The sequence below is a fragment of the Coenobita brevimanus genome, chromosome 23, assembly GCF_032717465.1.
Source record: "Coenobita brevimanus isolate Jiangsu-jjx chromosome 23, ASM3271746v2, whole genome shotgun sequence".
NCBI classification, from domain to species: domain Eukaryota; kingdom Metazoa; phylum Arthropoda; class Malacostraca; order Decapoda; family Coenobitidae; genus Coenobita; species Coenobita brevimanus.
Genome location: NC_136976.1, coordinates 73,320,788 through 73,443,287, shown reverse-complemented (window position 1 = coordinate 73,443,287; position 122,500 = coordinate 73,320,788). Strand labels below are relative to the sequence as shown.

The 122,500-nt window shown below is 41.2% G+C and overlaps 2 protein-coding genes across 2 annotated transcripts; both read left to right on the top strand.

The window, feature by feature from the left end:
* The first annotated feature begins 44,156 nt into the window (after positions 1-44,156).
* On the top strand, positions 44,157-73,796 carry LOC145393043 (protein anon-37Cs-like). The gene is made up of 16 exons (XM_080267381.1): positions 44,157-44,438; positions 46,584-46,694; positions 48,211-48,273; positions 48,607-48,861; positions 66,046-66,199; positions 66,454-66,499; positions 67,504-67,658; positions 68,669-68,791; positions 69,271-69,412; positions 69,744-69,816; positions 70,068-70,202; positions 70,467-70,688; positions 71,196-71,312; positions 71,847-72,034; positions 72,760-72,889; positions 73,238-73,796. The coding sequence occupies exons 1-16, from the start codon at positions 44,157-44,159 to the stop codon at positions 73,358-73,360; spliced, it is 2,319 nt and encodes a 772-aa protein (XP_080123507.1). The 3' UTR covers positions 73,361-73,796.
* Positions 73,797-84,584: 10,788 nt separating this feature from the next.
* LOC145392798 (protein FAN-like) lies at positions 84,585-109,237 on the top strand. The gene is made up of 21 exons (XM_080267085.1): positions 84,585-84,601; positions 85,791-85,932; positions 86,430-86,540; positions 87,003-87,095; positions 87,343-87,456; positions 90,890-91,075; positions 93,013-93,084; positions 93,781-93,840; positions 95,567-95,709; positions 96,634-96,796; positions 97,150-97,304; positions 98,131-98,309; positions 99,038-99,169; positions 100,532-100,756; positions 101,598-101,779; positions 102,299-102,393; positions 103,507-103,607; positions 104,191-104,418; positions 105,401-105,551; positions 106,500-106,609; positions 109,033-109,237. Exons 1-21 carry the CDS (start codon positions 84,585-84,587, stop codon positions 109,125-109,127), a joined length of 2,754 nt encoding a protein of 917 aa, XP_080123211.1. The 3' UTR covers positions 109,128-109,237.
* The last annotated feature ends 13,263 nt before the right edge of the window (positions 109,238-122,500 follow it).

The following is a 122,500-nucleotide window of genomic DNA, read 5'->3' as shown; positions in this document are numbered from 1 at the left end:
AGAAAAAAAAATCACATACACTTTCTGATAATTTTCTGATATTTTCCTACCTGCCATTATCAATTAGAGATCAGTTAAGCTAGATTTAATTAGCTTGAACTAGGGTAATTAGGCAAAGGTGATTATTACTAGATAATGATTATGATTAGGTGAGCTATGTAAGATTAGTAAGAGTCAAAAAATTAGCATAACTCAAATTTTTGGATAAGTTGTGGGCCATTTTCAAAGATTTTTTAATGTGGATTCCTAGACCCCTTTTATTAGCGATTATAGAAGCGTCCTAACACCTTTTCCTAAGCGAATTATTTTGCTTATTACACCTTACTCCTCTATTCTGCGTTATATAAATCCTTCAAACATCGCCATACTCTGCACAAATAGCCTAACGCACAAAAAGATATTAACCAGCCATACGTAAATATAAATCGATAAGGTGATATTAGCATGATTTAAGTGTAACACGTAAGAGAACAGCAAAGTGTAGTAAGCAAAATAAATCGCCTAGGAAAAGGTGTTAGGGAGCTTTCTTACCCGGCGAGAATATGGAACTGAGTGACTTATCGAGGACAGTAATATGGGTAAAAAAGGAAGCTTCTTAACCTCTCTAACTAATCTATTCATTCTAGAAAAACTTAAATAACATTGTATACAAATCAGGGTGTGATGGACATAATGAGTCGCTAACAGGAAGGGGTTGCGAAGTTCCCTAAGCCACCCCTCTCAAGAAGCGAGGTCAGGCCAGAGGTAGGTGGATAAAAAAAAGAGATAGATGAGGCGATACAGGGACAGAGAGATAGATAGACAGTGATATGGAGACGTAGTTGGACACACACACACACACACACACACACACACACACACACACACACACACACACACACACACACACACACACACACACACACACACACACACACACACACACACACACACACACACACACACACACACACACAAACTCAATAATAACAACGACAAGCAAGCAAAAAAAAAAAAAAACAGGAATGAAAGAAGACAAAATAACAAGCAATAAAGAAAACACACACACACACACACACACACACACACACACACACACACACACACACACACACACACACACACACACACACACACACACAAACAAATACCTCCCTTGCACAAAAGGTAGCCCACCCACTCCTGAACTTTCTCTCTCTCTCTCTGTCTCTCTCTCTCTCTCTGGCGTGGTGAATGGCTTAAAGGTGAAAGGTCCTAGTGGAGGGCGACGGGGCCAGTTGTTGCCGGGATACGATGCTCCCCTCTCCCCTCTCCCCTCTCCCCTGCACTGTGTCATGGTGCCAGGCGAGTGGGGGGAACGGGGAGGGGTGGAATGGCACTCCCCCACCTGCCCCTCCCTCTCCCGGTCCTTCCTCGCCTCCCCAGTCTCACTCCCCCTCCGTATAGCAGTTCCCATTCTTACCTCCTTCCCCCCCTCCCTCCCCTGTCGCTGTCTAGTCTCTCAGTGTCTCTCTCTCTCTCTCTCTCACTCTCTCTCTCTCTACCTTAGACCCCTCAGCTTGCGTCCTCCTCCCCTCCTTTCTCTCCTCTTCATTCCTTCCCCTCTTCCCTTCCTCTTCCAAGTTTTCGCCACGTCATTTCTCCCCATAACCTCTCCCCTCACTCCCTACCCCGCCCTCCCCACCCTTTCCCACATGCCATCTCCTCCCCTACCCATTTTCTCCCTCTTGCCCTGTTCCCATATCCACCTCACACTTCCCACCCACCCATCCCTCCCTCACACTCCTCCCTTCCACCCTACCGCACCATTAACCTAATTCCCTCCCCCCACCCATCCCACCCCTTCCAATCCAACCCCACCCTCCCTCTCCCCTCCACCTCTCCCCACGCACCTAGTCCACTCTTCCTATTCACCCCACCACTGCCACCCCACCCTACCCCTTCCAGCCTACCCTCCCAACCCTGCTACCCACACCAGTATTCCCACCCCCACCCCACCCCTCTCACTTACTCTATCACCAACCCTACCTCATCCATCCCACCCCACCCTACCCCTCCTACCCATCCCATCTCACCCACCCTACTTCATCCTTCCCACCCCACCCCATCTCACCCACCCTACCCCATCCTTCCCACCCCATCCCACCCCTCCCACGCACCCCATTCACCCACTCTACCCCGTCCTTCCCACCCCACCCCACCCATTCCACACACCCCATCCCACCCGCCTTACCTCTCCCACTTAACCCAATCCACTCTGTTCCATTATTCTTATTTACTTATTTATTTATTGATGTGTGTATTTTAGATTCCGTAACTCCTCATTCTAAGCGATTCATTTAGCCTGCTGTACCTTCACGTCCTCAGGCTCCTATGACCCACTCTCCGCCAAAGAAAAGCGCTTGGTGTCAGCTGCAGTGGAATAACAGAGTTGTCCGCACCATGAGGGGGTTAATGATACAATACTAACAACAACAACTACTACTACTACTACTACTACTACTACTACTACTACTACTACTACTACTACTACTACTGCTACTTCTGCTACTACTACTACTACTACTACTACTACCACCACTACTACTACCACGCATTTATTATTCATGTAAGAAAGACTTATAACTCAAGCTAATATGGTGTAATATGCAAGATAAATAGTAGCGAAGAAGTGCTACCAAGTCACCTATGCCAAAAACAACATAGCATTTAGCCCCACGTCTCTCTCTCTCTCTCTCTCTCTCTCTCTCTCTCTCTAGCTGGTTTAGTCTCCCCCCGCCCCCTTTTTTTTTCTCGTTTTTTATTTCCTTACCTTTGAGTTTCGCTCTCTCTCTCTCTCTCTCTCTCTCTCTCTCTCTCTCTCTCACACACACACACACACACACACACACACACACACACACACACACACACACACACACACACACACACACACACACCTGGCACCAACGCACCAACCTAACTATCCCTCTCTACCTACCACATCCAACACTTTCACTTTTACCATTCTATATACATCATCATCATCATCATCATCGTTACCACCATCATCGTCATTGCCACCATCATCGTCATTATCATCATCATCATCATCATCATTACTACCACCACCACCTCCACCACCATCATCATCATCATCAACTCATTCTCCAACACGAGCTAATTAGGATCCGGAAACAGGAAAAAAAATATTATAAACCACAAAACCAGAACATTCATCACACTGTCAGAGAGAGAGAGAGAGAGAGAGACTAACACCTATACCAGACACCTCAAATCACCACCAAAATTTAATCAGCCCTTCCTTGTCCCATGACACACATATCCACAAAATATCATTGAAATCCAACCAGAACTTTTTTAGATATCTTGTGGACAAAAATGAAAACTGACAGACAAATAGGAGTGAATACATAACCCCCTCCAGGCCATTTGACGGGGTTAATTAAAAAAAAGAAGCATCTATTTACTAATTAATTGCCCCTGAAACTCTCATTATCTTTTCTCCACTTCTCATAAGAGTAATTAATATGATAATGAGCAAGATTTTAGTGGTGTGACTTGGGCAATTGTCTCTATGTCTTTTCAGTATGTTTTTTATGCATGATGTAACTTGTATGTTATTGTTATTGTTATTATTATTATAATTATTATTATTTATTATTATTATTATTATTATTATTATTATCATTACCATATGTGTGTGAGGAGGTCTGTATGTGTGAATGTGTGTGTGTGTGTGTGTGTGTGTGTGTGTGGACATTAAGAAATGCAGGGGTTTAAAAAGAGTATTTTGTAAATGATAAATTATGCTAACAGTAAAAATAAACATATGAATAAGAAAGAAATATATATACATACATATCTATATATATATATATATATATATATATATATATATATATATATATATATATATATATCTATCTATCTATCTATCTATCTATCTATCTATCTATCTATATATATAATATAAATGAATAAACAAATACTTGTAATACTCTCTCTCTCTCTCTCTCTCTCTCTCTCTCTCTCTCTCTCTCTCTCGCCATATAAACATCCTTTCATTCTCACTCTCCTCGCCTACACACACACTCTTCATACCCACACCCTCACTGCTCACTCTTAATGCTTCCACGCCCCCACCAAACGTATTCCTCCACTAACCACTACCCTCCCCACCTCTCCACATCATATTCTCCACCAACACCCAACATCTAGACTGTCACCACCACACCATCACCACCACACACCCCACCACACCACACTCATCCCACCACCACCACCACCACGCACTCCACCACACCACCACCATCCATACCCACCCACCACCATCATCGCTCTACACACTCCCACCCCACCTCTAAATCTTGTTCTCCACCACTACCACACCCACCCCACCACCACTCCATACTCACCCCAACCTTCCACACCACAACCACCTCCACCCGTGAACCAGTCCACACCATTCCCACCTCCTCCCTACCTCTCCACCCCACACCTCCACACCACCACCCCACACACCACACGCCACCACAATCACCTCCACTCCACACCATAACTACCTTCTCCTTCATCCACTTTCACTCTTTTTGTAAGTAAGAATTCAAGGTACTGTTTATACATCGTGTGTGTGTGTGTGTGTGTGTGTGTGTGTGTGTGTGTGTTTAAGTTCCCTTGTGCATGTGTGTGTTCCAACACGTATGAACGTACCCCAGATGTACGAGAATATTTATGTATACCTTTTGTGCTTGCCTGTGTGTGTGTGTGTGTGTGTGTGTGTGTGTGTGTGTGTGTGTGTGTGTGTGTGTGCATATCCCCACACATGTATCCTTGATGTCAGTGTGCGTGTGTGTATATCAACTTTCTTATTCCCAATTTACATACGAGCGGGCGTGGCCAAGTGTGTGTGTGTGTGTGTGTGTGTGTGTGTGTGTGTGTGTGTGTGTGTGTGTGTGTACGTAGATGAATGAGAGGGCGTTTGATACGTGCATACCCCTGAATGAAGGATAGTTTTACTAAGTGCACGACCAGGAAGGGTGTTAGGGGGTGTTAGAGGGGTGTTAGGAGGTGTTACGTGGTGTTAGGAGGGTTTTAGATGGTGTTAGAAGATTGTTAGTTGGTGTTCGGGGGTGCTAGAGAGGTGTTAGGTGGTGTTAGAGATGGTTAGGTGGTGTTAGGGGGTGTTAGGTGGTGTTAGAAGGATGTTAGGTGATGTTAGGTGGTGTCAGAGGGTTGTTAAATGGTGTTAGGGGATGTTAGGTGGTGTTAGGGGGTGTTAGGTGGTGTTAGGGGGTGTTAGGTGGTGTTAGATGGTTGTTAGGGGGTGTTAGTTGGGGTTAGGGGGTTGTTACGGGGTGTTAGAGGGTTGTTAGGTGATGTTAGGTGGTGTTAGAGGGTTGTTAGGTGGTTTTAGAGGGGTGTTAGGTGGTGTTAGAGAGGTGTTAGCTGGTGTTAGGGGGTGTTATGTGGTGTTAGAGGGTTGTTAGGGGATGTTGGGTGGTGTTAGAGGGTTGTTAGGGGTGTTAGGTGGTGTTAGAGAGTTGTTAGGTGGTGTTAGGTGGTGTTAGAGGGTTGTTAGGGGTGTTAGGTGGTGTTAGAGGGTTGTTAGGGGGGTGTTAGAGATTTGTTAGGTGGTGTCCGGTGGTGTTAGGGGGTGCTAGAGGGTTGTTAGGTGGTGTTAGGGGGTTAGGTGGTGTCAGGTGGTGTCAGGTGTTGTCAGGGGGTGTTAGGTGGTGTTAGGGGGTGTTAGAGGGTGTTAGGTGGTGTTAGGTGGTGTTAGGAGGTGTTAGGTGGTTTTAGGAGGTGTTAGGGTGTAGGGTAGGGTGTTTTGCCTATGAGATAAATGTCATCACTACATGTATATTATGCGTAGTGTGCGTGTGTGTGTGTGTGTGTGAGAGAGAGAGAGAGAGAGAGAGAGAGAGAGAGAGAGAGAGAGAGAGAAGTAAACACATTCAGATATATAGATAGTTAGATAGACAGATAGACAATGAGACAGATAGACAGGTAGATGGGCAGACAGATACAGATAGACAGATAGACAGACAGATAGACTCTTTTAAATGTTTTACGCCTCTGTAATAATCTTTCTAAATTATTTCTTTTATAAATCGTTCCTCTCCCTCAATTATTTATCTTGTAATTAGTGTTCTCTCATTACTTATTATCCCTTGCTAATGAAAGTAATTATCACCTTTCAGTTAATTACCTCTCTCTCTCTCTCTCTCTCTCTCTCTCTCGTTCTCTCTCTTTCTCTCTCTCTCTCTCTCTCTCTCTCTCTCTCTTCATTCCCTGCTCATTTCATCCCTTCTTCCTTCCTTCTTTCTTTACTTTCTTTTCCTTCATTCATTCATTCATTTTCCTTCGCCTCCTTTCTTCCATACATGTCTCTCTTTCTCCTTCCCTCCCTCTTTCCTTATCTCTCCATCTCTTCTTTCCTCCATCTTTCCTCCCTCTCCTCTTTCCTCTCTCGGGTCTTCCTCCCTCTCTTCATCTTTCCTTCCTTCCTTATTTCCTCTCAAGCCTCTTCCTCCACTCTTCTCAACCTTCCTCCCTCCCTCCATGTTCTTCCCTCTCCTTCGTCACCATCATCACCTCCATCATCATCACCATCACTATCATCACCACCACCATCACCATCATCATCATCATCATCATCATCATGAAAACAAAAAATCATTTCATTTTTTCATGTCCACTGCTCTCTCTGGCTATCTCACACTGTAATTATCTTTGTCTGTCTGTCTATGCAATTATCTGTCTATTTATCTATCTATCTGTCTATGTCTTTCTATCTATATCTATATCCATATCTATCTAATCTGTCTATATATTTCTATCTATTGAGCTGCCAGTGTCTGTCTGCTGTCTATCTGTTTAATTTGTCTGCCTATATCTATTTATCTGTCGCTCCGTCTGTGTTTGTCTGCCTGTTTGTTTCTGTCTGTGTCTATCTATCTATATTTATCTGTTCAACAAAATTCATCTATCCATCTATCTATCGCTCAGTCTTCATCTCTCCACACTGCATAATCATCGCAACTGCACACTAGAAATGATGTATATTAAAACTTTCCACCTCTCTATCCATCCATCCATTCATCTACCCACCCACCTACCTATCTCTCTATTCATCCATCTATCTATCTACTTATCCATCCATCTATCCATCCATCGTAACTACACGCTAGAAGTATATTATAACTTTCACCGTCTGGCCTTCTACGTTAATCAGTAAGGTCTTCATGGTAGGTGGGTATGACTGACTAAGAATTGAGAGTAAGTAGAGGCTAGAGAGGCGTGTTTTGTCATAATTTCTTCCTGGTCTGAGGCTTAGATCTGATAAAGAGGTTTAGATTGTCTTAAAGTGCAATTTGACCGGTTTGGGGAATCGAGTGGAGAGAGGCGGAAACTGGATGATGTGAGGGATAGATAGATAATGATGTAGATAGATACATGGACTGATTGACTAGTAGGCTTAGATATGCAAATGTGGAGAGAGAGAGAGAGAGAGAGAGAGAGAGAGAGAGAGAGAGAGAGAGAGAGAGAGAGAGAAGTACCTCACACATACTCACTCTTCCACTCCATCTTTCCACTCTCAAAACTTCACTATAATTTCAGGGATCCGGTTTTCCTGTCTGTATTTCAGGAACTACACTGAAAGGTTAGAAAGTACAGAGAGGCCTGATTGTGTGGCAGGGTGAGGAGGGGAAGACCGAGGATGGGATGGGGAGAATGATGAAAGGGCGCGCTGGTGGTGTTGAGAATTGTGTTTAATGAGATAGGGTGTGTGTGTGTGTGTGGGGATGTTGTGTGTGGGTGTGGGTGTGTGTGTTATGTGTGTGTGTGTGTGGGTGTGTGTGTTATGTGTGTGTGTGTGTGTGGGTGTGTGTGTTATGTGTGTGTGGGTGTGTGTGTTATGTGTGTGTGTGTGTGTGTGTGTGTGTGTGTGTGTGCGCTCAATTCATACCAAAACACCTCGAAACTATACTCCAATTTTTTTTTTCTATCAGAGTTTTATTTTAATTTTGGTAAAGGAACAAAATTAAGTAAGACGGAGAGAGTTAATAAAATCCAGAAGAGAGCTATCTTTTTTTTTTCTTTATTATTCAGTCTACCTCTATTGTGATTCACGGTGATTCATATTTCACTCTCTATGTCTTTCTGTTTATCTATCTGTCTCTTTATCTATCTATTTTTATATCTTCCTGCCAGTCACCTTATCTCTCTCTATGTATTCTTCCATCTAGCTTTCTTTATCTACCGATCTAATGTCTGACGCATCATCCTGAGAGGGGTGACCTAGCCAAAAGGACCACCAGGCTTTAATCTCCCTCCTCAGTAACGACCCTGCTTCCCACGCCTCACAGTTTCTTAAAAATAATGATAAAAGGTAAATACATCTACTTCTGACGTCACTAAATAAAGATAATACAGTATCTTTTTGTGTATTGTCCCTCCATAATTAACCTGTCATTAAGGTCTAACTACTTCCGGTGATTAAGTGTTCTTGATTGATCGAAAACGTGATGTGTAAATAAATATACATACATACATACATAAATTTATACATTCATACATACAAACATACATAAATTCATACATACCCGGTACGTACATACATGCACACATACATTCATACATACATACATGCATATATACGTTCATACATACAAACACATTAATTCATACATACATACATATACATACACACATTCATTCATACATACAAACAGACAAATTCATACATACATACGTACATGCATACATACATTTATACATATACATAAATTCATACATACTGTACATACAGGCATACATAAATATATAAGGAAAAAAATCTGTAATATAATAAAAAAAAAACTATACATTGAAAAGCAGAAAAATATCCAAAGGCCTTTGTAAATTAACATAAGATTTACAGCGTAAGTATAAAAAAAAGAAAAAGAAAACAGAAAACAACGAGAAAACGGAAAAGAAAATGACAAAGCAAAGGAAAAGGAAAAAATAAAATTAAGAAAAACAAAAAGAAAAAAATGAAAAAGGAAAAGAAAAGGACAAAGACAAAAAGAAAAGATAAAGAAAAAACAAAAGCAAAAAGAAAAAGGAAAATGCCAAAAAAAAATCAAAGATCTTCAAAACTCAACTTTCCAAAAAAAAAAAGATATATAAATAAAAAAGTACTTACCCAAGATCGTGTGATGTCCTGTAAGCATCGTGCAATCCAGAAGGAGTTCTAGTGGGTTGATGAGAGTCCTTAACACCTCTTCTTTAGCGAATTATTAGACTCTGAATCCACTAACTTATTTTCAGTCTTATCACCAAAGCAGCGTGTTAAGCTTAGGGAATATCACAGGAAAATTCACCTGTTCCGGAAAGGTTAATGAGGGCAATCTCTAACTCCTTCAGGTGGGCAAGTCGGGTCTCTCGTGAGCTTAAGAAAATCGTCCGGAGATTAAGAACGTAATCTAAGAAACACAAGACACTGAAGAAGATTTCGCTCAGGGAAAATAGTACTTGTAAATCTTTAATGGCCTGTGATTTTCTTATTAATGCTAAGTGCGAAAGTAATTATGCAGGTGCTGGGTTCACGACTGGTGTACATTGCGTCTTGAGGAAGTTGGTGTACAGCGTAAGACATTGCCACATCACTTTTTCTGTCTCTCTCGCTCTCTCTCTCACACACACACACACACACACACACACACACACACACACCACACCATCCACATACACTTCCCCATCATCCTCTATCATCATTCCTTTTTTCACTCACCACAAGTCATCACAAACCCAACCACTCATCACTACGGGTGTAAGACTACTAATTGCATCCTTTCGGTAACCTAAGGAAGTATTCACGAAAGTTCTCAGACAAAGTTTACGTTAAGTCGCCTTAGAAGGAAAATGTCAGATTCGTTTTCGTTGTTTCGCTGTGCTTCTTTTGTCGTTTTTCTATCCAGTCTCGTTTGGTTGGAAAGTGTTTGGTTGTTGTATTAGTGTGAGCGAAATGTAATCGTATACGCAAACATTCCTATACACAGTTATGTATTAAGAGAGTTTATGAATATGTCCGTTGAATCACTCTCGTTCAGATGGTTCGCTGTCTCGAGAAAGTGAACCATTGAATTCACGTCTGCCCAGGATGCTTCTTAGGTGTAATTAAGTTCGTAGTTTTTTGACGCTAGAAAGGTTACGTCCGAGGTTATTTTATTCATTGATTCTTTTATTTATTTATTTATTTATTTTTGATGTTATCAAGTTATATATGCATTTTTTTTTTTTTTTTTTTACGCTAAGGAGAAACGTCTACGTTGCTTCAGGAAACTACGTCCGCATAGTCTCTCTCTCTCTCTCTTTCTTTTTTTTTTTTTTTTGTTAGAAAGGTACGTCCCAGTTATATATATTTTCATTTTATTTAATTATATATTGGACGTTTGGAAGCTACGTCCCCCTCCCCCTTTTTTTACAATACGAATCTAGGACCGCATTTTTTTTTTTTTTTACAAGCGACGTCCGAAATTTTTGACGCTAAGAAGCTGCCAAACACTTCTTCTTTTCGACTTCAATTCCCCCATTAACTTTATACCATTAATGCTTTATATTATTAATGCCATATATAAGAGACTCCTGCTGACTTGGCGGTAGAGATACAGGGCAGGAAATGTGATAAAGTGAACTGAGGCACAGAAACTCAATCATCTTCCCACAGTCGGACGAAAACATTGCGGAAAAAACGAACCCAACTGAAACACCCATTGGTAAAGATAGGGTTTTTCACTGCATTTCGCCAGGTGTCAAATTTATTCGGACGGAACTGGGAAGATGGCTGATTCTTTGACCATACAGGCTTGAGCAAAAGCTTTCGGACGGTTTTCTGCCCGTCTTGTGTCCAGCCAGCCTTATTTCTCACTCCTCTTAAAACGACATCTTTCCTCCTCTTACTTTTTTGTTGTTGCTTGCTTCAAATTGCTGACTCGCAAAAGTAATTCACGCAACGCTTTTCATTGCCACAGCGAACGGAGAAGTGTCGTAGAATTTTTGATCATGACTGTAGGCTATATTTCTTTATTATTTCTTTATTAGATTATTTTTTTTACTTTAGACATTATTTTATTATTTTCTACTTTATTTCCTAATTTGTTTTTTTTTTATGTACTGATTTATTATTTTTTATTTTTATTTGAGAGAGAGAGAGAGAGAGAGAGAGAGAGAGAGAGAGAGAGAGAGAGAGAGAGAGAGAGAGAGAGAGAGAGAGAGAGCGAATGTTTCTTATAAATTTCTACAAGTCTCTGTGGAGGTTGGATGTAGTCATGCAAGGAGGATAGTAATACCACACTTCATACATCGGTGGTCTGAAGTGGCTCGATAAGGCAACAGATAAATGAAATACTAATGTTGATGAGAGAGAGGGGGGGGAGAGAGAGAGAAGGGGGGGGAAGATAACACAGAGATGGCTATTATACGAAAGATGTTGAGAGAGAGAGAGAGAGAGAGAGAGAGAGAGAGAGAGAGAGAGAGAGAGTGTGTGTTAGCATGACTCAAAGTACAGGAGGTAAAGGAGAAAGATAACGGTATGTAAGTCTCGAGAGAGAGAGAGAGAGAGAGAGAGAGAGAGAGAGAGAGAGAGAGAGGGAGAGAAAGGGAGGGAGTGTTAGCATGACTCAGAGTACAGGAGGTAAAGGAGAAAGATAACGGTATGTAAGTCGAGAGAGAGAGAGAGAGAGAGAGAGAGAGAGAGAGAGAGAGAGTGAGAGTGAGATAACGGAAAGATTGGACTCAGTGACTCGCACAGTAAGTGGCCTTGGAATCTTCCTATGGCCTCTTCCCTCGAAGTGATTGTTTCTGTTAAGTGATTTATTCTCTTAAGTGATTTATTCTGTTAAGTGATTTATTCCGTTCCCTTCACTTTAATATTCTCTTTGGTGTTTTACTTTTTACCAGCCACGATAGCCAAACTGGTACTGTATTAAATGTGTGTGTGTGTGTGTGTGTGTGTGTGTGTGTGTGTGTGTGTGTGTGTGTGTGTGTGTGTTAGCACGATACCTTCGCAACCGCTCAAGTTATCATCACAAAATTTTACAGGTGTGTAGTAGGGAACAAAATGGATCACGAGTTCGAAATTGATGAAAGTAGGTCAAGGTCAAGGTCATATTCCGAGCAGCACTAGATATGTATCGGCTCGCGGCTGGTGTGATTCCGCTCTTGGGGGGGGGTCCTCTATTTTTTTTTTTTAGTTTAATTCATTTCATTTTTTATTATTGGAAATTCTTATCGATGTCAAAATGATATTAATGACATACGAGAGAATAGCAACAAAAAGAGATGTTACAAAGGGTCATATGGTTATTTACGAGTTATTTATGTGGTTAATTATTAGGGGATGAATGGAAATAAATGAACAGAGAGAGAGAGAGAGAGAGAGAGATAACGGCGATGCTTGGCTTAGTGATTATACGAAAGATAATTATTTAGTCAGTTACTGAAGAACAAATATAAATAAATGAATATAGATAGATAAATAAATAGATAGATGAATAGATAAAAAAACAGATTAATAAAGGGAGAAGTAGAAGATATGAAGTAATACATAGAATAACCAACTTAATAACCAGTTTATATGGTAATTAGAGTCACGAGAATAATAAATATGTTTTCGGGGTGAGAATGACACAGGAAAATCTGAAGCAAGGAAGGAAAGTCAAATTTAGGCGAATTATTTTTTTTCAAGGAAGAAGGAACCAAAGGCCAGACTGTTCTCTTCAAGAAAAAATAATATTTGGTATGTTTTTTTTTGGGGGGAGTGAGTGAGCTCGGTATATGTAGTGATGCTTTTTAATATGTGGTAAGCATATACTGGCTATACCCTCACTTAAAATGAGAATATATTGACTGTATAATACCTTGAAACGTTTTGGGTATATTAGGAAACGTTTCTAGAGGTATAATAATTCAATAAACAAAACGTTTCTTAGCCTACAGAGGGAAAATGTTGACTTTATTAACCTCTGTCTTAAAAACGTTTGGGATATATATATTGTTAAACCGTTTCCAAGAGATATAAAATAAACTGCTTGTTAACTGTGGGGATATGAGAAGTGAATAAATGAGTCGATGATTTAAAACACACTGTGTGGGGGGAAAATGTGGTAATGGTAGTAGTAGTAGTGATGGTGGTGGTGGTGGTGGTGGTGGTGGTGGTGATAGTCATGGTAGCTGCAGCACATAACCGAACATCTTACATCAGACCAGTGCAGAAGAGTTGAAATGGCGCAGGAGGCAGGGGCATCGAATTGGCTGACAACCCTGCCTTTCAAGGCAAAACGCTTCCGCCTCAACAAACAAGAATTTATTAACGCCATAGCCTTGAGATATGGGTGGCCAATAGAGAACCAGCCTCAACACTGTGCCTGTGACACTGCCTTTGATGCACGCCATGCAATGCTTTGCAAGATGGGAGGCTTTGTGTGCATTCGACATGACGTAGGCGACCTCGCTTCCAATGTGCTACAGGAAATAAACCATGATGTCACCTTAAAGCCAGCTCTGCTTCCTCTAGGCGATGAGCACTTCACCCACACAACAGCAAACACATCAAATGATGCAAGAGTGGATGTCAGTGTTCAGGGTTTCTGGACACGTGGGCAAAAGGCTGTCTTCGATTAGGATATTTGATCCTATGATAGCATGTTATCTTGAACTGTCGCTCGAGGCTGCACACAAGAGGAATGAACAAGATAAAAACAGAAACTATCAAGAAAGGATCCAACACGTGGACCACGGTCGATTCACTCCCCTTGTGTCCACATCAGGTGGGATGGGTCCAGAGGAGGAGAGGCTCTACTCCAGACTGGCAGAGGTTCTTTCTGAGAAGAAGCACCAACCCCGGAGTTCTGTTAGGGCCTGGTTGAAGTGTTAATCTCCTTCGTAAGGTCTGCACTGCTATGCCTCAAGGACACAAAATCATCAGCCCTCAGGCCTCTCTCTGGTCGGTATGGATTACGAAGCTACTGTGGTCGAGAGTCGCATAGACCAGCCACTCCAATAATGTCTTTATTAGCACTGTAATGTTAATGAATAAAAATAAAGTAATAAAAGTAGTAGAAGATGGTTAGTCTCCACAGCCGTTGGCGTGCTTGGGGCCAATAGATTAGAGCCAACCTTCACATTACAACTCCAAATGGTGATCTGTATCATGAAGGTTGGATTTGATCTTCACAATATAATTTCCAAATGAATGGAGGTAATCTTTGAAAAAAAAAAAAAATAGTAGTAGTAGTAACAGTAGTAGTAGTAATAGTAGCAGTAGTAGTAGTAATAGTAGCAGTAGTAGTAGTAGTAGTAGCAGTAGTCGTCGTAGATGTGGCCCGAGGTTCATCTGATATGTGAACCCTGTGGACTGCTGGCTTAAGTTCTTACAATGAAACATCCTCCTTTTGGGGGAACAGGGAAGTAGTTGAAGGATGTTTGCATACCCAGACAGTTCCGCCGCCCAGTTATATCATCGCCAACGCGTGAAGGCATCCCTCTCCAGTTTCTTTTTTTTGTATATATGTGAATTTATCTGTTCATTTAATTATTTGTACATGAAAAGAACCAATAAAATGAAAAAATAAAAGAAAAATGAAAAAAATAACTTCTCATAGTGAAATGATGATTGTTAAAGATAATGAGATGATGCACAAGATGATACATAATTAGCGAGCTTTAATTAACCTACCTGTATATTACCCTACCTGTCTAATCGCCTTCTTAACCACGCTAATGAATGACAGAGTTAGTCTGTAATTAAGCAATTGTTAATAACCTAATTTGGAGCGAGAGATTTTGCGTTTGGGAGATATTTATATTTTTTTACTGAGTTAATGTAGTTCTTAATAGTTTATGTCTTGTCTGTATGTTTGTTTTATCTGTTTATCTTCATCTTCTTATTCATCTTCATCTTCATCTTCATCATCATCTCCATATTCAACAGCATCTTCATCTTCATCATCATCTTGTTCATCACCATCTTCTTCTTCTCCTCCTCCTCCTCCTCCTCCTCCTCGTCCTTCAACATCATTATCATCACCCCATATCCTAGTAGTGTATAAGAGAAAAACTTGCTCCTACACCCTTTCTTATCCCTCAACCCCTGAACTACACCTACACATTACATTAAAGATACACCCAGCTTGGCGATTCACCCTTATTATTAGTGGCAGAGAGTAAGACGTATTTTTTTTTATGTATATGAAGGTCATGTTTTTATTCTTGATTTTCTTTTTTCTTTTTTTTTTCTTTTTTTGTGCCGGTGGTGTCATGTGGGGATATAAGATTTTTTTTGTTTTTTTGTTTTGTTAGTTGGTTGTTTTTGTGGTTCTTAAGAAGGAAGGTTAGTAAGAATGGAATGTTGTAGATAGATAGATGGTAGATAGATAGATGGATGGATGGATGGATGGAGAGATTGATAAATAGATACAGACAGACAGATAGACAGATATATATTTACACAGATACACAGCAAGAGCGATAGACAGGGAGATAAATAGATACACAGATAGATGGATATACAATAGATAGACTGACAGAAAGACAGACAGGCAAACAGACAGACAGATCCAAACACAGATTCCACCTCTGCGACCTCGAATCTCTTAAAATAAAAAATACACTATATACACAATAACCAAAATAATTCACTCTGTCTCACTCTGTTTCGTTCATGCTTAAATTTTCACAAGTTAACGTCAATAAACTCAGCCTTTCTACCATAAATCACTCTATTATCTTGATCATTTTTTTCCTACCTTGCACTAGGAAATTATATAAACTCTGCATAACCATCAGTCCTTCACCCAACCACACCCACACACACCCACACACACCCCTACCTCATACACACACTCCATCACACACCCAACCACAGACTCCCACCACACACTCCAGCACACCCACCCACCACATACCCTACCACAAACACCCCACCACACCCCCCCACCACCCATTTACCACACCCCACCACATCCCACCACACCCGAAACATGCAGAGACACATTCATCATTTTTCTCTAACCATCAATCTCTCTCTCACAATCAGGAATACAAAATAGATTCAATAAATATACATACACTAACTTTTATACACCCTCTTTCCTGTATTCCTCATCCTTACTTAAAATGATACATAAAATAATACAAAGAGAGAGACACGCAACCTCTCTGTAACCATCACCCTCTCTTGTAACAATCTACAATACAAAACACACACACACACACACACACACACACACACACACACACACACACACACACACACACACACATTTTAAATACTTTCACACACGATCTGGTACATACACAGACACATATAAAGTGATACACACACACACACACACACACACACACACACACACACACACACACACACACACACACACACACACACACACACACACACACACACACACACACACACACACACACACACACACACACACACACACACACACACACACACATTTTAAATACTTTCACACACGATCTGGTACATACACAGACACATATATAGTGATACACACACACACACACACACACACACACACACACACACACACACACACACACACACACATTTTAAATACTTTCACACACGATCTGGTACATACACAGACACATATATAGTGATACACACACACACACACACACACACACACACACACACACACACACACACACACACACACACATTTTAAATACTTTCACACACGATCTGGTACATACACAGTCACATATATAGTGATACACACACACACACACACATACACACACACACACACATTTTAAATACTTTCACACACGATCTGGTACATACACAGACACATATATAGTGATACACACACACACACACACACACACACACACACACACACACATCAATCTCTCTTACCCCAAATCATACAAGATCAACTCAATTTCTACCTCCCCCAGCCACTCTTCAGACCGAGGACGTCTAGCAGATCTTCTTCTTCTTCTTCTTCTTCCTCTTCTTCTTCTTCCTCTTCTTCCTCTGTCATTATTGTGTTATTATCATTAATATATTATTATTGTAGTAGTAGTAATAGTTGTTGTTGTCGTTGTTGTTACTAGTAGTAGTGCCGTTGCAGAAGCAGTAACAGTAGTAGTAGTAGTAGTAGTAGTAGTAATAGTAGAAGAGTAGTGGTGGTGGTGGTGGTGGGGTTGTAGTAATAGTAGTAGTAGTAGTAGTAGTGGTAACAGCAGCAGCAGTAGTACTAGTAGTAGTAGTAGTAGTAGGAATATCAGCAACAGTAGCAGTGGTAGCAGTAGTTACATCCCAGGTTCATCTGGAATGTGAACCCAGTGGACTGCAGGCTGAAGGTGCCCTCTTCCTACGGTCCACCATCCTCCTTTTGGGAAACAGGGAGGGAACTGAGGCTCGTCTGTATAGCCCGGCAGTGGAGCCACCCAGGTATATCGGTGCCACCACGTGAAGGCGTCCCTCACCGCCACCCCTCCTCAGAAAAGTTGCAGAAGCAGTAAATCTTTGGAATAAATAAAGGTTATATGCTTTAATGGTCGCTTCTTCCCTCCTAATTTATTCCAGAAAACGATAGGCTGTTTTATTTATTTAGGTGAGAGTATACCCAAAGCTCCCTGACACCTTTTCCTAAGCGACTTATTTTGCTTAATACACCTCATTGTCCTATGCTGTGTTATATATAAATCCTTCTAACAATGCCATGCGCTGCATAAATAACGTAGAAAAGAATATTAACCAGCCATATCCAAAAATAAATCGCTAAGGAAAAGGTGCTAGGGAGACTTTTGAGGATATCTGCTGCAAAAAAACCTAAGACTATGATATCTACTTCTATAAGACGAAGATAACAATAGCAAAACAAGAAGAGGAGGGGGGGGAGAAGGGGGGAGAATGGGGAGAAGATGGGAGAGGAGAAGGGGAAGGAAAAGGGGAAGAAGGGAAGGAGGGAGGAAGGGAAGGGAGAAGCTTTAAGGTGAGGAAGGTGAGTCGATTAAAGCGAAACAGGAGGCGGGAAGGTGAACGTGAGAAGATGAAAGAGGAGGAAGAAAGAGGTAAGACTTGGAGGGAAGGCGAGGTGTAGTGAGAAACAGAGACTTGAAGAAGGAGGAGGAGGAGGAGTGAGGAGGATGGTAAGATTGAGAGAAGACGAGGTGAAGTGATGAAGAGAGAAGTGAAGGAGAAGGAGGGAGTTGAGGTTATGTCATTCTCTTTTGCTGTGGCCTTTATATTCCTATCACATAAAAAAAAAAATCACATACCTTCCATCGCTATAGACAAAAGGGAATGGTCGCCTTACTTTTGCTCATAGCTGTACATATAAACATTCTTAATCACAACTGCACACACAGGATGGTTCATAAATACTGCAGCATCAAGAACTCTCCTGGCGATATATCATGTGTTGAGGAAGCGGTTGTGTCTGCTGGTGTGGGTAAGGCAGTGGGGGTAGGGGATGAATAAATGATGCACGATAGACAGGATCACACAATCACACCTCCTATACCTACCTACCACCCTCCACTACCCCACTTACCTACATACCCACCTCCCCCACCTACCTACCTACATACCCTTACCTACCTGCCTACTTACTCCTGTCGACCCACCTACCGACCTACCTTCCTGCCTAAACCCTCTATCGACCTCCACGTCAACCTCCTCCACATGCATACCTACCTACCTACAAATCCATCTACCGACCCACCACTCGCCTAAACCAGTAGGAATAATTTATGTTCACAAATAAATTCTTCACCCTTACTGAAATCAGATTGGCTAACTCACGCTTCAGAGAGAGAGAGAGAGAGAGAGAGAGAGAGAGAGAGAGAGAGAGAGAGAGAGAGAGAGAGAGAGAGAGAGAGAGAGAGAGAGAGAGAGAAACAAACTCGGCCTCCTTTCCCAACGTAGCAAGCCTCTGTCACTCTCAGGCTGTATCACTCTGTACCACACTCCCACATCACTCTCCTTGCCTGTATCATCGCTCTGTTAAGCACCTGACGCTTCCCTCGCTTGTATCACCTTCGTCATTAGTGATACGCTGTTTTACGAAGACAAGAATTAGTCTCCCAAGGGCCCGTCTCGACCTAGCTGAAGAGAATATTTGTAAACCTTAAGTGACATAGCAGCGTCTTGCAAGAATCTTATGGCCTCTTAAAGTCACATAACTTATTCGAGGGCAGAGGCAAAGTAGGAATATTTTGACTTTTTACTTTTTTAAATTTTACCTCGTTTATTGTGGAGTTGGATTCTGTTTATTTTTCAGGGTGTGGTGTTTGTGTTGCGTGTGTCACTGTACCTTTCTGATGTGCATGCCTGTTTTGCGCACCTGTGAATTCTTTAGGAGGACCTGGTGTTTTGGGGGAATCAAAGATCAGTGTGTATTATGATGATGATTATTACTACTGCTCCTGCTACTACTACTTCTACTACTGCTACTACCACCACTACTACTACTACTGGCAAGAATAAAGTATAAAGAGGCGTCATCACGAGAGAGATATATTGCAAGCCTCCTCCCTCCTCATCTCTGCCTGCGAAAATTCTGTCACCACTACCGACACTGCCTTTACAATTTTCCTTCCCTTCTAAGTGGGATCTCTTCTCCTTGGAAAACTCTTATAACCACATGCTAAGATTGTATCAGCAACTTTCTTTCCTTCCTCCCTTCCTCTTCCTTTCTCCCTCCCTTCCTTCCTTCCTTCCTTCCATCTTTTCTTCATTCCTTCCGTCTCTGCTTGATTTTCTGCCTGGGAAAATATTATAACTACATGCTAAGACTGTATAAGCAACCTTCTTTCCTTCCTTCCATTCTTCTTTTCTTCCTTTTTTCTTTCTTCCATTCTTCCTTCCTTTCCTTCCTTCCTTCCCTTTCTGCTTGATTTTCTCTTTACTGCTTAGGAAAATGAGTTACTGCTTGTAATGTGCTTGCAACCTACTTCTCAGGATTTCTACTACATGAAAATAACATAACCGCATACTATACTCCTTTTACTCTAACTTGGCATAAATTTGTCACCTCTCCATCTTTGGTGCTGAGTCGTAGCGATGGATTAGCACCAGAAAATGGCACTAGTCACGAAGAAGTGCTATGGGTAGGATGTAAAACTATGGCACTGTCCCTGAGCTACATGAAAAAGGCTGCAAAAGAACGAAAATTTGAGCCAAGTTTAAGAGAAAGGGATAAATACTGATAAGGAGATATGGTACTGATAAGGGGGTGTGATAAGAGCCTGGCCTGGGGTACACAAACAATCTTACGACCAATTCCCTGTCGTAAGTCGGGTTTTGAACTGCAGGAAGGGAAAGGAGGCTGTCAAATCTTCGTAAGTAAATCTTAGTTACAAGACGAAAATGACTGCAAGATATAGTTATTTTTCCTGCAGGATGATGAGGGAGAGGAGTGTTAAAAAAAATATATATATATATCTTCAAGGTGTAATTATTTCCTGTAGGATTATTAGGGAAAGGAGTGAAGAAAAGTAGCATCCCTTGTGTAGTTCTTCCTGTGAAAAGCATACCTAAGTTTACGACTTGGCATAAATTGTAAATATCGCAGAGAATATCACCTCGAAATATTTGTGGTTGGCGCCTCGTCCCCCTGCTATGCATGATGTCTGCGAGAATTTTAGAATTATATTGCCGGATACTGACACCATTGTACACCGTGTCCCTCCCCCAACCCCCCACTCACCTCTTTTCCCCCCCCCCCTTTGCTCACCTACTCTTTCTCTCCCCCCCCTCTCAGCTCACCCTCTCTTTCTCCTTGGTAGCTTCTCTGTTGGTTGCGAGGATTGTAACTGGTACCGAAGTTGTGCTTGTGTGTGTGTGTGTGTGTGTGTGTGTGTGTGTGTGTGTGTGTGTGTGTGTGTGTGTGTGTGTGTGTCTCTCTCTCTCTCTCTCTCTCTCACACACACACACACACACACACACACACTGTCTGATAGGTATGTTTAATGTTAGCGAGAATACTAATACTGCATACTGAAACTACTGAGCAGGCAGCCCATCCTTCAAGTTAACACAATCTTCCTCTCTGCTGTTCGTCAGAAATGTTAAGCACATTAAATATACACCTACCTCTCCTCCTCTCTTCCTTTTTTTTATATATAGGAATTTCTACCGTTAAAAAAAGAGAAATAAAAAAAAAGGAAATTCTTGTACCTTTTGCTCTCTCTCTCTCTCTCTCTCTCTCTCTTCTTAATGGCGTCTCAACATTTTTTTTTCCCAGAAATAATAACACACTAATAATATGCGTGCTATGTTAATGGAAAAACTATAATTCTGATTTTGATTTTGAGATTATGCCTTTCACCTACCATCCCTCTCTGTTTACATAGCCCTCCATAGCCTGCTAAAATTTATAACCACACACAGAAACAAATCAATCATTCTGTATAAATAGAGGTAAAAGTCTCGATTCTGATTCTAATATTCTGCTTCCTGCTTCTTACCCCTCTGCTTGTGAGAAATATAATCCATACTAAGACTGTCCTTGCTTGAATCTCGTCTGTTTGCGAGAATGATCATCTTGCTAAAATCTCAACTGCTTGAAATAATGATAAATTTGCTAGAATTCCTAACTGCTTGCAAGAATGAGCAATTAATGAGAATATTGTTTGCAAGAATGGCAGTATTGTTTTATAGTGGTGAAGCAACATTTTTTTTTTTCTCAGCACTGATCTTTTGCAATAGACACAAGACCATCGTGAGGTTTGTGTGATTCCGCTGTTAACACACACACACACACACACACACACACACACACACACACACACACACACACACACACACACACACACACACACACACACACTCTAACACTTCAGTTACAAACACAACTTCAGAATGTTTCAAAATTCACCCTTCAGTAATATAATTATTCTCTTTGTGTTTGTATAATACTAGCTTTTAAACAAGTCACAATACGATGAAATCAAGACACTCCACTACTTGCTTTATTCTCTCTCTCTCTCTCTCTCTCTCTCTCTCTCTCTCTCTCTCTCTCATGTATACACGTGCACTCGCTCACATTTTCACACATAAACAAAGTCTGACGACCTTCCAGTTGTGTACAAATAGCAATAAATTTACACACACACACACACACACACACACACACACACACACACACACACACACACAGAAATATTTACCTACACACATATATAGAATAAGCTGCTCACATTCTCTTAAATCTGTACGGACACCACACACACACACACACACACACACACACACACACACACACACATCTAATAGGACACGTGGAGGGCACCAAAGTGGTTTACTGATTCGTGTCTCTGTCTCTGTCTCCGCCTGTCTGTCTGTCTGTCTGTCTCTACCTACCTACCTACCTACCTACCAACCTACCTACTCAATTACTCATCCACCTTTCTCTCTCCCTGTCTTTTCTCTTTCCTATTCCCTCTCTCTCACCACCTACCCACCACTTCCCTCCCCCTATACCAACCTACCAACCTACCTTCCTCTCTTGATCTACCTACCTTTCTTCCTCTTTCTGCTCTTCTCGTTCCCTTTCTACGTATCTCTCTTTCTTTTTCTACCCTCTTCTTTCCCTCTCTACCTACCTCTCTTTCTCCCTCTCAATCTACCTACCTACCTTCCTCTTTCTACCCTTCTCGTTCCCCTTCTACGTACCTCTTTCTTTTTCTACCCTTCTCTTTCCCTCTGTACCTACGTCTCTCTTTCTCTCTCTACCTACCTCTCTCTCTCCCTCTCTACGTACTCCTTGCTCTTTCTCTTTCTACCCTCCTCTCTACCCACCTCTCTCTTTCTCGACGTCTCTCTCTCTTTGCCTCTGTCCTCGTCACTACCCTGATGCGAGACGGGCAAAGCGACAGGCACTCCCATAACTCTTCCACTGTTGCCTAACACACGTGCCGCATTTAAATAATAAGCATTTCTCCCTTCCCTCGCCTCCCTCTGCTCAAGTGGGTTCGAACAGAGGGCCCTGTAGTTGCCAGCCTAAAGATTAATCGTCCCCTACCCTCCTCCACGCAAGAAAATCGTCCCTTCATCCTCCCCTTTTGAGCCAGCAGAGTGTTTGTTCAGCATTTATTTATGTCAGTCTACCCAGCAACTAGGCCAGGACGAGTAGGGTTCAGAGATACACTGGTTTGTCATTGAAGTATTTGTAGCGGTGTGGTGTGGGTGGGGGTGCTCGGCTGGGATGGGTATGTAGAGTCTCAAGAGAAGGGGAAAGTGCGTGGGAGTGGGGAAGGGTGGGTAAAAGAGTGTGTGTGTGTGTGGGGAGGGGGTGTTTGGATGGGAGCAGGAGGTGCAGGCGTGGATGGCTTGGTGGGGGAGTGGAGGGTGAGCGCGAAGGTGGATGAGTGGGTGGATGGGCTGTGAATGGGGATACGTAGGTGGGTGGGGAGGTGCATGGGAAGGGGATGTGTGGATGGGTCGATGAACACAATGATCTATGAGGTTAGAGACTGGTGGAGGGATGGACTGGAGTGGATGATGTAAGTTGTAGATTGGGAAGGTAAAATCAAAAGGAGGAACAGATGGCCATGTCAGTAGGGGGTCCAGATAGGTGAGTTGGTAGAGGGCTCGAGAATGAGAGGAGGTTGGTAGGGGGGCAGGGAAAGTGGAGGTTGGTAGGAGGGTAGAAGGAATGTGGAGGTTGGTAGGGGGGTAGGGGGAATGTGGAGGTTGGTAGGGGCTAGGAAATTGTGGAGGTTGATAGGGGGTAGGGGGAAAGTGGATGTTGGTAAGAGGTAGAGGAAAGTGGAGGTTGGTAGGGGGGATAGGGAACTGTGGAGGTTGATAGGGGGGTAGGGGAATGTGGATGATGGTAGGGGGGTAAGGGAAAGTATGTTGGTAAGGGGTAGGGGAATGTGGGTGTTGGTTGGGGGGTAGGAGAATGTGTGGAAAGATGGGTAGGGGTCTTGTTTGTTTGAAGGAGTGGGAAGTTGGTGGATGAATGGTAGGGAGGATGGATGGGAGGATAGGGAATGAGTTGGTGCATGGGTGAATAAGGAATGAGATAATGCATGGGAAGGAGAGGGATGGGTGGGTTGGACATAGGGAAGGAATGAAGGGATGGGTGGGTTGGACATAGGGAAGGAATGAGGGGATGGGTGGGCGATATGGCGAGGGGATAGAAGTGTGGGTGGATGTGTGAGGGTGGGTCGGATGGAGATGGAGGGAGGATGGGTGGATAGATGGATAGGGTTGGCAAGGGGATAAAAAGAGAGGGAAGGTAGGTGGGTAAGTGGGTGGATAGGGAATAAGTGGATTGATAGGAGGGTGGGTAGGTGAATAGAATGGGGGAATGGATAGGTAAATGGATAGTACACTTGTATAGATGAGCTGATAGTAAATTAGACACTGAGGAGAGGTGTAAGGGGAAAAAAGTGGATTGGTAGAGAGAGAGAGAAATGGAGGAGACGAGTGAATAGTAAGGGAGAGGTAGGTGGACAGGGAGGGGATGAGTGGATGGTTAGGTTTTTTGGGGGGATCGGGGATAGGAGGGGGGAGGGGGGAGGATGATCCGGGTAAAGAGAGGGAGAGCTTAGGTTAATGTCTGGTTAGGGGACTTGGATTGGGGGTTGGGGAGTGTGGATGAGGAAAGAGGGGTACGAAAGAGAGGGGTAAGGGGGGTGAGGGTGAGGGGAAAGGGGTAGGGGTATCAGGGTAGGGAGTCAGAGGGGTAGAGATGAGGGGTAGGGGTATGAGGAGAGGGGAGTAGGGAGTCAGTAGGGTTGAGGGGAGGAAAGGGGTGAGGGTGAGGGGAAAGAGGGTGGGCGAAAAAAAGGGATGGTTTAGGAGTGAGGCAGGTCAGGAACCCGCACAAGCAAACCAATCATCCTCTCGGTCTAACCTTGCCATCCTGTCCTGGCCCCTCGCACGACATTCCCTGGCATGCGGCGATGGGAGAGGGGAAAATCCAAGAACGCACAGACAGTCAGAAATGGGATGGGAGAGAATTCAGAAAATGACTAATGGGGAGTGGGATGAGGTGGGATGGAATGTGGGCAGATGGGATGCTGACTGGGACGGAAAAAAATAAGAAAATGCATAGATAGACAAGGAGAGGATGGGATGTGACGAGATGGAATGGAATGGGAGAGGAGAGATTAGGAAATGGATAGAGAGGGACGGAATGAGGCGAAGGATGGAACATGACAAAATGGGATGGGGAATGAGGAGAAGGGGGGGGGGGTAAATCTTGCAGCCACCAAACACTATTATCCAGTTTAACAGAGGTCATTCACACCGGATGACCAGTATATGACCTCCAATGACCTCTCCACCACCAGGTCTCTCTCCTAAATAAATACGAGGGGGGGGGGGTTGTCCATAGCGCTGCTCCTTCACTCTGTCAGGCACTTGTCTCGTGTCTTGCGGGGACGGCTCCGTCAGAAATAGCAGTGTCTGTCCTGCATCACTTTCTTCATTTCCGATTCCCACCTCCACACCCACACCAGCAGACTGAGCCGACTGAGTTAATCTAATGCCTGCCAACAACACACGATTTTATTCTGCTCAGGGATGAATCTCTCTCTCTCTCTCTCTCTCTCTCTCTCTCTCTCTTTTGCTATATATGGATTAGTTTTTTTTTTTTTTAGGATTGACAAGGTTTTTCAAATTCCAGTCACGCAACTCCTTGAGGACATTCGTAAGTTGGAGGATTCTACTTGCAAAATTTCCACTGCCTCCTGGGATTAAGGTGTATGGCTGTAGATAGATAGACAGGTAGATAGATAGATAGACAGGTAGATAGATAGATAGACAGATAGATAGATGGGCAGGTACCTAGACAGACACACAGAGAACACCTTCCTCCACGAGAGAAGGAAAATTCTAAGATAATTTAGCAGACGAGAGTGAGAAGCTAATATACAGATGGTCATTGATGCGGCTGAAGATAGACAGATAGACAGATATAGATAGACAGATTGATAGACAGGTAGATATACTTAGACAGAGAGATATGGAGGAATTGAATGATAGATAGACACATATAAATAGACTGATACAGACAGACGGATATAAATGGACTGATAGACAGACAGGTATAGAGAAATAGACATAGACAGACAGACAGACACAGAAAAATAAGAAGACAGGAATAGGGGCAGCGACAGGCTCCTACACACATGGCCACTGAAGCTGTTAAAGATAAAAAGACAGATAACAGATAGATAGACAGATAGATAACACCTATCGGTAGCTCAGTTGGTAGAGAGGTGGCCCGCAGTCTTACCGGACCCAGGTTCAAATCCCCGCTGGGGCAGGGAACAGTTTAAGGATTTGAATGTAATAAAAACAAGCTTTACTGATCTACCAGAAGACCCGCCGATATGTCGTAAAAATACCCCCGCTAATACCAATACACCAGTCCTGTATGAGACAGCCCTAGCATGTATTCAATATGGTCGGTGGGTGTTAGCGCCGAAGTGGTGACATGTAGAGGTGTATAGTATGAAGGAGGACTACTGGGCCTTGGAAGCAGATTGTGAAGCCTATGCCCAGAGTCGGACACATGAAAAAAAAAAGAAAAAAAAAGATGAGAGGAATCCCACAAAGACAAAATTAGGAAAGAGGGCACTGCAAGACTCCAAGACACGTGTAGTCACCGTCTCGTGGGTCTTGCAGGTGTGACTCGTGTGATTTGTGGGTCTTAGTGTGTCTGCCAGATTTTGTTGCACCTCAGACAAGTGACAATCTCGAAAAAGGCCAGGCTGAGAGAGAGAGAGAGAGAGAGAGAGAGAGAGAGAGAGAGAGAGAGAGAGAGAGAGAGAGAGAGAGAGAGAGAGAGAGAGAGAGAGAGAGAGAGAGAGAGAGTTTTTATCGTGGGTCAGTACACCTTCGGGGTCTTTGTCCTTGTCTGTCTGTGTCTGGATTTTGCTTTATTTTCACAGGTAAATAGAAATCTAGTTAGCTAGCTGTCTATCTGTTTAGCTAATAAGATAGCTAATTATCACCCTATCTATCTGTCTGTTTATATATCCCTCTATCTATCTATCTATCTATCTGTCTTTGTTTGACTTAATATTTACCAGTATATTTGATATATATATATAAACATTTCTCAATTTGTGGCGACAGGTGCACGGAGGTGGAATGACAGAAAATTCATTTAGTAAACACACACACACACACACACACACACACACACACACACACACACACGAATGTTTATACTGTACGGATGATGGGTTTGATCTATAAATTTTGCTCCAGTTACATAATTTGTCGTGTCTCATAATTACCAGAGTCAATTCTCGTGCAATGATGTCCACACCTCTTGCAATGATGTCCAAACCTCTTGCAATGATGTCCAACCTCTTGCAATGATGTCCACACCTCTTGCAGAAAAGTAGCTCTTCAGATTCTAATGAGCTGATGTTCCTCTAATGTGTCAAACAGTTTCATCTCGCTGATTTGACCAGCTGGGAGGCGCAGGAGATGGAGGCTGGGCATGAGGAGAAGGGAGAGAATTAGAATAAGCCTCGTTCTTAGGATCATATTACAAGTGGTTTTTGCAGACCTTAGCACTTCTTCCTCAGCGATTTATTCCACAGTATGCACCTCAGTACCTCTTGTATATTGCTGATACAGTCTACGTCGAAAAATAAGCAAAATGAATAACATGTGGGAAATGCTGAGTTGCACCAAGGAAAATAAATCGCTAAGGAAAAGGAACTAGGAATCTAACAATGCCATCCTAACATTCATACACAGCCGTTGGAAAATCACATGATCGTCTGAAAGTCAAATTAGGCTTTATAATTTCTCTTTAGTTCAAAGTTAAGATGGTAACTGCTTCCCGCGCCTCCCCCCACCTCACACCCCCCTCCCTTACCCCTCACCCCTTACCTCCTCCCTTACACCCCCACCCCGCCTACCCCCTCCCATACACCCTTCCCCCATCCATCCCCTTCCTTTGCTTCGACGGGCAAGTTTCTCTCTCCGTACATGGATTCGTATTCATGTGTACAGTTCAACGTACACAAGTTCGCAGGTGTACATAGGCCACCTTTCTCTCTCTCTCTCTCTCTCTCTCTCTCTCAAGCACACTCATCATATCGCATATTTTAATAATTTCATATATCTACACCTGCCCCCCAAAAAAAAAGGAAATCAATTAATAGCCTTCATGCTTTTAACCAAACTCAAATGATTCCATAAAGTCATCATGTTTTTCCCCTAATTTTTTTCCTCCCGAGATTTGCAATTATGATTTTAACAGGAAGAGGAAATTGTTAATAATGTTAGAATGAAGTAAGAGAAGAAGCGAATTAGGAGTGCTTCTGAAAATGCTCTGAACTGAAAGGAAAATTTTTGTTAGGTAATGTGAAGTGTAAGTGATGGTGGTGGTGGTGGTGGTGGTGGTGGTGGTGGTGTAGAGGTAGCGATGTGTGTAGCGACTGATGGTGGTGGTGATGATGGTGATGGTGGTAGTGGTGATGGACACGAGGTAGTAAAGATCACAGTGGTTGTAGTGGTGATAGTGGTGGTGATGGTAATACGGAGCAGAGAAGGATGGTGATAGTAGTAGTTGTGGTAGAGGATGATGATAGCAGTGGTGGTGGTGGTGGTAGTGAAGAGCAGAGCAGTGTTAGTGATGATGATGGTGATAGTTCTTTTTGGTGCTTAATTTACGTAGTTCAACCCCCATCCCCCCTACAAAAAAATGCTACTGCTCCACATCCGTTCTGTAGCACTTCTTCGTGACTTGCATCATATTCTAGTGCTAATGTTCCACCACAACTCGGCATTCAAGATGAAGAGCTGGGAGTTATGAGCCACGATAGAATGAAAAGACTATTGGACTGGTGATGAGGGTGGTGAGAAGCATTAATGATGATAGTCACGAAGAAGAGCACATAGAAGGTTTGCTTTCATCTATCGGAACTGGGCCACTTCCTCAGCCTCAATACTACGACCTGGTTGCTTGAAATTCGACGAGCGTCAGGTATGAGGTGGGAGTGAGTCTCCATGGTTACTAGTCAAATCAGCCACCATCGACTGAGCTAAAATGAGTTACGGAATCTTTTCAGGTTAGAACAAAGGAAAGGAGATCTAGATGGTGATGATTATGATGAGGATGATGACAAGGAGAAGAAGGATTATAATGATGATGTTGATGATGATGATGATGATGTTGATGATGATGGTGATGATGATGTTCAGGAGGAGGAGGAGGATTGTGATGAGGACTAGGAGAACGAGGAGAAAGTGGTATCAGAGTTATTTGCAAGAATGTGGAGACTAAGTTACAAGTAGTTAGGTTGAGAGAAATACCAAATTTATTCATGATTATAAGTAGTGAGGATGATGACAATAGTACCAGAGTAATTCGCGAGTGTGGAGACTGTCGGTTGAAGTTGTTAGACTTATGAAAGTGATACCAGAATTATTCACGGTGTATAATTATCCGCTTAAGTTGATGATAGTAGTATACAGTATAATTTGTGACAGCGTGTAGGTAGTTAGGCGTACCAGAATTGTTCGCGACAGACTGGAAGTAGTTAAGGTGATGACAGTGGGAGGAAAATTACTCGCGCAGGTGTGTAATTGGCCCTTTTAAATCGTCAGGTAGCGGTGAAGGGAAAATCATCCGATCTGGAGACCTTTAAAGGTTACGAGGCGATCTAAGAAAACTACCGCCCTACCATCCTCCTCCTCCTCCTCCTCCCCGTCCTCGTTCTCCCTCTCCCCCCCACCTCGTCCCCACTCGCTTCCTTCACTGCCAAACCAACACCTCCACACATCACCACAACAACGCCAATAACTGTGCTCCCTTGCTACTACGCACATCTTAAGGCCAATGACTTAGTTCAGACGTGAGGTGTGTCTCGTAGGCCAGGTGAAATCGCCATAGTCAAAATTAATACAATCGCCCTTTTTTTTACGCTCACTTGGCCCTGAGTTTCGCTATTGTGTGGCTTATTTCACGTAGCTCTGCGGCAGAAAATGTTACGGCTCCACATCCTTTTAAAACACTTCTTCGTGACTAGCATAATATTCTAGTGCTAGTCTATTGTTACATTTCAGTATTCAGGATGGAGGGATGGCAACTTTAAGCCAAGTTAGAGTAAAAGGAGTATAGCATGCAGAAGGGGTCACTAATTTATATATATTACGAGAGTTTCCCTTAAAAATAGAAAATTCATTTGTCCATAGAAGTATATTTATTTATGCTGATACGTATGATAGTCAAATTTGCTGTCTCTTCTAAAATTAGCAACTGTACCAAAATAAATCGCTAAGGAAGAGGTGTTAGGGAGCTTCCTTACCCGGGGAGACTGCGAGCCCTAGAGTTATCCAGAGTTAATGAGAGAATCCATCGGCTGTTGGTGGAGGGATAACAGGTCTTTGGGTCAAGAGATGTAAGTTGCATTTTTTATATATTTAATTTGTTTTTCCCTCCTCTGTTCACCTGCCCCCCCCCAAAAAAAAAAAAAAATGCATTGTGGGAGTGGAAAGCAGACTCGTCATGCCCTAAAATTAAGTGTGCATTTTTTTTCGTTTTTTTTTTTCTTCATATATTTTTTCCTTGTCCAGTCCTCGAGTTATGGATTCAAATCACTGTCCCGCACAGCACCAGACCTTCATCCCTGCTATAGTTGTTTCGCCTTAAGTTGGCCCAGATTGTCCTCCTTTTGCGGCCTATTTTGTGTAGCTAAGAGACACCATAAGATAATGCTACGGTCATGCCTCCTGTCCACCCGCACTTCTTCTTGACAAGCATCATATTTTGGTGTTAATATATTTTTGTCACTCACTTTTCACAATGGAGAGATTACAGTTTTAGGCCAAGTTAGAGTAAGTAGAGTATAGTGCTCCAAGCCATCAGTCATGCATATTTTATTGAAACGAAACTCTCTTCACTTTAACGTGGCCTAAAATTGTCACTTATTCGTTTTCAGCGCTGACTTGTAACAACAGATTAACACAAGGATGCGATGCTAGTCACGAAGAAGTGGTATGGAAATGGCGTAGACAGTGTTCCACAACTGAGCTACTTGAAATAAGCTGGGTCAGGGAATACGAAAAGAACTACAGTAAAAAATAAATAAATAATTAAATAAAAATATCATTCACTTAGTAGTTTTAACCTCAGTCTGATCTGAAACTAAACCCGGTGGACTGCAGGCCTAAGCTACCCTTCTTTCACAGTCCATCAATCTCTATTTGACCGAAGAGGAGGCAGGTGAGGGACGTTTGTATAACCGGGCAGCTCCACCGCCCGTTTATATCGGTGCCACCAAGCGAAGGCTACGTTCTCATGCAACTGAGGAATATCATCGTTTATCTAAAAATACTCCAGTCTTAATCCATTAACTTCAAGAAATTATTAGGAGTAACTAGGAGTGCATAACAAGTACAGATATCACGAGGACAATTGGCCCTTGACGAAGATATCTGTTGGAGAAAGAAAAAGGCTAATATCGAACCAACGTGTAAGAGAAAAGGATAGAAAAGATGAAGGCTCTCCCCCACCCACCACACCACCCGATGAACCCGGCAGGAAAAAAGCAGAAAAAACACCACGACTGTCCCGAAATAACAAACATGGAAATTTTATAGGAAAGGCGTAACGGGAAAAAAACTACTCATTAAGTAATCTGATTTCTAAAGATCTGGAGAGAGAGAGAGAGAGAGAGAGAGAGAGAGAGAGAGAGAGAGAGAGCACACACAATAACCTCAAAAACCAAGAGGAAAAAAATAAAACCGGAGCGAAAACGAAATGAAACCTCCATTGACTAAATCTAATAATGCTCAGATGAACGTAAACTAAAGAAATTGAACTTGAACATTTGAACATTTTGAACATACTGTACGAATATTTCTGAACATTTTTTTTTTCCTGCAGTGTGTTGTAGCTTTGGCAACTGCGACCCGTTTTCTTTGCAATATTATTTTTCAGGGGGGGGCTCGGAAATAGCGCAGATAAACATAAATAACCAGAATTCGGCGTAAAACAGGGGAGGAGAGAGAGAGAGAGAGAGAGAGAGAGAGAGGCGAGGGAATGAGGAAGAAAGCAAGAGGGAAGAGAGGCGGTGGGACGGAAGAAAATAGGAATGCGGGAGAGAGAGAGAGAGAGAGAGAGAGAGAAACAAGCTACTCTCCCCCTTCTTCCGCTACCACAAAATGAATCAAAACAAAACATTATCAACGAACAAACAAATCAATCAATCAATCAATCAATCAATAAAGGCTATTATAATTTCCCTCAAGTAACCATGGATTTCTATTCCTAGGATAAACAAGGAGGTGAAAATGTAAGGAAGGAAGTATAGAGGAATTTTTACCCAGTTCCTGCTATGAAAAAAAAAGAAAAAAAAAAAAAGAGACATTTGAAGGATAGACTATCACGGTTCTCTCTCTCTCTCTCTCTCTCTCTCTCTCTCTCTCTCACTCTCTCTCTCTCTCTCTCTCTCACGCTCGGATATGCAAAACGTCCCTCAGCTCCCTGCCTATCCCTCGAAGGACGGATGGTGGACTGCAGGATGAGGGTATCTTCAGCCTGCAGTCTACCGGGTTCCCAATCACTTAACCCTTTGACCAAAACAACATCAAAGTGACGAAAATTTTGAGATAGCAAAAAAAAATAAAAAATAAAAAAATAAAAAATAAATATAAATGAATAAATAAAATAAATGAAATAAGTAAATAAATGAAATAAATGAATAGTGAAATAAAATAGATAAATAAAAATCCCGGTAAATGAAATAAATGAATAAACAAAGTCAATAAATAAATAAAATGAATAGAATAAAAAGGTGAATACATTAATAGCTGAAATAAATAAAGAAATAAATAAAACCAAGCAATCTTATAAAAATCCTTCACATATAACTTAGGCTTGAGAATCTTTGTGAATATGGACTCAAAAATTTCCCCTTTCGCTTGTTAGTACTGTAAATAGACTAAAGCTTAATAATGAGAAATATTTAAGCTTAAGTCTTTTTATGAATATCAAAAACCAACGTGTCTTTCTCATCATGTAAAAAAATGCTTAGTTATGAGAGAATATTAAGTTTAAGTCCGTTTGTGAATACGCGAGAGCCACGTGTCTCTTGTTCGTAATGTATAAAAATGCTTAGTAATGAGAAATATTTTGTCTTAAGTCTGTTTATGAATATCTAGGAGACACGTGTAGCCTTGCCGCAACCTCCTACCCCCCCTTTCAGCTGTCAAGATTTAGCTCCACTCATAAGCGCGCGCGCGCACACACACACACACACACACACACACACACACACACACACACACACACACACACACACACACACACACACACACACACACAAAATAAATTAAGTTCCCTCCCTCCCTCTCTCTCTCTCTCTCTCTCTAATTAAAGCTAGCTCTTCTATACACACCTGGTAGCACCTGACATAAATTCTTTAAATTCATTCATTAATTTATTCTTTCATCCTTGGAGGGATTATATTTTTCTTTTGTAATACGTTTATCTATGCAGAGGTAGTAGTAGTAGTAGTAGTAGTAGTAGTGTTGGTGGTGGTGGTGGTGCTGGTGGTTGTGGTGATGGTGATAGTAATAATAATAATAATAATAATAATAATAATAATAATAATAATAATAATAATAATAATAATAATGATAATTCTAGTAGTAGTAGTAGTAGTAGTAGTAAAAACAACAACAATAGCAGCCAGGAGTCCATCTGGTTCACGTTCACATCGACCAAAATCCACAACAGAAGAAGTAATGCAGGGACGTCAGCTCAACCCCTTCATTGCGAAAGGACGGCGTGGGCAGAATAAAATGACCTGCGTTTACGTCACGAGCAATGTCGATCGAATGCGCCGTGTTTATAAAATGTATTAAAATATTCCTGTTACCACGCCGAGATCAATTTTTAGATCAAGAACGGCTGGTCTGAATTTTGCTAGTGTTGTGGTAAGAAGTTGTTGATAATAATAATAATAATAATAATAATAATAATAATAATAATAAGAGTGATGGAATTATGACGAGAGAGAGAGAGAGAGAGAGAGAGAGAGAGAGAGAGAGAGAGAGTTGTGTGTGTGTGTGCGCGTCTAGGGGTATGCAGCCACACACTTCCTCCATTTCCCTTACGTAAACACACGTGAGTAATGCAAGGCCTTATGTAACCTAGCATCCTTATCCAATCAATCCCAGTCATAACCATCCTCCGGTATCTTAATCTAGTCTATCTTGACCTGGTATAACCTAACTTGGCTTGATAGGAGCTAACTCAACTCCATTTGACCTTATCTAACCTAATACAACCTCATCTAACTTGACAACCTGACGCAATCTGACCTCACCTACTCCAACCAGTCCTGACCTCATCTCGCCAAATACAGCTCAGCCCAACCTAACCTAACCTAACCTAACACGTATGATATTTGTTTGTGTGGGAGGGAAGGAGGGGGAAACTGCGCTGTGGATCGAAGCTGTTTGAAATACGCGGAATTTTCATGCTAAATACGAGAGAGAGAGAGAGAGAGAGAGAGAGAGAGAGAGAGAGAGAGAGAGAGAGAGAGAGAGAGAGAGAGAGAAATGAGAGCGTGGGAGGGAGAGAAGATAGGAGAGAGAAGGGGTAGGGAGGGAGAGAGGAAGGAGCAAAATATTAATCCAGCGAGGGAGGAAGGAAGGGAGAGATTGGGGGACAAGCAAGATAGGTAGGTAGGGAGAGAGGGAGGGAGAAGGTAGATAGGTAGGAAGGGAGGACGTTAGGAGGGAGAGAAAGAGATGATAAGGTAGGGAGGGAGGAAAGAAGTGATGGAGAGGAAAAGTAGGGAGGAAGGGAGGGGGGGAGAGAAGATGATAGGGAGGGAGGGAGAGAAGGAGAGGATAGGGGGGGAGGGAGGGAGAGAAAGAAAGGATAGGGAGGGAGGGAGGGAGAGAAAGAGAGGATAGGGAGGGAGGGAGGGAGAGAAGGAGAGGAGAGGGAGGGAGAGAACAGGATAGGGAGGGAGGTAGGGAGGGAGGGACAGACAGGAGCTAGGTAATTCTCTAGTGGGCGACATGCAGTAAGCCAATCCACGTCTCCTCGCTGTGTGTGTGTGTGTGTGTGTGTGTGTGTGTGTGTGTGTGTGTGTGTGTGTGTGAGAGAGAGAGAGAGAGAGAGAGAGAGAGAGAGAGAGAGAGAGAGAGAGAGAGAGAGAAAGCAAAGTGCCTTGTACTCGTTAAATTGCTCTGATTGTGTATGTATGTGTATGTGTGTGTGTGTAAGAGAGAGAGAGAGAGAGAGAGAGAAGCAAAGTGCCTTGTACTCGTTAAATTGCTCTGATTGTGTATGTATGTGTATGTGTGTGTGTGAGAGAAAGAGAGAGAGAGCGAGAGAGAGCAACCCTTGTATCGAGCGTGGGCCAGCAGCCAGTCCTGACCTACACCAACAATCCTGGAGTTGAGCCAGACGAGTGTGAGAGCGCGCGATAGAGAGAGAGGCAGAGAGAGAGAGAGGGAGGCCCCCACTAATATCCCAGGACGTAGTATGGCATAATCGTCCTTCCTGCAAGATGTAAGAAAGCTGTAAACACAAGCTCACTCGCCTTCCTCTTGGCCTAGGTCAGGGCCTCGGCAGTCACGGCGAATGATTTGTATTATCAGCTCATGACGTATTTTTGGTCCTTCTTGTATCAGGGCGGTATTGTTTACACTCTTGTGATGCTGGGGGGGGGGTTGCTTGATTTACCTAGAGGATTTCCCCAAGCTGGAAAATCGTCTGGGGATTTTTATTCATGGTTTGGATACTGATGATGTGTTGAGTATTTGGTTGTCTCTGGGTGATTTATTTCCTAAGGGTTTGCAGGCTGGAAGGGCTAAACACATTAAATCCCTCCACTAACCGACGATTTTTGCCTCAGCTATAGGAAACCGTCTATAGAGAGCAAGGACAAGAAATATAAATCCCTTTGTCCCGTGCATAAACACACAAAACTTCACCGTGTTTCCTTTACCATAAAAAAAAAAAAAAAATTCCTTCTTTATTAGGTCATAAGGTGTTTGTTCATCCCTACAGAATTAGCGGCGAATATGAAGCGAGTTGAGGTAGGTCGGTGGCGTGGTGTTACGTAGGTGCATGAGAGAGCATTTACAGATTCTCTCCCCACTCCTCCCCCCTCTCTCCCACCTCCCCTCCCCACCCCCATGCCTCCCACTCCACCCCTCTCCCTCCCTCATCGTCCTTGCTCCTCTTTCCCCCCTCCCCAGGTGTCCTCGCGTTTCCTCCCCCTTCCCTCGTCTCCCTCTCCCTTCTCCCTTCCCTCGCGCCACGCCAACCTCCCCCTCCCCCTCTCAAGTGTTCTCCCTCCGGCTGTTCTCTCTCCTCCCCACTCCCCCTCTTTACCCTTGCCCTCCCCTCTCCTCTCCCTCTTCTTCCTGGCTCCACTATCCACTCTCCACCTTCCACGCACCTCAACACTCACCTCTTCCTCCCATCCCTCTCCCCTTCCCCTCTCCCCTCTTCTCTCTCTCTCTCTCTCTACCTACCTACCTACCTTCCCACTCTGTCACCCCTTCACTACCTCTCTTCCCCTCCCCTCTCGTTCTCCCATTCCCTCTTCTCCCCTCTCCCACTCTCACTTCCTCTCGCCCTCCCACTCTCCCCTCCGGCTCTTCCTCTTCCTCCCTCGCCCTCCTTCTCCTTGCTCTTCTCCCCTCCCCCCAAACTCTCTTTCTTGCACTCTCACTTTCCCAACACTTGCACTCCTGTATCTTCATCACGCAACCTCTCTCTCTCTCTCTCTCTCTCTCTCTCTCTCGTAATCGCATTGGCAAAAAAGGTGCGTAGGTATTGAGGTCTGATAATTAGCACACTTAAATTAAATTACTTTGATATATGGCACTAAAATGAGAGAGAGAGAGAGAGAGAGAGAGAGAGAGAGAGAGAGAGAGAGAGAGAGAGAGAGAGAGAGAGAGGACGCAAGCGGTGACCTTCAACACATGTGAGAAGAGTAACAATATCTCCGATGGGAAAAAATAGAGAGAGATAGAGAAAGAGAGATAAAGAATGAAAAAAAGAAGAGATCAAAGAAGAGTCTCAAGTATTACCTAGTTGGAGAGAGAGAGAGAGAGAGAGAGAGAGAGAGAGAGAGAGAGAGAGAGAGAGAGAGAGAGAGAGAGAGAGAGTAAATGTTACCCCAAAAGTTACCTAAATCACACATATCTTACTGTCTTTTCTTCCCTGTTAGAGAGTATTATTATTATTATCATTATTATTATTATTATTATTATTGTTATTATTATTATTATTTCTTCTATTATTAATATTATCACCACTACTATTGTTACTTCTACTATTACTACTACTACTACTACTACTACTACTATTATTATTATTATCGCCAAAACCACCCTATTTTGCACAACTACATAAATTTATAGCGCCGGGGGGGGGGAATTAACCCCTTCAGTACGAGGGGGGTTTATAAGCTCTGAAAATCGTCTGTAATTAGGAGGAGAAAAATTAAGTCACACTGATTTTGGATGTCATTTTTGGACCAAGAACCAGGGAATGTGATTTTTTTTTTTTTTAAGCCAGGCGGTTGTTTTATTTGTTTATTTTGTTCGTTCGCTTATTTTTGTTTACCTGTTAATTTTGTCAAACCCATTATTTCATTTATTTACTTATTTATTTGTTTATTAGAAATATTTATCAAGTTGTTTTTTCGGTTCAAAACATCGCATATCTTATTATTTGTTTTTTTTATTAACGGTGAAATTTAACTCACAGCTTGCCGCCTAAAAATTTATATATTTTCATTAATATATATGTTTTCTAGCTCAGAAACAACACTTTTATTTCTCTCTCTCTCTCTCTCTCTCTCTCTCTCTCTCTCTAATCAATTATAGGTCAGAAACCCACCACCTTCATCCATTTATCATTTATATATCAGTTTTTCTCAATTTCAAGCCACACAACCCCACCTGCGTCAAACTGTTAATCCACAATGACCCTGTCAGTGCAAATGACAGGAAGTGTGGGGGCAGCAGGGGCTGGGTCGGGCCAGGCGTGGAATAGGAATTCTGTATAAGCACTTAACGCTCCTGTGGCCCACTCCAGGCTGAGGGAATGGTGTGAAGGGAGAGTTACATGGTTCTACTTTATTTATTTATTTACCCTCTCTCTCTCTCTCTCTCTTTCTCTCCCGGCTGAAGGAAACCGCTCGCACTATGTTAAAATGGAATGAGAGAAGAGTGAGGACCAATGGGGGGTTAATAGTAGCAGTATTGACACTCTCAGGCTCGTATCCCCGTCGGCTGAGGAAGCTCCCTATCACCTCTTCGTGAGCGATTTATTTTATTTACCACTCCTTACTATCCCCTTCCGTGCCATTTAAATCACGCAAGGGAGTGTAGACAGAGGTAGATAGATGAAAAGGGAGTGTAAGTAGATGTGTCGACAGATGCAAAGCAATAAGTATATACGTTGTGAGGAAGAGGATCCGACCAATGATATCAGTGCCACCACGTGAAGGCGTCCATCTCCAGAATCCCCCTGAAGAAAGCAAGAGTAAAAGAAGAGACGGTCTGTAAGGTGAGTGAGCATCCTGTTAGAATGACAAGGCGGTTTTATTTAGAGTGGGTTATAGGAGCCTGAGGGTGTTAATACCGCCGCCATTAACCCTCTCACGGTCGGGACACGTCTAGCAGTAAACCCCAGACGATTTTATTCAGCTGAGAGTCACAGGAGAGGGAGTTTGAATGAATGCACAGGCAGTAATGTGGGTGGGGCTGCAGCCAAGGACAAGGTTACATGCAGGCAGGAAGGCTAAGGGATTGCATTCTAAACGGCATCGTGGCACCGGTTCCTTGGCGATTTATTCTTAGTAGTCTGGTAATGGAAGACGTAGGTGCCTTCAGATATTTAGGTACGTTACTGAGTAAGGATGGGGCTAGGGGATGAAGTGCAAGAAGGGTGTGGGAGGGAAGGAAGGATCAACTCTGTCATTATATCTCATTTCATACCAGACGATTTTATTAAGCTGAGAGTGAGTCATAGGAGCCAGAGAGTGTCAAGGAATGCAGGTGCCGGGGGGGGGGGGTTCAGTGAAGAACAGTGCTTGGCGAAGAGGGGGACTGTACCATGTGTCACTGTCGTCTGGAGTGCAAGACAGAAAATAACCCCTTCCATGATTAAACCAACTCTTGTACATCACCCAGCTAAAGACAGACGATTTCATTCAGCTGAGAGTGGGTTATAGGAGCCACGGGATGTACAGGAATGCAGTCAAGGGCAAGGCTGGGTGGTGGGCCTTGCAACAGCCTTCAGTGTCTTGGGTACAGAAAGGAATGTGACTTGAAGCAGAAGTGGAGGCTTAAAATAGTGCGTATGTGTTATCAGATAGCGGTGTTGGTGGTGGTAGTAGTAGTAGTAGTAGTAGTAGTAGTATGACCTGCAACCCAAGGCCCATCTGAAGGTGAACCCACTGAATTGCAGGCTGATGTTGCCCTTCTTCTGCACTCCACCATCTTCCTTTTGGGGGGGGATAAGGAAGGAAATGAGGATTGTATAACTAAGCCTCAGAGCCATGTAAACCTATCGGTGCCACCACGTGAAGGCGTCCCTCTCCAGTGCAATGACAGCAAATAAATACTGCTGTTATCAAACCATTCTTATTGTTCATCATCATCATCATTATTATCATCATCAGAACCAATTAAAAAAGCAGCAGTGGTTGTAAAAGAGGTGGTTGTTAATAAGTTAGCGAAGAAATACGTAATACATAATATGCAGTGGGAAATAAGGTATAATTCCCTCTCGCCATATCGCTATCTTTGTCATCAACATCATCATCATCAACAACAATAATAAACAACAACAAGAATTCAGTTCAGTGAAAAAAAGGGACAGTACTACGGCTCTACATCCTTTCCAGACCACTTCTTCGTGACTAGTACTAACGCTAATCTCTTGCTACAACTCAGCAATCAACATATGGCTATTTTAGGCCAGGTTAAAGTGAAAAGAGTGTAGTAACAATGGCATCAGTGTTGGTGAAGAGAGTGAGGATGAGGATGAAGATGACAGCCTGGAGAGAGAGAGAGAGAGAGAGAGAGAGAGAGAGAGAGAGAGAGAGAGAGAGAGAGAGAGAGAGAGAGAGAGAGAGAGAGAGAGAGAATTTTGTCTCTACTCAGCAAGAACCCCTTCCTCTCAAGATACTTATTTTTGTCTCACACATATTCAGTCCCAGAATCAAGTTCGGTTATTTAAAAGCGCATAAATAAATAAATAAGTCAATAAACAGAAAAAATAAATAGTATATGTTTGGTACTGGAAAACAAATAAACCGAAGAAAAAGATAGTTTAATGAGTTTCCATTTCAGGCGCTTCCGTTCCAAGCCAGCAACGATCCCTCCTCACACACACACACACACACACACACACACACACACACACACACTCGAATTCCGCTAGAGGAAAATGGCGGAAGTTTCGTCTTGTGGTCGCCAGTTCCAGTGTGTGAAGAGTTGCCAATTTAGCGCATTTTCTGCCAGGTCTAGCGACGCTCAGGGCCATGGAGTGGATTTTTTTTTTCAGCATTTAGGTGCAAAGCGGGAAACAGTATGTGGCTGAGGCGAAATGTTGCTAATCCCTGCACAATATATCTTTTTTGGAATATTCCAGTGATTACAGATCGTTTTTCTGGCGATTTTTTGGAGGATTTTTGCATATAGAGCCATATTAGCGGTTTCTAAGAGCAAGTTTAGGTTTTTGTGGTTATGGAATTAGCAACCCTGGCCCTCTGCGTGACCGAACAGGAAATTTCGAGATTGCTACAAAACTTTACACTATTGTTCGTCTCTCTCTCTCTCTCTCTCTCTCTCTCTCTCTCTCAGGTGTGTGTAATAGATGGACCTGTTTTGGCATCGGTGTGGTTGTGTTTACGTGTTTGTGTGTGCGTGTGTGTTTCAGTCTTGCATGCGTTCGAGTGTTTGTTGTGTTGCCAATTAGCTCAGATGTTGAGAGATTGAACGTCATCATCATCATCACCACCACCATCATCACCATCACCACCACCACCATCATTATCATCATTATTATCACCATCACTACCACCATCATCATCAACATCACCACCACCACCACCATCATCATTATTATCACCATCACTACCACCATCATCATCACCATCACCACCACCACCACCACCACCATCACCATCACCATCACCATCATTCTGACCCTCATCCCACTCTCACGAATAAAAATAGGTTGAAAAAGAAATTGAAAAAAAATATATAATTAATGTATAGGTGTAAATGAAAAAAGGGTCCCACATATACATTTACTCATCCTTCCCACTGATAAAAAATACATATAAAAAAAAAAAGTCATATATTTAATTTTTTGTGTGACCTGTACATTGATATTTGGGCAAAAAAGATATATAAAGCGATATATTAGGATTTTTATTTATTACCTGTTGATGAAGCGAAGATGTCTTGCACAATAGAGAGAGAGAGGTGGGGAGAGAGAGAGAGGGAGGGAGGGAGAGGGAGAGAGAGAGGGAGGGAGGGAGAGGGAGAGAGAGAGAGGGAGGGAGGGAGAGGGAGAGAGAGAGGGGGGAGGAAATGGCGAACTTTTTACTGAAATAGATGGAATGTAAGAGAAAATTCAAGGTTAGAGAGAGAGAGAGAGAGAGAGAGAGAGAGAGAGAGAGAGAGAGAGAGAGGTATGCTGAAACAGGTGAAAATTTAAGAAACTGCGAGTATTTGGTCAAAGAATTCTTGCCTCACCACGACGATCGAAATTCTGGGCCAGTTTCTCTTGTTGGTATTATTAGTATTATTATGATTATTATTATTATGTTGTTGTTGCCGTTGTTGTTCTTGTCTATTATTATTATTATTATTATTGTTATTATTATTATTAGTGGTAGTACTGTCATTTTTACCATTATACTGCACTCGCTTTGGGCTTAGGCATTGGCAGTCCGTTCCCTGAGGCTAACCATACCTCACACACGCAACAGATGGCTCACAAACCTTCACCTATTATTTCCTTCCAGCAATCAATCAATCAATCAATCAATCAAGATAAAAATAAAAAAAATGTGTCAGTCTTTAGCTTCTGTTATTTTACTAATTTACCTCTTGCATCTGAAGGTTATTTTTCTTTTCCTGACAGACGATTTTCTTCAGATCAGAAGGGGTTGCTCGTAGTGGAGGGGTTGCTGGAGGCTGTGTCCAAACTCTCCAGTTCAATAATTATTTACCAAGATGAATGAAATCGTCTTAATAATATATATATATATATATATATATATATATATATATATATATATATATATATATATATATATATATATATATATATTGGTGTAACCAGGTAGGATATTTTCTTGGAGGCATACGAGGCTTAAAGCTATGACACATTCTCCCTTATTGGTTTTCTTATGTACGGTTTCTATTTGCCGTATAATTTTTCGGTGGTCTATTTGGAGTTTCTTCAGGCGTTCCCCAAAGGGCAGCGACGTTTTGGAACTATCTTGTTCCATCTTCAGGCTGGATCTGATGGTTCTGTCGTGGGCGGCTGCATATATATGATTCAGGTGAATTAGGTGGAGAAGGGTGGGCATTAGCTAAGCTAATTGCTCATTGGCTGCTTCGTTGCATAAGCTTGTGTGGGGTTTTGATGACGGTAGGATTTGGAAATCATCGACTAGTGTGTTAATTGTAGGTTGTTTTGGGATAATGTAGATTGCCTCTATAAACAAGAGACGGCGAGGATCTTGTTCTCCTTCGATTATCTTGATGTTGTCATCCAGGTGTTTTCGTGTCAGGTGGGAGTTGTGTAAGGTGGCGTAGTGGTTCTTGATGGCTCCACTGTAGGTGACAGGTGAGGCGCCTCGAGAGTGTGGTTCGTGTCATTCCAGTGTTGCAGTTATGCCGGTAAATGACGTGGTCCTCTGAAGGGGCGTCTTGGCCACGGCGGGTCGGTTACCACTTCATATATATTTGTTTTTGTTTTTCTTCACGTGCAGATTTCAATATCTTCATTGTGACTTCTCTATATCATCGCTCACGTAGCAGTTAGATGTGGTTTTGATTGTCTGTCTGTGTCTGTGTGTGTTTATCGTGTCTTTTCGTCTGTTTGTTTGTGTCTATGTGTCCATGTCTTTCCATCTGTCTGTCTGTCTGTGTGTAGTGTCTTTCCGTCTGGTTGTCTGTCTGTGCCTGTTTACGTCTGTCAATCGTGTCTTTCGATTTGTCTGTGACTGCCCGTGTCTGTCTCCCACTGGCCCTGGGTCAAACGTCGAGGTTACTATACTCCTCTCACCTTACCTGGCCGAGATTTTCAACCCTTTTTACCAGCTTACTTCACGTAGGATAGTGGAGACAAAATGACAGTACTACAGCTCCACATCATAGCACTTAATCGTGACTAGCATCATACTGTAGTGTTACAATTTTTATAACTTGGTATTGAAGACTGGAGAGAAGGCAATTTTAAGTCAGGTTGGAGTAAAAGTAGCACAGATTGATAAGCTACGCACCTTAAGGAGATATTAACCTCTGTCTCAAAGGTAATTTAGCTTTACTTCAGCTAACGAGAGACGATTTTATTCAGCCTGGAAGACTCCAATCACTAAAGAGGTTGGGAACAAATCACTCTCTCCTCTAGGACCATGATATATATATATATTTTTTATATTTTATTCCTCTACCAGGCTGTTTGTTTCAGTTTATTTTTATACTGATAAGGCTGAAGTCCATCTGTCCACATATTAAGCAAGTGTGTTGGCGTCCACAGTCTTATCTTTTATCTCAACTTTTATATTTTCGCAGATACCAAGATAGACCTCGCTTGGTGATAGGAGGACTACTATCATCACCGGACTTTGACTATCTGACGATGAATTTTTGCTTTCTTACTACCTCTTGACGAGTTTATCTTAGATTGGACATACAATGGTGATACATGGTAAAAGCGCAATAGTTTCCCCTTTTTCTTCTCCGTTTTCTTTAACCGGAGCAATGGTAGAGAGAGACGTGAGGGCTTGGTGAGTTTTTATCTTCATTATACCCTCTAGGCGAATTATTTTAAGAGTTACCCTTGGCGGTGCGGGTGTTAAGCAATATAGTTCCATTTTCCTTTCTTCTTCTTGAATTCTTTAACCAGAGCGGCGGTGGAGAGTGAAGTGAGGGCGTGATGACTCCCCGCTTCTGCACCCTCTGTAAGAACCACAACGAGAGGGCGCCCGTCGTCAATCATCGGTGCCCCTTCAGCGACTGCGAGTGTTCCCTCTGCCAGCTCCAGCGCCGCTCACGCAAGGTCATGTGTCACCAGCAGAGGCTTTGGCGGTTCAAGAAACTAGGTAGCAAGGGAGGTGGAAGTAAGCCCCCGGAACAACCAGAACAGGAGACGGTGAATGGGGAGGAGGCGGCTGGAATGGCCCACGTTCCGACAGATGATGCCACCAGGAGACAAGTGGTAAGAGATATGTACACCACGCCATATTCTATAACCTTTGGTGTTCTATAGACGAAGCAATTAGTAAGAGATATGTAATTTTCTATAACGCAAAGGGTGACATAGACAAGTGGCTTAAAAATATGATGAGAGATTACACTGGGGGGTCTCAGAATCAGTATATTCACGGTTAGACTTACAGCGGGACCAAATAGGGTAAATTCAAAGCCTCCAAAGTTCAAGTAGGTATACAAGGTACCGATAAGACCTCAGAATAACCAGAGAATCAAGAGGTGAATGTGGAGGATGCACCTGCCGTGGTTGAAGTCCCCGAAGATGAAGAGACGATAAGAAGAGCAATAAAATAGACAGTTTTCTTTAATGGAGATGTTGTGATGGGGATAATGATGGTTTTAAGATCCGGTGACAGGGTTGACTTGCAAATATGGGTTTTCCTGGACAGGTTCAGGTTAAGATTACGGTTATAACTTGAAGGGTTAACGAGGAGAATGCAGTTGCCTGATTTTAGGTCACCGAGTATGATGACGATGAGGCGTGTGTTAGGAATTGCACGATTTTCTGTTACGGCGGACATCATTCAATAACGTGCATGTTGTGATGAGTAATGAGATAATAACGTGCTTTTCAATAACATGAATGATGCAATGAGGACACAAGTGATAAATGACATGGAAGTTCGTGGATTTTGATGAGCAGCGTGACTAAGAGATAAATGAAATCTGTTGAGAAGGAATGAAACAACAGGTTATCGTTCAATATTTTACGATACTGCGTCACCGTGCATTGTTGTCAGGGAGGAGGACTGGTTGGGAGAATTTATACACGTGTCTCTCCTGTCTGTCAGCCTGTCTCTCTGTCTATCTGTCTCCCCTCCCCCCCATCCACCACAGCAATCATCCAGCCCCACAACACCACCACCCCCCTCCCATCCTACTCCGGCAAGTGACCAAACCCCACCTCATTACACAGATCACAAACATTCATGCTGATAAGGCCGGTTTCGTCAAAGTTATATGTTCAGTACCTCTTATAACCTTCCTTAAGTGACCCTCCCCAGTGGATGTGCTGTTCTGTTTTTATTTCTCTTCTCTGTGTGTTATCTTTTGGTGACTATAGAAAATTTGCTGACAGTCCACATAGAAAAGGTTAATAGGGGTCGTTTTGTGATAATTGGACTGGTCGGATTTCTCTCAGCCCGAAAAAAATAATCACCTCTTTTTTTTTTCGTTTTTCTGGGCATGGAAAGAAGAGGTAAATGGGATTCGTTCTGACATTATCGTTCGCTGCAGACTTTTGTATAATATTTAACACCCTACGAATAAGATGAAGAAGACTTTGTGATGTTACTGGTAAATGATGATGATGATGAAGATGATGATGATGATTGAGATTATCATTACTTCATATACTAGGTCTCTCTCTCTCTCTCTCTCTCTCTCTCTCTCTCTCTCTCTCTCTCTGTCTCCCCCAGGTGTGTGACAAGTGCCGTAATCACAACATCTGGGTGCGCAAGAGAGGCCACAAAGGACACTGCCCGTACGTTGACTGCGCCTGTCCTTACTGCTCCTTTACTACTCGTCGCCAGCAGGTTATGAAGCACCAGCAGAGAGTTAGGAGGTGAGGAGGGCAAGACTGGGGGTGAAAAAGGGGAAAGTGAGAGAGTTAGACAGATAGACAGACAGACAGACAAGAAGCAAAGTGAGTGAGTGGGTACATGAGAAACTGCGTGTGTGTGTGTGTGTGTGTGTGTGTGTGTGTGTGTGTGTGTGTGTGTGTGTGTGTGTCAACTGGTGCACATATCAAGTGTCTTTGTATACCGCAACTTCATTAATTCCAAGCCTGACACGGGAGTATGGAAAATAATTTATGCCAAGAGTCACCGGGAACGACACATAACACCTTACCTTTATTCCTTCCGCCAGGGCCCAGGTAACCAGCAATCCAGTCATGAATCCAGACGAGCAGACGAGTTCCCAGGGAGACGAGAATGACGAGCACCTCCCTTCATCGTCACTGGAGACCCTACCGCTAGCCCTCGTCTCCCCATCGTCACTGCCCTCGTCCTCGTCTTCCTCCTCCTGCTCCCCGCTCTCCTCCTCCTCCCCTTGTTCCCCTCCCATCTCCTACACCGCCTCCTCCCCACAGTCCTCCATGTCCCTGCCCTCGTCCACTGAGCAGGTCGAGTGTAAGGTGGAGGATGGGTATGCGTGGGAGAGACGAACCCCTGACTCGACACCGCCCGAGGTGCCACACAGAGTTAGTACGAGTCACCTTCTCAGCTTTTTGTTTCTGCAGCTTTTTTTCCACGACGGTGAATTATTAGTTTCTTTTATTCTCTCCGCTTTCCAATGATATTTTGAAACACAGGAAACGCCTCTCGTGCTGGGGGGATCAACGAAGCTTCACTCAAACTCCCCGGTTCGAAACATTTCCCCGAAGCTAAAGAAAAAAGAAAGAAAAGGAAAAAGAAAATCCTGAGATCGCAAGAACATCATAAAAAATGTAGTTATACGGAAAGGGATAAACCATAGTATTAATGACCATTATTTCTAATTCCTTCTAAGAGATAATAATTTGCCGTGGCACTAACATACTAAACAGGTGTTAGCTTAAATAAATCGTATTGGGAGCAATATTTTCTAAATCTAAAACATTATTTTTAAAAGGGACTGCTTTTCATGGTGACTGGCTGAGATCACATTTATACAATTTTCATGTGTCTGATCATGTTGTTGTTGTTGTTGTTGTTGTCCCAGGCTTATCTGGACGAGAACCTAGTGAACTGTAGTCTGAAGTCGCCCTTGTCTTGCAGTCCACCAACCTCCTTTCGGGGGACAGGAAGAGAGTGAATGGCGTTTGCATAACTGGACACCTGAACTACCCAACAGTTTTGATGCCATCCCGTGAAGGCTTCCCTCTCCAGCATCTTGTCCCTCCATAATATAACAAACTTACATTATAACCATCTGTGTAGCCATGATGGTGGTGATGATGAGAGGAAGAAAGAAATCCTGACATTCATTTTTGTGCATATATTCCACATGAGTACACAGATCGGTCAGTCATGCTGTACCAACCTTCAGTTACAAATTCTTTATCACTTAAAGTATGTGACTGATCGATACTGAAGATTAGGTAAACTGGGTGGAGGGAAACACAGGAAACACACACACACACACACACACACACACACACACACACACACACACACACACACACACACACACACACACACACACACACACACAAATACATCAACATCCCGCTTCTTCTTCTCACATAAAGATAGTGTGAGGCACGGGGACAGAAGTCAAGCAGAAGAAAAGCATGATAGAGAGAGAACTAATCAACAGCACGCCTAATGAAATGGGCCACACACTCATTCACTCACCAATCAAGCTCCCGGAATCCTGTCTCCACCTCACAGGCATTACATCTCTCAGGCTTAGGACTACGGTGACGTCAACCCCAGGGAGATCGTAGTGTGAGCAACGAAACGTCTTTAGAACCGAAGCCCTTTAGCATATTACTCCCCTAATTCATGCACCATGCTTCGTTTTTTAGCATTTTTCCAGCCGTAGCTCCTCCATTTTCTCAGTTTTTCTACACTGATGATGATGATGTGCCTTTTTTTACTTACCCTGATCCCTTACCTGGCTTTCACTCATGATGCCGACGATAGTATTGATGATTGTGATGTTGATGATGGTTGTGGTAATAATGATGATGTGATTTGTGCTTTATTTTCTTCTGATCCTTATTTGCCTTTCAGCTGTGGCCAAACGGTCTCTCCGAGGAGCCTTACACTCTCTCACACCCTTGGGACGTCGCCAGGGTGTGTCGCCCCACGCACAAGGCTCCACCACCACCACAACCACCACCACCACCACCACCACCACCCCCACCACCGCCAGCACCACCACAAGTCAACAGCACCGATCCTAAGTGCTGCCCTGGCCTAGAACTCATCAGCAACTATAAAGGAGACGACAGCAGCTCCAGTTCCCAGTCCACACATCCACCCAGGCTTCAAAGCGGTCTGAATTACACAAGGCCTCTCGTCCCTCCCCCTGCTTGCTGCCCTGCCACGTGGGATCCCAGACTCACAGCATCTCAGAGCAGTAAGGATTCTCACCTGGGCTTTACCTTGGACCCTCTTCACCTTCAGGAGCTCTGGCGACAGCGACACTACGAGAATATGAAGCTGGGAAACGTGCCTCGATACCCTGCTGCTCATCCACACCCTGACTACGCACACCTCCCCTACGCCTCATCTCCCCTACATCACCACCACAGGGCACCTTTTCACTATCTCGACTGGGGGCGCCTTAACCTCCCCCTCACAGCCCCCCACGCCCTCACGCCCCCCTCCCACCACTCCACGGCCAGACAAGAGACTATTTTACCCGTGGCCGGTGCTCATGTGCCTGCCCCTTGGTGCCCGGGGAGATGGTAAAAGAAAAAAAAATGAAAAACTAGAAATGATAAAGAATTAAATATGGACCCAAGAAATGAAGATAATGTATGATCATGTATATCTGGGCAGGTGGTAGAAAAGAAATACGTAAATAGATAATAAGGACCCAATACATGAAAATAATGTATGACCATGTATTCCTGGCCAAGTGGTGGAGATGAGTATACATGGACCTAATGATGAAAACAAAGTGTGATATGTATACTAGCAATAGGCTGTGATCGATTATGTATGTGTATGTGTGTATATATTTTTCTTTTTATTGAGTTAGTAGGTTACGATGTTGCAAACGCAGTGTGATATTCCTCCATTTATTCGTACTTAGTCTTTTCAGTACGATGACGTCATGTACTTTCTACTCTGGGCTGGAGAGGGACGCCTTCGTGTGGTGGCACCTATATAACCGGGTGGTGGAGCTGTCTGGTTGTACAAACGTTCCTCAACTCCCTCCGTGTTCCCTAAAAGGGGGATGGTAGAGTGTAGGAAGAGGGCAGTTTCACCCTGCAGTCCACTGGATTCACGTTTTCAGATGAACCTGGGGCTACTACTACTACTACTACTACTACTACTTCAGCATACTTTAATCAGACCTCTGCCAAAGGATTTTTGTTCAAATTAAGAAGAACTTTTATTAGTGAAGAGGATAATGAAGGCCACAGCTGACACCCCCAGTTAAAAAATGCCTCTCCTTACCTAAATAAAATCATCTGGAGATAGCATGAATAGAAGGGAAGATACGTCATGGTAGTGAACGGCTTGACTGCTTCAGTACGAATGACGTCATAAAAATTCCGCTTTTGTTACCTACATAATCCTATTTATTCACTAGCTACCTTTAGGCGATGGGATTTAGACTATGGATTGGCTTTTACAACTGAAGGGAGTAATTAAAGTCTCTCCTAATCCACTACAGGGCTATAATCCTCGTCAGGTAACTTGTCTTGTAAGCCCCGCCCCTTTCGTCAAGTCTATGGCCTCTCACTGGGGGCTGTGGGTAAGGGGGCGGGGCTTTGGAGACAAGTGGCTTGGATGTGACTATAGCTATATTTCCTAAACTGAATAAAATAATAAAAATCATTGCCTAGAAGTAGTAAATAAATAAAAATGTAAGTATATATCGCCTAGAAATAATAAATAAATAATGAAAACAAGACGTTATCGTACGAGAAGAGAAAAACGCTAAAAAACGTTACATTCACCCTCACGTACGCAACGGAAGCCTGTACTTACAAATATTTGCTCAGCTGGACCTGGACAAAATACCCAGAGCCACCAGAAACTGTCATGTGATAAAGGCTGGTATTTTGGCGGCTACAGAAGCTCCCTATCACCTCTTCCTTACCGATTATTTTGGGCAAGGCTGGCTAATGTTGTTTTGTATGTGATTTATGCAGAGTGGGGTCATGCCAGAATGATTTAGGTAACACAGATGAGGACAGCAAGGTGTGATAAACAAAATAAATTGCTTTGGAAGAGATGTTTGGGAGCTTCCATATCGTCAAAAATACAGGCCGTAGAGAAGTTAACTGTCTCTTGGTGAACTTCGCTCTTAGGGTCGTATCAGGAGTGGCTTTGGGGAGTCCGTAACACCTATTTCTTAGCGATTTATTCCACATAGTACACCTCAGTAGCTTCGTCTGTTTTACTGACGTGAACTGTGTCGATATGAAAATGATATGAATAACCTGCAAGGGAAGGTTAGGGTGCAATGTCAAAAACAAATCGCTAAGGAAGAAATGTTAAGAAGCCTTTATGCCATCTAGAATACGTCCATAAACATCTGTACAGAGTGTCCCATGAAAAGTGCGAAAAAAAAGAAGAAAAAAAAAAAAGGGAACATATATCACTCACCTCTTCCGCTCATTACTGTATTTTGCTAAAGCAGTGGCCATGCGATTTTTTTTTTTTTAATTTTTTTTTTAAGCTTCGGAGGCACATTTCGAACTGGAGGTGTTATAGGTAGTCTTAATTAACCCCTTCAGTCCGAGAGGCCTTTTTTTGAAGTTGCATAAAATCGTCTGGAGGCAGCAAGAGAATGAACTTAGCAAATAGGTCTTTGTACTGAAGCAGGTAAGGAAGAGGTGTTGTGAAATTTTGAAAGCATTTATGACTCCCACATTACCCCCGAAAAAAATCCCTCGAAGTTCAGCACACTTTTCACTGATCACCCTGTACATGTATTTCCTATGTATTATTTTCAGTTATAATTATGTATATATCATGTATTTCTCAAGGCCATAGTGTTGAAACTGGGTGCGCGAAGGTGTTAAGAACCACCTAGTTTTTTACAAGTATTTCTGTAACATGAAATGAGAGAACATACCTGATTTTTTTTGTATTGCTGCCTACTACACTCTAATGTGGGATGCAGGCTAATTACAAACAGTTACGAATTTTAATAAGTCCCAAATTATTGATGATATTTACTGAGGCACGTGATGACAACAGAACACGTGTGAAAATTTTGCCTCCCTGCTAGCTACCCTGAAATGTGGGATGCAGGCTAATTACAAACAGCTACAAGTGCTCCATAGGTGACACAAAATTAGGGACCTGCTCACACCATGGCATACTCAGTTTTAATGCTATGGCTCTAAGGGTGTTATTCTCACGTGGTTTGGAAGCTTACTAACACCTCTCTCTTACCGGTTTATATCTGAAGTCCACGTCATTGATATATTTTTGTGTGTTATTCATGCAATCTATGTCAACATTAAGATGATATAAGAGGCATAAGGAAGAGGATATTAATGGGTAGTTCGGAAAATAAATCGCTAAGGAAGAGGTGTTAGGGGGTTTCCATAGCTTTGAGATTATGGGCCTAAGAGTTTAAACGCACATACCCCATATAGCTTTTGTCATCTTTATTGTTATACCGCCAAGAATATCATCCATTAATCAAGCCATTCAGTACGAGGAGGCATTTTATTACCTTATTCTCGCTACCAACGGATTATTTTAAACATATGAGAGATTTTTTTGAAGAGGAGGGATTAGCGAAGGGCAGATCTATGCCTTCCGATTTGAAACGTCTCTCAAAAACAGAATTGTAAAAAGTTGTCATTTGGTGGCAAGGATGAGAGATAAAAGGCGTCCTCGCATTGGGAAGGTTAATCAGCATCTTTCTCCATAACTCAGGGTGGTTCATATATTACACCTCTCAATTTTCGTGTGTTGCAGGGGCGGCTGCGATAGAATTCCCATGGCCTAAGACACAGCATTTCCTGCCTCCCATAACCCTTTCTTTTCTTTTTCTTTTTTTTACATCCATTGATAGCAGGGTTGACTAACAATGCCATGAAGTAGTTAAGGCGTCTTCACTGCCCACACCAGCAGACTGAGCTGTGCCCACAACACTCGAGATCTGAAAGTGCTCTACATGGATAACCCTATGCATAACTCCTACATAACCTATCCTTCACTTCACCGTCATCAAGGTCGCATGCAATAACGTAAATGATGCGTCGATCTTTAAATCACCTGTTAAACCGTAATTTTCACATAAAAATCATATCACATGCACTGACATCTACAGAATATATACAGTTTTCCCCTCAATCATCTGTTTTACATCGTTATTCTTCACGTATATCCAGGTAACATATTATGCACTATCGTCGTCTGTCATACTCTGTCCAATATCACAACAATAATATCAGTAATAAAAGTAATATTCTTCATTATACAATACAAATATCAGTAATAACAATAATAATGTCTTCTATTAACCACATCTACAGGGCAGTCCATGGGTGCTATTCTCAGCAATCAAGGAAGCACCCTAACACCTCTTCCTTACCGATTTGTTTTTGGATACGACTGGTTAATATCATTCGGTACGTTATTTATCCTGAAAACAGTGGTACTGGAATGATTTACATGACACAGAAGAGGATCGCAAGGAGTAAAAAGCAAAATAAATCGCTTAGGAATGGGTGTTGAGGAGCTTCCTTGACCGACAAGAATACAGGCCCATATGTTATGCAATCCATTTCTCTTGTGTTGCGAGGACGGCCCAGTCAGCGTTACCAATGTCAGCTCTGCATCATTTTTTTTTTTTTTTAATATTCCGTTTTCCAGTTGCTTGTGAGGTCAAATTTTCTACTATTTTTGTTATTAAATTTCCCAGGTTCTAATTTCTCGCGTCTGTTGATTCCATGGTTTATTAGTAACCTGACAAAGCAGCTAAAAATCCCTTCTCCGCACAGAAAAAAACACACTGAGCTGTCCCCGCAACACACAAGATTACCGAGCGCAATACACGGATCACCCTGTTTTTTTCTTTCAGTATTCATGTTTTCCGTTTGCATTTATAAGCTGGTCTCTTTAAGCAAGTGTCGTGTCCATCTTATTCTACTCCTCGAAGCTATTTACCGTACGCCTGCTGTCCTGAGAGATTCCCTAACTCCTCTTTATCGGCGATTTATTGTTTATAGCACCCCTAATTACGTTCTTGTTTACTGTCGAAACTATATACCGATTTTAAAATTAGACATAAACAACATAAATGAATAGAAGGTGCCATATCAATTTTTTTTTTTTTTTTTGGGGGGGGGCGGATTTATTTAGCACTTCCACCGTGTAATTAGCAACACAAATCGCTCAAGAGGAAGTGTCAGGGGATCTCTTATACAAAGCAAGGGGATGGCTCTGTATCTTAGCTGTGTGTGTGTGTGTGTGTGTTGGCTGTCTTGTCTTTGCTGTCTTGAGTGTGTTCATTGTTTTGATTATGCTCCTCCCAGGCTGCCTCTAACCCCTTCCGACCGAGAGCGTCTGTATGCGACCTCCAGTATTCAATCTTCCCTTCTGTACGATCGTGGACAAAAATAACGATCCACTTCCTTACGATAAATAACGAGAGAGTGAGCGATGGCTTTTGAAACTCGGTGATATTGTCCTCGGAAACCCTACACATTTTTCAGGATATTGCGTCAGTGTTTCATAATTTTTCGACCAAACAGTTGAACGACATTCCTGCCCGCGACTGTACATGCGATTTTTATTGAGTTCAGGGGGATTTATTACTATTAATATTATTATTATTATTATTATTATTATTATGTTGATGATGATGATGATGAATGAAAAATTAACTATTATTATTATTATTATTATTATTATTATTTTGTCTGGAGGGATAGGACATAGCTTTCATCCACCATTTTTTTTTCCCCTCTCAGTACCATCCGTTTCTCCCTGGCTCAGTAAAATCGTCTGTCAGTAGATGGAACAGAGTATGCAAATCACCGCCATACTGAAGGGATTAATTGAGGTTTTCGAAGGGATTAACTGGGATTTTCCATACCTTTCAGTACGGCGTGTCACTCCCTTGTTCAGTAAAACCCACAACAGACGTCATCGTACGGAAGGGGCTACTTTCGGTGTCTGTGTTGTCACTATTCTCCGGCATCCTTGGAGAACACTTGGGCTAAGAGAGAACTTGTGATTTAACTATGTGATTGTGGGATAGATGGAAGGAGGAGGAGAGGTAGACCGATAATGAGGTACAACTGTAGCCAGCTAAACGTGACACACTCCCACTGCTCAGCTGAAGGGATTTAGAACTTGTAATGAGAGCTAAAATAGATGACATCGTACATATCAGCCAGTCAACAGCACCCACTGATACAAAACTCACTCACGTATGTAGGGACAAGATGTGATAACGCTGGACCGCGAAAATATCCTCTCTTGCGCAGGACTCGAACCCACCTCCCCACTGCAGGTCCAAAAGGTGAGTGGCAGCCAGTTGATGACGTTTTTCCTCCTTTTCGGTTCCTAAAAAGTCAACAAATCCGAAAAGAAGGCAAAAAGTCAACAACAAATGGCCGCCACTCACCTTTTAGGCCTGCAGTGCGGAGGTGGGTTCGAGTACTACGCAAGTGAGGTTGTAATTACGGCTGAATGTTATCAAAAGTTCATTAATAAATCTCACATATTACCACATAAGGTATGGTAAATATAACTGACCAAGCAGTGTGTGGGAGTGCGTGTAGTAGTTTTAGCTGTCCATAATTACAGTTAGTGCCACCCTTTGACCCTACCCTGAGAGAGAAGGGTAGAGTGTGTAGAGTTTAGCGTCAAATTGAAGACCTGTTGCGCAGTGTTAAGGTACTTTGCTCTTTTTTTACTTTAACTTGGCCTAAAATTGTCATCCCCCTATCTTCAGTGCTGAGTTGTAACATAACACTAGAAATTAATGCTAGTCACGAAGAAGCGCTGTGCAAATGATATTGAATCGTAGCATTATCTTTTTCTGACACTGAGCCACGTGAAGTAAATCGTAAGAGGACGAAAATCTGGGCCAAGTTAAGGTAAAAAGACTATAGTTAAAGGATTTTGTAAAACTGTATGAGAAACAGTTTGAAAGGAGTGTTACTTGTGCTGCATTGAGAAGCTTCCCAGATTTGTTGCTCATTGTCAAGGTGGGAGTTTGAAGAGTGTGTTAGACTGCAAGAGGAACAGTTTGCAATGGCACTGTTACTCCTGCAGTCTAGAAAAACCAATTATGTAAGGTAATGATTTGAAGATTGTATTTGACTGCAAAAGGAACAGTTTGCAATGACACTTACTCCTGTTCTGTAAGGTAACAGTTTGAAGATTGTGTTAGATTGCAAGAGGATTAGTCTGCAATGACACCTCTGCAGTCTAACAAAAAAACTGTTCTATAGTGCCAAGGTGACAGTTTGATCTTGTTAGTCTGCATGGGGAACACATTGCAACCTCACTGCTACTTGCACAGTTCAAGAAAGCTGTAAAGCACTAACAATGGGTCTTCCTTTGGCTTGAGACTCTAGCTATGGCCTCCTCTCAGCAAGGGAAGGCGTTAGGAGGTGAACAGATTATGGTCTGAGGTGTATAGAGACAAAATGGGCAATGGGAATGAGGGTAAATGATGATCTACGAGTTTACAAAGACAATATGGATGATCGTAAAGTGAGTAAACAATGATTCAAGGGTGTGCGAAGGCTGTGGAAGTCTTGGAGGAAGATTAGGGTGTTATAAGAAGAGAAATTGCTAAGTATGTCCAAGTATGAGGAGGAGGGCGAGTGTGTGAGAAAGGATGGGGTGTCTTGGAGGAAGTTACTGGGATGTGTTCTTAGCACCTCCTTCTTTGCGATTTACTCTGCCTAGTACACCATGTCATTCTCACTTTCGTCTTTAGAACATCGACTTCTGTTCCATAAATACCCTATGTGAGAATATCAACGAGCAGGATAACGAAATAAATCGCTAAGGAAGAGGTGTTAGGGAGACTCCTTAACTGAAAGGAAGCCGAACCACAAATTAAGGATGATGTCTGGGAACTGTATTTTCGTTTGACGCGGAAGCTCCCTAACACCTCTTCCTCGGCGATTTATTTTTGGATATGGATGGTTAATATCCTTTTGTACGTTATTTATGAGCAGCATGACGATATTGGGAGGATTTATGTAACACAGAAGAGGTTAGTAAGCTGTACTAAGCAAATTAAATCAATCAGGAAAAGGTGTTAAGGAGAATACTGGCTTGGAGGTGCTATTTTTCCAGGCCAGTCCTCACAAGAGGCAACGTTAGGCAATAGATAGATAGATGGATGGATAGACAAATAGAAAATAGATGGATAGAGACACAGGTAAAGAGATGGGCAGAGAGACAGATAGATCAATAGATGGATAGATAGACAGATACATAATAGGCGGATAGATAGACAGATAAATAGATGGATAGATAGACTGACAGAGAAATAGATGGATAGATAGACAGATAAACAGATGGATATATATAGGTGAAAAGATGGACTGAGACAGATAGACAAATAGATGGATAGAGAGAGAGACAGACAGATGGATAGATAGATAGATAGATAGATAGATAAACAGACGGATGCTGCACTACCTATGCCTTGTTTAATAATTGTGCTGTGATTATATTTAAAAAAATCATCATATGGCTGTGATTAAGATGATTTTGAAGATATGTATAAAAATTAGATTAAGTGATTAGGTCAGATTAGGTCAAATTGGGTCAGATTAGGTCAGATTAGAGTTAGATTAGGTCAGATTAGCGTTAGCTTAGATCAGATTAGGTCAGATTGGGTGAGATTAGGTCAAATTAGGGTTAGATTAGGTCAGATTAGGTCAGATTGGGTGAGGTTAGGTCAGATTAGGGTCAGAATAGGACATATTAGGTCAGATTTAGGTCAGATTGGGTCAGATTAGGTCAGACTGGGTCAGATTAGGTCAGATTAGATGTGGATTGGGTCAGATTAGGTCAGATTGGGTCAGATTAGGTCAGATAGGTGTGGATTGAGTCAGATTAGGTCAGATTGAGTCAGATTAGGCCAGATTGGGTCAGATTGGGTCAAATTAGGTCAGATTGAGGTCAGATTGGGTCAGCTTAGGTCAGATTAGGTCAGATTGGGTCAGCTTAGGTCAGATTAGGTCAGATTGGGTCAGAGTAGGTCAGATTAGGTCAGAGTGGGTCAGAGTAGGTCAGATTAAGTCAGATTAAGTCAGATTGGGTGAGATTAGGTCAGATTAGGTCAGATTAGGTCAGATTGGTTCAGATTAGTTCAGATTGGGTCAGATTAGGTCAGATTGGGTCAGATTAGGTCAGATTAAGTTAAGAGGGGTGGGGTTAGGATTAGAGGATTAGAGCTAGATTAAGTGTTAGATTAATGGATTAGAGGATTAGAGCTAGATTAGTGTTAGATTAAAGGATTAGAGGATTAGAGCTAGATTAGTGTTAGATTAGGTTAGGATTAGAGGATTAGAGCTGGATTAGTGGTTAGATTAAGTTAGGATTAGAAGGATTAGAGCTGGATTGGTGGTTAGAATAGATTAGTGGTTAGACAGATAGACAGATAAACAGAAAGATTGATAGGTAGACAGATAGACAGGCAGACAGACAGACAGACAGACAGACAGACAGAGATAGACAGATGGATAGATACATAGGTCGATTGATAGATAGACAGGCAGACAGACGAACAGACAGACAGAGAGGCAGATAGATAGATAGATAGACAGATAGATAGACAGATAGACAGACAGATAGATAGATGCAATACTGAGGCGCTATAAATACTGTACGTTATATTAGGCTAGGATAATTTAGGATATACAAGTAAATTAGATTAACTTGCAGTGATCTAGAAAAAAAGAAAGAAAACAAAATTGATTAGAAATAAATTGACGATAGATTTGTTTGGCTGTGAGAGAGAGTAAGATATAAGGTAGTGTTAAATATACAGTAGGATTTATTATTATTATTATTATCATTATTATTATTATTATTATTATTATTATTACTGCCACTACTGCTACTGCTACTACTGTTACTACTACTACTATTGTTGTTGTTGCTGTTACTGTTATTATTATTATTGTTATTATTATTATTATTATTATTATTATTATTATTATTTTTGAAAGAAAATAGCTAGACACAAAACTGTTAACCAGAGGAGATAAATACTAGATATTTATGGCATTTAGAGAGAGAGAGAGAGAGAGAGAGAGAGAGAGAGAGAGAGAGAGAGAGAGAGAGAGAGAGAGAGAGAGAGAGAGCATATAACAAACTGAACTTATATATAAACAGTAAACCTCTGCCATTATAAACCATATGAAATGTAAACTGCTCAATTCTATATAGAGTTTATATATTAGTACCCAAGTGTGCACAGGAGAAGGCAGGCATCAAGTAAAGTGAAAGGAGTATTGAAAAAGGCAAGATAAAGGATGACGACAGAAAAATACTTGAATCCCTTTTTAAAAACTTGTCAGTCGACGAAATGGTGTCTATCTTTAGAGAAATTATGAAGATATTTTTTTTCTGTGTGGACCCTTTAGCCTGTTAGTTGGAGCAGAGGATTCCAGAAGCTTAAGGGAAGAGTGGATGAATGTGTGGCCCACTTTATTTGACACTGTTGGTAGTTCTCCTGCTTTATTGTGCTTTAGTGTTCCTATTTCTGTATTCTTCCCACCCCCGTGTGTAGGTGGGAAGAAGATGAAGAAGAAGAAGAAGAAGAAGAAGATGTAGAAGAAGAAGAAGAGGAGGAGGAGGAGGAGGAGGAAGGACAAGTAGATATAGAAGAAGAAGAAGAAGGAAATAAAGATGATGATGATGATGATGGTGATGATGATGAAAAAAAATGATGATGATGATGATGATGATGATGGTGCAATAAAGAACATACAACTTCAGTTAATGGACTTGTTAAATTATATCATTAACTAAACAATATACAGTAATTAGGATAAATAACTGTAAGGAAGAGACCTATCACAGAGTCTTTATTATTGTTAAAGCAATCAAAAGGGTATGAAATATATTTGTTGAACATTATATGGTAGCTTTGATTTTGCCTCTTTCTCTCTCTCTCTCTCTCTCTCTCTCTCTCATACCCACCCATATAACAAATACCGTTCGGATGATTTTGATGATGATGATGATGATACTAATTTTAATGATGACGAAAATGATAATTATAATTTTGATAATGATGATGATGATGATACTAACGATGATGATAGTGACAATGACGCTGATGATGATAACCATGATTCTGATAATATTTTGCAAAGATAAATGCACAAGAAAACATTCGGGGCAGCTATAATGCAACGACACTGACAGAAAATATATAAAGAAATTACTTCAACATTTGTACTACTTTATAAACAGTACAGTGCTCAGGAGTACATTGGAAGTACAGATTGAAGGATTTTAAGATTTTTCAAAGACAGTCCCCATCGGTCCCTTTCGAGGAAATGAGATATTATATACCCCTGCGGCTACATAAACACAGTACAAATTATCATCTATCTATCTATCTATCTATTGCCAGACGCCTCAATCCCGTTTGGGGTGGCCACAAACAAATCGCCTCCAAGTCGCCCTGTCCCCCGCCATTTCACTGCCCTGCTCCCAACTCACACCCACCTCTCTCATATACCTCTCCACCCCATCCCTCCATCTCATCCTCGGCCTTCCCCTCCCTCTTCCCCCCTCCACCTCACTCACATACACTCTCTTCGTCAGTCTTTCACCCTCCATCCTCCCCACATGGCCAAACCACCTCAGTGTGTTCCTCATAACGCTTCCTATCACATCCACATCCACATATATCTTTAGTAAATTCATCAGAAAATACAGAATACTAAAATAAACCAACTTTAATTTTTTTTAGTGATGTGAGAAGTATCTTTGGCTAGTTTCTTTGGAAGTTTTAAGTACGAAGTTGTAAATAACTGTGTGAGTGTTGGTACATTTGTTCTCGACTGTACAATGGTGCTTTATGATTGAGGACTGAACAGAAAACGGAGTAGATAGGTAAGGCTTGCTTATATCCTACTGAGTGAAATGGCCTTGAGTTGAGGAAGAAGGTTGCTGTGGATAATCTTCTCTGCCTTGATCTAAAATTGCCATCTCCCGATCTCGAATGCTGAGCTGTAACACTAGATTAACACTTGAATATGATGGTAGTCACGAAGAATGGCCATGAAAAGGATACAGAGCCATTGCATTACCCTTTTCTGTCACTATGCGACGTGAGGTAAGTTGCGAAAGGAAGAATATACCCATGGATTACTACATGCAACACTTTAGCCAAAAACTTGTAGCTGGTGGAATGTAGTAATGGGTACAGGTCTCCAAATCTCCTCCCATTATGAATGCTCTCTTGTTTCTGCGCTTTTTTCATCTCTTATCTGAGCACTTTTGCCATTCCTACTTTTTAACAATCATTTTAGAGGATTTTTGTTTTGTTTTCTAGTTTATGAACTTTTTGTGGAAGTATAATTATGCTTAAAGCATTTGTAAGATTTAGATTGTTACATGCATAACATACTGAAAGACTACAACGAAGGTGCCTTCCCGTGGACAGAGAGAGAGAGAGAGAGAGAGAGAGAGAGAGAGAGAGAGAGCAAAATCACCCGGAAATCAGCAGTTTGGGTGTTTCCGGTAGTGAGGCTGTGTTTACGTGATGGTCAGTGTGTTAGTTCCCCCACCCGCCACCAGAGGCCTCCACCGCTCCGCCTTACGGTAAGATATAATTCGTAAATAATAATCACGTAAGAAACCTAGATAATTCGTACCTGATAATCGTGAAGAACTAGATTATTCGTAGCTGGTAATCTATGAGAGCTAGGTAATAATATTAGGGTCGAAATGGTGACATGTAAGGTGTGTGGAATTTAGAGGGATGCTTGACCTTAGAAAATGAGAGGTCACACACACACACACACACAACATCGGAGTTAAAGACTACCTACTCCTCCCTAAAAAAAAAAAAAAAAAATACTCAAGGTCGGACGTCATCACCATACAAGCGTAGAAAATAAGCACGCGATTCTACTTGTGTGTGTGTGTGTGTGTGTGTGTGTGATTATACGTAGACACAGAGACAGCTATAACTAGATGGCACTGTAGAACTTTATCAATTATGGAGATGAACAGGAGGATAAATAAACAGAGAAAGGAATGGAAATTATAGATACAAAGACAGCAATAAGTTGATATAGAAGATATAAGTAAACAGAAAAATAAACAGGGATGATATAGACAAACAGGCTACGTTGGCACAGATAGTACCAAAGACGGATATATATAGAGTATACAGATATATACCGACACTCCGACAGCATACGTTGGCACAAGGAAGCAGATATAAAAACAGACAGAACTATATTAATGCAAATATTTATAAGACAAATAAGCTGGCAGAAAGATAGGCACAAACATTATGGCAAATTGGATGACGAAAAACTAGAAACAGACATAAGGGAAATGAGATGACAGAAAGATAGACACAGACATATGTGGCAAATACGATGACAAAAAAAGAAGAAAAAAAACGCGGACATAGACAAATTAGATAAAAGAAAAACAGACACAGAAATATGGGCCTAAAGCAAACAAGTTGACAGAAAAATTTGACAGACTGCTTAATCTTGTTGTGGTCCCAGGCTCATCTCAATGTGAACCTGGTGGACTGCTGGCTGAACCCTCCCTGTATCAATCCAGTCCTCCTTTCGTGGGATAGGTAGGGAGTCGAGGGACGTTTGTATAATAGGGTTGTGGAGCTGAATGGCCATATCAGTGCCTCAGCGTGGAAGGTCTCTCTCTACCATGTTATTTGTGGTTGAAGTTGGTAAGCATTTTATAAACAGGATCCCTGGTGACCAAAACATTAATTAAATTTCTTAATGAGTCAAAATACCTCCCCCAAAAAAAATATCTGTAAGACTCAGTGCTTCCACTGTTAGGGTAATTGCCCTATTTTAGGGTATTCAAGCCTATTTGGGGTAGAGTTTAGGGTAATGTTTTCTTTAGGGTAACTGGGGAAATTCTGGGGTATAAATATAGAATCTAGGGTAATCAGACACATTCACATTCCTTTAAAACAAAACCAATTTAAAATATTTTTTATTATTTGACATTAATGCACTCTTGGTTCTATGAAATATGCATGTAACCATAATATGAAAACTTCGGTCTTCGCTTGCATGGTAGATTGGGTATAAGGGCTTTCGGTTTTGTTGCTGTGAACGAGAGACCACAGTATATTTCACAAGGAAAACTGTTTCGTTTATGTTGCTGCAGTACAGCCATGAACTCTTACAAAAGGAAGTGTGTGTCTGTTAGTATCACTGTGTAACAGAGGTATCACGAAGAAAATTAAAGCTTCACATTAATTCTGTCACAGGTTATTTCATTTTTCATATGGAGTTTCTGTTGTTATTAAAACGTTGCAGTATCTTTTCCTACAAACAAGTTCAGTATTGTTTTTTGTTCTAAATATTAACATGAAGGTAACTTTGACTTACATAATACTGTTCTTATGCAGTTCCATTATTTGTCAGCAAAAAATAAATAAATAAATAATAATAATAAATAAATAAAAGAATTTATATATATATTGAATAAAGGTATAATTTAGGGTAATCTAGGGTAATTCACAGAACTGTCTGGGGTAACGAAAATTTTTGCTGTGGAAGCACTGGTAAGACTAGGTTATTGATAGAATGAATTATCGTAAATATATAAACACGTCCCGGTAAGTAAAACGTTAAATGCTTAGTAGGTAAAAATACCAACAGATAAGAGCCTAAAAAGAAAAAAAAAATGGCATAGGAACTTGCTCATTATAAATATTGGTATGGTCTTCTAGGAATGCGACTCCTGGTGATCAAACCGTGAAACGAAATACCAAAATGCAGTACTAAAACAAAGCAACACAAACCAAAACAAACAACCAACAGGAATTATTCAAACACATTTATCATATATATTAGATAAATTCTTCGACAAACGCGACTTCTGGTGACCCAAAAAAGTTAACTGAGATGCATGGCGATCCTGACATTTCTCTCTTTCCATCCACGGCGTAGTTTATCTAATAGGGAGGCGATTTTTAGCAAAGGCTTGGGAATGTTACTCCGCCATTCAGCACACCCTTTGATCGTGAGTTTGTCAGGGGTCAGATTTATGCGTTTGGGTACCTTGACTTCTGATTTTTTTTAGAGACAGGTGAGCTCTCTCTCTCTCTCTCTCTCTCTCTCTCTCTCTCTCTCTCTCTCTCTCTCTCTCGATCCTTTTTATTTGACCTTTTTTGCCTAATATTTAATTGCTTATTCCTCTAATGGTCCTAAATTAATGCAATACCATTTTTTCCACTAAACACACACACACACACACACACACACACACACACACACCTTTTTGGGCAGAGGTAAGTAGAAAAACCGTCGTCGTAGTGAAGAGTCGAGAGATCCTTTCCAGGCAATAAATAGATAGACAGACAGATAGATAAACAGAAATAAATAAATGAAAAAATAAATATAAATCATGCATCGGTATCAGAGACTAACTAGGAGAGCAGTCGTCGTACCAAAGCGATAAATAGCAGTGGGAAATCGTGCGGAATGATTTTAGTTAATGCGCGTATATTAAGCGTCGGCCATACTGGACCAATGCTGACCTTCTCAACAAATTTCCTCTGAATTCCAAAACGCCATTGCTTGATCATGGAAATTATTATCATTTATCATTTTCCCAAGCAGTTTTGTCATCATCATCATCATCATCACCCTCATCATCATTTATATATTTATTTTCCTGAGTAATTGTCACTATCATCATTATCGTCATCATCATCATCATCACCATCATTATTATTCATTTTCCTAAGCAGTTCTGTCATCGCTGCCATCATCATCATCATCATCATCATCATCACCCTAATTATCATCATCATTGTTCATTTTCCTAAGTAATTCTGTCATCATCGTCGTTATCGTCATCATTATTATTTATTTATTTTCCTGAGCAGTTCTGTCATTATCATCATCATCATCATCATCACCGCCGTCGTCGTCGTCATTCTAAGCACTTTTGTCATTATTATCATCATCACTCCTAATCCAGTGAAATGGGGACTCCTTCATCATCATCATCATCATCATCATCAAAATAATAATCCCGTGAACAGAGAAATATTTATTATCAGGCAGGAGCACTAAATACAATACTCCTGTCACTTTAACCTGGCCTCATCACCTTTCCGCCTCCAATACCTTGTAGCAAAAGATTAGCACAAGAATTTAATGCTAGTCACGAAGAAGCGCAGGACAGCAATCGTTATCCTACCTTCAAGCTGCTCGTTACTCGAACAGAATACTTAATAAATTTTGTCAGCCGATTCATCCTGGGGCTCTGTAAAAATAAATAAATAAACAAATAAAGGACCGAATGAACGGAAAATTAAGAAACTGAAAAAGGGGCTTTGTAAAAAAAAAAAAAAGTTTAAATAAAGGACGAAAAAACGAAAAAATAAGAAAAGAAAATGGGGTCTGTAAAAAAATAAAAAAAATAAATAAAGGAACGAAAGAACGAAAAAATAAGAAAAGAAAAAAGAGGATGTGTAAAAAAAAAAAATAAACAAACGAAAAAACGAAAAAAATAAGACAAGAAAAAGGGAATCTGTACAAAAATAAGATAAATAAATAAATAAAGGAACAAATGAACGAAAAAAAAAAAAAAAGGGTTCGTGAGTATGGGTTCTTAGATATGTGTATAATTTTCCTGGATTTTCAGAATGATCAGTAAAGCATGGCAGAGTCAAGGTTAGGTTCTACCATTACTAATAAGTAGTTAGATCTTTACTGCGTCTCTCCTAAGCTGAATAACATCACCTGTCAGTCATAAGAATAAAATAGGAAAGGCATAATAATAATAATAATAATAATAATAATAATAATAATAATGACGTTAAATGTCTGAACTAATTGGACTAACTGTCCCAGCCCCGGGTCCCTACGTTCATCATCACCATCACCTTCACTTCTCCCACTGACACCACTACCACTCACTCTCACCACCATTATTACCATCATCACCATCACCATAATCACACTCACCTCAATCACCACCACCACCATCACCACCACCATCACCACCACTATCACCACCATCACCACCAGTATTACCACCATCCATGAAGCAAGCTAGAAATAAAGGAAGTAAGAAAATAAATAAGGAAATAAAGAATAAAGAAATAAGTAAGCCACGAAATACAAATAGCCAATACCTGGTTTGCTTTCACCTGAGGGAACTGGACCAATCCCAATACTTGAATATATCTTAGGTGTGAGGTAGGGATGAGTCTCCTTGGTTGCTAGTCGGAGCCACCTTCCAATCTGACTACACCTGGCCATCACCTGAGATTAGGGGAATTAGGAATATTTGCCAGGTGAGAATAAACGCACTACAGAAGAGAGAGGTAACAGGTGATTAATTAAAACTCATTCACTATTTGAGATGTTCACCTGAAAATCATTTGGTGGCAGCAGGAAATAAATACAAAAGACGTACTATTATTAAAGGTATTATTAAGATCGATTATTACGTCTCCAACAACAGAGGTAAAAAAAATAATAAAATGAACTTGCCTGATATAAACCTGATGAAAAAAATGCACTGTCATAATAAAGGACTTGATTCCATGGAGTGTACTAATCCAACGCCACACACACACACACACACACACACACACACACACCTGCGTCACCTGCGTCACTAATTAAACATTTTTCTCAGTAACATTTCGATGCAAGATACACGTGTGACCAGGCCTTATATAAACAGACAGGACCATCAGAACGTCAGTCACCTCCTAGAAAGCGAGGGGAGTGTACGTCGCTCCTGAACACAACGTCTCGCCCTTGCAAGCAGTGCGAGATGTGGCTCTGCGGTTGGCTTGTGATGGTGACGCTCATGGTGACGCTGCTGCACGTCACAGGTATGCATGAATTAGGAGTCATATCATTAAATAGTTACGATACACTTTTTATCTTGTAAGAATGGTCCGCTCATAGTTACACGAATATTTGACTAACAAAATATAATGAAAACCGTAAGTGATGTTATCGGAGCAGAAAAATTCGAAAAACCGTAAGATTTTTGGCAATAAGTAACTGGTATAACGTGCTTGTCTTGTAAATAGCTTCAGATCCTTTTTAAATACGACTTCTGATCCTTTTTTCTGTGTTGCAGGAGCGGCCCATCCCTGCGACTCCATCCCAGGCAGCTTCGACACCTGGTATGTTTCGGTGTTTTGGTCGATTCGATTTTTAAATAGAGATGAAACTTACAACCAGCATTTCCCCAAGACGCTAAGACTGCAGATACTTTTATTTTTTTCTTTATTTACTTTTATCTTATCATGCTACTCAGGGGAGGGAAAGGCTGGTTACCCTCTCCTTAAATGCTCGAAATCAGTAGCATAGCCTCTGGCCTCTATGCTCCTGATGGGACAAGGAATGCTTGGATGAGAGGTGGAGAATAATAATAATAATAATAATCGTCATCATCATCATTATCATCATCATCATTATCACCATCATCCTGCTCCTCCTCCTCCTTATCATCATCGTCGTCGTCGTCGTCGTCGTCGTCATCATCATCATCATCATCATCACCGACGTCACTGCGACCTTCACACACACACACACACACACACACACACACACACACACACAGTATTACATCCAAGTTTCACCTCTGCCACGTCATTTTCTGTTTACCTGGCAAGCACCTGTGTACACCTTTTGACTCTTCTCAGAAGCTAAAAGTATTGAGATTAAAGACACCTGTGCCAGCTCAAGTGCGTTACATTTATTTCAGGTGGCAACATAATAAGCTTACAAATTTATGATTGATGTTACTAGATGATTTGCAGTTTAAGTTAGAAGTGCTCTGCTAGATCTAAGTTTTGCTGGGAATATAATCATTTGTCAGATGATTTCTGTCACACAAAGATTATAAACATCATCTATCTTCTCCAAGTAATGTAGAATGTATTTTTCCATCACAAGTGTAAATATAATCATAATGGAGACAGTGGGAACAAGTATATGCAGTTTTGGATACAGAACTAACAACTCATGCTATGTAATGTATAATATACGGTATATATATGAGAGAGAGAGAGAGAGAGAGAGAGAGAGAGAGAGAGAGAGAGAGAGAGAGAGAGAGAGAGCGTGCTTGTGGGCAATTGTATATCATTTAACATAATATCATTCCTCTTGGCTCTCGTCCCCCCAGGCTCTCCCAGGCGACCCCCATCGACGTGGTGGTGGTGGGGGGCGGTGCTGCTGGCCTCAGTGCTGCCCGGGAGATACTAGTCAACAGCACTGCCGATCTGGTGCTGCTAGAGGCTCAGGACTACCTAGGAGGCCGCGTGAAGACATACAGAAACAGTGAGTGTGGGGTGAAGGAGGGGTTGTGGGTAGGGGTGATGGTGTGGAGGATGAGAGAGAGGTTGTGGGTGAGGGTCGGGATGAAATTGAGGTTGTAGGTTGGGTTGATGGTGTGTGGGGTGGAGGCTGGGGGTAGGGGTGATGGTGTGTGGGGTGAGAGAGAGGTTGTGGGTGAGGAGGTGATGGCGTGTGGGTGTGGGAGTGAGGGGAGATAGCTAAGAGGTGAAGAGGAAAAAGAAAAGGGGTGGAGTGGGGATTGTGGGTGAGAGAGAGGGGTGAAGGTGCTGGGGGGTAGGAAGGGTGTGAAAGATGGTTGTGGGGATGTGTGATGAATGGGGTGGGGTGAGGATGGGGAGATGGGGTGCGATGGATAGGGAGTAGAAGAGAGGTAGGGTGTGTGTGGAGAGGATAGGGAAGGGCTAGGTGTGGGATAGGGATGGGTGTGGGAATAGGGTGACAATGAAAAGTGACAGGAGGAGAGAGAGAGAGAGAGAGAGAGAGAGAGAGAGAGAGAGAGAGAGAGAGAGAGAGAGAGAGAGAGAGAAGGGGGGTTAATATGTGAAGGATAGGAAGGGCAGAGGAGAAAAAGTGATGGTTGGAAGTTGAAGGAGAGAGACTATCTTCATCACACCTCATACTCTCCAATTCCACCCCATTTCTAACCTCACCATTTCCACATCATCAGCTTTCTCCTTCAGTCACCACCAGCTTCCTATTTTTCCCCACCACTATCACCACCACCAACAACAAAAACACATTCCTGACCATCTAAACCATCACCACCATTTCTCCAACATTCACCACCACACCCCAAAAAATTCCAAACTCCATCTCCACCACGCTCCTAACTTTCTCCACCACCACCACCTCCACAACCCCCAGACATCTAACTTATATGCCTCACATTCTCTAACTTTCTCCATCGATCTCCGTATCTCTCCCCCACATGTTTTCAATTCTCCACCTCCCTCTCCACCACTTTTCTAATCTCTCCACCTTCTCCACCGCAGGCCAGAAGGGGATCCTGGTGGAAGACGGAGCTGAGTGGATCAATGGTGGAAGGGCCAATAGACTGTATGGCTTAGCTCGCAAACTGAATGGTCTCACTCAACCTCTGCCGGATAATGCCTATGGTGAGAGAGAGAGAGAGAGAGAGAGAGAGAGAGAGAGAGAGAGAGTCTTCTTTTCTTTAGTTAATTGTATGTTTTACAGGCGTGTTCAGTTTTTCGTTGCTACATTATCAAACATGTCTTGAATTTATGTTTTTGGAATATATAACTACATTTGCTAGCTAGTTCCGTGTGTGTGTGTGTGTGTGTGTGTGTGTGTGTGTGTGTGTGTGTGTGTGTGTGTGTGTGTGTGTGTGTGTGCCAGTGTGTGTGTGTCCTTCCCTACCTAGTACCTATCTACCAACCTCCCTACGTCTCCCCTCCCTACCTACCTTCTTTCCCTCCCCTCTTTCATCATACCTAGCTACCTACCATACATCCAACCAAATCACCCACCTTCCTCCCTCCCTCTTTCCCTTTATACTTCTCTCCCTCCCTCTTTCCCTTTATACTTCTCTCCCTCCCTCCCTCCTTACCTACCTACCTACCTACCTACCTACCAGACTGGCGTGCAAGGACTTGGGACGGTAAAGAAGCAGACCCATACGGCTACGATGCTGCCGCCATTCTATTTGACAGGTGTGAGGTGGACGGGGTGCTGGTGCCCTATTACAACACGGGATACGGGCAGTGCTACAAGGACAGGTGGGTGGATCGATGGATGGATGGATGGGTGGATGGATGGATGGGTGGATGGATGGGTGGATGGATGGATGGGTGGATGGATGGGTGGATGGATGGATGGGTGGGTAGATGGATGGGTGGATGGATGGATGGATGGGTGGATGGATGGATAGGTACATGGAGAAATACTGTACATGGATAGAATGGTACATACCTACCTTCCTACATACATACACGTATTATATATATATGCAGTACAGAGAGAGAGAGAGAGAGAGAGAGAGAGAGAGAGAGAGAGAGAGAGAGAGAGAGATAGAGAGAGTTAGGCTTCATAAATGTCTTCTCTTTTCAGATTTGATCGTATTTATGCTAACAACGGGGGAAAACGATCAGAGAAGAGAGGATGGTACCATTTTCTTCACATGGTATGGTAGCTGGTGGTATTATTTCATGGTAGACTGATGGTAGGAACAAGATGGTGATGATTAGGAAGGTGATGATGATGATAATGATGATAAAAATGAAAACTCTCACACTACGTACCTAATTCTCTCTATCTATCATTCTAACTATCCATCCAACAATCTGTCAGTCTACCCATCCATCTATCTATCTGTCATTCTATCTATCCACCTATCTATCAGTCTATCTATCTATCATTCTATCTATCCATCAGTGGGTGAACAAGGATACGGGCACCAAGGACTGGATGGACATGTCAGCCAGGGACGCGGACCGGTTCACGGACTGGGGACTGGACCAGTGGAACCAGTGGGCTAATGGCTACGATACGGTCATCAACTATCTCAAGGTAAGATCTGGGACTGGACAGTCGAAGGCGTGGATAGCAGGAGGCAGGATAGGGAACTTGAAATAGTGATAGTAGCAGATATGATGTTTTTATACTACTGGCTCATTGACTATCTCAGGGTAAGATCTGGGATTGGATAGTCGGTGTGGATAGTAGGAGGCAGAATAGGCAAGATGAAATAGTAATAATACCAAGTAGTTCTAATACCACTACTAATACCACTACTAATAATAAACTTAGTCACTCCTCTCTCCCCTCAAACAGCAAGACATACCAAATTCCAAGATCAAGAAGAGCAGTCCCGTGTGTAAGGTCTTCTGGGACAGCCCTGAAGTTCCCGCAGACGAGGTGTTGGTCGTGACGAAATCGGGACTCTCCTACCTCGCCTCCCAGGTCATCTTCACAGCTTCCGTCGGGCATCTGAAGGAGCGACACCTGCAGATTTTTACCCCTACGTTGCCCCAAGCTTACCGCGAGGCTTTGGACGTAAGGATGGATAGATTGATGGAGGGATAGATATAGATGGATGGATAGATAAAAACAGACATGGAGACAGATAGATAGATAAGTAGATAGATAAATAAATAGAGATCGAATGAGCAGAGACAGACAAGTAGAAGAAGGTTTGAGGTTAACACGTATAGACAGATAGACAGACAAACAGACAGACACAGACAGATAAACAGATAGACAGACACACTCAGATAAAGACAGACAGATAAAGAGATACCATAGAGATAGTCAGGTAAACAGAAAGACTGACAAAGATAAACAGACAATTATACTCAGACACACAGCCAGACAGATACACAGACATAAAAACACAGGCAGATAAACAAATAACAAAGACAGACACAGACGCATAACCAGACAGATAGACAGACACAGACACATAGACAGACAGACAGAAAGACAGAATCACCAGGCAGGTAAAAAAACAAAAACAAAAAGAAACCGGAAGTGCATATCAATTCTCCTTTATTTTTTCAACAGGGGATTGAACTCGGTATAGCCAACAAGGTACAGATTGGTTGGAACAGCGCCTGGTGGGGAAGTGACCCTCTCAACCTCAATATCATTTTCCCGGAGATGGCGCTGCCCGCGGAGAAGGTAGGAGGTCAAAGGAGTGCGTAGGAGAACAGAGAACAGCGTAGGAGTTCAATGAAGTGTGTAGGAGAACAGAGGAATGCGTAGAAGTACAAAGGAGTGCTAGGAGGACAAATAAGTGCGTAGGAGGACAAAGGAGTGCAATGGAGTACAAAGGAATGCATGGGAGTACAAAGAAAAGCGTAGGAGGACAAAGGAGTGCATAGGAGTACAAAGAAATGCGTAGGAGCACAAGAAAAAGCTGAGGAGTACAAAGGAGTGCAGTGATGTGTGTGTGTGTGTGTGTGTGTGTGTGTGTGTTTAAGGATGATGTCAGCTATATCTGCGTGTGATGCACTGAGAGTAACAATATATGGGTATGTGTTGCAAAGTTGGTTATATTCGTGTGTTGTAGAAAGACTCAGTATCTACATGTGTTGCAAAAATAATAGCAAAATTTACCAGTGTTGCAGAGTTGGGTATACGTGTGTGCTGCAGGGGTAGTAGCAATATCTACGTGTGTTGCATAGATGTTGACAATTTCCACGTGTGTTGCAGAGTTGGCTATACGGCGTGATGGAGTTCCTGACGATCCACCAACAGCCCAACTTACTACAGGCGTTCATGGCGGGGCAATACGCTATCGATATGGAGAATCTGCCGGAGAACACGGTCAAACAACACCTGGTCGAACACCTGAAGAAGGTCACTGGGCAGGCCGTTCCGGAGCCAACGTTCTTCCGGAGGTATGCCCTGTTCGCTCAAACTATACTCTTTTCACTCTAACTTCGCCTAAAACAGCCATCTCTCCACCTGGAAATGCTGAGGTGCTGCAAGAGATTAACACCTGAATTTTGTACTAGTCACGAAGAAGTGTCATGGAAAAGATGTAGAGCCAATAGTATTATCCTTAACTGCCTCTGAGCTACGTGGATTAAGCTACAAAAGAAAGAAAGTCTGGGCCAGGTCAACGTGAAAAAACTATAGTTACAACATTATCATTTTTCCTTATTGAATATTGATTTGTAACAGGAGATTTAAATATTGTGGCAGTCGCGAAGAAGTATACCTACAAATTGCCTACTTCACCTACAAAGGTTACTTGCTCCACCGAACATACTTACATTACTTACAGATGACATACGCCTTTATACTGCACTTACTGTTCCTGCAAACGGCACTTACTTTACGTCTAAGTTATTCACGACACTTGCTCTTTTGGGTACCTACAAAACTATACTATTGTTCTTCGCAAAAAGAAATTATTTTACCTCCAAACTACACAGGACACATGTTCTACGTACCAGCAAACCCGTATTTAACCTCCCTACATCCAACACGTATTTCTTCTAACAAACCAACAAACAAAACTTATTAAACCTTCAAACCAGACTCGACTCCCCTTTTCCTGGCCTACCTGCAAACTATATCGAAATTCCCAACAAACGATACATTTTCCTTCATCGTGCAGGTCCCGATGGCTGGCAAACCCATGGATGAAGGGCTCCTATAACTCCTTTATCACCGTGGAGGGGGACAAGGCGGGAATACGTAACCGCAACGCATTCGCCCGCCCACTGGTTAACTCCAACGGCAAGAAGGTGAGTTTGTGTGACTTGTTGACTCTCATCTGATCGAAAAGTGGCCTGTTATAGAAGACAGGTAATAAAGTAAATTTGCTAGCCATCTGTCTGTTTTTCTACCCATCTTCCTACCTGCCAACCTACCTATCTATCTGTCTGTCTGTCTGCCTATATATCTATCTGCTCCTGAGACGCTGATGTGGGCGGAAGAGATGCTGTCTTTTATTTGTATCTCTCAGTTTCACCTCTTCATTCTCACCCTTTTTCCTGTCATCATTTGTTGTCTGCCTATCTGTCTATCCATCTGTCTATCTATCTATCTATGTATCTGTCTATCTATCTATCTATCTGTTTATCTACCCCCAGGTGCTGCGGTGGGCTGGGGAGCACCTGAGTAGCACACGGTACGGCACTGTGGACGGGGCTATGGACATTGGCGAAATTCAAGCCTACCTCTTTCTCGACGAAAACCCCAAGTACTGGCGCTAAGGACCACCTCGGGGACACGTGGACCGCTGGCTGGGACCTGGACTGACTGTGGAGACCTAGACCGTGTGTGGGGACGTGGATCGAGCGGGGACTTTGACGTAGGGGGGACAAAAACATCGGGGACATGGACCGATTCTGGGGACATAACTTGGATACGGACCGATATTAAGGACAACCAAAAGGGAACTTAGAAAGGACGGCACGGACAAAGGACGTCACGGCCACAGTAGAAACACAGACACAAATGATACCGAGCTGGGAAAAAGACCACAGACCACGGACCACAGACAGACCACCTTACGGACATAGAAAGGACGGACCATCTCGCAGTCGACAGGAGGACCACAGACTGTCTCTCAAAGCATAACTAGCCCTTGATATCGTGGCCACAGACAAGGCACAGACCACAGACCGCCTCCCAGATATAGAAAATAAAGATCACCTCGCATGCAACAGGAAGACGAAGTTCTGTAAAATCGCCACTGCCCAAACAGACAACAGGAAGACAAGGCCTGTTAAATCACTACCACAACAGTAATACGAAAGCTTTGCAGTATCGTCACCATCTTAACAAACAACAGAAGGAAGACGAATTTTTTTAAAGATCGTGACTGAATTAACAGACAACAAAAATAAAAGGTCGTTAGTATTTGAACGACAGTCCGTGTTTGTAAGATTATTATTATTATTATTATCATTATCATTATTATTATTATTATTATTTTTATTATTACTGTTATTATTATTATTCACTGTATACCTGGTTTGAGTGTGATTTTGTTTATAAATGAATTAATTGGCTCCATCAGGAATTAGTTTTAGATTACTCACTTTCCAGAATTCTCTCTCTCTCTCTCTCTCCCAAGTTTATTTACTCATTACACTGACGAAAATTAAAGTACAATTTTTTTATCATTTTAATTCACAAGCTCAAAATTCACCATCATTTTTTTTGTCACTTTGATTTTTACTTCGAGATTTACCTGGTTTATGTGAGTAATTATTGATGCTATAATTAGGCTCTTTAATTAGATTCAGACGAGGATAATTATAGAGTTTCCCTTGTCATTCACTGCAATAAATAGTTCGTAATTATTTGTGTTTCATTTCTAGTTTCATTTCTTCTGTGTTTCATTTCTTCTGTATATGCTGGAGAGGGACGCCTTCACGTGGTGGCACTGATGTAACTATGTGCTTCCTCTGCCCTGTTATACAAGCGTCTCTCAGCTGCCATCCATCCATCTATCCATCCATCTATCCATCCATATATAAAACTGTTATCATCATCCATTCATCTACTTACCACTGTCCATCAGTGCATCTATCAGCTCATATTATCCTCATCCTCACCATCCATCCATCCATCTATTTACCAATCATCCATCTATCCATCTATCAGTCTGTAATATCCTCATCATCCATCCATCCATCCATCATCATCCATCTAGCATTCTATCATCATCCATACCAATCCACCACCACCACCATCACCATCACCACCACCATCATCATCATCATCATCATCATCATTCTCCTCCCGTTTTCTTTCCTTCTCCCATCACCTAGGAAAGTGATACATTAATTTTCACAAGTCTCCCCTTTGATAAATGGAAGGGGGGACTTTTTTTTAATGTATATGAATGTCATTTTGTTACTGCATAATATTAGTGCTGTTTTTATCTCTTATCAGTAACACATCCTGCCTCAAGTGGGTGTTAGATAAGAGGGGATGGAGGGGGAAAGGTAATAAATAGGGAGGTGGGGAAGGTGAGGGGAGGGAGAGGGGGGGAAGTGGGGGAGGTGGAGGAGAGTAATAAAGAGGGAGGTGAGAGGAGGATGGGGAGAGTAATAAACAGAGAGAGGGAGAGGTGGGGAGAGTGGGGGAGGAAGGAAATAAGAGGGGAAGATGGGGAAGGGGTAGGTGGGGAAGGGAGAGAGGTTAGAGTGAAGGGGGTAGGGGGAGGTGGGAATGCTATAGGAGGGAAGAAATAAAGGAGGTGGAGGAGGAAGGTACAAGGGAGGGAAGTGGAAGGGAGGGAGGTGGAGAAGTGAGGTAATGAGGTAAGAAGTGGAAGGCGGTAATAAAGAGGAGATGGGGAGGGGAAAGGAGAGAGGGGAGTTGAAACGGGAGGGAGAAGGGGATGACTGAGAGAGAGAGAGAGAGAGAGAGAGAGAGAGAGAGAGAGAGAGAGAGAGAGAGAGAGAGAGAGAGAGAGAGAGGATAGGGGTAGTGACGTCATCCCTTCATCACCTCTATATTGGTCTTATCTTGCACACACACACACACACACACACACACACACACACACACACACACACACAACCTCTTCAGCACTACAATGCATTCTTCATTCTTGCCACCGCTCACCTATATTTTTCAGCTCATAAAAAAAAAATCTTAATGACAAGCTATATCATCATTCTAGCTATTTTCTCCTAATTCATTTATTCTGTAGCCACAATAAGAAACTAGGAAGCACTCAGAGAACGCATACCTCAGCCAAGGCCGATTAAATTCACTGTTTATTCCTTCACCATGATTCGGATCCACCTCAATATCTAACTAACTCTTCCTTGACCCGCAGCCCACCTGTCCACCAAAGTCAATTGAAATTCGACGTCAACTTTCTGAGATATTTTACACACAGACGGACACACAGACAAGGGTAAATGACCTCTATAAGCTTCGATGGCGGAGGTAAAAAAAAGTCTCAGTCTCCCCCTCCCCAAAAAATAAATAAATAAATAAAACAAAAATTGAGTTAGTAAGGTCAAAAAAAAAAAGTTAATAAAAATCTAAGGAGCTTCCACTCCATCTTTCGAGTTATGTTTAAAAGCATTTACTTTGGAAAAGAGTCTAATCTGGAGCTTAAGCTTTTTATCGGAGGGCTTTCTCTCTCTCCCTCTCTCTCTCTCTCTCTCTAATAAGCTGGGGGTGATGAGAGAAGAGTGTGGTGTGGGTGGGGTAGGGTATGAGCTTCAGGCAGAAAGTAATAGCTTAGGCAGAGTAAGGCAGGGTGAAGCAGGATCGGACAGGAAAGTGGCAGAGTGAGGCACGGTGAGGCAAGGTGAGGCAGGATCGGACAGGGAAGTCGCAGAGTGAAGCTGGGTGAGGCAGGGTGAGGCAGGAAAGTGGCAGAGTGAGGCAGGGTGAGGTGAGACTGGGAGAATCATGGTGAAATAGGGTGCAGCAGTGTGAGATGAGGTTAGGGTGAGATTAGCTGAGGTAGGATAAGACAGAGTTCTGGTAATATAAAGAAAGACAGGGTGAGGTGAGGTTAGGGTGAGGTAGGGTGAGGCAGGGTGAGGTAGGGTGAGGCATGGTGAGGCAGGGTGAGGTAGGTTGAAGTCAGACAAGAAGAATTAGGGTGGCAGGGTGAGACAGAAAGGTGTGATAAATGAAGGAAGGTGAGGTGAGGCAGGAATAAGGTAGGCAGAATGAGGAGAGGCAGGGAGAAGTAAGGCAAATTAAAGTAGGTAGAATTTAGGCAGCAGCCAGAGAGGTGGCAAGGAGATGGCAGTAAGAGAGGTCAGGTGAGGATACAGTGGTTAGGCAGAGAAGTAGGTAGGCAGGGTGAAGCAAGGAGGAAGGGAGGACGCGAGGCAAGGGGTGAGGCAGGAAGGAAGAGAAGTAGGGAGGCAAGAGTGAGGCAGAGGTAAGAGTAAGGCAGGAAAGTAGGGAAAAAGGGAGGATAGGACTGAGGCAAGGTGGTAATGGTGAGGCATGGGGATTGTGAAGCAAGAGGTGAGGCAGGTGGGGGTGAGGTAGGCAGGGAGGTAAGGCAAGAAGACAAGAGAGTAAGGCAGGAGAGATGGAGGAAGGAAGGGGGGTTAAGGCAGAGAAGGTACAGTATGAGTGAGGCAGGAAAGGGGGAGGTAGGTAGGCAAGGGGGATAAGGAAGAGAGACAGGAGAGGGGGGAGTGAGGCAGGGGGTAAGGCAGAGAGACAACAGAGTGAGGCAGGAAAGAGGGAGGCACAGCTGAGGTGAGGCTGCCTTACCCTTGCCTCCAGTCCTCGTCTTACCCTGGTTGCGCTAACTGGTGGGATACAGGTAGTCTTTCCATATATATATATATATACCTTTACGAATTCATATTCTTATTTCAATTATCCTCGTATTTATTAATTTGCTTATTCAAATTATTTTCTGTTTTTATCTTATTTAAACAATCATTCTCCTTTGTTTATGCTCTTCCGCCATTCTGAAGTATTTACTCTCTCAAATGCTCGAGTATACATAATCTTACAAATTATTATTCTTGTATATATAACCTTGTATCATTTATCCTCGTGCATTATCATCTCACTTTTTTTTTTTTTTTCAGCTTACAGACTCCCAGGAGGCATACCCTCCACTTCCTTCCCGGTCAACCTCTTCTTCGTCGAACAATCATCATCACAATCATCATCATCATTATCATTATCATCGTCGTCGTCATCATCACATTCATCTTCATCATCAAAGCACTCTCCCATCAACTTCCCCTCTGACATACTATCTTCCATCCACAACCATCATATTTCCACACAAGGTCCCTTCCTCTTTATCCCTACATTTCGCCCTTTACACTCTTCTTATCCTTCTTTTTCTATACATGCAGTTTGGTGGTGAAGCTGGAATGACGATGGAGAGAGACGTGGAGGAGGAAGAGATGAAGGTTAGTTTCGTCTACTTTATATTAGGATTGGTGCTGGATAGGGACGCCTTCACGTGGTGGCGCTGATATAACCGGGTGGCTCCACTGCCCGGTTATACAAACGTCACTCAGCTCCCCTGTCCCCTCAAAAGGACGATGGTGGACTGAAAAAGGCCGGCAGTTTACCAGGTTTACGTTCAGATTGCCACTCCTACTCCTACCTCTACTACTACTACTACAACTACTCTTGCTACTACCACCACTCCTACTACTATTACTACCATGCAATCGTCTACAGGAAGAGAAATAATAATGAAATCGCAAAAACTGCCATCGTACTGAAGAAAAGAGAAATTTAATCCAACTCCATCAACACGAGCGATCGCCTAACTTTAATAAACTCCTTTGGGGTTAATAAGATGAAAATACAGGTGACTAAACTCGTGCTGAAGGGGTAAATTAGGATCATATTTCATTAACCTGTGCGTAAATCTAGTGTTTCTTTATGATTTTTAATGTTTTTTTTTTTTTCATGCCTCAGTGATGGGTAAGGTTAGAGTCACATATTACTTGCCTAACACCTTACGTAACCCCTGCCCACCTACCTACCTCGCCGTCTCACCCCTTCCTACCTCCCTTACCTACTTCGCTCTCACCCCTTCTTAACTACCTACCTTGCTGCCTCACCCCTGCCTACCTCCCTTATCTACTTCGCTCTCACCCCTTCTTAACTACCTACCTTGCTGCCTCACCCCTGCCTACCTACCCACCTCTCTGTTTCACCCCTGCCTTGCTACCTAATCCCTGCCTACCTCGTTGCCTTTCCCCTACCTACCTCGCTGCCTTACCACCACCTACCTCCGCTATGTAACCCCTGCCTACTTCCCTGCCTTGCCCCTGCCTACCCCACAGTGCATCCATTGGGCCTTCGAGACAGAGGCCTCAGCGGTGCTCAGTCCTGGCCCCTTGGTGACCTGGTTCAAGACCCTCGTGACCTCGCTTGACCTCTTGCTGACCTTAGTTGCCCTCCTCGGATACTCAGCCACTGTCATCGTCCTCTACAGAATCAGGTAGAGGTCCTACTTCCATGTACAAATTACGATTATTTTTTCGTTCATGCTCTTTTTTTTTTATTGTTGCATATATCATTTTTTTTCTTCGTTTTGGTCAAGCCCTCAATCTCGTCTTTTTTTTTTAACCTCTCTCTCTCTCTCTCTCTCTCTCTCTCTCTCTCTCTCTCTTTTATTCTCGACTATCAAATCAAACTTTTCTTTAGCTGATTCTCATAACGATAAGCACGAACTTTATTTATTTATTTATTTATTTTTACCTTGTTATAAAGGCTGAATGTAATCATCTATTCATTCGCCATGCAATTCTTTATTGTCCTTTATCCGGGGCTCGGCCATGTATTCCAGACATTAAAAGCAAAAATGATCTTGGAATGTGTGTTAAAACGTTATAGTGAGTGTTACAGTGTTCCTTCTGGGATGCTTCGTGGTCCGTGCTGTCCTTACCGCGTTATGGTGTGTTATAGTGAATGTTATGGAGTGTTATGGTGTGTTATAGTGAATGTTATGGAGTGTTATGGTGTGTTATGGTGTTACAGGGGTCAGAGCTGCCGCCTTGTGTGTCTTCTGGGATGCCTAGTGATCAGTGATGTGCTTACCGTCATCTTCCTCCTCACCTTTGACCTTCCTCACCTCTGGCACGATCACTTCAATTGGGTCAGTACCTTTAATTAAGTAACCTGAGTCCACCTGTGCTTATATTGTTCGTAAATGTGGAAGAATGACCCGTGAGAAAATAGTTTACAAGCAAAGAGCAAGTAAAGAGTATGGCGATCCAGTCAAAATGGAAAATGAGAATAATATAAGTTTTTAATACTACCAAAAGCTGAGCAAATTCCCTTAACTTCCATTCAGCACCGGGAAGTGTTTTCTATTTATTCGGGTTATTTAGCAGACAAATGGTTCTGGAGGGGGGCGCCTTCATGTGGTGGCACAGATACAACCAAGCCGATCCGCTGCCCTCCCTCCCTATCACTCGAAAGCAAGTTGGTGGATTGCAAGGGGAGGGGAACTTCAGCCTGCCGGGTTCATGTTCGTTTAAGCCTGAGGTTGCAACTGCTACTACTGCTGCTGCTGCTGCTACCACTACTGCTAAGGTTGCAACTACTGCTACTACTACTGCTGCTGCTAGACGAAAGACCCATCGAAGTGAAGGGTTTTAAAATGCTAGCCTTGTCATGTTGCTTCAGGTGCTGGGGGCCACGGCATGCAAGGTGGCCGCGTTCCTGCAGGCGACGGCGGTGCTGGCCAACAGTGCTGCCTTGGTGGCCATCTCAGTAGATCGTCACCTCTCCATCGTACACCACCACCGCCAGTCCTGCCCTGAATGGCGCCTCCCTCACGTCATCGCCTTTGCAACTCTCATCCTCCTCCTCTCTTGTGGTGAGTAAGAAAGGACGATAGAGAAGTTAAAAAGGAATCTACACAAACCTAAATTTGAGGAAGGTCTGGCGGGATGTACGATATCTTAACAACCATTATTTTTCTCTCCTGCGGTCTTTTTTTTACTTTTTGTTGGGAGATGGTGAAAATAGAGTTTGTGTAATTAGGGTTCTGCCCAGGTGGATTTCTCAGTTGACCGTCACCATCGCACACCTTCAGCGCTACAGGCGTGAATGCTCCTTACCTGGCTGTTTAAGCTACTATTTATCTTTTTCTTCTACAGGTGTGAGTGCTCCCTACCTGTCCTACTACAAGTTGGATGGCCCCTACCTTGGCTACAGCGTCCTTAGCAACGACACCTTGTACCGTCTCAGTTGCCCGGACTACTTCTGCTGGAGTTTGTCCCCCAGCGTCCACTACTTCGAGATCGGGCTGGTGTGCGTCATCTTCCTGCCCCTCCTCCTCACCTTCTGCGCCTGCTACGTGAGTCTCATCCACTTCCTGCGCCTCAGACCCACCGTGGGCACTTCTCAGACACGACAGCTGGCCAGAAAACGGAAGGTAAGAAACTGAAGACATGGATTTTTACTCCACTGTTTTTTATGCGAGGAAAATCACGCAAATGCCAAAACTCTAAACTTTTTTTGTGTTTAACTCTGGGCAAAGGATATCACAGTCTATTCCCTGGTTCCAGTAGTTCCACATACCATACACCCCCACATGAATCGCTCAGGAGGAGGAGTTAAGTAAGTTTCCATAGACACAAAGAATATGACGCATTATCTCACGTATGCTAAGTCTGTCACGCATATTCTGGTGACCTTAGACGGGGTATTAGTGTGAAACAGCTGAGATGATTTATTGACGATGATGATAATAATAATAATAATAATAATAATAATAATAATAATAATAATAAAAATAATAATTGAAGATGATGAAAATGATGCAAACGATGAAAAAGATGCAGAATTCGAACACCTTTTCTTTCATTCCTCTCAGGTGCTGGTCACTTTATCTTGCGTAGTGGCGACGTTCCTAGTGTGCCGTCTACCTTCCTGGATTTTACTATTGGTGCCGCAGCCCGACAGCCCACTCCACACAGCCCGTCGCCTCTCTCTCTCCTACGCACACTTCTCCCTCCACACCCTCTCCCTCCTCGCCCCCGCCCTCAACCCCCTCCTCTATGCCCTTCTCCACCAGTCCTATCGTCACCATCTTCTGCCATCACCCCTAGCTTGTTTCTCGTGCCTGCCGTCTTCTCCCAGTAAGGTATGATGATGATGATGATGATGATGATGATGATGATGATGATGACTGAGTCGATGTAGAGTTTTATGTGGCTTGAGGTGTGAGCTGTTTTGCTGTTGTTGATGTTGTTGCTGTTGTTGGTGATGATTTTGATGATGATACTGATGATGATGGTAATCATGATGGCACAACTAGACATAGGTTGATCTTATGTGGTTTGAAGCATAAGATGATGACTATGGTAAGCTATTGATTACTGAACAGATGTATGATGATGATGATGATGATGATGATGATGATGACGATGAGTGTCCTGCCAAAAGCTAGATACTGTGTACTTAAGATGAAAAATAATAACGATGGCAGAAAAAAAAAAAATCAAAACCAATACTAATCCAAACTTCTTTTATGTTGTCAGCAAGTGTCACCCGCTCCCAACACCCCTGCCACCACCCACCCCTCCTCTGCCACCCTCACCACCGGTCCTGACACCACTGCCCATCACCACAACCACCACAAACCACCACCACCACAGCAAGAGGAAGCACTAAGGCAGAGTAATGTAATTCGTCACCTCACTCCCCGTCCACCTACTTTAACAGAGGAGGATTTTCGACCTGTTAGACACTTAGCTACAAATTTTGACAGTTTCTCCACCACAACCGCAACCACCACAAACCACCACCTCAACCACAGCAAGATGGGAGACTATGGGAGAGTGATTTAGTTTGGCGTCTTACAAAAATTATCTTACTCTTTTTGAGAAGGGACTAACTCTGTTGGATAAGTTAGAGAAAATTCGGCGCTTTTTTTTTTTTTTTTTTAATTAGCTGTACAGTACATGCACAGACGAAAGTAGCACACACACACACACACACACACACACACACACACACACACACACACACACACACACACACTTCTGTTTTCCCTTTCTGCATGCAATCAACCAGGTGAAAATGACGGGTATTCGGGGTATGATGATGATAATGATGATGATGATGATGACGATGACGATTGGCCTCTTGGCACGGCTGTAGAACGTTCAATAATTCCTAATAAAATGGATCATCGTTATTTCATTTTACTTTCGTTCCCCATATCATTTTTTTTTCCACATCATAACTACATGCTTAGTGCTCTTGTTCGGTGTCTCTCAATGGAACTCCTTTTGCAATGAAAATATATATGCATTTTCAAAGAGTTTTTGAGAAGTCACAGTGCAATAGGACAGAATCACACTGCAAACACACACAGAACTGTCACACCTAATAGTGCTGCAACACACACACACACACACACACACACACACACTGTCAAACCACACCACCAAGAACACATCACATTGCATAGCATACACTTACACCATACACCAGACACTGCCATACCACACACTCTCACACCTCACACATAGTCATTTCACACTGTAGCACTACACACACTACCACACCACACACGAACACCGCACACTACACTAACACATCTTACACTAATACACCATACTGTGTCATACTGCACATTGCCACACCTGGCACTTCATTTCATACATACTACCACACCACACTCGAGCATATCACACCTACAGCACACTGCCACTTTGCACACATTACCGCACCACACATCTCCCACTGAAGCATCACACACTAACGTATCACACCCCACAGTGCCACACAGCACACAGTACCACACCACATACTTCCCACTGCCACACCACACACTGCAGAACCACACCTCCCCAAATCAGTATCTTTTTCTTTTTCTCCCACTGAGTTATGTGAAATGAACTGCAAAAGGACGGAGATCTGGTCCAAGTTAGTGTAAAAGAGCTATAACTGTCCACTACGGAAACCATGCTTTAAATAATACTGAAGTTCGTGACCAGTACACCTCTTACGGCTGGCAAGGATACAGGTGAGTGTCTCTTTACCTCGTCATAAAAGGAAGGGAGTGTAAATGTTGCTATGGTCACACTAGAGGTTAACTCACGACATAAGGGATCTACCACAGTAGCTGTTTTTTATCTAGATGTTAGCCCACTGTTGAGCGTGCCCTCCATAAACGTAAACATTAATGAAAACCAAAATGACGACTGTAAAGCTGATCATGTAAGTTTGGGCTGACCCTAACAATAATGGGGATAAATCTGGGTCACGTAAGAACTGATTATAGCACAGACCCTACAGATGAATGGAGGAAGTCTAGATGAGTCGTAGAGGTGACACAGGTGACATTCCCGTAGGTCGAGCGAGAGGCTGCTGAAGATTACCTTAAATATTGATTGTTTTTTGGGGAGTTAGGCAAATAATCACTCTGGAAATTAAAACAGTAAATACTTGTGTATATACCTTTAGAGTTCCCCTATACACATTTTGTGGAGGTGAAATTTAGTTTTCTGTAATAATAAAACAGGGGAAACTCAAATGGCTAGCTTTATATTATTCATTCCGAGCCTCTTAATTCTCAGGGTTAAACAGTATAAACTTTCTGCCGATTTTTTCTAAGATTTGTATTTCTGATCTTGGTTCTTTTATTTTTTTCCTTAAACATCAATGAATTATGAGTCATTGCTATAGTTCGCTCGTTTGCCGAGAAGCTTCATGATTGAATATAGAGTAATAATGAGGAATTCAAATAGTTTATCATTCTGGAAGAGAAGCAGGATTTTGATATATAAATACTCTTTGCAGTTATAATGAGCATGATGCAGGAATGAACATATAATACAAGACTAAACAGAACTGAAGTCAGCCAGCAGAAATCGGACACGCTTACGATCAGCTGTTTTTGGGACGTCTCGCCACTACAATGTTTACCTGCTGCCCTTTAAATCAGCGTTGTCCCTTTAATTAACCATGTGTCTCTGCTAATTCTCTTACTTCATTATGGATGGAATGGAGCGGTAAGGTTGTTTATTGTCGTCAGTTTCATTAATAAATAAGTAACAGTTGATGACAAGTATTTACAAGTTTTCACTTTTAGCCACAATAATTGAACGTATAGTTTGTTGCATTCGTCAGTGTATCCCACCTAAGAAAAAGCACATAAATGCACCTACAACTTTACGAATTTTGAACGTTAACTGTGGCCAACCACAGGAAACCAAGTTTCTGGCTTTGGTTTTGCGTTTTCTCATGCCACCTCAAGGCAGATTTAAAATACCGTAAATTTTGAAACTACAATTTTGCAATCTGTGTGAATGTAGCACCACCACTGTTTTATATATATATATATATTTATATATATATACATATATACATATATATATATATATATATATATATATATGAAGATTCCTTAACTAGCTATTCCAGTAAATCTACGTAGTAAATCCTCAGTTATTACAACATTTAATGTGTGAATATGGGTTCTGCAGTTACCTTATCCAGGAGATTTTACTGATGCACAGAAAGTTTTCATATTTATTTTGTTTCCATTTCTTTTTCTCTTCCCCTGTAAGATATACAGTATACTAAGATGAAGATGAGGGAGTTTTGTTTCAGATGATTTCGGATGCTGTGTTCATCAGCATTGTGGGGTGATGCCGTGTGTATTGGCCAGTCATATCCTCTGTCTTTTTAGGTTGTTAGGTTACTCTAGGTTCTAAACTGTTTCACGTATACAATGTGATTAGCAAATAATGAACTAATTATAGTCATTCACAAAGTGTTAGAACATTGTGCTGTACATCCCACCTGAATTCTGACAGAGAAAGGATAATTATGGATATTGTGGAGGGGAGAGAAAGTAGAGCAGTAAAAAAAAGAAATGCATCAGTAAATTGTCCTTCATAAGATAAGAGCACAAAAACCAGATCTATGGTATAAGATTTAAAAAAAAAATAATAATGAGGACTTATATGTCCTGTGAGCAGTAACTAAAAGCCCTGTGTAAGAGCATTTCTGTAGATAAAGGTTACCAACCTTTAATATGTACTACATACGTGAGTATTTTCTAATACTGGAGAAACACTTGGAAACAAGTTCACGCATGTTGTAAAATCTGGAGTTAGATTTGGCATTGTAAAGGCTTATGTTGTGTTATCGTGTCTGTTTTAAGGAAGTTTATACTTTGTGCTTCGTTCCCAACAGATTCTCCTTGCTGCTGCTGGAGCCAGGAGAGATATACTTTGAGGACTATGCTGCTGTGTACACCTTGCCCTCGCGGGAGGAGGATGAAACGGAAAGCTGGCAGGACATGTTTGAGGAGGGCATACTCAGAGGCAGACTTAAAGTGAGGCTGGTTGATCATATTGACTTCCTTAGGTTAGAGTGTTTTAATTAACCCTGTGGCAGACTTACCTGGATGCAATACCTGAGTCTGATAATTTCCTTTTCCAAAATCAGTTGTACACAGTGACTGTTTGGCTTTATTTCAGATTCAGGTATTGATTGATAAGGAAGTGTTCATTCGTCCCAAATTTTGAGTACCAGAAGTTCTGTTTGATAAATGTAATGGGTGCAGTGCCTTAGCTACTTGAACAGGAGTTGTTTCATCTAATTGAACTTTACTTTATCACTGTATTATTGCATCACTTAATAGAGTATGCTAATGTACATTTTTTTTTTTTTTTAATAGAATGTTATGTTTGTTGATGGTATTTCCATGGAAAGTTTATCCATTGTTAATGGTATGGATAATATTTACAGGATAGTATTTGTGTAGCTATAACATAATATATAATTTTTGCTGAGAGGTGATAAATGCTCAGATTTGATGCTCTGTGGCAGGTATGCTCTAAATCTTTGGTGTTTGACTCGAGAGATCTGAGGGCACCCATAATCAAATTCCCCTTCCGTGCTGTGGAGACCATTCAGGAAGGAAGCACCAGTAACTCCCCCGTCCATTCAAGGTAGCCAGCACTAGCCCTTTGGGGTACTAGTGAAAAGTCTGTAATTTGTTCAGTAGGTATGTAAGTGCAAAAGGATATATACAGTTCTTGTATGTATAATTGTACAGTATACAAAAAGTTTATAGAAAGTCCTAGTCCAGTGCAATTAACCCATTAAATGAAGTGGGTTCTCTTAAGTTGAATAATTGTGTCTTGCATTAGTTGAAATGAGACAAATATAGTTTTATAGACTTCCTAGGGTGACTTTTCTGAGCTTAATACAATCTTCTTGTGTTAGCAAAAAATAAATAAATGAATAAACAGCAGTACTGTATTTGTACATCATAACCAAAGAGGTAATCATGTCGTTTCATGGCATGAAACTGTTCATTTTTGCTGTGGCCAAACTAAACCTTTACCATCATAGTGCAGTATTGGTATATAATATACCTTTATGTGTTGCAGGGGTGAGGGTGAAGGAGGTGGGAATGTAATAGAGATTCATAACAATCTAACAGTGGAAATGCTGGAGGGTGGCATCCTGCAGCCTTATACATTCTGTCGGGTAAGATTTCAGATGTGAAAACAATACTTCTTTTGTTGATTAATTAATTAATTTATTTCATCCAGCCATCCATCATCGAATTCTGTGTTGCCCCATGAGGAGCATAGGAGCATGGGGCTAGGCAAGTTGGTCTATTTTTTTTTTTTTTTTTTTTCATGAGTAAAATACTAGCTTTTGCTCTTCTGGGTAGTTACCATACTATATTTTCAGCAGACAATCCCATGATGTGTTTTAATCCTCTGTACAGAAATCACGTCGGCATGTGTTTCGACTGGTGTACTGTAGTGCCAGTGCAGTGTTGCCACAGGCCTGTCAGCTCCACCGTGCTGCCACACTCCCACCTAATGACCAGAATACTATGGTTGGTATCACTGTATTACTCTGCTTACATAGCCCATGTGTGTGTGATGTGATGAGCACTCAGGCTTACCTAGATAGAAAACAGATAAACGTTTACTTCAGCCAGGTAGGGCTGGAGATCTGTTGTTAAAGTTATGTTGAAGGACTGTTTGTGTCTAGGGAGTGAGTTGCACATAATGAGTGTGCTATAGTTAAGGGACTGCATCACACTGAGGGCATAGTAGACTTCTCAAGACTTGCATCTTGTGCTGCTATGGCTCTGAGTATGTGTATGATGTGGTACCGTGAGGACTGTAAGGGCATTCCTTGTTATGTTGTTATTTTGGTCCCAGGCTCATTTTGATCTAAACCTGGTAGGCTTCAGGTTGGTGTCTTTGTCCTGTCCACCATCATCCTCTGGTGGGATAGGGAAGGAGTTGAGGGATGTTTGTTGTTGTTATTGTAGTTGTTGTTGTGTAACCTCAGAGTTTGTCTGGTTGAGCAGACGCATTGACCACAGGTAGGCAATTGCTTCTGTGGGACTCTCATACAGGTACAGTACACAAACATTGTTTAGGATTTTGGCACCCCGTTGTGGTAGACAGTACCTCTTCAGGGTTGGACCAAGATCCTTCCCATGGCGAGGTACAGGGAAATATGAGATGTTTTGGTTCCATGGTGGATGTTGCAGCTGCCCCATCCAAGATGCACAGCACCACCATGTGTAGGGATGTTTGTACAACTGAGAAGGAGAGCCCCTTGCGTATGTTGGTGCCAGTGTGTGAAGACACTCCTCTTCAGCACCAGCCAGCATTATTAGTCAGAGATGTGCTTTCAAGTGTCATCATCATCATCATCATCATTATCATTATCATCCAGACCTCCTTTCCCACCCTAGGGCAGAGTGAGGAGTAGCAACACCCATACATCCAAAGTTTGCCCAGTTCAGTTGGCCACACTGCCCACTCATCATTGAAGTGCTTGAAATCATGGCTTCATCTGCTAGGCCAAACAAATTTCACCACATTCTGTAGCTTCACATATACCTGTCTGATAGAGCCAGTCCGAGTGCAGTCACATTAAAAGGGGTGCCAGATCCCTGGTCATGCACTTCTCTGCACAAAATTAATCCAGCCAGCTCAATCTCTTGTCAGTCCCTTAGCCTCGCCAACTTCCATATCTCTCTTCCCCACACACTCATCCACCATACCCCTCCACCTTCTTCTTGGCCTGCCTCGCCTCTTCCCTCCTTCAGATTTGCTCGGATATATCTTTTCACCACTCTGTTGTCATCTGTTCTCTCCACACGACCAACCATCTCAGTACACACTCTTCGATTCATGTGTCCACAGACTTCTTCACTCCGCATCTTTCACAAGTCACACTATTCCATATGCCATCCACTCTCTGTACTCCACATACATTCCTCAGCAGTCCCATTTTCCATGCTCTTATTCTTGACTTTTCATTTTTCATGCCACACCATAGTCTTACATCTATATGTTAAAGTTGATACTAACACTCCATCATGTAAGCCTCGCACAGCTGCAACACTCAAGCCTCTGTTTCTTTCAAGGCATTCGTAGCACCAGGTACGGTACATTCCTTCCTTGTGTCAATCTACTTTCCACTTCTTTTGTACATTTTCCTCTATTTTCTATCACTGTATCGAGTATTTGAACTCTCACCAACTCCAGTCTCTCTCCATTCACTGTAACATCACACTGGGAGTCGCCTTCTCTCTCAGTAACCCCCACTTTACACTTTTCTACATTTACTCTCACGGCATGACACCCACAGACATCTACAGAACTCTGCACTAGTCTACCAAACTCTTGTCTGGTATTTGCAGGTAGCACTGCATCATCAGCATACTCTCCAGTGTCACACCTTATTTTTGTTTTTGTTTTGTGGCATTACTGTGAATTTTTATATGTTCATGAGAAGTGTAGAGGGCCAGGGTTAGGCTACTCAGTCCAGATGTTTATAGTAAAAATGACCAGTATTTCACCACTGATCCAACCCATCCCTTGGACTTTTTCATACAGTTAGAACCGTATATTGGGGGAGCTGATGGATTAGCTTCGTATGTAGCAAGGGAACTTTTTTATACTACACCCATATACCGTATGTACGGTAATTTACTGTGAAGAGTAAATATAAGAAAAAGCAGACTTATATTGTAGTTAGGAGTTAGGTGAATATAATGTTTGGATGGTCTTGTACCTCGTAACTTATACAGGGTATTTGGGTGGTTTATATGTTTTGCACTTTTGTGCAGTGTTTTGATGGTGTTATTGTTTGGCTGACACCAACTCATTATTGGAGATAGTTTGTTGTGCTACTCTTTATAGGTTGTTTATGATGATGATGAAATGATTGTCATGTACTGTGTTGATATGTTTATAGTGCAGTTATTAGTTATTGCAAGAAGTTCTAATAATCTGTGTAACAGTACTCATATACTGTATTTCAGCATTGATTACTTTTTAAATTAATGCATTAAAGATTATATGTGACATTGCTGGTTTAATGGTGTGTTAATAGTAAAAGACATACTATCAGCCAACAGTCACAGGAATTTTTAAGGTAATTGTTTATCATGTGTGCTTGTGCAGCTTGTTGGTAGACAGTATTACATTTAATTGGTGTATAATATGCTTAGGTGTGGTTAAACAAGGTGTGATAAATGTTTGCACCTGAAATGCTTTTATATTCTATTGTTTTCATGTTTTTGCTGTTTTAATCTGTGGTTTTTACTTTGGTGTTTTATTTCTTAATGAATTTTATTGCTAAAGCTGTTATGTGAAGTATTGTAGGCATATACATGTTTTTCGTTTTTTTATTGCTGTGCTACTAAATGGATTGTTTAATTGTAATTTGTGTCTCTAGGGATGCTTGTTAACCATATTCCTTTTATTTTTAAATGAAAATGTACCTAAGTGTACCCATAGCCTATCTGTGTGACTGTGTAGATATATACGGTAATTGTTTTAATTTTCATTAAAGCTCCAGCCTTCCCTTTTTTTTTTTCATAAATTTTTCTTTTTCCTTTCTCCCTGTATACTATACTTTTTCTTGTTCCTTCCGTTCATTCTTTTCCCTCTCACACAGTCCACTTGAATCTGAGATATATCCTTTTTCAATTATTGTTAATGCTACCAGATTATTCTATTCGATGTAGGAAAGATCTTTCATATTCTGTAGGGTTTGTTAAGAATGTGTGTAATTTCTCCATTTTTTGAAGTCAAATCTAAGCAGGAAAATAACATCAGGAGATAGCAAGAATAAGAAAAAGTAATAAAAAATAAGAAGACATTCCTGTGCTGAGTGAGTTGATTCACAATGACATTTTCTCCAGAGCTACTGTTTTTGTTCTTTCTGCCTTACATTTCTAAAAACTTTTCTCTTCAGACTTTCCATGCTTTTGTCCCTATCACATGTGTTTACAACAGATTCAGGCTATTGTGCGATCACGTCAGAGCCGGCAAAAATTTGACCGCGCACTGGTGAGTGACTTAAGTGAAACGGAAGTGTTGGAAACGAAGGCTTTTCAAGTTACCCCGCTGGTCACCAACCCTGGCACTCTCCTCCTCACCAGTGAAGCACTCTACTTCCAACCCCACAACAATGTTGAAAAGGTGCAGTTGGATGTTTGCTTGCATGTGATTAAGCACTATTGCAAACCATATTTTCAGCTTAATCTTAATCCAATCCCACCCCTAGCTGGAGGGAGATCATAGCCAGTGTTTCACAGTGCACAAGGACCCATTGCTCAGTCTCAGTATGGTAGTTTCAAGTTAAATAAGATTGCATGATTTATAGTTCATAATGATGCTGGTACATGTGCAGCCTGGAAAATTTGGGGTCTGTTAGTTACAGGTCTGTGTTCAGTGTAGCATCTTGGCTACAACTCCCTTTCATCCAGAGATGGAGGTACAGGGCCAGCAGAAATAATGGCCCATGACTGTGCTTCTATATGTTTTCTAAAGTTATGAATACATGTATGCATGTGTGTAAGCGTAGCATTAGTATGTGTGTTTTTCCATGTAACGTTTTCATGCACATCCCACTGTTCCACAGTACACTCATATAGGTGACTTGGTACAGGAGTGTGCATTTGGAGGGTAGTGATGAGAGTGCAGAATTATAAATTTTGATCTTGATCTTGTTCTTCATTTTGCTTATTGAAGTAACAGTTGCCCTGAATGTTTTTCTTACTGACCGTGGTCACAACTTATAGTATAGTATCTGTTAATACCAATTATTAATTCTGAGTATGGAACTGCCAGTTAATATGCACTGTTTGTAGCTGTATGGAGCTGTATTGGTGCAGTAGCAAGAAATATGTTGTGTAATGTACTTATGATAGCATGAAAAATGCTGTTTTCACCATTACTAATTTTGTGTCACTTGATTACTTGCCATAACAAGAACGTAGATTAATTGATAGTAGAAACTGACTGATGTGTTATACAAGTATAAATTGCCCTTTGCATTTTATAAATGAAAATTATGTGAAGAACTGAAAGTGGAGAGTGTTTGAGTACAGTTGACTGATTTATTATTATTGTAGTAATTTTCTTAAACCTCTCTTTCTCTTTATTTCTATACCATCCAACACTTTCTTCTCCCTCTCTTTGATTTAGATACCCATCATTTTCTGAACCATAGTTCCTCTCTCTCAGGTGAATGATCTTTGTTTTCATTTTTGTTCTGTATTTGTAGTTAATAGCTTTTTTCATCTCTCCCTTTTCTCTTATGAATCTACCTCTTATGTGTGTGTGTGTGTGTGTTTGTGTGTGTGTGTGCACGTGCATGCATGCATGTGTGTGTGTGTGTGTGTGTGTGTGTGTGTGTGTGTGTGTGTGTGTGTATGCATGCGCACACATGCACGTGCATGCATGCATGTGCACACGTGCATGTATGTGTGTATTTTGTTTTTTTCTAGAGCATACCACACATTGTCTCTGGTTGGGAATATTGATGATGATGATGGTGATGATTTCTCACTTTTTAGTGACATTTCTTATGTCATCCATTTCTCATATATTTTCCTCTCTTCATATACTGGTCTTCATTATTTCTTCCATTTCTCTTATATTTTCCTCTCTTCATATACTGGTCTTTCTTTTTTCTCCTCCTGTTTTTGCTGTTCCCTTGTTTGATCCTTGTTACCCTCCCACCAGCATGTGCCTTTCACACTTGTTTTTCTCATTGGTTTCACACTCTATTTCCTGGCCTTTCTTACCTCTTCTTTTTCTTCCTTTTTATGTCCTTGCTTTGTATGACTTTGATTTCCCTCCCACCATCACATGGCTTTCACATTGCCTTGTTTCCTCTCATATTTCTCTGCCTTTCCTGTACTTCCTGGCTGTTTTCCCTGCCCCCATTTCTCTGCCTGTGTTTCTAATGTGCCCATGTTTTAACCCCATTTTTTTCCACCAACACATTCCTTTTATACCTCTTCCATTTTACATAAATTTCTTCTCTGTATTTCTTTACCTTTGTCACCTTTTTCCAACTCTCCTTTTATTTTTGGCATACCTTTGTTTGACCCCTGTTCTCCTCCCACCAGCACCCTGTCATACGTGTGAGCCTACCAGAGGTGAGGCAAGTGATCAAGAGGCGCTACCTACTCAGGCAAGTGGTGAGTGGACCTGCTACACTTACCTCACTCACTCACTAACTCACTCACACACTCACTCACTCACTCACTCACTCACTCACTCACTCACTCACTCACTCACTCACTGTTGCTCAAGTTCACTCAACTGTCTACTTACTTTGATTAACCCATGCACTGTGAGAGCTCTCCCTTAAGGTTGATTTAATAGAATGATGGTAACATTAATAAATTTCAGAGGACATCATAATATCTCTACTAAGTCAGACGAAGTACTGTATTTTGACAGTAGCATTAAGTTAATAAATATTCATGATCATACTGAAAGGGTTATTCTCATATCACTCGTTACCTTGACACAGACTTGCATTCCCCATCTTTCTTTGCTCATATCTTACCAGTTTTGTATAATATTGTGAAAATACTTCAAAGCATAGATTGTGAAAATTACTGAAGGTACTCTTTCAGTTTGTGGCTCCGTCTGTTTTTCTTCACATACCAGTACTATATCAAGAGAAATCTTTTTATCGAAGGTAGTGTCGTTGTTACTTAGGCCGACTGAAATTCTGTTTAATATTATAGAAAATATGAATTGCACAATAGCCAGTTGAGAGTCCACAGTATTGGCTCATACACAGAGATATCTCCATCTTCATTTTTTTTTTTTTCTAAAGCTTTATAAGATTGTGGTGAATAATGACATGCTTTCTCACGCTTCAGGGGCTGGAGATATTCTGCCGGGAGCTGTGTATGATCAAGCATCTCTTCCTCATCTTTAAGGTAACACTAGCCCTTTCACCCTTTAACTCCTCTCTTGTCATCTTTATGTTCTGCATGGCTTTAATATATATATATATATATATATATATATATATAATAATTTGGTTTTACGCCAGGTATCCCCGAAGGGCTAAGGCGTTGCCCCTGGGTAGAGGACTTTTGGACTGGAGCTTGTAGCATTTTATGACCGGATGCCCTTCCTGATGTCTACCAATGACCCTTGGGTGGATTCGATCCTCCGACCCTTCGGTCAGAGCGGAGCGCTCTAACCCACTGAGCCGGTCCTGCAGTGGACACACAAACGGCTGATGAGAGATGAGATGACATGAGATATAGTATATATATATATATATATATATATATAATCTCATCTCATCTTGTCTCATCAGTCGTTTGAATGTCCACTGCAGGACCGGCCTGTCCCGACCGAAGTGGGGACGATACAGCCAATGTATCTCTACCAAGTGGCTTAGGCTCTCTGGTAGAGATTGTATGTAGGGTGAGAAGTGCTTATAACTGTAATTGTAGTGTTGGAGTGGCTTTGGATGTGTGTGTAGTCTGTGAACCAAGTGTAATCGACCCACGCAAGCTGGCTGGGTGCAAGCATACTTTATAGTATGCAACACTGGTTCAACTACAGCACCCCTTTTGTCCGCCAATGCTGTACGTGGCCTGAAGAATGCTCCCAAAGTTTATTATCCTGGCAGGGCATGAACCCTCGTTCTTCAGTGTACGAAAATGCACACTTTACCACTGTACCACAGAGGCTCCATATACAGTATATATATATGAAAAATGCTTTAATTTGTTAGTCATAGTCATTATTGCTCTAAGATAATTTTGTCCCCAGGGTTCCCTCTAGTACTACTGTTACATAATGTACATGCATAAAAATTACAGTATGCTTCCTGTTAAAGAATCCCCTTACTGTGGTTGGCCATGGTACAGCTGATGTTTTCTATGGACAGAAAGCTAAACTAAGTGCCAAAACTTGCTAATTACTTCCCAGCAGTTGCTGGAAGCCTTAAAAAAAAAAAAAAAAGATACTGTATATCATAAGATTTGTAACAATATTAGACTCTCAGTTTGGATTTTAACTCTTTGTATAGTCAGCCAGAAAGACAGATCACCAAGTGGTTGTCCTTGTAGCTGAATGTGTCCTGCTTAAGAGTGATGACTGCGACTGATTACTTTATTAGTGATCACCATTTTGTTTCATCGCACTTTGTTTATGAAGGCTCAAACATGGTTGCACTCATTAGCCTTTGTCACCCAGTGGTGGCTGTCCATCCTGCCTGACCTCTAGCAGCTTCCCTGTTCAGTCCCTTATCCTTGATGTCACATTCTATGACCTTGTCCCAGATCCTTTTCAGTCTTCCTCTTACAACCCTATCCTTATTTTTCATGCCACTCGCCCTCTGTACCTGATTGTCATCATCTATCCTCTTCTTATGCCCAAACCATATCAGTGTACCTGCATTTGCAGGCCTAAATCCCAGTGAGGTTGGCCACAAGCAAACCGTTTCCATTTCACTCTTTCTTCACCCGCCAGTCTGCCCTTCCTCTAACACACACCTCATATAGGTGTACCTCTCCACTCCATCCTCCACCACATCCTTGGTCTCCACCTCTCCCTTACAGCCATACTGTACACTCTTCTAGTCAAGTGTCTTACTCTCCATTCTCTATTTGCTCATGCTAAATGCCTGTTTTAATCGTGGGACAGGAGTGTGGTGAGCGTGACCGTGTGTATGACCTGTTGATGAGGCAGGAGCAGGTTAGCGTGGTGGAGCTGCGGCAAGACAACGCTACTTACCAGTGGCAGGCTCGAGCTATCTCAAACTACGACTACCTCTGCTACCTCAACAGGTCAGATAGGGCTTTTAGCCCTTTAACTACATGAGAGTGGTTTGAGATGGAGGGAAGACAGTTCGATGGTGGAGGACAGGGTGACATGGAAACAGTTTCTGGATGCTAGGATTTCTCTCAGTTGAATAAGATTTTATGATGTTAGCTTGAATCAAATATTCAAAAACACTAACTGTTGTGAAAGGGTTAAACTCCACATCAGGTTACTAAGGAAAAGATACAGTACTCAGAATAATGAAGACTGTACCAGTAACTTTTGTATAGTGGTGTGTACCTGTAGTAGGGGTGAAATTCCCTTAGCAGAATCAAAGAGCAAATTTGTGCAGCATAATTTGATCCTGAATTTAAAACTGAGAATAGGTAGTGGAAGGGAGGACTGTGGTTTCATAGTGGATAGTGAGCTGAAAATATTAGATTATTAAGTAAGGACTAAGTAAAGCATAACAGAAAAGATTAGGAGAAATACACTGAGGTGGTTTGGACATGTGGAGAGGATGGAGAATGAAAGACTGACTAAGAGGGTGTATGTAGGTGAGGTGGAGGGAGGGAGAGGGAGGGGTAGACCGAGGATGAGGTGGAAGGATGGAGTTGAGAGGTATATGAGGGAGGGGGGGGTGAGTTGGGGGGAGGGGAGTCAAATGGTGGGTGACAGAGTGACTTGGAGGCGTTTTGTCTGCGGCCACCCTTTGCGGGATTAGGGCGTCGGGCTATAGATAGATAGATAGATAGATAACAGAATAATATCATCATCATCACCATCCGGACCTCCTTTCCAACTCAAGGGCAGGGTGAGGAGTTGCAATAATATCACATCAACATAATACTAATGTGAGCCTATTTTGACATTTGATATGGTTTTAATAATATTCTGGATCTTAGAAATTTAACTGTAATGCCTAACTCTTTCCCTTTCCTCCCTGACAGCCAGGCAGATCGAAGTGAAAATGACTTAACTCAGTACCCGGTCTTTCCCTGGGTCTTGGCTGACTATGTAAGTGAGACCCTTGACCTGGAGGACCCAGGTATTTATCGCGACTTGACTAAACCTGTGGGTGCCCTGAACCAAGAGAGGCTGGACAGACTCAAGGTAAATTATTATCGTGTTTAAGTTTTTGTGTGTGGTGGTGGTGGTGGTTATCCTATTCTGTGCTTTCCTCTACATTGTTGGATCTTAGACTTTAGTTTATAGCTGGGAATAGGATTGGACTGGTGATTATTACAAGTCCTTACAGGCATTCTTCATTATATGTCAGAGATTTGTTTCATTATACAGTATTAGGACTTGCTGTGTGGATGGCATTGGATCTGGTATATTAGCTCAATAGGTAGCAATGGAACTGTAGTAGGTAGTTCTTGCAAGTTACCATGAATTAGTTGCAAAATGGAATATGAAAAAAGATTACTCTTAACTAGAACTTGACTCACTCTCTATGATGACAGGAACGATGTCAGGACATGCCAGAGCCACGGTTCCTTTATGGATCCCACTACTCGACTCCTGGCTTTGTGCTCTACTACCTGGTGCGCCTGTACCCGCAATACATGCTGTGTCTACAAAATGGCCGCTTTGACCACCCAGACCGCATGTTTAATAGGTGGGGTGATGCTAGGCTGTTTTTGACAAGTAAATCATAACCAGAACAGTAGTACAGCTTTAGCATAGACAGTAATTATTTTAAATCGAATTACTATGATCTACAGAAATACAACTGTATCTGTGCATTATGTGTTGCAGGAGTGATGAAGCAGATGACAAGTATTGGACATGGCTTTTTGAGTGATGAGTGAAAGTGTACATAGGTCATTTCCATTGGGCTCTGTTGATTTTTTTTTTTTTTTTAACTGTATCCTGTCAACCTCACTTTATTGATCTTCCTCCATCCAGTCACTTGTCTTTGAGCAGCATTGTGTGAACAATACATCTCAACCACCCCTTGAACCCCACTTACTGTTAAGAGATAGGATTTTGATTTTCATGGTAATGCGACCAGTTTAAATCAGCTCTTATTTCTTTTATAGCCCCAAGCTAATATGGACACATAACTGGTGGACCACAAACTGCAATTGCCCTTCTTATGCAGTTCACTATCCTTCATTCTTACAACAAGGAGAGAGTTAAGGGACATTTGTGTGATAAAATGGCTCCATCACCTGGTTATATTGATGCCTCCATATTGAGGGATCTCTCTCCAGCACAAACTAATTTTTAAATTACTGTATGTCAGAAAATAGGCAGATAACTGAAATAGGTGCATGAATGAATTACAGTAGTACATTGTAGTTAATTTGATGGATGAATGGTGAGTAGATGGATGGTTGATTGATTTCTCTATAGCTATATTTATTTGTCTCTAAATATTACTATAGACAGAAGATATCTGCTCAGTTCTCATGAACCAACAATACAAACCTACACCACAGCCTGCACGAGACTTGGTGCAATGTAACCACCAACCCATCAGACTTCAAGGAACTGATTCCTGAGTTTTACAACCTGGAGGGGGACCCGAGCTTCCTCACTAACACCCTCAACATCAGCTTTGGCACCCGACAGAATGGCAAACCAGTTGGGGATGTGGAACTGCCACCGTGGGCTTCAGGTACATTGGCAACTATACTCTGTACATTTTAACTTGGCCAATAATTACCATCTCTCCATCATCAATACTGATCTGTAACAGGAAATTGATGCTGCACTTGAATATTGTGATAGTAATGAAGATGTAATATGTAAGGGATGTAGAACTGTAGTGTTGTCTTATTTTGCCAAGTTAACGTAGAGAAACTATGTGTAGAGGAGAGTCTAGATTTCCAGGTATTGATTACTTATGTGTATGATTATCTATGTGCCAAAACATGAGGCTGTATGATTAGCTACCTTGAAGGCATATTAAGTAACATTCATCTGTTGTGTATTTCTCTTGTACCCTACTTGTAACATGCTAAATATTTGAACATGTATAACTGTGCACAGTTTTGCTTATATTCTGTATTTCGTAATTACTGTACAAGATGTTTTGGTAAAAAGCAGAGGACAGGAATACATAAGATAGCAGTGATAAGTGACAGAACATTAGCTGCCTGATCTTTCAGAATTGAAGTACTCTACTGTAATGTGAATTATTGCTGGAGCAATTCCATATTTTCAGGGTGAGTTTTGCTGTGGAGTACTGTACTGTATTATGAGAGAAACTAAACATGTCCATTTCCTGTGGGAGAGTTCGTGGGGTGGCTCAGGGTATCACCAAGATAGATTGATTGGTGGATAGGTAAATAGGTAGATTATTATTTTTTTCTTATTTTTAACCTATTATTGGGTGGATTATAGGTCCGAGTGATGTGATCAGGATAATGCGTGATGCCTTAGAATCTGAGCACGTGTCTGCCAACTTGCATCACTGGATTGATCTTATCTTTGGCTACAAGCAGAGAGGAAAGGAGGCAGAAAATGCTGATAACTGTGAGTATGGTATAGTGCTGGTCTGTTGCCGTAACTCATTTGAGATGATGGGCATTAACGCTCTTAGGCTTCCATGGCACGCTGTCAGCTGAATGAAGTGTATGGAATTAAACCAGCTGGAATGGAAAATTAGAGGTTATCGATGAGATGGTTAATGATACCATTATTATCAGAGTCAGGTTCTTAGGTTCACATTCAGTTGAATAAAATTCTCTTGTGTCAGCCAGAGTGAAGTTGTTGCAATCATGAGAATGTTAAAAGGAATATAAGTTTGCCTTCTTACAACTGCTCTTGTAATGAGTAGAGCATTTTGAAACATCATAATCATCGTGTTAACTTGTTTTTTGAAAAATGTCAAAGATGTGGCATTAGTCTATCTATCTGTTTATTGCCAGACGCCATAATCCCGTAAGGGGTGGCCATTTGACTTTGAATTAGTTGTTTTACGGGGAGGGGCACTAAGCCTCCACCAACCCACTTGTTGACACGTAGGGAGCATGTATGGTTTGGTTATATGGTTACCACCCAGCGTTGTAAATGGTTTCTTGGCTTACAGGAAACCATTAGGCTTGTCATTCAAAGTAAAGCCACCTGTAAGGGAAAGAAAAGCAATAAGAAGTGACAGGAAAGATAGGAGAAATAGGAAGCGAGGAGGGCAGGCACAGAAAAAGAAAGATAAAGGCTAAGGAAGGAGTAGGCAGCACTACATCAAGTGAGTGGATGATGGTCGCCACCACTTACCACAATGTGGCATCAGACCAAATATAAATACTCAGCTAAAATATTTTAATAGGTTGCTGGTAATACATTGTTTTCATTATTTTAGGGGCTATGTCTTACAGTTTACCCTGACATTTATGTATGTAGCACACATCTTTATATCTGCATGCTTCATAACATTTGAGCCATCTTATCCATTTAAGTTGAGTATGGCATGTATTAGTGAAATATACTTCTTACGGTAGGTGTTTATGCTAAAGTGCGGTAGTTGAAGTAGGATATAACAGTGGTTTTTATGGCAACATTTCATAATGCCTGTCATGATAAGTACTGTAATAAAATAGTTTGATGTAAAGAATTCCCAGTCTTGATGCGAACTTTTTTGTTAGTCCTTCCACCTCCTATTTTTACAGTTCCTTCCATGAGTGCATCATCAGAAACACACTTGAAAGAGTTACCTGTATATATAGCTGCCGTCATAATCCAACAGCTTTATGTAATGTTTTTAGTCTCTCATCACCTCTTATATAGTGTCACACATGATAATGATGATGATGATGATGTTGATGCATGTGAGACAGTAACTGTGAAGTGATGACAGATAAGAAATCAGTCTCATTATCCTCCATCTCTTCATTCCAGTATTCTACCATCTGTGCTACGAGGGTTCTGTAGACCTGGGTGAGGTGACAGACCTCAATGAGCGGCTGGCACTTGAGGTGCAGATCACTGAGTTTGGTCAGGTACCAAAGCAGCTGTTCTCCCGGCCCCACCAGCCACGCACACGCAGCCTCGGACTTTACCATTCTATGTGCCTCTCCACTTCTAGCCGAGATGATACTGAGGGAGGAATAGGTGAGGCCAAGAGTGGAACATGTTCCAGAAAAGTGAGGCCTGATGTGACTTGCTATTTCTCTCAGAAAGGAAGGGGCACAGTGGCTCAGTGGTAGAGCACCAACTTTGTAATCGGGGGATTGTGAGTTCGAGCCTCGCCCTGGACTGCCGTGCCGGGAGTGGTAGCACGCTCCTGTAACCTAGCGGGGCTATATGATCCAATACAGGGATTAGCTTGGAGGAATTCCATTTCTCCCATTTCTCAGAAAGGAAATTATGATTTAGTGTTGTCCATATATTCTGATTTAAATAATTACCTCATCACTTCTTTCATACATCAGCCCTCAGTCACTTTTTTTTTTATTTCTTCAAATTGTTTTTCAACCTCTACACCTTCCATTCTGTTTCTTTCATATTGGTCGATACACTTGCAATTTGCAACACTAACCACTACTTTGTCATTTTTAACCAGTCGCTCCATTTATGCTCTTCTCAGGTTTTCTGTTATGGATGCAAGCATGTTAATGCCTTGTAAGCAATGAATGAAATTATTTACTTCCTAATGTCTCCCAGTTTGTTATAATATTGATGGTATTGAGAGCCCCTGGAACTGAAGAGGTTCTGCATAAGTTACATAATATCTGGTGATAAAATTGCTGTCAGAAAATAAGGGATGAGTGAGGCTGGTCACTCTCGTCTTAAATGTCATGGCCAACATGCCTAGCCCCAGGCTCCTATGCTCCTCATGGGGCAACACAGGTTTGAATGATGGATGGATGGATGGAAGAAAATAAGTTTTCTTCAGTTTCAAATTTAACATTTGAGTAAGTCAGGGGACACTAAAGTGGTTCATGACTTCTTGCAGATGGTGAAGAAACACTGGGGCCGCTTGAATGTGGTGTGTGGGGGCGTCTTGGTGACATTCAGGAACTGGCTGAGAGCTGCGTTCACAGAGAAACTGTGCTTGGGGTAACCTTCACCTCGGACACAAACCAGCTTGTGTCTGTTGGACAAGACTCACTTGCCAAGGTTCTTGCTGTGCCTACATTGGATCAGGTAAGAGTATATTTGGATACAAGTAGAGTCACTAGTTTTGTATTTGGGATATTGGTATGGAAGTTGGTGAGGCTAGGGGACTGACAAGTGGTTGAGCTGGCTGGATGAATGTTGTGAGAAGAAGCACCTAACACCTAATCAGGGATTTGACACCCTTTTTTAACGTGACAGCGTTCAGATTGACTCTATCGGATACGTTTATGTGAAGCTACAGAATGTGGTGAAAGTTTTTGGCATATCAGATAGAGTCAGGATTCCGGGGGCTTGAATGAGTGAATGGAAGCGTGGCCCATTGAATTGGGCAAACTTTGGCTGTCTTGACATTGCTACTCCTCATCCTGCCATAAGATGGGAAAGGAGGTCTGGATGATGATGATGATGATGGTAATCTGAGTAATGTGCCTGCCCTTATATTGCTGAATTCTTGGTACACTCTCTGAGACTGTCATATTCGTTGTGAACTAGAAACACCTAAGGAATTGTAGAGGATTATAAATGAATAATCCGTATTTGTGGCAGGTTCGGAGTGTGCGCGTGGGGTCGATGGCTGTGTCGTGTTGCCAGCATATACCTGGCACCCAGACAGTCCTTCTTGCCTCCTGGGACAATAGTGTGTAAGTTGCACATGCCTTCATTTCTTCAGGTAGCATTTTTTCTTGTTTTGCTGGCTTCCTGTTGTTACTCAGTATTACTTCTTATGACCTCATTGTGTTTGCAATATATTTCAGCACTCTAATGTGTACTTTCTCATCACCTTCATCTGTGATCCCTTCCTTCCTTCTGAGAACTCCCTGACAGGGGATGTCTATGACAGACCCAACTCCAAGCTACTATGTTCTTACATGCTTATCTGTCCACTGTTACCATATCTTCATTTCCTTCTCTCCTTCCCTCTCTCTCTGCAGTACGATACAGTAGGCTGTTTCACTATACAATATTGTTGCAGTTCTGTTAGTGCTGTCATTTATATAAAAAAAATTAGTACTCATATGGTGCACAGTCAAGACTTAATGTATTAGCTCTTCCTTTGGAGGCAGCTTGTCTACTACCTCCATCATCTTGAACAGTACAGTATTAAGCCTTTCACCATAATTTATCTACTATTGTACTTCCATCTTCTTGAACAGTACAGTAGTAAAACTTTCACCATAATGATCAAACTTTTTTTTATTGTGCATCTCCAGGTAATATTATTCAGCGTTAGGGAGACTACAAATTGAAATGTTCATGTAGAAGATGTATTTAGCCTTACCAGGTGATAAATCTCCATTCAAGTGGATAAAATGATCTGGTTGTAGCAGAACTAAATTGCAAACATGTCATTATAATGAAGGAGTTTAGGTAATTTATTTTGCTCATGTATGGTAAGTTGGTGAGCTCTGTCTGATCATGAGCCACAATATTTTCTCACTCTCTCCTCCGACTCAAGACAAAGAAAATTATAGCATGGATTTTATACATGAAGGGGACTTGTTTTTTGTATTTTGAGCCTTGTTAAATGGCGTGAGTAACAATAAGGTCATCAACTGTTCCTTATGAAGTCTGGCTAAGCTTTGAACACTCACCGTAATGCCAGATGATGTGTCCTCATTCAGTGTAAAACTTTGGCTGTGAATTCCGTCCATTCAGGAGTACGAGGAGAGGGTAGGCAAAAACTAGCTCACAGACGTACAGGGTTTTGTAAGATACTCAGTAACTATATGCCTGTGTGTGTTTATATGGTGTAGGTACCGCTATAGCCTGGAGTATGGTCAGGTGAGCAGTGTTCTCGAGGCTCATGCTGATGCTGTTTCCTGCCTCCAGTGGTTCAGTGGCACCCTCATTACGGGTAAGTGTCTTCCATTCCAGTTGCGGTTATGGGATTCAGTTCCCTTTGGAGTGAGTGGAGGTTTTTCATTTATCTAATACTACCTGCAGCAGAGGTCAGTCTCCTACTCTTGAATATTCTGGACTGTGATAGCCTGGCATCAGACCTTTTTAGCTTACCGTAAAGGAGGTACTGTAATATGATTGGCTTGATTTTTGACTGTGAGAAATTGAGTAGATATAAAAATTTTGTATTAACCAGTATCAACCACTTCAGTCCAGTGATTTGTTGTACATTTTCATTTTCTTTAGTCCACAACTAGACAGTTTTATTAATCCTAGTAAAGATCATTCTGAGTTAAAGAATTATTGAAGACTATAATTATGAAACCTCTGCTGCTGGGTAAGTCTCTTCAAAGCTTAATAAAATCAACTGAAGCTCCCAAGAATAATTATACTGTAATTGATAAGGTCCCAAGATAAGATATAATTGACATTCTCTGACTGTAGGGATTATTTCTGCTGTACTCATGTTATCAGTTATTGTTCTTTTTCAACAGTTGTTATCAGACAGAACATTGAACTGTTTATGCAACTTTTACCAGGATCCTGGGAGTGCACAGTACGAGTGTGGAAGGTAAGTGAGGACAAAGTGAATGAGAGGGGTGGGCAGCTGTCAGCTAGTGAGAGTGTAGTGTGTGAGATGGACCATGATGCACCTGTCACCTGCCTGGCCCTCCATTCAGATGGATCACTCCTGGCCACTGCCACGCAAGATGGCTTAGTCACTCTCTGGCTTCTTCCTACACCTGACCTTCTCCACCAGATTACTTGTGAGTTGTATTTTTTTGTGAGCATGTTTTGTTAAGTAATAAGCAGATTTCGGCACTTATTGTAGCTTTCACTCCATAGAAAATGTCAGCGTTGCCATGGTCACCCTCAATGTGTGGATGCCTTAAGAGGAAGCATGGCATCATTTGATTGATTAACTGATGGGATGCTTAAAATTTACTCTTGAAGTAATGTGATTAATCCCTTTAACACTCTTTAACACAGTGACATACTATCTTTTTTTAGCTGCTCTTTCATAGGTGAAAAGAGAAATCTGGATGGTGATAATGCTGCTCCATTTGCTATCTCCAGTCAGTTTTCCTCAGCTTAGGTATTGATGGGGCAATTGAAGTCCTTATCAGACTCCTCCAATTCAAAAAGCCAGACAGTGTAAAAGCTGGATGAAATTGTGTGGAGGTAGTAAGAATAATATTAAAAGAAATGCTTTGAGTGAATGGGTTAAATTGTACTGCAGAGGTAATTTAAACAGTTTGTACAATATTGAATTGTGGAATTTAACAGTATCCTGCCAACCAATTAATTTTTAACATTATTTTGATTACAGTGTTAAACAATGTTTTGCACAAATATCTTTATCACAATTGTTCATAAAAGTTTTTATGTTGATGAATATCATTTGTGGTATCTTAATTTATCTCTGGTTTACATATTGATGACTTACTGAAACAGGTGGAGGATAGTGATTTTGTAGTTTGCTCAGTGCCAAAATAATACATTACTGGGTTCGACTGAGATATTTGTGATATCTTCTCAAAGTAAGATTCAGTAAGTCATGGCTTTAAAATACTGTAGGATTGAGCATTGATCAAATATATTTCACTGCTACTTATACTCTTGTGATAGTTCTCCTTCCTTCATGCCTTTCAATCTGTTTCTCTGTAATAAATCCACAATATTTTTTAGTGGGAAATATTATGATGATGATGATGATGATGATGATGATGATGGTAATGTGGTGTGCAGGCCATGATGGGAGTGTGAGTGGGGTTGCATGGAACAGAGGTGAGGGTGAGGAGAGTCGCCTGCTTACTGCCGGAAGGGATGGCCGTCTGACCATCATCGACCCTAACCTTGGCACCACCGTCTGCACCCACACCACCACACATGAGTTCAGGTAATTACTGGCCTTTATTCATTTTACTTTAACTTGGCATAAAATTGCCATCCCTTCATCTTGAATGCTGAACTGTAACAATAGATTAGGACTAGAAAATGATGCTGGTTGCAGAGAAGGGGTGTGAAAAAGATGTAGAGCTGTAGCATTGTCCTTTTTTGACACTGAACTACATAAAATAAGCTACAAAAGAAGGAAAATCTAGTCCAGGTTAAAATGGAAGTACCAGAGCCATGCATTTGATGTGAAGTGTTGTTGCTCTATTGTTAATTTTCATTCCGTTTTGTTTAATTATAAAAGCCCCAACGTGCTTGCATGCGTCAGTCTTGGTTACCTAATGGCAGCTGTCAGTGCTGCTTGATCTTTGGCAGCCTCCCCTTTTAAGTCCCTTATCCCCGAGGTCACACTCTGTTATCTCATCCCATGTCCTTTTTTGGTCAGCCTCTTGCAACCGTACCCCCAGTGTTAACACTTCTCACTTTTTGCATCCAATTGTCATCCCCCATCCTCTCCACATGTAATTATAATATTTGTCACTGTATGCTGATCCCGATTGAGAGCATGGTGGAATGGTGAATTTTACTCATGTATTTACAGTATACAATATTGTTAGAGTTGTATTTTTATGGATTGAAAAATCTCATGATCGTTTTTTTTTTTTTTTTTTATTACAAATCCTAACCTAAATGATTAAGTGTTTTAGACAATATATATACTATATATAGTGTATACCAGTATGCAATGTATATATGATTGTACAGTTTTCTTTAAATATCTTACAGTGTGAGAATACATATGAGATATGCTGAGTGGTCTCTTACATCTTTAATAATCTGCACTGTGGTAGCCTTGGACCCTTCTTCAACATTGTTGTAGCTGTTTCCCATCTTACGATTACTCTTATTGAAAGAGTATAGGGAGTGCAGATTAAAGAGTAGCCATTTACAGGTGTGTAGCATGGGAAGGGCGTCTGGTGGCAGCTGGTGTAGAGAAAGGCTACCTCATTCTTTTTGACATGGGCACTGGGAAAGAGCTGGCCAGGCTACTTGCTCATATAGGTAAGTTAACCATTTGGCCCCATCTTTTATTATTATATTTGTACCGGTATTTGCAGTTTTTGTCTTGTTTTGCTCTCCAGCAGAAGTTATAGGATGTTTATAATGCTCATAAATTGTTTGAAGATTTTATATCAGTTAAAAGCATATGGCTACAGCTACATAAAAAATCTCTCAGTTGTATTAGCTTTAATGAGACACCTCACATAAAGCCATTACTGTAATCTGTATTGCTACTGTATTCTTTATATGTAGAATTTTTATACTGAAAGGTCTCGTTATTTTGGTCACTATCCACAGCCAGCTTACTATAATACTATTGTGTATCATGCACAGTTTGACCACTTTGTTTGAATAATGTGTGAATGATGTGACTGTTTCAATAACCATATTTTAGAAAGTTTTCCAATTTTTATAGTTTCTACTTCCCTGTTTCTGGGTCCTATTGCATACTGTATGTATGATTAAAATAAGATGATGATGATGATGCTCTGTTTTTTATATTCAGCATTCAGGTGCAGGAAATTAGTCACCTCACATCTCTTCATATCTATGGTCATTTGTCATTTAGGTCCTCACATCAGCTATATGTTGTTTCTCTGTTTTGAAACCACTTCATAATTTTGTCAACATTTTGTACCTTTCAGAATATGGCATTGTATCCATTACCTTTTTTTCCCTTTTCACATTTGCAGGTTTACCTTTTCCTCCAGTTTTTCTGCTCATTACTTTCATATTATCCTGATGTCGTATTGACAGTTGATGATGATGAAGGTGTGCTTTCTTGAATTATGGATGAAATTTTGATTGCCATATTGAAGTGAGTTTGATGTTTAAATTGCGTTAACAAGAAATCCTATATTAACATCTCACTTACACTTTCTTAGGAATTTATCAGACTCCCTCCCCTCATTTTTTTGTTTTTTTACATAAGAAAAATATGCTTATCACATGCATAGAGAGTGCTTTTGCCACTTTTTGATTATACAGTATTCTCGCAATTATCCATTGTTGCAACATCCAGCCTCATGCAATATCCGGCGCTGCTGGCTCACCTCTGTTAAAACATTATTCAGCGAAATTATGCAAAATCCAGCACTGAAATGGGATGTAACCGGTGGTTCTATGCAATATCCAGCATCGAGGTGTATCATCCGGCTCATAAACGGTATCCAACCGACATTATATCACTGTATTACAGTATTTTATCGTTACTTTATTGTATTTTATGCTTAATTCTCATCTTTTACTCATGGGAAAGTTTTTAAGATAGCGGGTTAAGACAGATAATAACAATATCCGGCTTGACGCCAAACATTGAGCTGATGGAGGGTACCATGCAATATTCGGCGTTATGCTCTAACTGGCATATGGCGTGGCTGAATTATGCCGAATAATTGAGAGCTTGCTGTATATAATTCCAACAAAATTATGAATAGCTACCAGATATGTTTAGCTAGAATTTAAATCTATCTATCTATTTATTGCCAGACGCCATAATCCTGTAAGGGGTGGCCATTTGACTTTGAGCTATTTGTTTTATGGGGAGGGGCACTAACCCTCCACCAACCCACTTGTTGACACGTAGGGAGCACGTATGGTTTGTTTATATAGTTACCACAGAGCGTTGTAAATGGTTTATTGGCTTACAGGAAACCATTTGGCTTGTCACTCAGTGTAAAGCCACCTGTATGGGAAAGAAAAGCAATAAGAAGTGACAGGAAAGATGGGAGAAATAGGAAGAGAGGAGGGCAGGCACAGAAAAAGAATGATAAAGGCTAAGGAAGAAGTAGGCAGCACTACATCTAGTGAGTGGATGATGGTCACCACCATCTAAAGTCTCGTCTGGCATCATTTATTTTTAATTTAATTCGTTAAAAATCTGTGGTCATAGGCAGTGTTTGTTAATACTTGTAGGTTGATTCTAACTGTTTACTTTGCTGCTTATTTCTGTGTTTGCTTTTCCAGTACTTCTTACTGTTGTTTTCTGCTTTTAACCAATTTATCATGTACTCGTTTGGTAGATGAGTAACAGTGATTTATATGAGTGTTAGTACCGGTATATTAAATATATCTAGCAGGTGTATGTGAAGTGCATTTTTAAAGAAAAATAGCCACAGAATTATTAATTCAGACGTTTTGTCCTGGAGCCAAAATGACTGTCTGACCTATTTCTGGGCATGATGTTGGCATTGTAGTTCTACACTCGTATTTTCTTCGTCCTTGTTTCTAGATCCTGCCTCAACCTATCTAAGTCCTCATAAGGGTCATGATGACAATGATGATGATGATAATGATAATGATGATGATGGTGATGATGATGGTATTTGATGTTTCAGTTTACTCTGCAGTTCGTTGGCACTTGAGTAATCATATTTCAAATGTCTATTACCAGAGTTGATAGGTAAAACTTTTGACTACTACAGGGGCAGTGACATGCTTGGCAGTGAGTCCAGACCAGCAGTACATAGCCACTGGGAGTGCAGATAGACGGGTCAAACTGTGGGGTATGAGGTCTTGAGGGATCCTAATATTGCCTACCTCTTGGCAGGAGTAAGTCATGAGGGGTGGCAGCTTTTCATTTACCTCAGGAGTACTGTATTTACACTTTTTCTACTTTTTTTTTTTTGTGCATGTGTGTGTAGACTTTTTTTTTTTTTTTTTTTTTTTTTTTTTTAAATCCTACCTAACCCTTTCCCATCCTTGGGTGGAAAAACTAGGTCAGGATAATAATTTGAAGAATGAGATTTTGTTAGGGTGTCAAAGTAGCATGGTAAAGGTCACAGCAATATATGGCTTTAGGAACACTTCAGTTCATTGTCTGAAATTCGGACAGAAGTCTTTGTTGCCATGTAACACCATACTCTTTAATCATCTCTTCTTGGGTTGATTATATAGTTTGGAAGGCCATCATCCACTCTCAGTCTGAAAATGTGAGTGACTCACAAATCACAGTAGTACTGTAGATAGGCAGCTAATTTTTTGTAGAGTTTCAGGCATCTTAGAATTCAATTTTATGTATTTTAGACTGTGAGGTTAGTACCTTACGAGATTATGTGAGTAGCTCTAAGTATAGTTGTTTGATAATCTCATGCAGCTGTATTTGAATGTAGGGGTTTAGCTTACTTTGTTCCTGAAAATAGTTTATTCTTCTTTGTAATGAAACACAGAACTACCACAGTGCATATACTGTAGTTACTAAAGGCAGTTTACAATAGGCTGGGCTGGGATAAGGTTTTACGGCTATTGATGTGATTAATGTGAAATATCTTGTAATATTCCAGTGGTATAGGCTGTTAATATAGGTCTAGTATTAATGTTGGTCAGTTTGTGTGTGTGTAGTACATACAGTATTTACTGTACAGCAGTGTACACTGATATCATGTTTCCTATAAGAGTCATGTGATATTTTATTATATAAGACAGTATTGTAAGTCTTTTTATGCTAGAGTTGTGTTTTAGCTGTAGAATATGCTGATAGTTTGTCTTGCACAATCAGTGACTCCAGGAAGTCTTCTCCACTACTGTGATAAAGCCACATGTATGTGATGCTTTTTTGGATTATAGTATTGCCTTATTAATGTGTGTGTGTGTGTGTGTGTGTGTGTGTGTGTGTGTGTGTATTATTCATTGTGTAAGTGCCTCTGTGGAAATTACAGAATATGTGTTTATTTATTAAGTTTGGTTGTGTGAGATACATGAAGTACAGTGTGTACTTTATTTAAGTATGTTTGTGGTAGACTTATGTGTTTGATTTATATAGCACAGTTGAGTGAGATTTATGGAGTATGTGTTTGATTTATGGAGTATGTGTTTGATTTATTAAGTGTGTTTATGTAAGGTTTATGAAGTACAGTTTGTGTTAGATTTATGAAATGTGTGTGTGTTTGTGAGATTTATGAAGTATGTGTTTGATGTATTAAACATGTTATTTAGCATTTGGTTTATCAGAGATATGCTTTTGTGTTGTGAACATAGTTGTTTTACCACATATCCGTTCTTTTAGGCCCTGTTCCATATGAAGTTAGTCAGTCTTGATACAAACTCTCTTTTCCTTATATGCTGATAAACAATGAAAGAAACTTGTTCTTAGTATCTGTGTGAGGTTGAGTAGTCAGTTTAGTGGGCTTTTTTTTTTTTTTTTTTTTTTTTTCCCCAGTACATTTCTGGCTGCCCAGACCTAGGCATCCCATGAACCTCAATAGGTAAAAGGATTTTTAGATAGTCAGAAGTGAGTGAAAACCTTTGATAGATTTTGAGAACTATAATGGTGTGATCTTCATCCCTTCACTATGAAACACTTCTCCCTGACTGAGTAATATTATTTGACTTGGAGTATATTAAAAATACTGAAGTATGATTAAGATGTCATCATATTTGTGGGATTTATATCTCATTCAGGCAAGAGATCTCCCATAAGCTAATTAACATCACCTGGAGGTATGGAGTTTGAAAAGGAAACACACTGTCATGTGGAAGGGGTTAAGAAATTACATTATTTATCACAGAGCCAAGCTAAAGTAGTTGTATGGAATTGGATAAAAACCAAAACTTCCTTTGCATAAACTAAAACTTCCTTTGCATATCAAGGGCTGAAGATTTTGGGTGTGTGACTGAACTTTGCATTGCCTGGGTCTTTGTACATGTGACAAGCTAGATTAAGGGGTTGCTAGGTTATTTGTCTTCATCGTTCTTTGTGTGTGTGTGTGTGTGTGTGTGTGTGTGTGTGTGTGTGTGTGTTTTTAGTATTAGACTGAATCCTCACCTTGTATTTAGGTAGGAATGAAAGGCATGATGATGATGATGATGATGATGATGATGATGATGATGATGATGATGATGCTATACATTATGAATATATTGTCTGTGAATGACTATAGTAAAAACTTATATAACAGTAGTATATTATAATGGTGAGTTAAGAGTAAATATGTCACAAACCAGTACTTTATATGTTGGTTTGAATTCAGTGGAGGGGTTAGCATCACAATTTAAGCACAGTCACTATCTTCAAAAATGGTACATTATAGAATATGAAGTCGGCATTTGCAGAAATGTACCTATTCATTATGTCATTCGGTATGTCCAGAGTTACTGTGTGCCCATCAATTTGTTACAAGTTTCATTTTGTCCCTTTCCAGCATTCATTTTAAAATTATACTGCACTCCTATTTTCCATAATTGTGTATAAACTTTATTATATTTATTTTCAGACTCTTTGCCTTGTGAGTTTTGCTTTTCAAGTATACTCATCTTTATCATATTTTTTTATGTTTTAATCTTTCATGTAGATAAACAATTTTTGATTGTTTTATATGTCTGTGTGAGGCATCTTGGTAGTCGTGTTGGATGAGTGCTTTCCGTGTATTCTTTGGATCTAGTTTTGAGTCTGATGTAATGATTGAGTTGGGAACCTTGGGTCATCTTCAGTCAAATGCCAGTCTCATTGCCAACCCGTCTCATGTCGTTTGGTGAGGTATGACTTTCACTTCCAGCTAAAGTTTGTCTGATATTTCACCCATTCTAATTCTTGTTCCTCCTCTGCTGGCTGTTATTCTAAAGCTGAGAGGGGTTTTCTGTGACTGTACGTCCATAGATGATTTTGTCCGATATGATGCATCATGGAAGAAAGTGTTGGATATCCCCTTGTGCGAAGTAAGGTGTATTAGGTAAACTTTTGTCCCTGCTTGTACATCCATGTAGTAGGACCAGCTATAGTTTGACCATGACATCTGTTTGATGCTGGGTAAGTGAATGATCTCATGGTGCTGTTCAATTAGGGAGGCAGGAGTCTGTGGGAGGGAGCTGATGTTAAGGGTGATTAATCCTTTATGCTTTGCTTAGTGACTTTATTGATCAAAAATGGTGCATGTAAATATCAGTCCCTTTAATTTCTGTATATATGACATAGTAACAGTGATCATCCTGGTTTTCTTCCTCGTTTCCTTTACCTTTTTCCTCATTTTCTCATTTTTATTACATTTCCCAAATGATTTTTTTTTCCCTTTCATAAGAGTTTGTTCATATTAACACATGTTGTCACAGACTTATGATTATTTTTCTGGGTTGATTTGCCTATAAATTAGTATATATGTACCTGAATCTGGTATCTCAAGACATCTTTTTCACTGTTTTCCATTTAGAGCTTTAAGGCAATTTTATAGCCATAATGTGCATTGCATCCTTGAGTGTGAGGCCTGAGGGTTTAGGTTGATGATGGAGGATTTAAGAGGAAGGACGGGACAGGAGTGTATTGGCGTTGTGATGAGGAGAGAGAGATTGAGATGGTTTGGGCATATGGAGAGAATGGGTGAGTGACAGTTAGATGCAGAGGGTAAGAGGTGTGAACGCTGGGGGTAGGATTGCAAGAAGCAGACCGAAAATGACCTGGGATGAGGTCATAGAGTGTGGCCTCGGGGATGGGTGACTGGATGGGGAGGCTGCCAGAGATCAAGCAGCATGGAGAGCCCCCATTGGATGACCAGGGTCGATGTGTGCAAGCATGTTGGAGCCTTTATAAATGAAAGGAAATGAAACTTGTATATTGAGAGGCATAAAACTATCAGAAGTCTGTCATGGAACCACCGTAGCCAAAACAGCCATCATAATGAAGCACATATTCTCTTTGGTTTTGAGCACAATGACAGTAAGAGGAAAGTTTGATTCTAATGTTCCTTGTAGTCTGTTTGTTCTGTGGTATTTTTTCAGTATATGAGTTAATATTAATACAAATACATAAACATATGGTCACTTTGGAAAATGTCTGGCACATACTGGCAAATGTTGCCTATTTAGTTATTACTTACGGTCATCCTCAGAGGTCCACAGATCCGATTGCACTTGTGCGGCAACCCAAACTATAACTCTATTCCAGCCTGCACAAATTTTGACCCAGCTTGTGTGTACCAGGTAAATTGTGCACTGGGAACCCATATACCAAGGGGATATGCTTTTTTCTTTTCTTTTCTTTTATTTGCTTTACTTTGCACATTTCTTCTTTTCCCTTCTTTTCTTTTCTCTTCTTTTCTAGCACATCATTGTATTTAACTCTTTGACTGTCATGTAGATCTCCTTAGCTGTGTAAAGAGTTCTTACGGCATGATTTAACACCAAAGTTGACTCAAAGTAATGACAGGCTTAAGTCCTCTTTTTCATCTGTTAAAGATCACATATGGATACAAGGCATTTATTTCTGTATTAGTCAACCCATCAGAATGTAGTATTGCAAAGGGTCCTTATCATAAATGAGGGATGCATTCCTACATATCACAATTTTTTCATTACCAATGTTTCTGTAAATTGAGGAAGAAATGGCAAATTATCTTTATTGTTACCAAGGAAACTTTTGATAGGCATGTTTTCTTCAAAATTTGCTGTTTATAGCAAAAAAAACAGTACAAAATGTTTTATAATAAGGACATACTTTGTGTTCATCCTTCCAGAATCATTACTGTACTTCTTTTCTGGCTTAATCATGTAGCTGCCAGATGATTATTTTGCCTTCTGAGACTCCTAGCAGTGAAGAGGTTAAGGGAGATTGTTTCTTACCCCTCCAATTAGAGATACCTTTCTGAAGCAGAATCAAATTAGCTTGAGGTGGCTTTGAGTAAATTAAAAAATGCAAAATATGTAGGGTTTAAGTACTTTATGTTGGTGAATTGTACATGGATACATTACTTAGTTTAGATAATGTAGGTGTAGTTTTTAGCTGATAGTTGAAGTGTTACTCCATGAAAGGTGCTTCATAGTGTTCTGTTACTTAGATGATAATGTATATTGTTTCTGCTTTGATACTTAACTTTAAATAATTTAAACAGTGTTTAGGGGATAGTTATAATATTACATTGAAAAGGTGTATCATATCCTTCTGTAACATAGATGGTATTGTATTGAGGCATTTCTACTAATATTTTTACCTTTTCTTGTTCTGGATCTAACCCATGCCTTTGTAGTAAGGAATTGTTAATTAAGATTTTTTATTTCTTTTTTAATTCTTGGGATATATTTGATGGTGATGATGTTTGTATATCAGGAATTGCCTATGCATAACATTATGGTAACTCTGCTTAAACTGGGGAGGGCGAGTACTGCGATGTCTGTCTTATAAATATGTTCAGTTTCTTACTACACTTCATAGCTGTGAAGAATGTTCAGCTATTTCCAGTTTATTGTCTGGGATATGCACTGTTAGGGACATCTGTCTAACTACAGTCAGATGCCATAATCCCATAAGGGGTGGCTGTTTGTTTTCTGAGTTAGTTGTTTTATGGGGAGAGGCACTGACCCTCCGCCAACCCACTTTAAGTTTGCCTAATATTCCACCACGCTTACATCTTACTCCTTTTCTGGTGATTGACTATCCTAAGCTGGTAGTGGTTTGGTATGTTGTTCTGATGTGACACATCCAGGGGAGAGTAATGGACTTGCCCCAAGTGTGAAGTAAATGCTGTGTGGTATTAGGATGACTTATGACTTTAACTGTACAGGCAAAATTCTGCTCTGGGGAATCTCTGGTTCTTGGGTAAAGGGTTACAAGCACAAAGACACTCAGCTCAGACTTAAAAATAGCTTAATATCATAACATGAGCAACTGTATGTAAAATGTAAGTATTTTTTCATGTAGTTTAATGATGGAATAATTAGGCTTGGTGTTGATATAGCTGCTTTTGTATTTTCTCATTTCTTTTTTTTTCTGGCTCCTACTTGCCCATCATTGCATGGGAAAAAGGTCAGGAAGATGATGACAATGATGATAATAAAAACAACTAAACGAGGAGTTCCTGTGAACCGTACCTGTCTTGTGAGTAGATAGCTGTTAGCATTGACTTCTGTGTGTAGCTAATTGGTCCCTGTAATAGTTTTGAGGGGAATACATTTGTGAGTCATAGTTTCTGAGTCTTCGTAATTGGTTTAGGAGGAATACATTTTTTGAGTTACAGTTTCTATTCTTCATAATTGTTTTTGAGGAGTACAATTTTTGAGTTGTAGTTTCTGGTCCTCACAATGGTCTTGAGACTAATACAGTTTGTGAAACATAGTTTCTGATCGTCATACAGTAGTTGTTTTGAAAGGAGTACATTTTGCAGGACAGTGTTTCTCTTGGCCCCCCCCTCATCCTAGCCCAGGATGAAAGAAACTAATAGCTGGGAATTGAAACCGTATGAAGACTTGTTGTCCGATGTTATGGTTGATTGTTCGTAGGTTTGTTATACTGCAGGAGGAATGGTTCATGATGACACTGTTGCTCGTCCAGTCTGGAAAAGCTCCTAACCACCGACAGCTTATCTTTTCTGACTCATTGAAGAAATTAATTTTTTCCTGGTTGACTTTAGAAGTGTTTTGTACAGGGTTTTCCTCCATTTCGTTTGCTGACCTAAATGTTTGTTTTTAGTATCCAAGTTATGCTAGGGCAGACTGTCCATCCATTTTTTTTCCCATACTTAATGTAAAATATTTCACTGCAGTTTGTTTTTTTATGCTGCAATAATTATCTTCTCTGGAGATTAAAAAAAAAAAAAAAGATGAGAAATGGCACACCAAATACAACTACCAATAATGTGTCATCAGTCAGACATTTACTTTTTCTCACGATTATCATATGGAAGATCAGTGCATGTACAGGATGTGGGGAAAATCAAGTGTTGTTCAAGAATATGCATTGACATACAATATTTTTTATGTGAAATATTGGGGTCAGGTACCTTGTTCATTCTGTATTATTATAGAAGCAGTGGCATATCAAGGTTTTGTGAAAAGGGGGACCCAGCATGGATCCAAATCCTATTCTTGGGAGAAGTGGAGGGGGAGGCCACTGGTAACACAGTATGCACAGATTAAATAGCTGAAATTTTCAAATGATGGGGCCAGTGGGAGGGCTAAGGGTCTGACTGGGGGACCAGGCTTTACTGTAACTTTGCCACTGTGTAGTTGAATGATTATAGAAGGTAATAAGTATACTTCCTAAATGTGATAGGAAAGTGGTGATGGTGTACCAAAGAAGTGGTGATGAGTGATAGAGGAGTGATATAGTGTAGTAATGAATTGATAAAGAGTGATATGGAAGTACAATCCAAGACAGAATAGATTAGAAATTTTAGTGTCTATGTTATTAGGGAAAAATTTGCCTTTGTCTCATAAGTTGAGCAACCATAAAGTGACCCCGATGCTTTGATCTGCAATATCCCACAGTGAGCTGTGATAAAAATGCCCTTACAGTTTCTACCATGTAGAGTATAGGAAAGAAGTTTGTGGGTTGAGATGGAGTTACTTAAAACCACTTGATGCAAAGTTGACTGATAGATTTAATACCTCTTTGAACTCATGCTATTTTTAACCCGATAGCTGCAACATACATCATAGGATGGAAAACTTGTAGTTGTGACGTACATCATATGATCAAGAATTTTTTGAAACAGGCACGCTACATATTTCTTCCATATACTATCTTCATTACTTCACTACAGCTGAACGAAGGTAATAAATGAACTCATCTTTTTCCTATACTTTTCCATGCACTTTTTCATTTCATACAAGCAAAAAGTTATATTTGAGATTTTTTTTTTTTTTTACCTTTTTTTTTTGCAGATGGGGGATAGACCAAGAAACTAAATGTTGCAGTTATCATGTTAATTAGGGAAGAGCCTCAGGATATCAGTACTAATCATGATAATAAAGAAAAAAGAACATGATCAAAGGGATCAGGAAAGTAGCATGACTGGGTTTACCATAAATATTCGTACCATTTGACAGTGCATTAGTATGAGCATGTATAATCATCTGGAGCATGTACACACTGTAGGATTCATGGTGGGCTTACTTGTCATGTGATTGATAAGTGTACTGTATTCAAGTAGTGTTTTATGACCCATGAGGGAAAGTTTAACCCCTTCATTCTGATGACTTTTTTTTTTTTTTTTAATGTTATCTCTAGATTGTTTTATTCACTCTATGATAGACTTTTTGAACTGGAAAAATTAAGTACAGCCTTCATTAACCCCTTCACCACAAGTTGTCTCCCCAAAGCTGAGTAAAGTCATTGCCAATAACAAAAATAGCTGAAGAAATATCTTGCAGTGAAGGGTGTATTTATGCTAGTACTGTATGTCAACATTCCCTTCAGATAAAATACTGTAGTAAATGTTTGTATTCTAGTGGCAGGGTCTCACTTATTTCTGTACTTGGACAGCAAATGCTACTGGAGTTGGTCTTAGTACAGTGATCATACATGATGCAGAGTTACTAGGTGACGCATTTAGTCATAGGGGGATAATATTTATGCACAAAATTTTGAGATTTTGCCTGAAAAGGTTTCTGAAAACAGTTATTTGTGGAACTTGCGACAGATTTCAAAATTATATTACTTGAAGAAAATTCGGTATTCCATTTTTGTTTTTAGTGGAGTATGTGGATGTATGTTGATTTTATCCACTCCTTGCAAAGCTGTGGTAATGTTTGAGTGACAAATACTATGTTGTTTGTATTTCCATAGTTTTTTCTCATTGCAGATATAAACATAATGGAACAGATCTGTGCAATATCTGTATGTTGTGTGAAGGATGGCTGAACATGACAGATATTGCCTGTTATCAGTATCGACTTTGAAATCTTTTCTCATTTACCAAACTGACTTTTTAATTTATCTTTTTTCAAGTTACCGAAGTCTTCATATTACTGTAAATATTGTAAATGCTAAGTGTAGAACCTGCAGTAGGTTTAGTATTACCAGGCTTTTTCATATTCACTCTGCGACAGTGAAAAGTGCTACATCAAAAGGTACAATCAACAACTGGTAGAACTCATACCATCTCGTACTATTCCACAGTTTTAATTATATTCAGCAACCTGGAAGGCTTTTCACAGCTTAATATTTGCCATGGTGTCATAATATACAGTTCAGTCAGCATTTCATAACCCTTCCAACAAATATGCTTCACAATCCTTTGGAACAGCTTTAACACTTTTCAAAGTTAAAATTATTGCAAATGATGACCTTTTCAGGGTCATAGATGCTAAAGGTTGTCATTTTCATGTGCCTGTATTACACGGAAACTCTTCAGACACCTGGATCGTGTCACTGCTCAAGTAGTTTTTATTACCAGTGTAGTGTGACAGATGATGAAGTGTGTATGCCTGTACAGAAGAAAAAGGGGTAATGATAAAGTGTTAATGTAGCTGGTAGGTAGGCTGAAACCAGATTTTTTTTTTTATTTAGATTTAGTTAGTATGTAATTTTTCTTATAGCAGTAGGTACCCAATGGATGGCTCTACTTTGGATGACACCTCTCAGTTGTACAGTATTAAATATAAACTGGCAGTAGGTAGTGATTATACTCACATGGTAATCATTGTAGTTACAAGTACACAATAATCAAAATATTACAGTGATAGTATGCTACTTAAAACAGTATGTGGAATACATTTTAGCATTTGATGTTTTTATGGAAGTGTTTTTCTGTTTTTCATGCCTGTTACTTGAAAAAAAAAACAGTGAAGGAAGAGAAACGCCAACACAGTGCACTTTCTTATCAAAGCCATCTGTTGGGTGTCCACTGTATACCGAAGGACATTCCATTTTTATGTTACATTACTGAGTGGTGAGTGAAGTTGATGGTACTAGGAGGGCATAATAAAATCTGACTTCTATGTTGTTGACCTGGCCCATCCTAAACCTTCTGTAAGGGAGTGCTGGGTTACTGCATGTCTGTATGAGGTAGCAAAATATAGTTACTTTTATAATGATGTTCCATTTTACTAACACCTTGACACTAATGATGTACAGTATGTATTTTGTCTTGATTTTTCTTTGTTTTGTTCAGGTTACAGGTAGCTTCTCTTCGTCCTTTAGCATTGCTGTTAGCAAGAATGAAGTGATAAAAAGGCATTGTCATACTAGAGTTACTGAGTAGTTGTATTAGGGTTTGATTGCAGTGGGATGATAGCAAAGTAAATACAGTAGTTTAATCCCTTTTTATGTGTGCATTTAGATAATCTAACATATATGGCTGATTATTTTCCCTCCTCCTACTTCTCCTTCTCTGCAGCTCTTCTCCTCATATGTCACCTCTCATCTCAAAATATCTTTTCTGCATACTCTGAGAGCCTCCCAGTCTGCAGTGTCATAGTGCCATAGCTTGAGAATAATCCCTTAAGAACAAAATGCCCTACTTGAGATTAATAAAATAGTTTAATGGTAGCAAGAATAAAGCAAAAAATATCGTGATCATAGTGAAGGGACTGATCTAGGTAATTTTTGATTCATTCAGTCAGAGTGGTTATTTTCAAGCTAAGTTTAACCATTTGGATGTACTGTTTAGGGAAGAAAATACAAAAGACGTAACTGAACTGAAAAGGATTCTGGAAAGTGATGTTGGCTTGTTCAACAGATGGATTAGTGAATGGAAAGGAGTGCCAAATGTGTGTCAATGAATGGAGAGGAGAGCCAAATGTGGGTCACTGAATGGAGAAAAGAGCTAAATATGGGTATAAAAATGGAGAAAAGGGCCAGTGTTAGGCCAATGAATGGAGAGGAGAGCCAAATATAGGTCAATGAGTGGAGAGTAGAGTCAAATGTGGAGGTGACCATTAAAGTGTCTTAATGTAGAGGTGTTTAAGAAAGGGGAGATGGTAAAACTGTGCTCCATGAAGAACTGAAATGATCAAGGAATTCTAAATTATCAAGAAAGTTTTTGGACAAACTGGGGACACATAAAATAGTAAGGATTGATTGAAAAGGGAGTCATAGCCAGGGCGCAGGAGATTAGATGCCTTAAGTTTGGGAACATGAGATTGAACATAAGATCATTTTGATATACTGCACACAATAACCACTTTTGATAAGGAAGTGAGTATAGAGAACGTAAAAAGTTGCAGAAAAAAGCTGCTGTTAGAAGTCTAAGACAGTAGTCCCAGTAAGGAAAAGACTGGAAGGAAAACTGAAGGAAGGCCATGTTTGTTGCCAAAATGAATGAATGTGCTGTAGAGGAGGTGGTAGTCATGTAGTTAGAGAAATTATTCTTTAAGAAAGGATGCGAGCCATCACACTAACCCTGAATGAGATAGTCCTAGAATATATTCAGTGTGGGTGGTGAATATTTATACTTAAGTGGGAACGTGAAGATGTTATTCACGTAAGAGGAATGCTGGGCCCCAGGGAATGGACTATTAAATCTAAGCCCAGAAAGGGGACACGTAAAAAAAATCTAGGGCATCTCGTGGGGTCGTAACTGTAAAAGAGATTTGTATCACACATTCCAGCCCTCATCCCTCACACCTCTGCTCTTTCTTTCCATTTCCTGTCCCTCCTTGCTTCCTTACTTCCCCCTTCCCTTTTTTCGCTCATTTCTTCTCTTTTCATCCATCCTCTCTCTCCATCCCAGTTTTCTTCCTCCCCGACTCAACAGCCTCTCTTTCTCTTCTTCCTTGTCTTATGTCTTACCCTCTTCTCTCACTGCCCCCTTTCATCCTTCCATCTTTTCCCTCCTTCCGCCTCTCACTTTCCCCTTCTTCCTCCTCTCTCTTTCCTCTCCTTCCTCCTCTCTTTCACCTTTCCTCTCTCCCTGTCTCACTCTTTATTTCTTTCGCTACTTCATTTTTTCTCTCTTTTACCTTCCCTCTATTCTATGCCATCCTCTCCTTGTCTTTGTTTCTTTTTCTCTTCCTCCCTCCTCATTTCCTTCACCCTCGCTCTGTATCTCACCTACAGGTATTTTCCTTCCTTACTACGTTCTTATCTTTCCCTTTCCTCTTCCTCTCTGTTCTTGTTTCCTTCCCCCCCACCCCTCTCTCTCTCTCTCTCTCTCCCGCCAGAGGGATGAGGAGGCACTGTTTTTATTAGCCATAACGAAGCTTTGAGTTTTGAAAAGAATGTTTATAGTGCTTGGAAGTTTAGTTGAGAGAGAGAGAGAGAGAGAGAGAGAGAGAGAGAGAGAGGGTGGCTAATGGGTGAGAGCAAAATAAAGAAAGGAGGGAAAGAGGCAAGGATAAAAATAAGAAACAAATACAGTAAGCGAAATAAGGCATGAGTTGGAATTGGAAGGTAGAGAGAGAGAGAGAGAGAGGACGAGGAGATTTAGAGCCTGAGGGAAGGAATGAGAGGGAGGGAAGGGGAGAGAAGAGGGGAATGGAAGAGGAAGGGAAGGAAAGATCAAAGAGGAAGGGGCAGTGAGTAATGAGTGAAAAACTTGAGGAAGAAAAAGAGAAGAAAATTAAGAACAAAAGGAGGGAGGGTAGGGAAGCAAGGGAAGAGAGCGAGAGAGAGAGAGAGAGAGAGACTTTTTTTTTTTTATCTCCACTGGGCACCTCTGGTTAGACCCATCCCAGAAGCGACATCTGTGCCACCGTGATCTTTACACCTCTTTCTAAGCGATTTATTTTACACATTTCTCTTTAATATTCTCTTGTATGTCGTTATGTCGATACTAAAACCATGCAATTATAATTCAAGATAAAATTTACTACTCTGAATAAATCGGCTAGGAAAAGATGCTACCAATCCTGCTGTGTTACTTAGAATTCGGCCAGCTCGCATTTTTATTGGTTACGGAAGTTCCCTAACACCTCTTCTTAAGTGGTTTATTTTGTTTATTACCCCTTTCTGTCCTCTTCTGCTGTACCTAAATCCATCATCATCATCATCATCATCAATTCCCGTAGTACCTGCCATCATCACTACCGGCAGCGGAATGTAGGTGATTTTTCTGTCGATGCCACATTCCCCTCTTACCTCTCTGACTACTGTTCACACACACACACACACACACACACACAAATAGACACTGAAAGACACAGACAGACAGACATAGAAAGATGGATATATAGACATAGGTTGATGGACAGTTGACAGACAAACAGACAGACGCAGGTAGATAGATGGACAGGTAGACAGATAAGTAGATA

Coding starts and splice junctions, on each gene's coding strand:
- LOC145392798 (XM_080267085.1), top strand. Junction 87,096..87,342: donor AGCCTTATACATTCTGTCGG/GTAAGATTTCAG, acceptor TCCTCTGTACAG/AAATCACGTCGGCATGTGTT. Junction 95,710..96,633: donor TACCTCTGCTACCTCAACAG/GTCAGATAGGGC, acceptor CCTCCCTGACAG/CCAGGCAGATCGAAGTGAAA.
- LOC145393043 (XM_080267381.1), top strand. CDS start 44,157: ATGACTCCCCGCTTCTGCACCCTCTGTAAGAACCACAACGAGAGGGCG. Junction 69,413..69,743: donor GGGCAGTGCTACAAGGACAG/GTGGGTGGATCG, acceptor TTCTCTTTTCAG/ATTTGATCGTATTTATGCTA. Junction 70,203..70,466: donor CGGTCATCAACTATCTCAAG/GTAAGATCTGGG, acceptor CCCCTCAAACAG/CAAGACATACCAAATTCCAA.